Here is a 125,965-nt window from a genome sequence, read left to right on the forward strand (position 1 = left end):
TTAAAAGCACCTCAACTGTCAGTTTAAACTCCACCACAAGTCAGCCTTTAGTGGTTTAGTTGAGTCGCTGAATAGAGTGAGATTTAAGAAAGCAACACTTAAGATTTGGTGCAACAGAATAGATATAATCGTTGTTTAAAGGTAATTCTGGTTGGAGCAACATTGTTCTGTCCTGTTATATTTTTCCTCTGTTGTATCTCAGTAGTATCTGAGGTCGGTGCTGAACAGTTTCCTCCTCTCTCTGAGACACGGATCCAGGACCTGATCCAGGAGGAAGGCTGGTACCACGGCAGGTGGGTAATCAACAGACCTGCTTCTCCACTACCAGTTTGTCTCCCCTCTTGCTTTCTCAGTAACTTTGTGTCTTTCATCCCAGGTTAGGAAGAGAGCAGGCTGAGTCGCTTCTCACCTGTAGTGGGGATTTCCTGGTCAGAGAGAGCAGCTCTGCCTCTGGTCAGTATGTACTCAGCGGGATGGAGGGAGGCACCATGCGGCACCTGCTCCTGGTGGATCCACATGGACAGGTTAGAGTTGTTGTGTTCAAACACACAAAGCATGAGGAGAGGCGAATGGTATCTGGCCCTAATGTTTAACCTTGTTGTCTGTGTCTTTGTGTGACCAGGTGCGGACCCGTGATCAGGTGTTTCTGAGTGTTAGTCACCTGGTGCGTTTCCACATGGAGAACCAGATGCCCATCGTGTCTGGAAGCAGTGAGCTGTATCTGAAAGAGCCAATCCTGCAAAGACACTAACAAACACATTCATAGACTGTCACATGCATACATTAGTCATTAGACATCAGCAACAGTCACATTGTGCCAAAGCAAAAGAAAAAATGTAAACCTGGGTTTCAACACTTTTAGCTCCTTTAAAATCAACCTGTCAATGTGTCAGACATCACTTCCCATACTATTTTAATATTTGGTCATCAAAGTACATACTGTATTGTTAGATTTTCTGAACATTTGAGTAAATTCTCTACTTGTGCCTCGCTCTGTGTTGTGAACAGCTCGTCTGCAGAACATCTTGTCTCTCTCTCTCGGCCTGAATCTGCTTGTGTTTCCTCGCAGTCTAAGCACGATCACTGGTGTCGGAAGGAAATGACCAGAATGTTGGCAGATTTTCTGAATAATTTTTAACATGCTAAATTTGCCTTGTGTTCGTTTGTTTTGACTTGTGGTTGCATTGTGTCCCCATTTCCCATGCTCGACTTTTGAATTAACTTTTCATTCCACTTGTTTCTTACATTCTGAATTAATCATTCAAATTGTCTTTGTTAGCAGGATCTACAGAAACAGGTTTACAGTTTAGTCCCAGATATGATGACAAATATGCAAATAGTAATGTTCTTGTTCCTTATAAAGTGTCATCTTCATTTTTCTTTACAGAATGGATTACTGGACTTTGTAATTTAAGTCTTGTTTTGTTGTCTTATTTTGGTGGAGTCCAAGGTGGCATTAGTGTTTCCTGAAGAGTTCAATCAAAGTGCTCATTGTACTCAGTGCTGCACAAAGAAGAGGAAGAGTTGTTTGATTTAATAGATAGTTTTATTATTCTGGTGTCAATGTGACCAAAGAAACATGGAGTTGAGAGCGTCTGGTAAGGCTTTTGGAGACACGCACACCCAAATGCACGCATGATTAACTGCGCTGATTTGACTGTGACTCTTTTCTTTGGTGCCAACTTCACATGTTGCAACTTGAAAGCAACTGCAGTTCTGAACAAAGTGTGAAAGGGCCTCACATTATTTGTTCTGCACGTGTAAGGTCAGTATTGTACTAGCAACAGTAGAAACATCATGCAAATATTAGATGGCAACTTCAGAGCAGGAATCTTGTCTGCTGAGGCCCATGAGCATGTTTCATCTTCCAGGTTGTATCAAATGCTCTTTCTAATTGTGACTTTTAAAACTAAAATCTGATTGGCTAATAACTCCTAATTCACATGGTCATCATTAATAACTGAAAATACATGTTTCTTTTATATATATCTTATTATGACTTCAGTTTCTACACTTGAGCCAACATCTGGAAAAATAATCACTATGTAAATCAAGTAATACACATCTTTTCATTTAGCCACACGATGGTGCTATCAGTCTTTACACCAGCTAATTCCCCCTCAGCATACACCCAAATATGTTTTCTTGATTGGCCAAATACTCTCTGGCTAGATTTCTAAAAATTCTTTAAAAAATGTGTTTATGTGGTCATTGCATTTCTTCATAATCTTGTATATAATATGTTCATGATGAAATATGGCAAATACATATATGCTCAAACCACTGATTTAAACTACATAGGCATCCTGATTTGTTACTCCGGTGTTCTTGAAACAGATGTGTGTCAGAAAGAGTGGTGAAGATTACGTGTGGTAAACAGCCTATAATAATTGCTGCAACTCTTCTCCCTTAGTTTTCAGCAGCCTGTCACTTGCAGATTTTGGTGAAGTGAAAGATGACTGTGTGCTGAAAGTATGCAGCTGACTGTTTTCGGGCTGTGGCCCTCATCGTCCTCTGAGAGGCTCGGAGGGTCTCGCCCACATTAATCACCCTCAGCACAGCTTGTTAGGCTGGGATCGGGGAACCACTGTCAGTTTATGGGGAAAGAAGCAGCTCTGCTAAAGACTGACTGACACTGATAGATTATCTAAAGAAAAACAACACTTAAAAACTTTCTGTTCAGATAATTCTGTCAAATGTAATCACAGATCTCACATAGCTTCCCACAATCCTTAGCTTTTGGGGTGTCAAAAAAGAGGGCTTATCTGGCTTGTTACGAAGAGCAGGAAAAGAACATGTCTGAAATGTAATCTCTGCTTTTTCCTACACACTTTGTGCACAAGTTTCATGTGATAATGATATCTGCATCTTATCTGATTCAGTCAGTAAACAAACAGAAACTGAAAATGTCTCTCGCACAACTATAAATCAGATAACTATCATGAAAGCTATCATAAGTGTGAAATTAAGTGATTTTTCAACCAAGTGAAGTGATTTTCCTGCTTCTATTACGTCCCTCTGGATTTTCTCTGAGTCACACGGGCCTCGCCCAAAACAACTCACCAAGAACAGCAATGACCTAGTGTGTGATGCCATTCTTTCAGCCTTGTGAGGCCTGCTGATGGTCACATGTTGTCAAATCTGTGAGGTCACTGTTTGACCTCTGACCCCTCATTCATGTCAAAGCAGCAGCTGGTAACCTGTGTAGGCAGTTTAGGGAGGAACATAAGCTGGGTCCATTTCTGAGCGATTCTCCTTTTAAAGGGATGAAAACTAAAGAGATCACTGTAAATATTCCACTTAACACAGCACTTTAACATTTTAGCTATCAACACACTATGTATCCGGTACCAAAGGGTCTTTTAAAGTAATTTCTAACTTCCAAATTTACTTAGTATATTATAAGAGAATTGTCAAATTGTAGTTGCTTTACTTTGGGAAATGATGTGGGCTAAGTACCTGTGCTCTACAAATGAAACAGATCATAATGGTCACTGCGGATAACTATTTTACTTTACATCTATCATTTACTTAATATATACTAACTTCAACCGGAAAAAAACATTTAAAATACCACTACTCATAACTCTTACAATGAGAACAGTAACTTCAATCATTGATTAGTTGAGCAGCAAAAAAGTGTTTGGACAAATCAGTCAGAATCAGAATCAGGTTTATTGCCAAGTATTTACGGAAATGGAATTTGCCTTGTTGTTTTAGTGCATTTCAGTAAACATAGTACGAGAACATGCAATGTAAAAGCCAGCATTTTGAATAAGTCAAGTTAGGGCGACATTTATCTCTATTTCTATCTCTATATCTTTATTTCAGAGATTTTAGAATTCAAAAGATTTATCGATTAATTGTGAAAATAATCAGCACATGAATCGATGATAAAAATAATAATGAGTTGTAGCCATATTAACATATTAAATGGCCACTGTGTTCACCTGTAACCTATTTTATGCTAATCTAATTAAAAAACATGTACAAGTAGTCAGCAGCAGCAATAGATGCAGTATCACCACTTCCACTTTCAAGATAAAACACTGAGGAGTTAAGCTTTGAGGACAAACATCATTGGCCAGCAGGTTGATTATGAGTCTGCATTTAAAACTACAGTAGACACATTATCACATGTGTGTGTGCATTCCTTGAACCCAGCCAGTGACATGACATGACTCTGAAACAGGAAATGATAAACATTCAGAATAATCTTCAGGTTCTGTAGCTTTGGTTCAGAGCATTAAAAAGCCTGAACTCTTTGAATTCCTTTATAAAATAAACTTGAACGCTGATGAGCTTGAGGGCATTAACTTTACACACACACACACACACACACACACACACACACACACACACACACACACACACAAACACGCATTGCACATATGACGAAGCATTCCCAGCCCCCGAAGCGCCTTAATGGAACAATTAAAGTCATAAAAAGCGGCCAGAGTACGAGAGCATGAAATTGTTCCTCGTTTCAATGTTATCAGAGTCACACAGAGTTCAAATCTGGGAGGAAACAAAACAAGACTTGTCCACTGACTGGGCCGTTTTGCAGCAGTTTCTGTCATGCCAAAATCTACACGTATGTTCCTCCAGAGACGGCGCAGAGAAGGAGACGTGTGAGTCATGTAAGGTTTGCGAACAAATGCACACAAACAAATAGATGGACTAGTTTTTGTGCCTGGTTCTGTTTCCTGTTTCCACAAGTCAGGAACTAGTGAGGGCATGCTGTGCAGAGCAGCGAGCCAGAAGTCTCTGTTAAATGAGTATACAGTAAGTTTCTGTTGGCCAGAGTCAGTGCAGAATAGATGAATGTGTGTGTAACCCCCACAGTGATCGCCTCACTCCTCAGCAGTGCTCTACTTGAGCTTTTACCTCCCTCTACTTCTAGGCCTCAGCCCTCTACCCCGGCTTAGCATGACGGCTTGTCTCTGAAGCTCTGATGGGTGTGTGGACTGTTGGCTGTTGGCAGGCCTCTCTGGCGGAAACACACACACACACACACACACACACACACACACACACACACACACACACACACACACTCTGTGTCCTCAAGCACAACATGGCCTGGAGTTTCTTTACCTCTTTCAAATCTTCATCTTTCCACTCTCTATTTATCATTGCCTCTTTGGAAACTAGGTCAGTGTCAGTTCATGCCATTAGCTTCTGCTCCAAGTTTATGACTTTGTGTGCAGGCGTCTCTGTGTGAGTTTGTGTGTGCGTGTGTGTGTTGTTGTGTGTGTGTGTGTGTGTGTGTGTGTGTGTGTGTGTGTGTGTGTGTGTGTGTGTGTGTGTGTGTGTGCATGTTCATGTTCAGTTAGCAGCAATGCTTATCTGCCACTTGGCTTAAGACCTTCCTTCAAAATGTTATCATGCTCTGTGCCGGTGGATTGGAATTAAGTCTGCATTTGTGTGTGGGTGTGTGTGTGTGTGTGTGTGTGTGTGTGTGTGTGTGTGTGTGTGTGTGTGTGCGTGTGTGTGATATGTGTGTGTGTGTGACACGATGAGGGGGTGGGGGATTCCAGGATTCTTGCACGAGGCAGCAGGCAGATGTGGGAGACTTGAGTCAAAACTTTTCTGTTGGCCAACTTCAAAAGGCAACTTTCCCTCCAGTGTTGGTCTCTCTTCGCGCTCCATTCCTCTGCCGTTTCCTCATGCTTTGGCCAGAAGTGTACACTTCTCCCTTGGATTTCAAGCAGAGGCTGAGATCAAACTTGGATTCTAACAAACACCAGGAGGGATGATTCAGTGAATCTTTGTCATGCTGAGACTTTCTGTTTGTGGTTTTCCTAGAGCACCTGGGGCGTCTTTAGCAGCTCAGAAAACATACTTTAAATTGTTTTTTTATCACTTTGATACTTTTCCTAATTTTATGAGATTTTGCTTATTAATATGATTTTAAACTAATGACATGTTTTAGAAGCTATATAAAAGCATGCATTACTTCTGATCTCTGAGACTAGCTCATAGTTAAATGCAAAGGAATTTCATATTCTCTCAGTCTGTGATTGGTTTCCTCCCAGAACTCATATGTGTTTGAATTTCTTTATTGTTCATAAAAGGGAGTTTGACCCTAAACATTAACATCACTTCGTGTGGTACCGTACATTTGTCTCTGAATTACTTTTTGACAAACAAATGTAATATATACTTGTTCATACATAGCCCATATGATATATAAAGCTAGAAAACAGTTCCTTATTTGGTGTAATAACATTGCTGAATGGTCATTTCCATCATCCTTATTGAATGTGACGGCTCAGTTTGTGGCAAAGGGAAGGGTTACAACTTCAACACTTTTCTACATATTGGGTTTTAAAGTCAGAAGAAAAAAAATTGTTGAAGGAAAAATCAGTTGATTTAAAATGATTATTATTAGCCATGCCTTTCTATGGCAATCTAGTGCCATTTGTGCCATTTGCCTAGGTGTCATTTGGTCCACCACTTTGGCCCACATTTAATCATTTCAATTATTAGATGGATTTGACTTTTGTATAGACATTCACAAAATGTCAGTTTGTCCAATGATTAGACCAAACACCTGCAAAAGTAATGACATCAGCCTCAACTGTACTTTGTGTTGAGGACTAATTAGCAAATTATTGTGAACATGCTAAACATCGGCATGTTAGCATAGTCATTGTGACCACGTTATTTTACTGTTGTTAGCATTTAGCTTGAAGCTAAATGCTAACATTTGTAGAGTGTCAGTCAACGATGTCAAAGGTTAAATTCTTTTCATCTACAGTATCTTTGTTGAAAACCTTTTTTTCTGTCATCCTCCTAACCTCCCCTTCTGTTCTCCCTTTTGAAAAAAATATTTGTATTTGTATCGGAAATGATGCCCTAGCATTATTTAATTACATTAATACTGGTGTGTGCATATTAGTATATTTCTCTATGTGTCAATTTGCATGGAGTGTGTTTATGGGTCTCTCTACATCTGTGCTGAGTGTCTCTTACAGTTGGTGGCGGCCAACCCCTGGTGGGAAAACTTAACAGGGAATGTTTTCCATCCCTAAGATGGTCAGATTTGTGTGGGGGGACACTGACTCTGCATAAATCACATGTGGAGGGGAGATAAGTGGGCGGCTAGACCAGCCTGGATGGATGGTTCAAGACAAAAATACAATCCACTGTGCCCCACAGGGGACAAACCCTGACTAAATCTGTGTGAATTCAAACAGTGTGTTGTCAAAATTACACAAACACCTTATTACAATTCAATATTACAAATCACAGCCCCGAAAACTACCATGAAGTTGAATCAATGGCAATGTGTAGGAAAATATATTAAGCTAAACACTACAAAGGGTAATATTTATAGCAGGGCAAGTGTATTTCAACAAGGTATTACCTCAAGTGGGCTTCTATAAAAACATAGTTCAACATTTTGGGAAATATGCTTAAAGTCTTTTCTCATGCTAAGAGTTAGGTGAGAAGAGATTGACACCACTCTCCAGATATCTGTCCGTTAAATGTTAAGCTACTGACAAGAGATTGTTAGCTTAATTTATCTTAGCCTAGGCCAGTGTTCAGACTGGGAGCGCGGCGAAACCGCTTGCCAGCACCTCTACTGTCACATTACGGGGTTAGGCTATGGTGTAGTGAGGGCAACTTGGCTCCAAAGCTATGTCATAGTTGAGGTGTGCCTCCTCAAAAATATAAGTAGGCCTATGTTTGTGCTACAGAACTGTAATTGATCAGCTTGAGCTACCTATATTTTGTCCTAAAAGTAATGTTTTCTTTTGTCATTGTACTTAGCAATCAGTGCAGTGAAGACACAAGCATGAAACAAGGGCAGAGAGAGGGGTAGGCTATGACATCAGAATCACAAATCCTTTATTAGTCCCACGACGGGGAAATCTACATACAACTAAGGTCCCCTGGCAAAATTAAACAGGGGACATTATGCACCTTAACCATCATCATGACACCCTGATTGCTGTGAACACACGTTTAACAAAGCCATCTCTGCTGCAAACCTTCTGCTCACCAGGTTTACAGCTCTCTACGGTGAATGGAGAAACATAAACAAAGCGATTGTAACACTATCTCTAAGTGTCAGCCCACTGTGGCTCTATATTACAAAGTAAATGGAAGAATGTAAACACAATTACTGCGAGGAATATAATTAAAGCCCCATCTAGCGGATATATCAACGGTGGAAAATCTGACAGTGAACCATAAATCAAAACCTGTGGCACAGGTATCTCGCCCTGTGTGTTGACCAGCTAAATCCAGTTTAAAGCTAACTACAGTAATTCAGTTGCATTCCTTCGTTTAATCAACAGTCATCACTGTGAGGGCGACTCCTGGAAGTCACTGCTCTTTTGAACACTTTAATGTTTGTATGAAATGAAACAAACAAGATATAACTTGTTAATTATTGAGCTTTTAGAGGTGAGCAGATTGTGTTACTTTGGACAGAAGCTAGCTGTTTCTCCCTGTTTCCAGTCTTTAGGCTAAGCTAAGCTAAATGGCTGTCGGCTGTAGCTTTATATTTAACAGATAGACATGAGAGTGATATCGATCTTCTTATCTAATTCTCGGCCAGAACGCAGAAAAGCATTTTACCCAACCTATTCCTTTAAAGGCCCTTCCATTTGTCCATTGTGTGCGACATGCATACGAAAGTTACTACACACTTAAACTTTGTGTGTGTACACTCCTGGGTGTGTATATCAGCAGATTCAAGAGTGTTTATTTCCGACATTGAGGTATGGTATGCGAGGGCCTTTCTCAATACTCTTCTCCATCCATGGGGGGTGTTCTAATTCAACGTCCTGTTTTCTCAATCAGGAGTGACGCCAGAGGCAGAGTACGGCCAAAAAACATCCAGGGTGAGTACACCAGCTATTAAACTTGCTCCCAGGACACTTAGAGATGACTCATACTGTCAAACTCCGGTTCCCCCTCTCCTCCTCCTCATAGCTGTTGCTTAAAAGAAGCATCCTCACCATGAAAGAGACCAATTACAACTTTTTATGACCCGAAAATATCTGTTCTGTTCTTCTGGGGAAACAATTTCTAAGGGAAATAAGTCCATGCAATGCCTAGGTACACACAAGGAAAATGATCCATTTGGAGGCGAAAAGGGATTCTTCCGAGTTATTTTGTGGTTATGTTTGATTCTGTGCTGCAGCAGTGTATATGTGTAGTGTGTGTGTTAGTGAAGGAGACCATATGTGATAATAGACGGCTAAGTCCAAACAGTTGATAGAATTCTATCATTACATTATCCTCATGACAAAAAAGCAACAGAGGCCAAACTCCAGATTTACAAGTAACCCATTAAACACACAGAGAGAGAGAGAGAGAGAGAGAGAGAGAGAGAGAGAGAGAGAGAGAGAGAGAGAGAGAGAGAGAGAGAGACAGAGAGAGTGTGTGTGTGTGTGTGTGTGTGTGTGTGTGTATGTGTGTGTGTGTGAGAGAGAGAGAGAGAGAGAGAGAGACAGAGAGAGAGAGAGGAGAGAGAGAGAGAGAGAGACAGAGAGACAAAGAGACAGAGAGACACAGAGAGAGTGTGTGTGTGTGTGTGTGTGTGTGTGTGTGTGTGTGTGTGTGTGTGTGTGTGTGTGTGTGTGTGAGAGAGAGAGAGAGAGAGAGAGAGACAGAGAGAGACAGAGAGAGAGAGAGAGACAGAAAGAGAGACAGAGCGACAGAGAGAGAGAGAGAGAGAGAGAGAAAGAGTGAGAGAGAGAGAGAGTGTGTGTGTGTGTGTGTGTGTGTGTGTGAGAGAGAGAGAGAGAGAGAGAGAGAGAGAGAGAGAAAGAGTGAGGAGGGGGAGACTCATTTCTGCTGCAGCTCATTTTCTTGAAATATTTCACATGAATATTGGCAGCCGTTGTGCTGCAGAAGACAAAAGGAAATGAACCGTGGCTGCTGGAGCCAAAGACAACACACAGTGTGAGAAAGTCTCGCTACAGTTACTGCTCGGAGCACAGTGAGAGACAATCTCAATCTAAGCTATTAAAAACTGCCTTGGGATATATGAAACACATGAACACAGAAAATGAGATGGTGAAAGAAGTGACGTAACCGAAGAAAAATGAGCTTCTGTCGCAAGAAAGAGTAAGAAACAAGGAAATTAAAGAACTCAAAGTTGTGGTATTATTATATGATAATAAATTGGTTGCCTGGTGTTTGGTATTGAAATACTCTACAGGAAAAAATCAGACTACACTCTTGAAAATGATTATCCACCCTCTGTTTAAGTCTTGCTATTTCAGGATTTCTACTTCAGCCATTTCAGGCCGGAGGAGAAAACATTCCCAAAATCAAACCCACGCTCAGTTCCTCACAGTAAGGGGATTAACCGAGAAAAGGATGGCTTGAGACGCAGAGGTGGGTGGGGGCAGAAGGAGGGTGGGGTGGGGGACGTGGTGTCTTACTGTAAATGACACCTCCTCCGTGTTGATGAAGAGCAGAGGGTGACTCTGTTCTGCTGGGCATCAGTTTTCTCCCACACTACATCATGTTGATGAGAACCATGACTTGAAGCTTCACGAGAAACAAACCTGCAGTACACTCAGCTCTGACGTCTCTCTAACAATGTGGTCTGTGTGTGTTTTATGTGAGTGTTGCGTTTGAGTACACATATGCTTGTCTTTAGTGGTGGTGTCTCTGCTTTGTTATCCAAAATGTCCACAGCATGTCAGAGTGTTATGTCTCAAATTATTTTATTATTATTACTAATGCATTAAAGGGAATCCCCCCTCCCCCATTAGAGACCTCCTGAAAAAATGATTTGAGTGACACTACTGGAGTAATCTCAGTGTCGATTTGGAGGGAACACATGTGTTCCAATGTAGAGGCTGACATTTTGGGATTAATATAATGATCATGATTACAGGGCTGACTACAGCTGTCAGGTAAATGCAATAGAGTAAAAATAACTATAATTCCCTCTGAAATGTAATGAATTAGGAGAATAAGTAGCTTCAAAAGATACTCAAGAAATACCTAAAAACTGTACTGAATAAGGAATAGTTCAACATTTTAGGAAATAGTCTTGTTTGCTTTCGTGCCAAGAATGAGATAATACGATTTAGATTTTTAGATTTATACTACTCGCATGTGTTTACTGTAAATATGAAGTTACAGCTAGCAGATGGCCAGTTTAGCTCAAAGACTGGAAACAGATAGTCTGGATCAGTTCAAAGTTTAAAGGTTCAATGTGTAATTCTGAGCCACCTGCTCCAAAGAAATAGGGGGCAGTATTTCACATCTAAACTGGGCCCCTACAATCTCTAATGTTTACATTTTAGTTGTAGTAGTTTGGCATATTAATGTATTATTTTACTGTATTGCATTTATTCTTGTGTAATGCAGTCAGTCAGTCAGTGGGCAAGAACACCCACATTTGACAAAATTGCTGAAACTCTGAGAGCCGGTCAAAAACCCTGCTGTCTTATAATCACAGGCTGATCATCTGTGTTTACTGGGGCACTAATGTTAACCGGGTCTGTAGTCTGTTTATTGGACTAAATCAAAAGTGGCAGAAACTAGAAAACGACCCACATATTCATCTCGTCTTCCCGGTGGCGGCGCAGCCAGGAGAGAAGACGGAGCCCCAGTCAGCGGCCGAAAAGACTTGAGCTCAACCAGAACAAGCCCCAGCGCCGGCAGTCACAGCGGGCGGCTGGACCTGTGTAACAACAGCAACAGGGAGTTTGCAGTCCCCCGGTGCTGGCACTCGAGCTAACTGCTACCGAAAGCTATGGTTTTTTGGCCGGGGCTGCCACCTAGCAGCTGTGAGGACGAAGCGAGGGGGGTTTTCTCGTTTCTGCCACTTTGAATATATTTCAATAAACAAACTATAAAACAGACACGGAACATGGCTGTAATAATTACAAGTCAGACAGCTGTACTTCCTCTCCCTCTGGTCTGAGGGCAGACTGGAGCTATGTCTCACTATCGCTTCTAGAGGGACAAGTGGTATTACATTATAGAAGCGGGTCGATGCCCAACCTCAAGTGTGTAAAAGCCAGTGAGCTGTATCTGCCTCCGACCAACCCACCACAAAACACTTTGCGCTCTCATCCCAGCTTTTCACCCTCATCCCATCTCAGCCCCTCACATCCAGGACACCCTATGTTTCAGAGGTTGAAGAGAGAGAGAGAGAGAGAGAGAGAGAGAGAGAGAGAGAGAGAGAGAGAGAGAGAGAGAGAGAGAGAGAGAGAGAGAGAGAGAGAGAGAGAGAGAGAGAGAGAGAGAGTCTAGGCTCCAAGACGACCAGGGAGAGGCTGTTTTACTGTCAAATAATCCAATCAACCACTTCTGCCCTCTGCCTTTCCCCCAGACTTTCTCATTCCTCGACTCAAGACCTTTTATCTTTTCCTCGGGACCTTTGTCTCTTCTGCCAACTCATGCATACCATTTTACAGTAATTGATGTTCTTCTCTTACAACAAGTCCAATATTAAGATAAGTTTCTGTTCTCATTTACAATCTTATATCACCAAACTTACTTACCAGTACTTCTATTAATATATTACTTCCATTATTATGGAGAACAGGGACGTGGGTCAGAATAATATTTCAGTGACAAGATAATGAAAGCAAAAGAGAGGGAAAGGATGTTTTCAGAGAGTTCTCAGTCAGTGAACTAGCTGCAGTGAGTAGCAGAGAGAAGACAGAAGAGAAGGTGATCTGCATCTGTGATTATTAACTACTCCATGGTGGTTAACAGCTCTCTTAATGAGTTAATGAGAGCCTTGGTAATAACTTACAAAGAACACGGAAGAGCCTGTTCTCAATGGCGAGCTGCATTAGTTTGTATAATGATGGAAGGTCAAGGAAATTGCCTGTGACAGCAATACTTCCAGATAAATAAATCCAGAGTGGAGGTTTGACATGCATCTTGTTTAACATACAGTATACAGTACCAGTCAGAAGTTTGGACACAAGTTTTGACTGGTGCTGTAAAGTTTCTGATTGAACGTCTTGGTATTTTGAATTTATGAATAACAGATGATGGTGGAAAGTCAAGTCATTTTACATAATAAAAATGTATATTTATTTATTTAAACAGCAAAATATCACTAATCACAACTTTGCATCAAGGGACTTTACAATCTGTACAGCATACAACACCCTCTGCATTTTGACCCTTGATTCAGAAAAGGAAAAACTCTCTAACTAGTTCATTTGCTCAAATACTGTACTTAAGATAATGTTCCGTTACTTAATTATATATATTTTTCTAATAAGATGATTCAACTGATGGCAGAGGTCAGGAGAGAGTTCTATGTTAATGACGTGAGTCTTTGGATCTTTTTAGTAAAGTACTGCGTCATCAGCATATAAAGGGGCTGAGATATTTACATTCAGAAAGTGAGGTTAATAATATGGAAGAAAATAAAGTAATGCACCTATTGTAGACTGTTTATTTATTCTATTATGCAGCTGGCAGAAAGATGAGTTTGAACTTGTTGTAGTGATGACCATGAGAGCTGCAGAGCCATGTTCAAATTACACACAGAAGGTCGTGGGCAGGCAGGGAGAAAGGGAGTTTACAAAGGGAGTAAATTGAGAAATTTATGAAACTGTAGATGGGGCGGCCTCCAATATTTTGATAAAGTGTTTGGGGGTTTACAGGGCGTGTTTTGGGAGGCTGTCTAAGTGAGAGCTGCTGTACCCCAAACAGAACATAACTATTAAAAAATAATCGTTTTTCAAGGTCACTGATTAGAACAAGTTGAATTGGATGGAGGTTATTAAGAGCAAACTTGCAGGATTTCACTGTGGTTGCACTCTGGGTGCTGCCTGACAGTTGGTTGTCTTGAGGCAGACAAAGCCTCTTGGCAGTCGGTTCAGGAGTAAACGTGGTCTTGTCAGCAGTGATGGAGAGGCCTTGCAGAGGGCAGGACTTTCCAAAGGGAAAAAAAGCAGAGCAGTGTTGTTGAGACTAAGTTTGAGATGGTGGGCAGACGTCCAACTGGAGATGTCAGCGCAGCTAGTGGAGATGCGTGCCTCAACCTGAGTGTCAGAGGATGGAAAAGAGAAGTTGTGGAAGTTAATAATATATATACTATCCTGTGCACCACATGAAAAACTACATAAGCCTGTTGGAGGACGCCAGGCAGGTCATCGCCATTTTCTTTACAGAAGAGGTGCAGAAATGTGTTCAGGGTTGTGGTTCAGAGGCATAGTGGTTTGGGTCAAATAAATAAAATCCAATGTTTTTTTCTCAACCTTGCACTTCAGAAATACTGTGATCATATTTCATATAACTATTGTCTTGAACAAAACTATAAAATCTAATTTGCAAAATCAACACATAAGCTATGAATAAGTGCAGGTTGAGGCTGTGTTTGGACATGTGTGGGAGGAGAATGTGTATAATAATAACAAGAAGAAAGAAGGAAAAAAGCTAATAGTGGAAACTAATGCGGTTGAATATACAGTGTCAAGAGGTTTTAGAGTGATAGCATACTTGAGAGAGCAGCCAGGCTGACTCTATATTTGCTGGGTGTGGCTGCAGACATGAATGAATAAGTGTGTGTGTGAAAACTATCACTGCACTGGACAAAATTCCTCAAAACATACTGTATGTTTTGAGGAATTTTGTCCAGTGCAGTGATAGTTTGCACAGTTTAAATATGTATAGGACATAATTCAATGTTAAATGAAGAGGAATTAAACTGTTTTCATATTTCATTCATTCGGACAAGATTGGGATTTTGTGAAGTAAAGTGTGTCCTTGACTTCTGGGTTCTGACAAGCTTAATGCAAATTCACTATCATCATTTTGGATCATCTTTCTACAGTAAAAGAGCATTGTAAAAGTCTTATACTGTTGTAATAACAATGCTTCATGATCTATTTTTGATTCTGAGATTATGAAGACTTCCATTTGCAGTTTTCTCCTCCAGCAAGATTATAGCTTAGTACTCTTATAACATTGGGAAGAACAACCGTCTGCAGCTGCAGTTTCAATGACTTACTGTAAAAAAGAAGAAGAGAAAAAGTATTTTATTAACGGGTATAACAACATTTATAACTCATTATTACCAAATAAAACATAATAAATACCAGCCCAGGCATCAACACTTGGTATCAGTTGTTCTTATTAATAGTTTATAAGTGATATATAAAGAGTAAGTAAATTATTCATCAACATTTACAACGTATTCCTTTTGCTTATCAGGAGGATGCACATGCCACATTTTACAGTAAATAGTGAACAGGTGCATTGTTTAAAAACAATGCAACCAAAAACAAACTAAAAACCTAAAATTAGATTATTTATGATTATTTAGATTTATTTATTCACATATTTTGGAGTGTATTACAAGCTCTGTATACTTCTTCCACACCTTTCTGGGTTGACTATAATGTTATAGTAACCGTTAAAAGTCCAAGCTAAAGGTCCAGAGCTTTTCTTGTGCAATTTTGCACTCAAGCTTTTTGTATCGCGAGAGCAGGGGAAGAAAGGAGAAAAAAAGTTTTGGGGAAAGTTGAGCAGAGCAGGGATGAGGAAAGAGTTCTGCTGTGAGAGAGACGCAGTGAGTTTTGCCATTCTCATCCTCTGGAATGCATCAGCTCCTCTAACTTATCTGTGCAAAGTCAACAAACAACTGGATGCGCACGAGCAGACTCCAAAACTTACGATGCACATCTATTTATAGCAGTTCAGCGAAAGGTTTGAGTAACTTTTCTTCTTCTCCGCAGTTTTCTTCTAAACGTTTAATCAGCAATACCTGCAAGTAAGAGTGAAGTAGTCCTCTGTCGGGTCTGAGGCGAATCTCCTGTTCGGGAGACAAGGTAAAGTAATTACTCACTCCTGCGCAATTCTGCACATTATCATTTTTACACTGCATGCTTTTGCGACTGTGATCTGAATAATTTTTTTACTTAATAATGGTAGAAGTCATATCACACCAGCCACTTCTCAGAGAGCAACAGAGTTGTTTTTCTTTTATGCACAGCATCTCCTGCACTCTCCTCTGCGTCTTTAACACACTTTTTTTTGTATTGTTTTGCAGCTTTGACTCCAGACTGCAGAGGTCGACGGGACTGGGAAACGAGTTTAGGAGACTTTTATTCTCCCGAGCACTGGAGTTGTATACACTTGAGACTGGATATGCCGGACAGTAAGCGTAGGGGACGGCTGCTGCAGTTGGCCGTGGCTCTGGCGGCCTTGCTGTCGCTCTGCGCCGAGCTTGGAGACGCTGCAGAGGTGGTGGACATCGAGGACAGCGAACCGACGACCAAGCATACCGACTCCAGAGCCAGCAGGGCCAAGAGAAGGGGAGGGTCGGACGTCCTCAGAGGGTAATGTCACTATAATAATCCCTATTAGTCCAATTTGCGAACATTTTTCTTTCCTTCCACTATGTGCCAGTTTTCCCACAACTTTAAATTTAAATGAGCATCTTACCCTTTGAGTGGGAGCAGGTGTCTCTTCTCACCTAAAACTTGCTAGTCGTTCAGGATCATTGAAGGTCAGAATCTTTTTTTTTAAAACAAGGCACACTGTAGAAACCCATGGGTGATATTGTCTGTGATGGGAAGTTTGGAGCAAAGTTTAGTAATTAAATTCTGGCAAGAATATCACATTCCTGCTGACTGCAATAATAAATTACATCCAAACAAAGGAGGCCATTGGTCGTGGCAGAGAGAGAGAGAGAGAGAGAGAGAGAGAGAGAGAGAGAGAGAGAGAGAGAGAGAGAGAGAGAGAGAGCGAGCGAGAGAGAGACTAACAGCCTAATCCTCTTTCTGGCCAAAAACACCACACCCCAGTTGTGGATAAATCACATCTGCAGCTGTACACAGTGGGTCATTGCTGGAGAGGTTGCGTGAGTGTGCATGTGAAGAGAGAAAGAGAGAGAGAGAGAGAGAGAGAGAGAGAGAGAGAGAGAGAGAGAGAGAGAGAGAGAGAGAAAGAGAGAGAGAGAGAGAGAAAGACAGACAGACAGACAGAAAGAAAGAAGAAAAGAAAAAAAGAAGTCTGTGTCCAGTGATGACAGCAAACAGCTGATGAAGGTCACACAGTAGACAGCTCAATGAGCATTCTCCACAGGCATTTTTATTTGACATGCTTTAAGTTAATTTATCAGAACATCTGGGTTCAGAGGCAGGAAGTGCATACGGGCTGCATACTGTGTCACGCTGACTTACCAGTGTAAGAATGTTTCAGAGATTCATTATTCACCTCGTAGATCTGTATGGAGTTACACTACAGTATATACACTGACCCTTGGGTCAATACATGCCCAGTGGGTTATTACAGTTTCACATATGTAGGCCTGTCACAGACCTGTAGGTGGCAGGATGGCCCAGGCCTTCACTTCCATGTCAGATGGAAGTGAAGTATTTTTTTTACAGGTGCATCAAATTTTTTTAAATAACCTTGTGCAGCATAATATTTTCCTCAGCAACAATATTTTTTATTAGGAAGTGCCAAATGCTGCATGCCGGGCGGCGCCCGACAGTAGCAGGAGCACCGCAAGTAGCACACACCATAACATAGACCAGTGGTTCCCAATCTAAGGGTCGAGACCCCTACAGTGGGTCACACGATGAATCTACGTAAGGGATCACTACTAGATAATATGTCTTTAAACTCTTTTCTTCCTGTGAAATACATACTAGTTTGACTTGTTCAGGACTTAGAAGTAGGTACTGATTCAGTAATACTGATATCGTCTTTTCCCCTCTTTTGAAGAACTAAGATGTTAATAATACATTTGTATGGATGCACTTTGCATAAACTAGCCACCTAAAAATATCATGCTTAAATTTTTTTTAAATACATAGCCCACAATATGACTCAGTTATGCAATACTGCTGCTTCTTTATTAAACCTTTTCATACACATAACTTTTAGCAGCATTTTGATTGGTCAGCATCATTCAAATATTCAAAATGAAATTTAAAGTTGTTGAGTTATATCCAGTGTAAAACACTGGATATAACTGATCCTGTGATTTTTGCCAGAATCGCACTGATGCGATACCGAATATTGGATTGGCAAATCTCTATCAAAAAAAGAAGGAAAAATCACTTTCGATTGAGTTGCTCACTACTCATGACACTCATGCTTTGCTGTATATTATGTCGTCACAAGCAAACATGTGTTCTTACAGTATATGGATCAGTGATCAATGAGCTTCCAGCAATCGAGGGTCTAAGGACAGAGGGTGTTGCATGTCGTCTAGATTGTAAAAAATATCTGTGATTATGGTCTAAATTAATAAAGTGGACTTGAGAGTCATCTGAACTGTGTGACATGGATTATTGACCCTTTGCTGCTGCGTCTTCCACAGACCAAATGTGTGTGGTTCAAGGAACAACTGCCTACTGCTGCCCAGGCTGGAAGACTCTGACTGGAGGAAACCAGTGCATCGTCCGTGAGTATCACCTCCAATATTCCTATACTGCTGTACATTCAGGTCAGGTAGAATATGTAACTTTACTTTACCTTATTTATTGCAACTTTAAGGGCAAAAAAATAATGCAAACATTGTCTAATACAAAAATATGAATACTAGTAGCTGCTTTCTAGACAGCAACCTTTTCTTAAATTATTAATCAATTATCTGACTCATCTGTCTTTTCTATACAGGTTTGTTAAAATGCCTTTTTTAAATTTGATGCATAATATTTGTCCATTTGCCAAATTATTGGGACTCATTTATGAGACTTACTCAGGTACAAACCAAATATCGCTATTGAATTGTTTAAAGGTGTTTGATCACCCAATAATGTAACATAAGCAAAGGGCTATTGTAGCTAATAGAGCTCATAAAACAAATGGAAATTAGTTATTAATTTTCATCCATTTCCTCTGGTATCCTGGCAGTGGTTTCTTTTCCCTTTCTTTGTGTTTGCTCTCTCTCTCTCTCTCTCTCTCTCTCTCTCTCTCTCTCTCTCTCTCTCTCTCTCTCTCTCTCTCTCTCTCTGTCTCAGGAAAGTCTGAGAGGCTGTAGAGTTGTGTGATTGCAGTCTGGCTGGTTGGCTGGCCGGATGCCTGTCACGGCTCTAATGACATTGTTTAGCAGTGGGGTTCAGGGAGTAGGGGTCAGTGGCTGGACTCTACCTGATGGGAGCTGGGGGCAGGGGACCATGCCAACAACAGTCAGTGGGAAAGAGAACATCTCAGCGAAAACAGCCAGCGCCAACTCAAAACACACACTGGTACACATTAATGGCAACAAAATTCAAAGAAGAAAATACCGTTGCCAAGTCGGCTTCTATAACTTAACCATAATGAAGGTTAAAAGGAAGGTTTGGCCATATTTGGACTGTGGTCTGTTTGAATTTTGAAGTATTATAGATGAAAGTTCAGAATGAGGTTTAGATCATGGCCTAAGTTGCAACAAAAGAAATTCAAACCTGAAATGTAAAACCTGCAGCGGACAGTTTGACAAGCAACAGATACATAACATAAGTTTCTCTCACGCACAATCAAGACAAATCCTGGCACCATAATGAGAGCATTGGACTGTTGATTTATCTTGCACCTGACAAATGATGTTTTTTATGTTGTTTAACCAAGTGTCATGTTCCTCTTTGCAGCGATCTGCCGGAGTTCATGTGGAGATGGTTTCTGCTCCAGACCCAACATGTGCACCTGCCCCAATGGACAGATCGCCCCATCCTGTGGATCCAAGTCAGGTCGTTAAACAGCACGTCCTCTTTCCCAAGGAGAGAACTCCTTTGAAGCTTGCTATCACCAGCTAGATGGTTTTATATGCATAGATGAGGGAGTTAACTGGTATTTGGCCTATAGATAAACACAGTAATGGTATGATTTATGTAAATAGGAGTATTTGTCAAAACTAAGGTTTTTTTGGAACGTACGGCCTTGACCGTCCCCCTGGCTTTGCTTCTTTTGTTTTTATAAAGGAGTTGTAATCTGAAGAAAAACATTTAACTATGCAGTTACAATAATGACATGCAGTGACACATGATGAAAACCACGCAGTCTTGTCATATATTTTCCTCTCTGGGATAAAAATAAAAGAAATTGTAAATAAATTGGCTCAGATTGTTTTAGACCGCACTTAGCAGTTAGCATCTTTATTTTCAAGTTTTCTTCTCGTCATCATGAGTAATGATCACTAACTCACATGATACAAATGTCCCTTGAAACTGTGTCAAGCACTTGATACATGTTGCAATCATGTTCTTGCAAATAGCGGTTTGTGTGTGTGTTTGTCGTTTGGGTGTGTGTTTGCTTTGGAAGACATCCACAGTCAACATCTCCTCCATGTTGCTGTTCTTGCAGCTCACAGGGCTTCAACTCAACGTGCTCATCTGTTTGCAACACCATACATTTCTAGGAAATCTTATCTGAGCATGACTTTCGAAGTTCAGAGTGCAACATTTTTATTTTTCTAATCTAATATGCAGCGTTTGTTTGTGCATTCTGAATTTAACTTCCAACATTGCTCTCTGTGTGTGTCTGTGTGTTTGTGTTGTTGTTCCCACAGTCCAGCACTGTAATATTCGGTGTATGAACGGGGGAACATGTGCTGAGGACAACTGCCAGTGTCAGAAAGGCTACGTGGGAAACCACTGTGGGCAACGTAAGGATCCTTTTAAGCTTGTGATTATTGCAAATGTTAGCATACTATCACGCTAAACTAGGCGTGTTAACACTGTCATTTTTAGCATGGTCACATGCCAGCGTTAGCATTTAGCTCAAAGCTGCTGGGCCTAAGAGCAGCCCCTTCTAGCTGCTAAGTTTTGGCCATCTGTCATAGTAGTAATACGTACTTATCAAGTTACTTGCTGAGACTTGATCATGGAAACATTTCGAATTTGCCTCACGGTTGTATGCCTCCTCCAAATAGTCAAGACAGACATCCACGTCTGTCCAAAATGTCATCACTTCATCATTTTATCCTTTTAGACATTTGTGTTATGTATTAATTGTAGAGTTATGGCCAAAAATGTGTTTTGTGAAGTCAAAGTGACATTTGATCTTTCTAATCAGTTCATCCTTGAGTCCAAGTGGACGGTTGTGCCAAATTTGAAGAACTTCCCTTAAGGTGTTCCTGAGATATCATTTGTTCAGGAGAATGGTACGGATGTACGACCCGACCCGAAACTTTGACGCAGAGGCCTAAAAAGAAGTGCAACAACAAGAAACATGAGAAGTCAAACTTATTAAGAAGGAAAAACAGGCAAACTGTAAAATTGTAATTATTCAATCTCTTTTAAACATCTAATACAGTGTACAGATGAACTTCCTGATTCAACTTATGACTTATACTGACTATAGTTGAGTGTGCACTATTTTCCTGTGTAATGAAAGATCATTGTCAGCACTTCGGGTTTTATCTCCAAACAAAGGGGTTATGTGTGCCATGGCTGCTGTGTTGATATATCTGACTTATTTTTAGCAATGCCATCATGTTCCCAGATCTCTGCAATTAACTCAGTGACTGAAATGTTACAATAACCAATAGAAATGATGACCAAAACTAAAAAACATGAGACCCAAATTGTATAAACCAGATATATCCTTTAAATTCTTTGTAACTCACAGCCGTGTCCTCATGCTGATGTTGTGTCATCGTTTGTTTTTCTCTCTTCTCCTCTCCAGCCGTTTGTGAAAATGGCTGTCTAAATGGAGGAAGGTGTGTAGCTCCCAACAGATGTGTGTGTACCTACGGCTTCACGGGGGCTCAGTGTGAGAGAGGTAATAAGCGCCACACTTGCAGTACTCATTTCTCTCGCTCATCTTACATCACCCTGTCTCTGTGCTCTACATTCACTACTCACTACTGCTGAAGTGGTATTCAAAGCGTAACACATGCTGCTTTTGTGAAAACGTGACTCGGTGCTGAATGGCGGTTGTTTTTTGTGGCAAAAGACAATTCCTGCTTAGTCATGCTACCGGCTACCGGCTCCAGGAATGTGTTTTGTTGTGGAACATTTGAATGTGGAGCTAGAGCTCAGAAATGACCATTATTTTCCACATCTGCTTTCAAGCGACACTCTGGGGAATTTGATGTCTTTCTAAATGTGCGCTGTTTGTTAGCCTAAGACCTCCCAACCTCCTGTGGTTGCTCTCTGGCACATGCGAGCAAAGGCTCCAAAATATACAAGCACATGCAAACCATTTGAGTGAAACATGCGCGTGCATAGAGGCGTGTGTGTTTGCATTTTGTGTATGTGCTGGGGGTCTGTGGTGGTGATGACCTGTAGAGGTCAAAGGGATGACCTTGTAAAGCTAATATTTGGATTGGCAGCAGAGCTTCTAATTAGTAACATCCCTTTTAACAAGGCCATGCTTCAGAGGCCTGTCAGTCGGGCCTGGATGAGGATTGGTCCTTTCTTTTACTTTAGTGTTTTCTTCAACCCTGCAACTAAGACGACAGTATCTGGTGGCTGGGTGGGTTTGCACCAGCTCTTATCTGCTGAAGCACACTTCTACATGTTGTGACTTTGGTTTCCACTCTTTCCTGTGGAAGCTTGGCCAAAGGGTTTGTCAGACTGTTGAGGAATTCAAATTAAGCACACAGTATCATAATTTTCAGGGAACACAAGGAACCTCTTGAAACTCTCTGTGTTATGGTTTCTGATGAAGAAATGTTGAATGGGCAAAGTATTTGACCACATCTGGTTTTAAAACTTTGATTTGCCATGTTAGGTGACAAACATGCAAACTGCTAGTCACAGTCTGCGGCTTCATGAATGTGTGTTTGTGTGTGTCTGGAAGCAGTTGCTTGGAGACCAACTATCATTTCCTGTCACTACTCTTAACACAGTTCATTGTGCTGAATTAAGGTGTGTTATTGTTTGTTAACGTTTCCATGAATTCCAAGATTTAGATAGGCCTGAACTGGCCAGTGCAGGGTTTTATTATCATTTTGTAGTCACAATACTAGATTTTCACTACACGATTATCATGGACAAAATAATTCACGTTAACAATATTATTGCGATATCTATAGAACATTTTAAATTTGACAGATAATTAGTCAACAATAGTTTGGTAATTGATTAGTCGTTTACTGTAGGTCATTTATTTAGCAAAAATGTCAAATATTCTCTGGTTCCAGCTTCTGAAAAGTGAGAATGTGCTGCTTTTTCAGTTTTGTATTATTATTATTATTTTTTTAAGTTAGTTGGAGAAAACAAGGTAGTTGAAGATGTCATGTTTGGCACTGGATACTCTTAATGGGCATTATTCACAATGTTGTCATGATTATGTTACATTTTATTGATTTACTAATCATAATTGTAATAGTTCACAATATTGAAAATAATCAGTATTTCCAGCCCTGTAAAATTGATCAGTTGTGGACCTTCATCTTGCATTTGGTTGCACCAAGAGAGATAGCGAAAGTAGGCCAACAGTTATAGTCGTGTTTTGGGTTAAGTTACTTTCACTGGAATTTCCTTGGCTAGTATCCATCACCCCCCAAGGGACAGCCATTGAGCTCTCTCACAAACACAAGCACATGCACAACCACTCAATGTTTTTAATGCAATTTACAAAACCTTACCCTTGATCTTATCAGAACACAAGGTTTTCCACACCCACACGTGATCTGACCAGGGGAGAAGTAGCTTCACTCAGCACTCAGGAGGTTTCCTTGAATGTTGAAAGATCCTGGTGCAATCAGGACTAGCTTCACTCAGCACTCAGGAGGTTTCCTTGAATGTTGAAAGATCCTGGTGCAATCAGGACTCAACACGAACACATCACCGCTGCAGAGCTCTGTGACGTTGAGCTGCGTGCTGCCAAAGTGACTGCTGACCAGTGCTCCCACCACCAGGCACAGCTGACTGCAGTGAAAATGCAGCCTTGTACGTCAACGCGTTCATTGTTGGTTACAAATGTGATTTAGGTCGGAATGTGGGATTGGTGAGATCCAGCTACTCTGCTTCTGATCGCACGCAGGGCTCTTTGCATCTGCTGCAGAGTCGTTTAGCTACGGAGCAATAAAGTCGAGAATTCGGTGTGATGCCGTTCAGTTCACTTGGGATGGTGGTGAAAGACTGGCCTGGAACTTGACAACACGTGATTTACACAGTCAATAAGTCAGCAGCCAGAGCACAACAGGGAAAACAGTCAGTCAGCTGAGGGGCTCTCTTGTCTCTTAATGCCTCACTTACTTTCCCCTATCAGGCTCTGTTCTACCCCAATGCAAACCTCAGTAGATAGATAACCGTGTGTGTGTGTGTGTGTGTGTATGTGTGTGTGTGTGTGTGTGTGTGTGTGTGTGTGTGTGTGTGTGTGTGTGTGTGTGTGTGTGTGTGTGTGTGTGTGTGTGTGTGTTTGTGCTTGAGTGCGTGCTCAACTTGTGAGCAATAGGGAAGGCCCCACCCAGATATAAGACCCCATAACACATGCATGGAAACACACACAAACACACGGATGCATGTGCACAAGTTGTGCAAATGTTAAGGCATGTAAGGATGCTGTGAGCACCATCTGCAAGGAGGTAGATTGGGGAGCGGTGGATATGGAAAAGGTGGACAGATTTTGTGTTTGTGTACAAACATTTTGGAGTTAATCCAGGAAACTCTTTTGACCCACTTCCCGGCAGGCTTCCCTCCTGTTCACACCGAGGCTGTTATTGTGCATAAACTCACCGGTCATTGAGGAAGCCAGCATTTCTATTGTGTTCCAAAAGTAACTGGACCTTTGCACACACAAATCACAAATCACCTGCTAATGAGAGTCAAAACAAACTATCCGCTCCCATATTAAGATGCATTTTTACTGAAGCAGCTACCATAATAGGCAAACATGCTTCCAAAAGTAGAGCAGTAAAGCAAAAACAAAAGTTTTGGTCTGTTTTGAGATCATCTCTGGCTAGACTGCGGATGAGGGGCTGGGACATTGGCTGAGATTGTGTGTATGTGTGAGTGTGTGTGTGTGTGTGTGTGTGTGTGTTTGTGTGTTTGTGTGTGTGTGTGAGTGTGTGTGTGTGTGTGAGTGTGTGTGTGTGTGTGTGTTTGTGTGTGTGAGTGTGTGTGTGTGTGTGTGTGTGTGATTGCTCCCAGATGTACAGGACATGGGTGGATCCCCCAGCTGTATGCAGTTCACAGAGAGACAGTAAGATGACAGATGAAATGACACCACTTTCACCCTACAGCTGTCTGCCTCTCCCTGTTTACCTCAGCTGACTGTTTAAGTGCTGCGCTTGTCTTTGCTCTATTTCATGCTCAGATCTTTGCGTTTTTAGTGTTTGCTCTTCTCCATAACAGCTGTAATGAGCAGGTATTATGTCAGATGGATTATGTGTGGCAGCCCCACAGTAATAACACATAAACCTTAATCTGATGAAAAGAGAAACTTTAGTTATTTATACAGTCTGCTGTACTCAGCTTATATGGGCGCCATGTAAAAAACTTTCCATAGCTCCTGTAATTGCTTTTTCCTATATACGGTGTATTGCTTTGTTGTTGTAGGTAAGTCACATAATGTAGGCTTTAAGCAGATACCTGCCAACTGGTTGGGTTTGTTGTCTCAAAGCCGAATGTTGTTGAAAGACGTGGTGGAAGAAGTATTCAGATCCCTTATATACATACAAGTAAAAATACAACAATCTCAAAATATTCCATTACAGGTAAAAGTCCTGCATTCACAAATGTTAAGGTACAGGAGACTTAGAAGAAAAGTACTTTATTAATGAATTACTTATTTTGTAGAATGGAGCATTTGAGAGTGTAATAAATTACTAATGCATTGACTTTGCATTTTGGGAAATGCATTTATTGCCTGGAGATAAGAATGATACAACTCTCATATCTGTCTGGTAAATATGAAACTTAGTTTAGCAACAGCTAGCCTAGCTCTGTCCGAAAGCCACAAAATCTGCCTACCTGCACCACTAAAGGTTGCTATTAGCATGGCATGTCTTGTTTGTAGAATCCGTAGAAAAGCTGAAGTGTAAAAACAAAAGGTTGTTGTTGTGTGCAGGAATATTCAGGAAACACTGACCATTAGACAGAGCCAGGCTAGCTGTTTCCACTTCTGTATGCTAACCTAAACGGCTGCCGGAGGTGGCTTCATTTACCGTGAAGGAATGAAAGTGTGTCAGTCTTCACATCTAACTCTTGAAGAACATGAAGAACAGTATTTGACAAAATATTGAATTATTCCATAAATGTTGTCTTCACCAACCCGGACATTTTGCATACTGCATCCTTTTTTGATTTCCACCGTGTAGTTTTTATATACAAACTAAATTATTTTGTGATAATCTTTTCGAACTGATGCTCAGTAACGTAACGTTAGTTCTTCATGGTTCTCTCCTGCAACTTGATTGGATGCTGTTAGACTGGTTCCAACAAAGTGCATCTTGGGAATAACTTGCTGGGAATGATTAGCTTTAACGTTAGTTGATTTAGGAAGGAGTGAAATCACGAGTCACGTGTTAAAGTCCAAGTCGAGTTGCAAGTCTTTTTTGATTTTGTCAAGTCGAGTCTAAATTCATCAAATGTGTGGCTCGAGTCTGTTACTCAAGTCTAAGTCATGTGACTATTTTAGGTAGTTATGTTACAATGCATCATATCATCTGAGTTTATCCTGTATTTAGCATGCAACTTAATCTTTAAAGAGTATTAACTTCTGGTAGCTCTCAAATGAATGTAATGTATTAATAAGTCCAACATTTCCCTCTGAAATGTTGTGGTGTAGAGGCTGCCCATAATGGAAATACTCAAGTAAAGAACAAGTATCTCAAAACTGTACTTGAGTAAATGTAATTGGTAACTGTCCTACGCTGGGTGGATAAAGAAGTAGACTAAGAATCAAAGGTATTTGGTCTCCAGTAGAGCAGGAGGGAGTGAGAAAGAGAAGGAGAGATGACCCAGTTCTGTTTCACACAGCGCTGGTGCCAGAGGCAGAGAGACCGTGGAGGCTGTGGTGCACGTGACAGGTCTGGGCTGGGCCCCGGTCCACACGGGAAACGCACAATGTCTCGTTTGTTTTAAACGAATGTGCTGTTGGAACCGGTCTCCCTCTTTCCTCTCGCTGTCTGTTGTCTGCGTGAAATGTGGAAATGATTTTTGCTTTTGGATTTCTGCCAGATTGTTTTGGGAGGGATGAATTTTTCACCCTCTCTTTCTCTCCGTCCCTATCTGTTTCGTCATCTTCCAATCCTTCACCTGATAAGATTCTGTGATTTTGTTACATCGGTGGGGCGTTTGCAGCTAAGGAGGGGTGTTTGGAGAGAGGATGAAATGAGGGGATTGATGCATGCAAGCAGTGGGATCGAGGGAATGAGGATTAAACCAGATTGAAGGGGAGGAGAGGTGAAGAATCTTGATGGAGGGACTTTCTTCACACTCTTGAGCTCATATTTGTTGCAAGCTATTTAGTTTTAATTCCAGGTGGCTGAAACCAGTGTGGAAATCACCTACTGTGTTCCACAGACACGCCCAGCCTCTGCCGGCCTTACGGATGATGACCTATTCCCTAGATTGCAAATGACTAAAGAAATTATAAAAAGCAGCACTCTACCTGGTGAATGTGTCATTGCCTTAAACACACAATACATGTAACTAAAGAAATGATGATCATATAACATGTGCACCAGACTGATTTTTCATTGTCTGTGTCTTTGCTTATTCTAGCTCGTTTCTATTACTTTCCACAACCGCCCACACAACTTTAAAAGGTTTTCCAGACCTTTTCCCTATCTCTGTTTTTCTCTATCACACACACACACACACACACACACACACACACACACACACACACACACACACACACACACACACACACACACACACACACACACACACACACACATGCACGTACAATGCACCTGAGAGCCAGACCGATTAAAATGCCAGGAACAGACATTCTTTATGGAGTGTGTTACTGTCCGCTCTGCTATCACATATAATGTAAGTGTGTTGTGGACATGCAAAATTTCATTCAGTTTGAGTGTTTCTGTTTGTGTAAGCCCAAGAGTTATTCACTCACAGAATAAAGTTCAGGCTTGAGGTTTTTCAGCATTGGCTTTAGCTCTTTTTATCACAATTTTGGTTGAAATGTTTCTCAAATTAGCTGTTTAACAGACTTCAACCAATATAAGTTCTTTTTACGTGTTTAACTGGCTATCAAACTGTGCTGTTTTGATTTGCGTTTGTACAGGAAATAAAGAAACAAAGTAAAGTTTCCACAAAAACAAACTCCTGCTTTGCCTCTGCAGACTATCGCACTGGGCCGTGCTTCGCCTCGGTGCATAACCAGATGTGTCAAGGCCAGCTCTCAGGCATTGTGTGCACAAAGACTTTGTGCTGTGCCACAGTGGGACGGGCGTGGGGTCACCCCTGTGAGATGTGCCCGGCCCAGCCTCACCCCTGCCGAAGAGGGTTCATACCAAACCACCGCACCGGGGCGTGCCAAGGTAAAGTCTGTTCCTCAGCGTCTCTGTCTCTTTTTCTGTTTTTTCTGTTTTTTTTCTCTGTCACTCTCCCTCCCCTCTCCTTCAGTGAGTAAAGTGTTGCTTCTATCCTTTCTGCCCGTTTTAACTCCTTCTCCCTCCTTCTCTGCCTTCACCCCTCTCCCTCCGTCGTCCCCTCATCGCTACCCATCATCCCCTCTCCAGAGGATTAGTTCTAATTGGGTTAAATTGGGGTGGGTGGCAGTGCCTCCCACATGTGTATGGAATGCCCGCAGACACACGCTGTGGCGGGACTGTCAGAGTCAGTAACACGGGTCAGTGGCGGTGCCACGTGGGAGAGCTCATTTCTGGTAAGACGGCCCTCTGCCTGTCTGCTCCAGACCCAACAACATCAGAACCTCTGCAGGGGAGGCGGACCTGAGCCAGGACCCAGAGGAACATGCAGTGCTCTGAGACTGCATCAGGTCACAGCCTCCTGGAGGTTTTCAGCCTGAGACCTACATTTTACTCTGTCAAATTCATTAAAGTAATTTCACTTGATCATTAATGTAACTCACAAAGTCACATATTAAGTTTTCTTTGTCCAAAAGTTGTTAGATTGATTGGCAAACCCAATGCTCTCGATCAACTCTCTGATGACGGCAAATTGTCCCTTCTTTGGAAACCAATCTTCATACACATTAGTCGTGATCATAACTATAACCTTGTGTTTGACTGTAGACCTGTCTTTTCTGTATTTCTATCTTTTCCTTGGTCGACTTGGCTTCAATTTATGTTCCTCCTGCAGGAGACATTCCTCTCTCTCTTTCTCTTTTCCCTTGTCACTCTGTTGATCGCAGGAAAGTCAGAGCCAGACTGTTAAAACAGACCCAATTTAAATCCATGCTTATCCAGGCATGTGCAGAGTTCTGTGTTAATGTTGCTCTCTTGCCCCTGTACTGATTTTACCATTGCTCTGTCATTTTTCCTGTGTTGTACATTAAAAGGAATCTGTGTGAACATGTGTGTGTGTTAGAGTGTGTATTAATTGTATGCTTTGTATGTACAGATGTGGATGAGTGCCAGGCCATCCCTGGCATCTGTCAAGGAGGAAACTGTATCAACACAGTGGGATCCTTTGAATGTAAATGCCCCGCTGGGCACAAGTTCAACGAGGTCTCACAGAAATGTGATGGTAAGAATCAAGCTAGCAGCTATCACATTAAAACGGTGAAATTTCTGACTTTCAGTGTTAGCTTGAATTACAGAGTAGGCTAAAATAAATTATTTTAAAAGTTTCTAATTAACAATGTGAAGGTTAAAAGCCACATCCGTCTAGTTGTGGTTAACTTCACCTCAGTCGTGGTGTTTTGATTCTTACTTTGTGGAGAAAGACCACACATAAGCCACTTTGCCCTTCCCTTGAAATAGGTTTAATTGAACCAAAGCAGCACTCAGCTTTCTCTCAGTAATCCTGTTTAACACCTAATTGTGAGGCTTGAAAGAGCCTTTCCCCCCTGTATATGTGTTAAATAGAGACTATGTAACTTCTGAAAGACAAAATAGCACTTTTATCAAAGTTTTTATAAAGTTGAATTTCATGAGCAATTACACACACCATTGCACTTTTGCTACAACCTTACTTGGTCTGGTATGACTAGCCTATGGTGGCTAATGTTAGCTAACGTTCATTACATTTAAATATTGCTGTAAAATACATTGCGTGTGACTCTTATCCATGCCATTTGGCAGTTTACCTAAATGCTAACTAGCTAACTTCACTGAATCTGATGCACTATATGAATCAACAGACTGAATATATTTGAAGAGTTGTTGTTATCTCAGCTCTGGATCCTAATGATCAACTTCAGACTGGCTTACAGAGTTATTAGATCACAAGTCTTACGTTATAATTGTGGCCACTAAGAGACTCACAATATTTCTTTAATGTTTCTGGCTCTGAAAAATCTTTAAATCCTGCTCTCTGCATCACTTCTGTTACTCCACACATAAAGACCCACAGTTAGCCTGTGAAACACTTTGGCTCATTAGGACATGAATATGACAATTTCCAGACCAGGTTTTACTTTAGTGAAACAGACTGAGCAGGCTTTTGTGGCACTCCTTTGCAGAGTAAAATGTGCTATTTTATGCCCAGAAATAATTGCCGGAAAACTTCTGGACTGTGTAAAAGACATTTCAAACGCGTCTAAGTTACAGTGTATTTCTTAACAGAAGAGCAGCTAAAGAGGCCCCTGGATTTAATATCCTGTTACAATGCCTTATTTCCATTGTCATTGCCAACATGTGTTCTAGTCATTCTTAAAGACATTCACATTTCAAGTTATTTTTCAGTTTAATCACTTTCAGCGAAAGTTATGACTGTGCACTTTTTAGCAAACAGGAAGCAATCTGAAATGTTTGGAGAAAATACTATTTTTTGTCATTTCCTCTCCTCTCTGTAGATCTGGATGAGTGTTCAAATATCCCAGGCCTCTGCGGTGTAGGTGAATGCTCTAATACTGTTGGCAGCTACTTCTGCAAGTGTCCCCAGGGATATTACACATCTTTGGACGGATCCAAGTGTATAGGTGAGCGCTCTGTCACACTGGCTGTCACACCTCTCCAAATGACTACATTGTATTTGTTTTGGTTCATCGTTACTAGGGTAGATGAAATATGAGACAAAGCAGTTGAGCAAAAAACAGGGCCGCCTCTTTCTCTTTTCTTTTTCCACCACATTTTGGTTCTTCTCCCTTAATGCCTGGCACTGAGCGCAGAAAGAGCTGAAATCTGTCCAACGTTCCAGCTGGTAGAATTTAGGTCAGTAGTCACTTGTTTCTAGTTCCACAACAATGAGCTATATTCTCTTTAAACTGAAGAGGACACGTGATGAGAGAAGTAAACTCCTCTGATTTTGTTTTTTGACATCACAGTTGGAAGAAGTGAAGTGTGCGTGCGTGCGTCCATCTGTCATTCTGCGTAAAGAGTGGGCATGCTGTGAGGTTTATAACAGTCTAATGCACACACACACACACACACACACACACACACACACACACACACACACACACACACACACACATAGGCACACAGCACCAAAAAAGGCTACAAGTTCAGCTGAGTTTGACCAAAAACAGTCCTGGGAGGAATTTGGGTCAGAATAGTCCATTAGATGTACACGCACATACGCACACGTGAATGCAGTACACATACAAACACGCAAATGCACGCTCACATTACCCCCCCAGGAGAGAATGTTTGTGAGGAATGTCTGAGTCTTTTGCTCCAGAAAACTTGCGCCAAACACTTTAGTCTGTTTCCCATGCAACAAGGTCTACACCAACCCCTTAAGGGCCCAACTTTCTTTCCTCTATCCAACTACGCTTGCCTGTCATCTTGTCGAACTTAACCAAGCAATCAGTTGTGAAGCCAGTCAGTTTCTTCATGTGAATCTGCTGGATGGGCTGGGTGTGAAACAAGACATGATATATTTATGTTAATGGGGAACCTGAGTGTTAGTCATGCTGGTGCACAGTGCCAGAAACTGCAGGATGTAGGAAAGGTTCTCATAAATAGGAATTGATGACTATTGAAAGTGGCTTCCATCATCCAAATGATGGAAAATCTGAAGCAACAACCATTACTTTTTCGATTGTTCTCCTGCCAATTTGCTCAACATGCCGACAACACATGTCATATTCCATACAGCACGGTTAGTTTAACTTCATGCTGTGTTGTTTCCCACAGATGCTCGTGGTGGGTACTGCTATGCTAGTTTGCTGAACGGGCGCTGCGCCAACCAAAACTCGCAGTTGTTGACAAAAATGCAGTGCTGCTGTGATAGTGGACGCTGCTGGTCTGATGGGTCCACCCCTGAAATGTGCCCCATTCGTGGAACAGGTGGGGTCACTCACCATCTCATGGCTTTAAATTTCTTGCTCTCATCTATGTGTCTGCATGTATCAACACAGAGCTAACCTCCTGTTGTTTTTCACATGTGCTCATTTTAGAAGAGTACAAGAAACTATGCATCCAGCTACCTGATGGGAGCATTGGAGGGCTGATACCTGGTCGTGTCCCAGGGAGTCCCAACCTCCCCGGCATCTACCCTGTTCCATATCCTGGTCAAACTCCTGGCCAGGTACCTTTGTATCCTGCTCAAATTCCTATCCAGGGCCCTGGTCAAGGACCGGGTCCGTTTCCTGGACAAATTCCATCTCCAGGACAAATTCCATTTCCAGGACAACTACCTTTACAGCCTCCACCAGGTATGCTCCAGCTTTCTGCTTTTGTTTGCTTCACATTCAAGGCATGTCTTCAAAGTTGACTTGTGCCTTGATAGCTAAAAATTCCGGTCTGACTCAGTGGATGTGCAATGCTCGACCTCCCACTGGTCTTGTGTTGCCATGTTCAAAATCCCAGTTTTGAGCATTCACAACCCTCCAGCTAACGAGCTACATGTTAATGACGGAAAACTTTGACTCTTATTGTGCACTGACGCAGAGCTGCTTTTTCCTCTGGGTATTGCTGTAAAGATATAAAAAGCATATGTGCAGAAAATGTCCTATCTGAAAGAAAACACTCTGGCATGTTTGCAGACCAGACCATATCAAGAGTTTCATTTGGCAAAATCTTCCACAATAACATTTCCTCCGGAACTATTTTGCAAGGGAGCTTGGCACAGTTTAGGCTTTTCTTAAGAATGAAATTCAAAAAACTCAGAACTTTATCTATGCAAGCAGTTGAGATGTTACGTTTCCTTTACTACTTTTGTGATGACCATATTTTATAAAAATGAAGATGACAAAAAACATCAAAACAAATAAACACTGTGGATTTTTTAATATAACATTTTATTTGTGTGAATGTTTCTGTCAGGTCCCAGTATTGTCCTTTCACAGAACATCACCAACATGTGCCAGGCCTACCGCAACCTCTGCCTGAATGGCAGGTGTATCCCCATGCCCAGTATTGGATATCGCTGTGAGTGCAACATGGGCTTCAGGTTGAATGTAAGAGGAGAGTGCTTCGGTAAGTTCCTGCCGCAGTAAGAAACACATTTCTAAACTGGAGGTACATTTTATGAGCTTTATGTTTGCTCTCCAGATGAGGACGAATGTGAGAGAAGCCCGTGTGCACACGGAGAATGTGTGAACACCCCTGGGTCTTACATCTGTCAGTGTCCTGCTGGATTCCAGACTACTGCAACCAGGACAGAGTGCCGAGGTTACACACACACACACACAGGGACGCACACACATGTGCACAAACACACTTAAGAGGATGTATGTATATGTTTACTGTGCTATCTGCTTGTTTCTGCCAGATCTGGATGAGTGTGTAGCCAACGGTCGTATCTGCAACAACGGCCGCTGTGTGAACACTGTGGGCAGCTTCCATTGTGTCTGCAACGCTGGATTTGAGATTACATCTGATGGCAAAAACTGTCACGGTCTGTCATTGCATTCTGACATTGCATTTATGGAGTCAAGACATTTTTAAAGGGTAGTTTTCTGTAATGTTTACGTTTAATGGACCGTGGATTTGTTGGAGGTGGGGATTTAATACCAATGCCTGTAGGAGGCGCGTTCCGTAATAATTTGGCAGTGAACTATCAATTCTCCAATGTGTGAGGGTTTTGAATAAAGTCTCTGCTTGCCACTGCATTGTTTAACTGCAACACTATAACTTTGATTAAAGCATGCAAGGTTTTTTACAATCTGTCAACTAAAATGTTGTTTATGTATCAGTGATAATGAAAAGTGTATGAAATGTGTTGTTAGTGCCTTCAACCATTATATCTTTCCAACATGTGCATTTGTTTCTGTTCACCCACAGACCAGGACGAGTGTCTGATCAGGAACATGTGCCTCAATGGACTGTGCATCAATGAAGATGGTAGCTTCAAATGCATCTGTAAACCTGGATTCCTGCTTGACACCAGTGGACGCATGTGTGTAGGTGTGTTTGTCAGAAAGAACCACCGACTATTACAATCACATCTCTAAATTATATTGTAACAGGTTACATTACTAGAAGAGACTTTGAGTTAATTATTCAATTTTTGACCTGCATTTTCAGCTAGCTAGGAATGTGTCTACTTCTCTGACATGTTAGTGGTTCTTAGCAAACAAGCCAAAAACCCCCTAAAAAACCCTAGAAAACTCCCTCAGCGTCCTGGCCGGCCAGCTGCACATGCGGATTGTTGGGGCACGCCTGTTTTGAGATTATAGCAGACAGATCCCTAAACGTGCTCAATGCAAAGAGAAAAGAGAACAATAAGCACTGGTTTGATTAGGAGACGCAAACTTGTGAGTCACATAGCAGTTGATCCACCATTTTGGCAAATATCAGATGCTGTTTGGAACCTTAGATGCAACATTAAACAGAAGTCAAATGTAATGTTTAAAAAAGGTACCATACATCTCAAATTAGCCAACAAATACCCAGTAAAGAAAAGTCTTCTGCAGCCATTTTGCTCCACACGGCTTCAGATACAGACGTTTGATCTCAGAGACACTGACCTGGTTAAGTCAAAGCAGAATAAATAAATAGGAGAGTAGGGAGTGGGTGAAGTGTCCTTATGTATGCAGTCATTAATGAAATGTATAGTCTAAAGGGGCCCCGGGGCCTCATCATTTCTACCTACAGTGTATCTGTTCCCCAACACACCCAGACAGAACACGCCCACACACACACACACACACACACACACACACATACACACACACACACACACACACACACACACACACACACACACTTATGCGTGCATGCCATATCAATGTTTACGCTCATTATGATAATTATTATAATATGCAGATGGGATCAAGGGGAAAGAAAAGAATGTTTTCTTAGTTGAGGTCATAAAACTGAAACTGTGCAGACGTTTTGGCTCAATCTTTTTTTTTAATGAATCAAGCACCTGAGGACTTTAATAATGCTTAAGCAGGAAATTGGTTTATTTCCTTTAACTATTTATTTTGTAAAGAGAAGTGTGTGAAGGAATGATTTTGCTGCATCTGTTTCTAGACATTGATGAGTGTGAGACTCAAGGCATGTGTATGAACGGCCACTGCGTCAACACGGAGGGATCCTTCCGCTGCGAGTGTATGGCTGGGATGGCGGTGGGCTTGGACGGAAGGGTTTGTGTTGGTGAGTAAATGTGTTGTTTCTAGGAATGTGTTCATTTCGGAGACCATGGCAAACAGTAATCTCACAGGCACACAAACAAACACCCTTTTTTCTTATCCCCCTGTTTGAGTTTGTCTGAAAGTCTTGTAAAAGTGCTCTGTAGCTGCATAGAGGACATTAAAATGAGCTTTTTCAGTTTCAGATTTTACAATGTGTCTGTTTAAGAAGTTCATTGAGAAAAATAATTGGTACGTTCAGCAGTTTCTTAGTTTCTAGTGAATACTCGCATTGGTGATTGGAAAAAGCTTTTGTCTAAATGTTTCCTCTTTTTTAAGCAACTGAAATCTCACAGTGAGCATACTTTTAAGGATTCCTCTCACATTTTAACAATAATGATCACAACTAAAATATGTTCCAGTCCAGTGATAAAATAAGCAGACAAATCCCAGAATGATCACACTGTGATATACTTTACCAACAGCTCATCCTGTTAACGTGCTGCGAACACATGCTCGCTATCAATAATGAGCCTGTGTTGATAAATGTTTTCCTGCCTCTTGTGTTCCCATCCCCTGGACTGGCACTCGGAGAGCAGATCTGTTTATGCATTTAATTTCAACATTCCTATATTCCCCAAAAATTACATTGCGTGGGAAGTGTTGAAATTCTGTTGTTCGTCCTTGGTGAGTTTTTCATCAGGATGACATCAGCGCAGGAGAATGCCTCAAATCCCTGGACATTATGGAGAGAGAACAACCGTTTGTTTTGCCAGTGTTGTTGTTTATTGGAGCTTCGGACTCTCACCTCCCTTTCGCTCTGTTTCTAGCCTCGTTCCCGATCTCTTGCCTCATCTCTGTTTTTCTCACACATTGTTGTCCTGTTTTGTCCGAAACAGATACACATATGCGAAGTTCGTGTTATGGTGGCTACAAGCGAGGGCAGTGTGTTAGGCCTTTATTTGGAGCTGTGACCAAGTCGGAGTGCTGCTGTGCCAGCACCGAGTATGCCTACGGAGAGCCCTGCCAACCCTGCCCACCACAAACCTCTGGTACGGATATTCAAATCACCCCACCCTTTACACATATGGAGCCACCTCCTGCCGTCTGACACACACACACACACGCACACACACACACACGCACACACACACACACACACACACACACACACACACACACACACACACACACACACACACACACACACACACACACACACACACACACAACTCATCCAGTCACTTCTCATTAGTCCTGCCAATTAAAGTTTCTATATCAAAAGACACCAGAGCCGCACCACATTAAGGAGACAGTTTTATATACATCTAGGCTAAATGAGAAAGCGTGGAAATGGATAATGACATGGTATTAAATGTTCTGCTTTGAGATTTCTTAGATTTTGGCAAATGTGATATTTTCTCAAACGTTATTTCTTCTTTTTATCAACCAAACTGCTGTTTGTGTGCTTTGTTGCAGCTGACTTCCTGGCTCTTTGCCCCAGTGGCCCTGGCATAAGTGGAGATTCAAGAGGTAGTGAACTCAAGCAAATTGTGTGTTTCATTGATATTAAAACAGAGAATTTGCAGAAACCAAACAGAGCCATATAAATTAAATATGGTTATTACTTAAGCTTTTTTTCTACTGTGACGCTTAACAGGTTATTCTTTGCCTTCTCAGATATTAATGAGTGCGCCCTTGACCCCGACATCTGCCAAAATGGGGTGTGTGAGAATATGTTGAGGTCTTTCAAATGCAACTGCAATGAAGGCTTTGAGGTAGACCTGACGGGTAAAAACTGTGTCGGTAGGTTAACTGATCTATAATGTCCTCATATTCTTTGAAAATTTAAGTTCACAGCCTTCATATCAAAAGCCAGTGTGAGGAAAGTCATAATGTCTCTCTCTGTGTGTGTTTCTTTAGATATTGACGAGTGTCTGATGAACAGGCTGCTGTGTGATAACGGTCTGTGCAGGAACACACCGGGCAGTTTCACCTGCCAGTGTCCCAAAGGATTCGTCTTTGATTCTGAGACAGACGTCTGCGAGGGTCAGAGACTCCTTCATTCTGTTGTACAACACAATGTCACTTCATTACTGCACGTAACATGTCGCTATATCAGAATGTTAAGAGAAATCTCGTGTTTGTTTTTGTCTCCCATAGACGTGGACGAGTGTCTGTCTAAGCCCTGTCTTAATGGAGATTGTAGGAACAGTCAAGGGTCCTTTGTGTGTTTGTGTTCAATCGGCAGTTCGCTGGACAGCACCGGGATGGATTGTATAGGTGAGTGAGCATCGTGTTGTTTGAATCTGATGTCATTACAGAAGAAACTGTTAAGCTATCATTATTTAATAGTATCAAGTATCAAAAATAGTGCAATATGGTTTAAACACAAAAAAGCTGTCAAGCCTTAAGTTTGACATTGAATCAACCAACATTAAACAATGTGGGAAGAATTAAGTGCTGTACAAGCACAGTCCTCATTATATTTTGGCAAAATATAATCAACACTTGGGACACTTGAATGAAATGAGTCCCAAGTGAAGCCTGTAGAAACTGGTTTTCCTGTCTTGGGCAAGTTGACTACTACTGTAGTAAGCCGATCAGCACTCTCTTTTATTTAAGAACAGCTATGGAGATTAATTAAACTAATTAAACACAGACTTTTAGCATCAAATGTACTGATGTACAATAATTAACCAGCCTGTGTTTAACTGTGTTATTCAATTCCATATAACTGAATATCTAGTAACTATAAGATTTGTTTCATAAAAACAGAGACTACTAAGAGCACCTGCTGGCTGAAGATAGTCAATAATCGCTGTGAGGTCAACATCAACGGTGCGACTCTGAAGTCCCACTGCTGCGCCACGCTGGGAGAAGCCTGGAACAGCCCGTGTGCCAAATGTGAAAAAGGTCAGGGGATCAATATGCACCATTTTGCACATTTTAGTAAACCATATAACTGCATTGGCTGACATTGTATTGTGTGCCCTTATTTGTCAGATCCAATCTGTGGTAAAGGGTTTGCTCGAGTCAAAGGAAATATCTGTGAAGGTAAGGTCTGCTTTGATTGTTATGTAGACCCCGAAATTCAGATTTGCATTTCATTCGATTAATGTGAAACACTGGGCCTGTTGTTGATGTTGCTCCATTTTCTCTGCTCACTGTCAGATGTGGACGAGTGTCAAGTGTTTCCCGGAGTGTGTATTAATGGCAAGTGCATCAACACACCGGGCTCCTTCTTCTGCCAGTGCCCTCCGGGAATGACTGTTGATGTCAGCGGCAGGACGTGCATCGGTGGGTATTGTATATGTGTGTCCACCTTAGGGCTGCGCGATATACCCTTTCAGCATCGACATTGTGATGTGTGCATGAACAATAGTCACATCGTAGGACATGCAATGACAAGTAAGGCATGCAAAATAAAAGGAAAACTTGCACGGTTCTCATTTTCAATGATTAATCTACAAGAGAAGTCTGTCTGATATAATATAATTACTCCGATTTAAGGGTCCTTTTTAAATAAATAACAATACATATCGCAGGAACAAAATATAAACAATGCAATATTGTTCAGCCCTAGTCCACCTGTAGTGATGTTGAAGTCATCTTACTGTCTAAAGGTCATATTTTAAATGTATAATTAACACCACTTTATATTCTGATATCAAATGCATGTAATATATGTGTGACTTCCAGACCTGCGTTTGGAGCATTGTTATCCTCACCCATGAGGATGAGCGCTGTGGGGCTCCCATCTCAGGGAAGCAGCGTGTGGATGCCTGCTGCTGCTCTGTGGGTGTAGCCTGGGGCCCTGAGTGTGACGAATGTCCGGAGAAGGGAACTCCAGAATATACCCAGCTCTGTCCTCGTGGTCCAGGCTTCTCGCACAGAGGCGACTTCATCAATGGCAGACCCTTCCTCAAAGGTATTTCCCCCCCCCCCCACAGACTTCATAGACTGCCTGAGTTGCTGAGTTGTTTTAATGAATGGTCTCTCTCCTGTCGTTATCCCTCTGCTCTATACTTTAGATATAAATGAATGCAGGATGATAAACACGCTGTGCTCAAATGGAAGGTGTAGAAACACCATCGGCAGCTTCCGCTGTCGCTGTGATAACGGCTATGCTCTGGACTCCGATGAGAGGAATTGCACTGGTGAGTAGCACAGAAGACAGCAGCTGATAAGTGTGCAGTCAACAATAACAATATGATAACTGATTAATCTTTTTAGTAATTTATCAAGCACAAATGTCAAACATCTGCTGGTTCCAGCTTCTCAAATGTGAGGATCTCTGTTTTATACGATTGTACATTTGTACATACTATGGCTCTGGAAAATTATGACGGGTATAATATTTTCGGACTTTTTATAAACTAAAAAATTAATTGATTAATTGAAAAAGACATCAACTAATTTGGAGCTCTGCAGGAATCAGCTGTTCACATATTGCCAATAATGTAAGAGCTGACATACATGAGAAATTGCTTTATATCTCAGGTGTGTTATATCTTTAAGCGTAGTCATTCTTCATCAGTCCCCCTTTCTGAATGCCTCTGCCGACACTAATTACAGTAATGTGGTGTAAAGCTATTGCCTACATGCGGCACATTCAGTGTAAGGGGAGTCTGGCTGCTTTGGACTTGTTGGAGCTGGTCCCTGTAGTCTGGTTAGCGGCATTACTGCTCTGTTGAAATGTGCACACATCATTTCAGGTTTAAATGCCAGTCCCGTGGCTTTATTCTGAAATAATTTATAGGCTCTTAGTAAGTAAATTATATCTGGGACCTTTTAACCCCATATGAGTGAGATCCCAGTCTTTGTGTTAAGTGTTTCAAAATGTGGATTAAATTCAAAAGGGATCAGGCCTTTAGCTTTAGGCTTTGGAAGAATCTGCTTGAAGAGCAAATGCTGCCTAAATCATCCTTAAATTCTCTTCTTAATCTTGTTTTATAGCCTTTCTTTCATGTAGCAACTTTTTGTAAAGTATTTTATGCTTCGTCTGCCTTACATTTATTTTTCGTATCCTAGCTTCATTGCTTTTTTGCTACTGACCTTATCAGTCCCTCACTTCTGAGTTGAATCTCTTTGCTTCTGAGTTGAACATCTCTACAAAAACAAATGTTTTTTATCATGTTTCTTTCATTTGTATCTCCCTATATTTATAATAAATACAATGAGCTCTCTGCATGTGTGAATGTTAGTGCTGTTTTATAGAAAAGTTATACGAGGCTGAGTTTTGTTGCATTCCTGTCCTGTAGACATCGACGAGTGCTACATCTCTCCGGACCTGTGTGGAGAGGGCAGGTGTATCAACACAGCGGGAGATTTTGAATGCGAGTGTTTCAAAGGTTATGAGAGTGGCTTCATGATGATGAAAAACTGCATGGGTAAGTGACGAATCCTCACACACCAACACACACAAAACACATACAATGAATGTTCAGCTTGAGATAATTTGTTACAGGTACATGCAGTGACAGCACTCTTTCATATTAAATAATTTAGTCTGTGAGGACATGAGTGAGAAACTTGATCAACTCTCTCACACATCATGTTAAAGTGGCAACATCTGAGAGCAGAGATGTTTGCCAACCTGTAAAGATCTTCATAGGGAAGACCTTCTACACAAACCCCAGCCAAACCCCAGTCAAACCCCAGTCCTAATCGCAACCCAGCCATCTCCTCCACACTCCCTTCTGGGCCATAAACTCTGGATGAGGTGCTTAGGCTAACATGCCAGACACTGTTTAGACGGCTGATGTAATCTGAAATGTTCAGGCTGTGCATTTGTATATATATGTGTGTGTGTGTGTGTGTGTGTGTGTGTGTGTGTTTGAGAGAGAGAAGGAGAATTAAATTCACTTTGTTTTTTATAAGGGGTCTAGTCTGTGCAGCTGAAGTGACGTCACAATCGCTTTGCAAAACTGCTCCATAAAGTCTTAAAAGATCATTGTTCTTTACGATATACTTGACCTGCATGTGAGGGACACACAATCAGCTGCCCAGCAAAATTATTTTTGTATCCCGCTAAAAGTCCTAATGTTTTGCCATCTGTGAAAATACTTAACGCTCTATTTCTGCGCTGGTCTGCCTTCAACAGCGTTTGATTACATTCTTGGGAGGAATTGTACACACAAAATGGAGAGTCTCAATACTTTTGTTGGCCTAAAGCTGCCATTAGACCAAAATTGGCACGACAAAATTTACTTGCAGGCTGTGGCAAAAAAAAAACATTTGCCGGGACTGGAAATAATTTGGGCTGGGATGCAGTCATAGGCTGTTTCTACTGACTGGACTAGCAGGCTAACAAGTAAAGAAAATACCTTTTTACCAAACACTTTATTTTTGTTTGTCAGTCTCAGTTCTTAAAATCACTTCCACCTGTGAAGCTGCTGCTTGTATTCTTTAACAATGCAGTCTTATAAACAGGGATAAAGTACTTCCTGAATGTCAGTCCCACAATCTCTCTTAGATTGAAGTCTCACTACTTTGCAGGTCAAAGTTGAACAAAAATGTATTTATGAATCCGGTGGGCTCTCTTGTAAATTGATGACAGGCGAAACAAATATTTGCAGAAACTGAACTCTTCCACTTTTATATAATGTTCTTCCACAGACATCGACGAGTGTGAAAGAAACCCTCTGCTGTGCCGTGGAGGTGATTGTGTGAACACGGAGGGCAGCTTCCAGTGCCTGTGCCCCGAGGGACACGAGATCGCACCCGACGGGTCGGCCTGTCTAGGTGAGTGATGAGTTTATCAGAGAGGAGGGTCGAGCGAACTCTCCAAACTCTTTCCTCTTTTTCGCTTTCATCCTTTCTTTGAGAAATCTGTGTGGCAGAATGTAGTTTCTGCTCTATTTTCTTGAGAGATGAAAGAAAGACAAAAAGGATGAAAAGAAGATGAGTGAGTCCAGATGTTATCACAGAGCAGACTGTATGAATGACAAGTGAGCTTTTGGATCTTCCCTCCCTATCTGCCTCTGTTTCTGCCTCCATGTGTAGGTTCACTGGGGCTCTGTGTGGGGTGAGAGTGTGTCAGGTCTGTGTATGAACTCTAGGCTCGTGTGTGCGTCTGCATGTATGTTAACGCTAAGAAAGGTCTACTTGCACCTCAACATAGTAAAGACAAAAAAAATCCCAACGATATGAAAGTTTAGTATCAGTTTTCACAGTTAGATATCAATCTTTATTTATATCTTAAATGCTACTCTTATTTCTTTGACTGTATCATGGTACTGTATATTTTACTGTTTATGTAACATTTTGTTGTGTACTTTTATTCTGAGATGTTCTGTTTTTTGGTATGCAGCATCCTTTCGAGGCCGGCCTTTTTTTTACAGCCTTTATTTCTTTTTGCACTTTCTGTAAAATGCTACAATGTGCTGAATAATAAGTCAGTTTGTATTAATTATTTTTTTCATTTTGGTCACTTGAGCCCCTAATTGACTGGTGAAGTAGCGACAGCAAAGTCTTTCTACATGAACAAGACTTTCCCTGTCCTTTCTATAGTTTGCCAACTCCCATGTTTAGTTCATAGCTTTGAACGGATCATGCTTTATTCACTGTGTGTCATTGTGATGACTTAATGAAGCGTGTGAGGGTTTCAGTCCATGACCTAATGCTCAACAACTGCACCTTACGCTCATTTATTTTCTTTATTACCACCCAAAGTAATAAAAACAATGAAAGCATTACTGAAAACTGCCCACCTCATCCCTTCCTAGACAATGGCCTTCATTATCTCTGGTGAAGTAACAAGTTGAAGTGCTAAAATGATGATGATCATGATAATAAACTTTGGTTGTAGAGCAAATTTCATACAGATGGGTGGGATACAGTGTATTTAATGACATCAGATTCCTTGTTGGAAATTATTTATCACCATTAAGTACTGAATCCATTATGAAACAGTTTTCACTTGAACACTTGAACATTACAGTGCTCTAATGGTGAAATTAAGTGTGACCGTAGAGCTGAAACAATATATGAATATAATGTTCAAACGAATTAAAGGCAACTATTCTGATAATCAAGTAATGGTTTGTCGTTACCCAAAAATGCCAAAAAGTACAGGTTCCAATTTCTGAAATGTGAACAGTTTTCAGTTTTCTTCGAGCCTTCTGTAGTATTAAACCAAATATCATTGGGTTTTGGACTTTTGTCATTTTGTGAAATGGTGATGGGCATCTTTTTTCATATTATTGATCGAATGATCAATCAGCTTCATCCTGATTTTCATTTTCATGTCCAGTCACGCGAACATGCTGCTGGTACCTTCAGCTTTAAGCGTGGGTTATCCTTATTGATTTTTATTTATAAATTGTCTGTAAGAATTCTCTTTGTTCCTTCACAGACATCAATGAATGTGACTTGAGTGACAGGCTGTGCAGGAACGGACAATGTGTCAATATGATCGGTCGCTACCAGTGTACCTGCGACACAGGATACAAATCCACAGAGAACAGACTGGAGTGTGTTGGTGCGTATTGAACATATCACTGACTATTTCCTCTCAAAGATTTTCCTTTTGTTGTCATTGTTGCAATCTGAAGATTGAATGTCAGCGCTATGTGACAGTGTGTCTTGTTCTGCCTCTCAGACATCGACGAGTGTACCATTGAGAATGGTGGCTGTGAGACTTTCTGCACCAACTCCGAGGGGAGCTATGAGTGCAGCTGCCACAGTGGATACGCCCTGATGCCTGATCTGAGAAGCTGCACTGGTAATTAGCTTTGTATCTGTCTGTCATAATTAATCTGTTATTCTGTGCTTCACAGTTGGCAGTTCTAACATTTTAAATGTGGTTTTGCCGCATTTGTCAAGACGTAGTAACTAAAGAAAACTGGCAAGGATAGGTTTTACTTGTCAGAACATTTTCCAAAGATTGCACATGTGGTAGTACAGAAGTAATTGAAAGGTTGTGTTTAGAGAGACCTGATTTAAGAGCAGCAACAAAGAGAGAGAATCACTGCTGTGATTTGACTGGCACATGTTCAAAGAAAGCATACATTGGTCGTAAGAGAAAAAGGTTAAGGCCAAATCTGACAACTGATCATTTGTTATTAGATCCAAAATGTTACTAAATAATGGTATATAGTGCTTATTGGTTAATTACTGGCATTTCTTGCTTGTAGGTTATTAATTATTGATCATTACAGTAGGCTTCATGTGTCATTTATAGACTGACTCATTTGATTCGTATTCCTTTAATCACCAGAGACAGATTCAGACATGGCTCAAGGTAGTACACGGGTCATTTCAATGTAGTTTGTGCAAAAGAAGAGCTGAAAATGACTTAACCTTTGCTCTGCATAATGATCACTTTATTGCACAAGCTGTGTCCTGTATTGATTTTGCTGATTTATGAGTGACGACGTAAATGTACTTGTTTAAATATACTACTACTAAGTACCATTGTTCCTGTTTTCTACACTTTGTCTGCTTCCATTTTCTTTTTGATTTGTCTCTCTGCATTCAAACATCAGATATTGATGAGTGTGAGGAGAGCCCAGAGATCTGTGATGGAGGCCAGTGTACCAACACCCCAGGGACGTACCAGTGTCTGTGCTTTGACGGTTTCATGTCATCTGAGGATATGAAGACCTGTCTGGGTAAAGGATACATATTTTATGCCCAAAATAAAACACTGCACAGCAGCTACACCTGTCTGCAGCTCGCTGTTTAAGGGATCCAGGGAGTTCTCAGAGATTTACTGAAACAACGTCATCTTAAAGGTTATCCAAGACATGAGTCATGAAAATAAGACTTAATGACTCGGATATATGAGTATATGTGTGTGAGAGAGAACAGAGTGTAATGTTGTTGTTGCTGATTTACAAGACAGTGAACATTGTGTTGGGTTGAGCAGGGAGGAATGTGTGACATTTAGACGTCTGGTTCCACTAAGTGAGAAAACAAAAACCTGCCATCAATAATGTAAGGACTTCTAAATGGGTCTGCACAAACACATCCTCTCTTATTGCTGTTTTTATTAAAAGTAAATGCATTTTAAAGCCTTAATATGGTTCATGACGTAATTCATTTGTGACTCACGTACATACAGCTTACCAAAACCAAACCTTTTTGGCAGGCCGAACAAACAAAAAGCTAATTCAGTCTTATTCATTGCCATGAACCTTTCCTTTATTGCAGTTGTGTTCAGCAAATTAAAATTCTTGCTCTTTCTTTGTTCCACTTTTCTTTTCCCTCCCTGTCTAGATGTGGATGAGTGTGAGCTGAATCCAAACATCTGTCTGAGTGGCAACTGTGAGAACACGAAGGGATCCTTCATCTGCCACTGTGAGCTGGGATACTCTGTCCGCAAGGGAACCACAGGCTGCACAGGTGAGCGAAATAAATGCACACATTGAGTATTACTACCCACAACAAAACACTTGTCAGTGGAAGTACGTGGAAGGGAGTACAATGATGGTGGTGACTCAGTAGAGGGTTGCTGCTGATTAAGTGGTGGTGAAGGAGAGATGTGTGTGTGTGTGTGTGTGTGTGTGTGTGTGTGTTCTGTGTGTGTGTGTGTGTCTGTGTGTCTGTGTGTGTGTGTGTGTCTGTGTCTGTGTGTGTGTCTGTGTCTGTGTCTGTGTGTGTGTGTGTCTGTGTGTGTCTGTGTGTGTGTGTCTGTGTGTGTGTGTGTGTCTGTGTGTGTGTGTGTGTGTGTGTCTGTGTGTGTGTGTGTCTGTGTGTGTGTCTGTGTGTGTGTGTCTGTGTGTGTGTCTGTGTCTGTGTGTGTGTGTCTGTGTCTGTGTCTGTGTGTGTGTGTCTGTGTGTGTGTCTGTGTGTGTGTCTGTGTGTGTGTCTGTGTCTGTGTCTGTGTGTGTGTCTGTGTGTGTGTGTGTGTGTGTGTGTGTGTGTGTGTGTGTGTGTGTGTGTCTGTGTGTCTGTGTGTGTGTCTGTGTGTGTGTGTGTGTGTGTGTGTGTGTGGTTTTGTTGAACTACAGGAGTGAAATAGAGAGGTGATAAATGAGAGGATGAAAGGAGATTGTCTGGCTGACCACAAGCAGTTCCTACATTAATCATTCAAGAGCTCCTGTCTAACTGGACGACAAACACGGTCACAAACACGCATAAATTAACGCACACTCACATGCACCATCAGCAACAGTAGCAGGAGCCGTGAGGTCACTATCTTCTGTCGGATGCATGCATCACATTGCATCTTTGTTTATTCCCTTGTTGCTCTTTCATTAAGGTCAGTTAAACATTACGTGATTATTGGAAGAGTTCTGCACCACGTAATCACTCGAAAGGGCTCCAGAACACATAAATACAAAGTCCATCCTGCCGGTAGAGTCTTTGCTAGTTTGGACTCACTCCTCGTCTAGGCAGAGTTAAGTCTGATTTACAAGGCCACTTAAAAGTTTGGAGTTGAAGGCTAGTTGAGAGTTTGGCCGGTGACCTTATCTGGCCTCTTCTCGGTGATGGAAATGAGTCAGACACACAGCAGCAGCACGTCTTCCTTCAGACGCAAATAAACAGATCTGTCTGAAGTATGATTCCCTCACTCACACACACTCTAATTCTAATCCTATTAAAATGTCCATACAGTATTTTCCTTGTTTTTGAGAAAGCTGGGTTTGCAGTAAAGCAGCCGGTTCTGATTCACAGGTTTGGAATTTCAGCCCCAGAATACCAAGAAATCAAGACACTAATTCCTCTCAGGCAGGCAGGATGTCTTGTTATAGACGAGTGAACAAAACCTGCTCCTGCTTTTTGGCTCGGATCCCCTGCCAATATGTTTAGACGAAAAATGCATAAGAACTTGGTTGTCATTGTCGAAATTCCTTATGTGAGCACGTTGGTATGCATGGACTAAATCTTGCTGCGTGAGTGTTGATGAGTACCTCAAGCCCAGATCTGATCCAGCTGTTGCTGAAGCTCCCACAAGAATGATTTCTCTATTTATTTCACAACACTGACAACTCAGTGGGCAGGGTGTGAATATTAGTTTGTACATTTGAGCACTTTCTAGTCTTTGCGTGTGTTTTGTAAAGTTAGGACTGGGTGGAGATGTACTGGGGGAGTTTACAGGGCTGGAGAGAATCAGTGTGTTAAGCCAGTTGACTTTATCATCTTCTAGCTAAATGACAAAACTGCAGCAAAAAATAAGAAATAACACAATATTTCTCTTAAGAGTGAAAAGTTAAATTCAAAAGCAATAAAAATACACGATTCTTCCACTCAACACACTCAGGTGTTGCTACTGCACTCTTACTGGCTCTGGTATGACCAGTAATTGTTGGTGGCTAATGTTAGCAAACTGACTATTTCAAAACAAAAGCCCTGGCAAAATCCATCTGATAACTCCTGAAAATAGCGTGGCTCCAGTGGGTGGACAGTATGGCAGCACTGGAGCCCTACTCCAGGTTGATAGTCGACATGTTCAAGAGTGGGTTTGAACATATGAGCATTAACTTCCACTGCCTTACCAGACAAGTACAAGTGTCTTCTTCTTCTTCTTCTTCTTCTTCTTCTTCTTCTTCTTCTTCTTCTTCTGTTGTTTTTAGAGGTGGTTTGCATCCAAAACATTGCATTACTGTCTTCTACTGGATATAAAACAAGACTCCATTCTCCAAAATATCCCAATCTAACTAAAGAAAGAATGACATATATATACTGTAAATAGCAATATTGTGTGAGTTTGTTCTTTCTTACATGATAATTCCCATATTTCTTTTTACGTTTTCACTTTTTACCATGATGAGGATATTCACAATTATCCCCATAATGGAAATTCACTACATTTAACTTATTGTGAGGGATTTTTCATTGCGATCCTATATCGTCCCATCGCTCCCAGCGAGACAGGCAGGTAGACAGATAGACTTGTAATGCAAACAGACAGGCAATCAGGCAGGCATGCAAACTAGGAGACAGCAAGACAGCCAGGTAGGCAGATGTGTGATTCTGTGCTATTATCCTTTTTATTGTTGCCCTTCATCTGTCAAACATTCAGCACTAGTTAAATCAAGCCTCATCTTTGACACCAGCTGTGTCCGCTGACACGCTTCTCACATGCAACAACCCCTGTTTGCATTTTACATTTCCACTAGAGAATGTGTGTGATCTTGAATTCTGCCTGTAATCCAGGAAGATTCGTTTGCTCCCAGCCCTCATATTAAGGCCCGTCATCAAATGTAGTGTAAATATACCGTACCCTCTCCTCAGGAAGACTGTAAACCAGCAGCACTAATCTCTAATTGACAGTATTTTGAATTACTACCCTCAAAAAGACAGACACACAGAGAGGAGTGTGTCTCATTGGCTTATACATCCTAACTTCTTGATCAAGTTCATAGCATGGCTTCCCTTGATGTACAGGGACACACACACACACATGCACAATCCCTCTTCAGAGCTGTAACACTCAGTCGTCAGGCTCAGGGCCAGGTATTGTGTTGCTCAGTGTTTCACACGGTTGCTTTGGCTCAGCTGTCTTCCCTGTTGTAGCACCACATAGGCTTTCTGCATTGTGCCATGTAGTCGATCATGTCAGGACTGCCCGAGGAACAAGAGCTGCTGAGCCTCACTCACCGCCACTTGCTTCATGGAGATCCTTATTGGTTACACCCTACAGGATGTAAACAGCTTTATGGGTAGGACAGATTTTAATAGTAGCCAATTTAATTGTTCCCATTAATTGTTGTTGTTGTCTGTTTATTGGAATCCAGCGCCACACACAATATGTTATCAAATATAGAAAGGTATTTTATAACCACATTATCTACTAAGTACCTCACTATTTCATCCATTGGCAGAGTTCAGATATAATTATAATGGTTTTGCCGTGAAGGAATGTTTATTTGTAGAGTTGGCACATTACCACATCGCATTTTTATAGAAATTATATTTGGGGAAGATTATATGTCCAAACTTAACATCTGGGGTAGTGAGAAAACCAAACATGAGCATTAAAAGAAGGCTGTTACTAAAGCCTCATGTGAGAGATGCAGTGTCTGTGTGCAAAGAGGGAAATCTTTGCCTAAAATAACCTCAAATATTCTTGTTCAGACAGAATAAGGCCTTGGCATTAGGATATCGTTCTCCCTCTTGGCCTTTTTTGTTCTGGACACACTTGCACAATGAAAATCCAGGGACTGGCTCTGCTCATTAAACCTCTGCAGGAAGGCTATTAGTATCAGAGATCATGAGAATGTGCCGAATGCCTTCTGCTCTGAAATACATGGATGAAGACAGTGACCCAGAAAGACTTAGTCCTGTCGTCTCCTGCTGCTGTCTTTATGCGATTCAAACCAAGCATCAATTGCTCCACAATGCCAAGAACCCCGATGTAATGAGAACACAGACCCAAATCATCAGACCATCAGATCGGTGTCTATTTCTCTTTACATGGCTTCTCGTTTGTTTCCTCTCAGATGTCAATGAGTGTGAGATCGGAGCCCATAACTGTGACAGACATGCTACCTGCACCAACACAGCTGGCGGCTTCAAATGCAGCTGTGCTCCAGGATGGATTGGCAACGGCCTCAAATGCACAGGTAAGGTTTTTTTCATCTTTCATTTTTACTTGTTCTGCTCCTGATAGTGCACAATAAAGAGAAAAGAAAACTCAAATTCAAAACACAACTCTACTTACACATTCAAAGACAGAAAAGGAGCTGAGAGAAGAAACAATCTTATTTTGCCTGCCCCTTACTCAAAACATAAATAAACAATAGAAATAGATCTGTCAATTACAGTTACTTCTTAACAACACAAACATAAGAAAAAAAAGAATCAAGAGCCATAAACAACAACAATTCACAGTCCAGTAAGGAAACAATTGACCTGCCACTTCACACAAGTCTAATTATTAATTTTTAATAAAATAATTTAACTGAAGAAAATGTATACAGCCCTTTAAATCATTCTGTAGAGAATTCCACAGTTATATGGAATATCACCAACCTCATCCTTTCCTCAACATTTGAATGAAGTATTTTGCATGTGCATACATGTAATTGGACGTTGTTGTGTTTCAGACCTGGACGAGTGCTCCAACGGGACACACATGTGCAACAACAACGCTGACTGTCTCAACACCATGGGCTCATATCGCTGTGCGTGCAAGGATGGGTTCTCTGGAGATGGATTCTACTGCTCAGGTCACACATACAAAACCACATTGTTTTGCTTTTTTAAAAGATACACGAATGCATTGTGTGTTTACGGACTGTGTGCTCCATCACCACTACAGACAGCGATGAGTGTGCAGAGAACGGCAACCTGTGTGAGAGTGGCCACTGTCTGAACATGCCTGGAGGCTTCCGCTGTGAATGTGACATGGGCTTCATCCCCACTCCTGACGGCAAGGCTTGCGAGGGTAAGACAATACAACACTGCTGGACTATCTTGGTTCCAGACATCTGAATTTGTGCCCACATCCTAAATTTTGATTTAAATTTTTTTTTTTAATTTAAACTGGTCTGGTGTGACTCGTGTGACTCATGTGAATGGTTGTTTGTGTTCCTGCCTGGAGAAACAAACAGATGATGCCTTCAAATAGAACTCATGAGGCAGTATTTTAGACGCTGCGCACAGTACACACATCATCGCAGTTGCTTTAGTTGTGTAAACATTTCTAAGGGACTGACAACAACAACAACGGATCAACAACATTTTCCTTGTTCTCTTTTCAAATGTGGCTTCTTTGAGTGCCGATATTATCAAAAAAGTCAGTTGGTCAGCCATTTGTTTTTTTGTTTTCCTGAGAGAGTAAAATGAGCAGATGACAACCTTGCTATCCCAACATTTTCTTGTTAGATAACATTATGTTAGCTAATGTGTTAACAACCAATGCCCAGGTAAATATCTTTATTGATTAAGGTTTTGTCATTGTCTGTTTTCCCTTTTTTCCCACCTATTTTCACTCCTTGTTACCCTGTGTATGATTGAGCAACATAAGAAAATATAACCTTTTAAGGTGGCAACAGGACTTGCTAACTAAGCCAGCGTCTGTCTTCTTCACACTCAGACAGAAGGTTTAGTGGCTAACCTTTATTTGGCTAGTGTCCATGTTATACAGTTAAGAGTGGTCTTTGAGTTTTCTCGGATGCAGAAAACAATGGACTGGGTGTAAGGAACCCTTTTTTTGCATCATAGAAATCCACACCTAAAGTACAAATTGTCATTGCATTGCACATTTATTGTCAAAAAAGACTTACAAAGGCTACATAAGGGAGTGGCAACAAAAGACCATATAGTCTGAAAGGGTCATTCCTGACATCCTGCTGGCTGAAATGATATGTGTAGAGACAAAGCTGCATGCACCTTTCAGACATAACCTCGACAATATGCTTACATGCAATCTATTTCATTGTGATGTTATTTACATAAGTAGAATAAAACATCAAGGTGATGTAAGATTACATGTAAACCTAAATAACTGAGGAGGGATCTTCGAAATTCCGAGCTGAGCTACTGTGGACACATGAGCACATTTATGACTGGTAGCAGATGAGTGTGAGTCATGCTTCCAGTGATAAGACATTGCTGGATTCAATTGACTGAGCAGACCTCATTGTGCTGATGTGTCAAACATCCTGAAATAACCTGTCCAGTCCTCCCTGCCTCAACTTAGGCAGGACTGGACAGTAATTACTTGTGCAGAGTCTAATGATGTGGAAGAGCACAATTTCATAACCTTGGCTGCTGCTCTGATAGTGTATGTGTACGTCTGTCTGGATATGTCTGGGCATTTTTTTTGCCCCAGAACTGTCATTCTTTAGCAGAGGTGAGCGGCCTTCACTTCCTATTGCTGGCTGCCAATTTTCCACCATGATCCCATGATCCACTAATCCCTCACAGCTGGGCCTCTCTCTCTCTTTCTCTCTCCCCCTCTTTATCACTTTCTCTCTCCCTCTCTCTGTCTCTTTTACAGACATAGACGAATGTACCTTTGCTGATATCTGTGTCAATGGACGCTGCCAGAATATCCCAGGACTTTTTAGATGTGAATGTAGCCTTGGCTATGAACTGGACAGGAGTGGAGGCAACTGCACAGGTAAGACACCAGTCCAGCTGCCTTCCCCAATGATGCTCTGTTTGTGCCCCAATGAGCTGAGGAGATTTAAAAGAGTGTAAAAGAAATGGTGCGACAAAAGTGAACAGAGGGAAAGCAAATGAAAAACGCTCATACATTATTGAGGAGATGAATTTATAAACAGTTGCTTTGTCTTTCCTTCTCAGATATCAATGAATGTGCAGACCCGACCATCTGTATTAATGGCATGTGTGTCAACATCCCTGGAAGCTACCACTGTAACTGCCCTGCAGACTTTGAACTCAACCCCACTCGGGTGGGCTGTGTAGGTGAGACTCAACAAGTTTTTGCTACACATTGTTGCCGCTTGGATTTAAATATATCATAGAACTTATTCTGAAGCAAAGGTAAGACACAACCTGTATACTTGAACACCTGTGTGTGTGAATATAGACACTCGCTCTGGAAGCTGCTACCTGGATGTTCGTTCCCGAGGAGACGCTTCAGAGAGCTTGGACTGCTCCAATGAGATTGGAGTTGGTGTTTCCAAAGCATCCTGCTGCTGCTCCCTGGGCCAGGGCTGGGGAAATCCATGTGAATCATGCCCCTTTGTCAACTCAAGTGAGTCACCCCATCGCTATTTAGACTTTGCGTGCATTATGCATGGTTATTTTTATGTTTCAGTTTAATAGCAAGGTTTGTGAGCTCTAGCCAAGATATACTGAGGTGACATGTCACACCTCCCAGTAGCCACCTAGCTATATACAGTAGTTGACTGATATTTGAAATCAGGGGTTTTCAAAGTCTGAGATTGTGAACCTCCCCTCAGACAAAGCTTGGAAAAAAGGCGCCCCCACCCCACTTTAGTTTACTTACCAACAACATGAAACTTTTTTCTTTTAAGAGATGCAGCAACATTCATGAAGTTACTTCCACCAATCCAACTCCACCACAGAACTCATGAAGTACCTATAACTGTAAAGATCATTGTTGTTGTTATTTTCACAGTAGAGTCAGTTGCAGATAATACAATACAAGTGTGTAATGAATGGCAACATTGTTGCTACTTTGTGGTGTCATTGTTTTTGCCTTGAGACCAACGTTTTTCAGTTTATGTAGATCAGTTGTCTAAGTTTCAGTCTCACAACACTGTCCTCCATCACTTAATAAGTGAAGACATGACTAGCCTTTTGACTTCTCAGTGGGCAGGAAACTGGCTGAAATTTTGATTTTGAATGTAAGTTTCTGGCAAAGTAAATTCAGGGTCACTGGCTTTGATTAACAATCCTATCAAATCCTTCTATGAGTTGTTTTGTACCATGGTGAGAGTTGTTGAGTGTTTTTTTGCTGGTAAAGATGAGACAGCTTTGTGCAACTTACTTGAAATTGCCAACAGATGGTTCAAAACATTACAGGGAATGACTCATCCCTTTCAGCTCCAGGAAATGCTTCCTTCTATGACAAGAAGAAAACTTTTTCTTTTTGCTTTGTAATTCTGAGTAGCTGCAGTCATGTCCGGTCCGTGTAAAACTCTGAAATCTGAGATGGCACAGAAAAAGCACAACAGACAGTGACTTAACCTTACGTTTGACCATCAGCCAACTGTTACAGTCAAATCCTGCAATAAAACAACCTTGATTGTGTGCTGTGTCATTGTTGCTTGTTAATGTGTTATGGTGCTGTGTTACAGCTGAGTACAAGACGCTGTGTCCTGGAGGAGAAGGCTTCAGACCAAACCCCATCACTGTCATCTTGGAAGGTCAGGCAGCACACATGCTATTATAGCTGCGGTCAAATAGTCAAAAGAATGATGTCCTATGTCTTTTCCTAAGCACTTTATTTAACACATAAAGAAAATGAGTACAGTGACAAATTCAATGCTGTATAATTCAATTAAGGATTCCTGTCTGAAACAGAATCACACTTCCTTAGAAGGATGTTTTTAAATCAGCTTTAAATCTGGCTCCTGCAAGGAATTGTGGGTTGCCATTATCTCCTTTGTTTTCGTAAAGGATAGTCCAGTGAAACCTCTGCTAAAGGATATAAGAAAGGAAGCTTTTAAGCACCTTTCCTTAGCATTTAGAGAACTTGACCAGCTCTTATCACGGCTGTCATTTCACTCAGTTAGGAACCTTCCTGAGCCAAAAAGACTATTCGACCGCAGCCTCGTGTGTTTGTCAGGTTGCTCCTGTGCACACTTACATATATTCACACAGATAACACACACCCTCCCATCCCTCAATGCCCACTGAATGTTTCCTCTCTCTCTCTCTGGCAGACATCAATGAGTGCCAGGAGCTGCCAGGCTTGTGCCAGGGAGGACAGTGCATCAACACCTTTGGCAGCTTCCAGTGTGAATGTCCAAGAGGCTACGCCCTCAACGCAGAAACCAGAGTCTGTGAAGGTATTAGACACACACATGCCCCACAGACACGTGAACACACAGGTGACCTATTCCTCTATAGCTGTTGCCCTGGGACGTTTCAGTGGGAAGGAAATTGAGTCCAGCCGTCGAGAAAGCACTGAGAGCAAAAAGACAAAGAAATATTGGACCCTCTTGTCCCGCAGACGACACTGCAGCTCATTCTGGCTCAATATGTCTGTGCTCTTGTTCCCCGTCTGCTGCTAACCCGGCAAAGCTCCGTGAGGATGATGAGGCAGCTGAGCGCCTAACTATGTCCAGAGGAGCGAGGCTCTGATGTGGTCAGCCCTCTCCTCAGGGAAGTACACTGAGTCCCCTGTAGACAGGCCAGAGATGACGGAGAGAGGGAGAGAGGGAGGAATGAAAGATAGGGGGGGAAAAATAGATAAATGAGAAGGGTGTTTAGAAAAGAGAAACAAGAACAAAGAGAGGAGAGGAGGGGGCTAAGGGTTAGACAATGACATGTGGCTGGCGGCATTTTAATTAGCGTGTGTTTGTTGGCCAGGAGAACAAAAGCGGGCGTCTGCTTTATAAAGTCCAGGACTGCACATCCACTATGTCTTCAGCTGTTAGCTTGGCCGGAAGAAACAAGCACTGTGTCTGTTGCTGTCTGGCAGTAATGTTGGTGGAGAAAGAATTGTAGTATAGAAAATATGGAAATAAGGAAGACAATTATAATCGATATGAATAGAAGATATTAAACGCATATTCCAGCTGGTGTCCTGCTGCGGTTGTGGCCGTGGTCCTTTTGGACCGGGGACGAAAAGTAGTTTCGCACAAGATGATGAGGGAATTGGGGGTTATTTTATAACCTAGAAATACAATTTTCTAGGTTAGTCAGGTGTGAAGTTGACAGTCTAAAGTCAATAAGTTTAAAACAATAGTCAATATGTAAGGCAAATCAATTACATTACAAGTAAAACACTAGACAGACATAAGAAGAATAGACATGGGCAGCGGTTAAAGCAAAGTAAGTTACGGTTTAACAAAAGCAAAGAAAAACAGTTACAGTCATTTAGTTCTAAGTTTTAAATAAGTAAAAAATAAGTTGTGAGGAAGCTGAACTAAAGAAATGTAATTCAAACCCTGTGTTTATCAAAATAATGGACTCATTTCTGCTTTTCCCTTTCTCTGTGCACAGATGTCAATGAGTGTGAACAACCAGGCATCTGCGGCCCAGGCCAGTGCTACAACACCATCGGGAACTACACCTGTATCTGCCCCGTCGACTACATGCAGGTCAATGGAGGGAACAACTGCATGGGTAAGTCGCTGTATCAACCAGCGTAATGGTATTAACATTCAGTCATGCGTGGCATTTATTCTGTTTTCTTTCCTATTAACACACACAGACATGAGGAAAAGCTACTGCTACAGGAACTTTGACTCTGATAACGGGACGTGTGGCGGAGAGCTGACTTTCAACATGACCAAAAAGATGTGCTGCTGCTCCTACAACATCGGCCGTGCATGGAATAAACCCTGTGAACAGTGTCCTGTGCCGAGCACCGGTGAGGTCTCATACACACATATGGCGACACACCGATGTGTAGAAAGCGTGACATAAAAATAGTTTTTAAAAGTGCAAAATCTTTCTTGCCTTAATCTGTCGGAACCCTGATAAGAAACTAAAAGTGAGCTTTATAAACTTATATCCACCCAGACGAGTTTGCGATCCTGTGCGGCAGCGAGAGACCAGGATACTACATCGACATCACCACTGGACGGGTCATTGGTAAGATTTCCCCATTGAAAGGTTTATGTGATAAAACGTTTGTTTTGTTCTCATCTTTTCCCCTTGTTTCTTCCCCATGTGCTAGATATTGATGAGTGCAGGGAGATCCCAGGAGTGTGTGAGAATGGAGTGTGCATCAACATGGTGGGCAGCTTCAGGTGTGAGTGCCCCATCGGCTTCATCTACAATGACAAGCTGTTGATTTGCGAAGGTAAGGCCTGCTCTTGCTGTTGAAGTTCTACTGAAAGTGATACCAAAATGTAAAATGCTGTGAATTCTTACTGAGTTTTTAAATGAAGTCAGTGTTTTTTATATTTATACAGTGGTGGAAGAAGTATTCAGATCCTTTACTTAAGTAAAAGTACTCATACCACAGTGTGAAAATACTCCACTACAAGTAAAAGTCCAGCATTCAAAACCTTATTTTAGTAAAATATGAAACTATTATCAGCAGAATTGACATAGAGTATTAAAAGTAAAGGTAGTCATAATGCAGTGAAATGTTCATTGTCACTGTTTTACTATTATATATATGATTAATACATTAATACGTATTTTGCATTTTACTGCTGTAGATGTTTAAGGTTGTGCTAATTTGAACTCCTGTGTGTATATATACATATATATATATATATATATATATATATATATATATATATATATATACTGTTGGGTAGTGTAATCTACAGCAATGCATCATATTCTATAAGATCATCATACAAGAACCACGTATCTCTAAAAAGTCAGCTTTTCATGAGCTCAGAAAAACAGCCGTGTTTTCAGCTTTGTGACGATGCAATTTTCCAGCTGACTCAAGCAGGATTTTAAAGAACACTTGAAGGTGGATGAAAAATGTTGAATCTGAAAAGTAACTAAAGCTTTCAGACAAATGTAGTGGAGTAAAAAATAACAATATTTCCCTCTAGATATAGTGGAGAAGAAGTATAAAGTTACATAACATTTAAATACTCAAGTAAAGTACCAGTATTTTGAATTCATGCTTAAGTACAGTACTTCAGTAAAAGTACTTACATGTATTTATACCCTGTTTGTAAAAGTGTCTGAACTGTGTCTGCCATGTTGTTGTCAGATATTGATGAGTGTCAGAACGGGCCGGTGTGCCAGCAGAATGCAGCCTGCCTGAACATGCCAGGAAGCTACCGCTGCGAGTGTAAATCTGGATATCGCTTCACCCCCACAGGACAATGTCTAGGTAAGGCTGGTGTGGTGATCAGCTGTGGCCTTTAAAAAGGTGGAAGGTGTCATCAGCACTCAAATTAAATTACTGGTGTTACATGGTTATTACTGTTGACTCAACCAACAGCAACACTCCTAATGGCTTCAGTGGAGATTATACAGAACTGGTGGAAACATGGAGCAGGATTAGAGAACAGATTAGAGGAAACAGCCAAAACACTGCTGTCTTCCATGAGGATGATTCTGACTTCTCTGGATCCTCCTGTGACCCGATGACCTCTTACCTCCTCAAGCTATTGTATCAAACTCAGCCACATGAAAGTCTTTGAACTGCACATTCTTGCCAGTCAAAGATGAAGCACCAGAGGCAGTGACAGTCAGGCTGAGGAGGAACTCTACATGGTGGGCTTGTTATTAAGGAAGAGAGAATGTGAAGCATGTGTTGAGCTGTTGAACATGTGCTGCTGTATATCTGAAACATGTCGCTGTCAGACTGGAACGTATCCTCACCGATAAGCAAATGTTGAATCAACATCCTCTTTTGCTTCCTGATATTCCTGCAAGTCCTAACAACAAACGGTCAGTGAGAGAGAACTGGAGCTGTGGCTGGAAACAATGATGACCGCAATGAATTATATGCAGTGATAAATAAAACAGTGATTTATAGTGATTAAAAAAAAATGAAGCATTGCTGCAGGACAAAATGTGAAATGTATCTAAAAATGGACGTCTTTTTGAATTGAATTAAATAGTTATGATGTAGCTCTTGTACCATGCAACAGAGTTAACGGGCAGTTTCGTGTCCTATGAAAGAATAAATAAATAAATGCCCATATTAGAGATTGTTTGTAGCTAGCGACAAATATGTAATTAAAGTAAACATGTCATTAAAGTTATATTAAATTGAACATATTACAATTATTTTAGTTATGTAAGTTATTTATTATGAATGATAACACTATATTATTGAGTAATTTAGTGAGTGTAACCAAACATAATACATAACTCACATGATTAAAATAACTCACACAGTATGATGTTTGGATTTGTCGTCAATCCAATTTCAGGAGACTTTTTACAGTGTTTCCAGTCTACAAGTTGTTCATGCTTTAAAGTTGGCCCAAAGTTCGTCCAGTCAGCAGTTGGTTTCACAATGATGAGTAAAGTAGAGAGTAGTCAATGGTCTATTCATGTTTAAAGCCTTGCCAGAGAACACTGGAAGAAGCTAAATGATGGGCTATCAGAACATACACTCACATTAATAGTAAGACACATTTTTATTATACAGAACTGGAGAGAAAAAGTTGTTATTTTGTTATGAACATTTTTGACATATTTGATAAATACAAATGGAGCAGTACCCTTGGGAACACAAAGTAACACGACAGAAAGAGGATCATCATTTGAAGGGGTCTCAAAGATTACCCCATACTATACCAGTGGAAGAAATGTAAGAAATTAAGCCATCACAGATTTCTGAATATATTGCATATTTAAACATAACAGTTCATAAAACTTGTAATACAAAACAATCATTGTGGTAAGTAATCAACTGGGGAAGGCTCATGAGGATTAGGTTACCCTATTCACCTGTAGTGTCTCCCCTTTAGTCATTTGACTCCGGTTATAACTGTTGCTATTTCAGAAGGACTGTATATTTCACCGCTTTGCAGTAATAGTTTTTGTGGTTCAACTCTGAAATTCACACAGTGTGATAATCGTTTTTCCTCTTTTTCAGACCGAAATGAATGCATTGAGAGCCCTGGGATATGCAACCCTGGTCAGTGCATTGACATGCTGGGGAGCTACCGCTGCATCTGCCCCAATGGCTTCAAAACGACCCGGGACCAGTCAATGTGTGTCGGTAAGCTGTGTTCTCGCTTGTGTTTGACATGTGATGTGAGTGCTGTCTGAGAGGTAAAGCTGTGATGACGCTCTCTGGTTTCAGACGTGGACGAGTGTGAGAGGCAACCCTGTGGCAACGGGACCTGTAAGAACACAGTGGGCTCCTACAACTGCCTCTGCTACCCCGGCTTTCAGAACTCACACAACGGTGACTGCATAGGTAAGTGCGTCATCTGTGGATGTGAGTTAGTCAAAGAGAAAAAGCAAGAGAGTTATAGTCTTCATGTGATATATTGTGTTTTTGTGTTGATCAGATTTCGATGAGTGTTCGACACAGAGGGGGTTGTGTCGAAACGGGCAGTGTGTGAACACCGTGGGCAACTTCCTCTGCGTGTGCCACGATGGCTATGAGCTCACTTTGGACGGAAGACAGTGTGCAGGTAAGGAGCTGACTTTTTACCTTTTTTATGTTTATCTGAATGTTATAAATATGTTTTACAGTATATCCCTTATGTTTTCCTTTTTTTTCCCTCCCTCAGATATTAATGAATGCGCAGTGAATCCAGGCACATGTGGTGCAGGAACTTGTCTGAATCTGGATGGCTCTTACAGGTGTATCTGCCCATCTGGCTACTATCTCCATGAGGAAACCTGTGAAGGTACAGCAGCCTGAAGTATGGCCAATACATATAAGCCAAAACAGGAATTTCTACAGTAATAAAATATCTGCAGACGTGAGTGAATCTTACCTCAGGCAATTCAGAGAACACCGGCTTACATGTACAAATCACAGCTCTGCTGAGGTGTACAAGAAGAGAATAAACTGCTTCTTCTTACATCCTCCTTCTCTTCGATTGCCTTGCTGCTAGAAAACACCCCTCTTCTCCCTTTCACACGTGGGAGTGGGCCCAAGCCCAACACTTGGATTGTTTATACAGTGGGGCTGATGAAGAGATATTCGGCAGACTTCAACACATTCCTGCTTTGTGCTCTGTTCCTGGAAGCAGGGAGGAACAGCACTGAATTCTGAGCTTCAGTAACAGCAGCGGCTAGTCATCGAAATGTTCAAACACGTGACATGGAGGCTATAATACACCTTTATCCAACGATCCATTAGTGAGATTACATTCAGTTTTATCACATTTGAATAGGCCATGACATACTGGTATGACTTCATCCTTGCAGCTAAGACAGTAATTCAAGGAAGAAATAGATGTCAATGAAGCACTGCAGGCTGAGACTCTGTAGAAATTAGAAATGGATTTTGATGGATTTGTAAATGTGATGAGGTGTTTGATGGCGTTCCTCTTTGTGTGTCAGATATTGATGAGTGCTCCCAGTCGCCCGAGATGTGTATCTTTGGAACCTGCTCCAACACTGAAGGAAGCTTCATCTGCTTGTGTCCCGAAGGCTTCCAGGTCTCTGCCTCCGGACGCAGATGTTTAGGTAATTTTGAGTGTGTGTGTGTGCGTGGGTGTGAGAAAGAGGTGGAAAAGAGGCTATGAACCTATCTTATGCATGAAGTTCAAAGTGTAAATACTAGTGTATCTGTATAGTCTGACTCTGAGTGCTATTGGAGACAAAGCAGCAGCCAGTGGTTTTAGACTTTTCCTTCATGATAGCACACTGTGTTCCAGCTGGGTCTGCTGCTGCTGCCTCAACCAGGCCAAGGGCGGCTCTGAACAGATCACTTTTCCATTTCCTCACTGTGTGTGTGTGTGTGTGTGTGTGTGTGTGTGTGTGTGTGTGTGTGTGTGTGTGTGTGTGTGTGTGTGTGTGTGTGTGTGTGTGTGTGTGTGTGTGAGTACATATGTGTGTTTTTGGGTTGGGTGGGGCGCGCGCTGCGTCCTCTGTTAGGGAGTTCCCCCTCCAAACACTGAAGTGATGACATCATCAGTTACAGTTTGTATTTCACTTTTCTCTCCAGTGTCAGAAGTGCTGGACTGAGGGTTGGGGCATAAACAGGAGAGCTGGTGGAGAGTGAGCAACAAGGGCAGTAATGGAGACAAACCCTGTCCCACTGAGAAAACCCTTGTTTTTTCAATTAAAATTGATGATAGACATGAAGACAATGAACACGCAGATGACAACAGTGATCAAAAAAACATAGATGGGAGACGGTTACAGATGATTCATTGTTGGATTTAAATTATATCACAAATATTGCTTTGAATCATAAAGTTATACTGAAGGGTGAAAATCTCAATAATTATTATGAATAATGGTCCTCCACTGAACCTGTGCTCGTTTTAGATTCTCATTTTCACTTCCATGTTTTTATTTTTATACATTTTGTAGTAAAGCCTGAGAACAAGAATTTCACTGCCACAGAGTTGAAAAACATGGAAACCTTCAGGTCCAGTTTAGCATAGCAAGATAGGATATATAAACATATAGTAGATAGAAACATAGGCAGAGACAGAGTAACATTGGTCCCTGGCTGGAATCATACTTGGGATATTGCGATAACAGTATTTGGTATTTGTCTTAACCACAAGGCCACCGGTCCCCAATTGATGATATGTTTTAAATTATAATGTTGCAGTGGTTTTGCAAATTTCCATAATCATTACCATTGAATATCCGTCACCACCCCCACCACCATTAGATGTGTGTCACCACTTGTCAGACCTTGTAAAGTGTTGATTTATTTCAATGCTTAATATTCTAATTCATTATTTGTTATTTTTTTTCTGTATTCAATTATATCTCTGATTTTCTAAATGACATAGCACTGATAATTTAGGGTAAGTAAGAATGACATATCCACGCGCATATGCACATGTGCATGCGCTCACACACACTTGCACAACAGCTGTGCACAGAGCACCATAAATCTCTTTTGCAGAAAGGCTGACAAATCAGTTTCATGGAGGAAAGTAACATGACACTCTTTGACATTCTCCTCACAGCACCAGGTGCTCATGTGTGTGATCCTTGCCTCTGAGCCAGGTGTGTGTGCATGAGTGTGTGATCTATGGTGGTCAGAAAGCTTATTTGTGTTGAGTTCAGTGAAGGCCAGTGCTAGCAGGAGAGCACGACCATATGCTTCTCATTACGAGTAAGTGCCTGCCTCGTCCAGGACGAACAAGAGCCCTCAGAAGCAGCGAGAAAGACTGGCACAAATCATTCAGGATAATTAGCCGACCTCTGTCCTCACTGCAGAGACTTCACCAAAAAATGTAAAAATGTGGTTTTAAAGTAAAATTCTTAAGAAAGACAATGTTGTAGATTTAGTCAATTAACATTACCTACAGGTGAGCAGCTACAACTTTAGAATAACCATCATTAATAAATGGTATATTGATAGTTAATTTGTAATATAAATATACGTTATATACGTTTACTGTTAACAAACAATGACATAACAATTAATAATGTTTATTAATTATTAGTAATTTTATCATTAGTTTGTGTATTATAAAATGATTAATTTATAAATGATATACAGTATGTATATATATATATTGTATCATAGCTAATAAGAGACAATATTAATTAATAACTATTTATTATTGCACATATTATAACAAAGTATTAATTATCTTTTTAAATAATGGTTATAGATGCTTTACAAAGTATTTAGAAACCATTTAACAAGGTATTATAATCATCGCTGCTGTTTGAAAACAGTTTACAAACCAATTATTGACCATTAACAAATATCTGGTCCATCTATGTTGATAAATGTTTTACAAACGATCCACAAAAGACAAATCCGTTGGTAATAATTAACAAATACTTAATATGGTATATAAAATGTTATAATGTGTGCAACAATAGACTGTTAAAATAACATAAATTATAGCTTAAACCATATTAACTTTAAAAATAAATATTAACTCAAGTTTAATGAACTATAAATGTATTAATGTTGTTTATTATAAAGTGTTACTAGTTGCATTAACACTGTACGACTCAATCCTCCTTCAGTCTCTCTAATTTCTTCCTTTGTGTGTGTGTGTGTGTGTGTGTGTGTGTGTGTGTGTGTGTGTGTGTGTGTGTTAACCTTTAGATATCCGTGTGAACTACTGCTATACCAAGTTTGAAAATGGCCGCTGCCAGGCTCCAAAGCCTCAGAACACTTCCAAGGCAGCGTGCTGCTGCACTACGATGCCAGGTCAAGGCTGGGGAGATCCCTGTGAAATCTGCCCTACCAAGGGAGAGGGTGCGTACACTTACTATCCTGCACACAATACACATATATGCAGAGAAACACAATCTCTTGCACAACATTATGTGTATTATTTAATGGTATTCATCATGACTTTTCACATCTCTCCAGAGGGCTTTCCACTTCTCTGTCCCAATGAGGGATATCAAACGGGGATAGATGACGGCCCAAAAGGTATGTATATCGTTAACGTTGTCCTACATCTATGTTATAGTTGTGGCATGAAATTCATTTGGTGTTGATGTTTTCTTTATTTGTAGATATTGATGAATGCCTCAATGACCCTTGCATCAATGGCCAGTGTGTCAACATAGACGGCTCTTTCCGCTGTGAATGTCCCATGGGATACAGTCTGGACATTAGTAAAGTCAAGTGTGAAGGCAAGTTTACTCACTCTTGCTATCTGCTATCATACTTTCACTGATGTATGTACTTGGTAGATGTTCTATCAATCAAACACTAACATTTTAATGGAGTTTTTGTAACTTTCTTGAATACAGACACTAATGAGTGTGCCATTGGCAATCCATGCGGCAACGGCACATGCACTAATGTCATTGGTGGCTTTGAGTGTGCGTGTGACGACGGCTTTGAGCCTGGGTCAATGATGACCTGTGAAGGTATGTGAAATGATGTCTGCGCTCTCACTTCCATCATGCAGTCTCTGTAGTCCTGCTCTACTATACTGTAACTTGTTGCCTTCTGTTCCTTGTCCAGATATCAATGAGTGCTCCCAGAATCCTCTACTGTGTGCCTTCCGCTGTGTTAACGTGGTGGGCTCGTACGAGTGTAAATGTCCCACAGGCTACGTGCTGCGTGAGGACAAGAGGATGTGTAAAGGTAATACAGCTAAATGACTCACTCATACACCCCTTTTACTGGAAAGTGTTAGTAGAAAATAATCCAAGTACCTCATAGAAACATGCTGGCCCCGTCCATAAAGTCACATAACACACTATCTCTGTGAGATCCTCAAGAGTTCTCTGTTTCGGACAAACTTAAAACATTCTCTGGAAACTGTAGCCGGCCGAGTCACTGTTTACACCTCCGCTCTCTCAGATAGCTCGGGCACCATAGCAACGGTTGTATTTGGAGGGAAGCGCTGAGACAGGAGGAACTTGTCAATGTCTGTAGCGTCACTGTTTACATTAGAGCTCCAAACAGACCACCAACCCTCCCACTGCACGCCTGTTAGCACTACAGAGAGCAATGTCGGATTGGGCGGATACATTAAACTCTGGAGTGCCGCAGTTTGTTTGAGTGTCTGTGTTACTTACATCACTGTCTAGCATCCTCTTAGTCTTAGTTTACTGTTCTTTGTTCCAGATCAGAATGAGTGTGAGGATGGTATAGATGACTGTGCCAGCAGAGGTATGACCTGCAAGAACCTGATTGGTACATACATGTGCATCTGTTCCCCTGGATACACACGGCAACCCGGTGGAGATGGTTGTATGGGTAAGATTATCATAGTGTCAAACTGTATGAAATAGTGAACCATCGTTTCTTCTTTATGGTCTCCAATCTTTGCTTCACTTTGCATGAAACAAATCTCTGTTGATACACTGTAAGAATGTAAAAATGTAATTCTATCTTAAGAGTTGTTTGCCCCCCCCACCCATTTCCTGTCCTGGTAATTAGTGGACTTGTTATCGTCATACAATGGACTTGAGCCATCAGAGACTTTCCAGGGCATAAACTTTACTCTCCCCATGTATGCCTTGAAGATGAAATGTTAAGATCTCAATATTTGTCAAAATTCTAGCAATCAACAGCTTCAGTCAAAAATATTAAAAACCCATATTAGTGAATATTTACTTGGAAAATATATACAGTTTTTAAAATCCTACCTTTGCAAATAATATGTTTTTAGTTAAGCCAGAAGAAACCAACACCAATAAAAACATTATCACTTTATATTGTAACACATGGCACCATAACACATGGCACTGGGAATAAACCCTGACTTAGGCTTAAAGAATATACAATAATTTAAAGACATAAACAAGTGTTTGTAGGTGATGGAGATGATGACCTTTTATATAGGCTGTGTCCCGGATTTTGAAATGAATGTGAAATGTGATAAGGAGTCATTAGAAGTACTGTGTGTTTGTGATGTGTGACTTCCTGGTTGAACTCCCACTTTAGCTTCAATTAACTAAGTTTGACATATAACAGAAAGTCCTATGAAAAAAATGTTTCCATTTTATCTTCACACTGTGCGTGTGTGTCTCTCTGTATGTATGTGTGTGTGTGTGTGTGTGTGTGTGTGTGTGTGTGTGTGTGTGTGTGTGTCTGTGTCTGTGTCTGTGTCTGTGTGTGTGTTAGATCTGAATGAGTGTACAGCCAAACCAGGTACCTGTAAAAATGGCCGTTGTGAGAACACAGTGGGAAGCTACCGCTGCAGATGTGACCAAGGATTCATCGCTAACCCCACACAGACTGAATGTATCGGTACGTACATTGATATCAATCTATATATCTTACTCGTACTGTATGTTTGTCTTCACTGTTCTCTGACTCACTTAACTTACTGTATTTTCACTTATTTTGAGTTCCGTTTTCATCAGGATCTGTTGTGTCCTCACTGTTTGTTCAGAAAGGGCTTCTTGTATTAAGTCCGCCTGTAGGAAATAAGGTGGTAAAGTAAAACTCAAAGAAACACTTTAAATTAGTGACATCTTGTTTCTGTATTTCTAACATCTCTGAGTGAAATGGGATGTTGGAATAGGATATAATAGGAGGATGGTCAGTTGAGGAGTCTTAACATGGACATGGGTTTGATGAACATCGTAAAGATATACTGTACCTCTCAGATTAAAAATACTCTCAAATATTAATATTTTAACATAGTGAAACGTTTATGGCCCTGTATATTTGAATAGAAAGGTTTGATGCTATTGAATCTTGGCTTTTTTTTTCATCTCAATGGGAATTGAACTATTTCATGACACTGTCTGGTTTAAAACCATGTGTCTGTTACTGTCAAGATAGGGGAGAGGAAATCCTTTCAAAGCCTTCCTCCCTAATCTAAATTTATACTTCTGGATAGATGTGATGTGCTGAACTTGGTGAGAAACCACCAGGGAGATTTAGTGAGCTCTGTGGTTCTACTGCTATCTTACTCCTTACAGACAGTAGTGATAGAGCAATGTGGGTTATCTATTAACGTCTGGTTCTCCGAGGCCAGGTCCTGTCTGGGTGGTTTGGTCTGCATTCTTCGGGCCCACCTCTTTATTTGTGCGTTAATCTTTTTGTCTCATTCTCACGTTCCCTTTTCTGTCCCTCCAACCTTTCAGATAACCGCGAAGGCTTCTGTTTCACTGAAGTTCTGACCACTTTGTGTCAGATGACTTCCAGTAACAGGAACTTGGTGACCAAGTCAGAGTGTTGCTGTGATGGAGGCAGAGGCTGGGGCACCAACTGTGAGCTCTGCCCCCTGCCCGGGACTACTCAGTACAGGAAGATGTGTCCTCTGGGACCTGGTTATACCACTGATGGCCGAGGTATCTTACAGCTGAAGAGACTGGAGTTTAAATGAAATATCACTGTGAAGAACTAAGAATCGATCAACAATCAACTGCACATTTTCTACAGTTAATGAGCTTTCTCTGACAATGTTTTAGGTGAAATAGTGTTATTTCATTAATATAACTAACATGAAGTGGGTTTTCAAAACTACATATTGAATCTAAAAATGTTAAAACTACCATATTGGTAGTTTTGCATGATGTAGCCCTAAACCACGAGCCACTAAACAGTAAACTAAACTAGTAGTTCACATGTTAGTTGTTAGTCAGATTTCCCCCAACCTGCCAGGCAACCGCTGGTTTCTATTCAGTTCAGTCAGCTGGATTCACTTTGATAATCTTTCTTGGTTTTCATTAGAGGCTACACCATGCATGTATTAGCTATGATATCAGCAGATCAAACCCTGAAGACAACAAGCAAACAGTCTTAAAATCCGATCTGTTTTTGCATAACATCCTCCTATTGGTGGCAGTCTGTGTCGATAGGCAGTGTTTTCAGTGTCCCTGCTCACAACTCTATAACCATCATAAGATACCCTGACATAAAATAAAGCAGTGACTTGTTCAAGGTGATGGATTATCTAAACAAGGTTCATGTCTCTGCGAGTTAATCTTCTGTGTACTGTGTAGATTATTTGAAACCATCCAGATGAATCACTGCCTGAAAGGTACGGCATCAATTGCTATGCTTTGTAAATTTGTCAGCAGTTTTATTTTCACATGAAACAACTGATATGGTGGATGTTAAATTAACAGATGGCTGTTGTTGTGTTCACAAGCATAGATTTTTACTTTAGCAGTAAAAGTCAATACTTTTATACTTGACACAACACGGATGCATAACTAAATGCCTGGAATAATATGGCAAAAATATTCTCTGAGAAGAACTGAGACTCATATCATACACTGTTATTCTCACTCAAGCAATTACCTGGTAATTCAGTTGTGTTTATCTGGACTTTTCATCCGATTTTTGTTTTCGTCCAGATATTGATGAGTGTCGTGTGATGGGCAACTTGTGCAAGAACGGTCAGTGTATCAACACTTTGGGCTCCTATAGCTGCTCCTGCAAATCTGGCTACAACACTGACATCAGCAGCACACAGTGTGTGGGTAAGGCTTCATTTCACCTCCAGCACTTACACTTTATGGACTCTTTTCCTACCATGCCTTCCTCCCGTTCTCATTCCTGCTGTCTTGTAAAGAGTCAAAACTACGTGGGTGGACTGCCCACACACTCCTCTAAAAAATGCAGCCGAGTCCGTCTGTCTCATCAGCTCCCCTTATGGAATTTCTGGCTACAGGATCAAACTCCCACTGTCTCACCCTCTCCCTCTCCCTCTCCCTTTCCCTCTAGATGTGGATGAGTGCATACAGGCACCAAAGCCTTGTAATTTCATCTGTAAGAACACAGAGGGAGGATACCTCTGTTCCTGCCCCCGTGGATACATCCTACAGGAAGATGGAAAGAGCTGCAAAGGTGACACACACACAGCAAAACTGAACCTCTAAATATTTAAGAGTAGCCAACAGTATTCAGATCAGTTGAGTTCAGTGGCGTGCTTTTGGAAAGAGGGCATTACACTTGTAGCGACCAGCAGCAGGTACTTGGCTGTGAAGAATTTCCCCTTGGGGACAATAAAGTTTATATTGAAGTTCTTGGTTGACTTAGTTTCCAGGTTAAGGGCCACTGCAGCGCTGAGTGGGTCCGGCTCACTGTCCCAAGATGCTCCTGGACCGACTTTGGACTGGTGTGTCTACGTGTTTGTTCATGAACATGTACTCTATATCCAGAGCCTGTGACACAGTGCATCTGGCAGGGTTCCTGTTTATCAGGCTTGTTTGTGAGTCGAAACAAGTGTGCTTGTGCTGTTCAGCTTTGTAGGTCCTCTTTCAACTTTATTTACCGTAGCTTTAGTTTCCCCCTCTTCAGTGCCCCTCCGTGTTTCCGGTGTCTGGTTCATTTGCAGTTCATTTGTAGGTCAGTGACTGTAGAAGGACTGGAATTTCACTCACAGAAAAGAGCAGCGCCCATACAGTAGTGATCTGACAGAGCTCCAACCACAGTATCCTAAATGCAGTAGAGGAAGAAGTACTCCGATCTTTTACTTAAGTAAGAGTAGTTGTATCACAGTGTAGAAATACTTGGTTAGTAAAAGTCCTGCATTCAAAATCTTACTTAAGTAAAAGTGCAAAGGTATTGGCATCACAATTATACCTAAAGAAAATATACACATTATGCAGAATTATCTATTTTAGAATGATATGAATTATATTATTGGATTATAATTATTATATTATTATTTATTGATTTATTATTATATATATGTGTTCATCGCTTTAATGTTGCAGCTGGTAAAGGAGGATCTACTACCAACTACTTTATATTCACCTGGGTAGTTTAATCCATAATATTACATCATCATTTATTAATGGATTTATATTTTGTATCAACAATCCAAATCTGCAAAGTAACTAAAGTTATTGAAGAAATGTAGTGAAATAAAAAGTGTAATATTGGCTTCCAACATGTAATGGAGCTACAGTATAAAGTAGCATAAAAAGTACAATACTTGAGTAAATGTACTTACTAAATGTGTTACATTCCACCACTGCTTAAATGCACTACATAAACTACTAAGCAGTTCTGTTAAATGTATAGCTGGTTTTATATTGTACAACTGTTTCTCTTTTTTAGATCTGGATGAGTGTTCGACCAAGCAGCATAACTGTCAGTTCTTGTGTGTTAACACCATCGGTGGGTTCACCTGCAAATGTCCTCCCGGCTTCACCCAGCATCATTCGGCCTGCATAGGTAAATAAACAAATGCAGAATATAGATGTACTGCACATCCAAATATGTTTGAATTAGAAATTTATGCAACGTTCTGTGTATTCCCAAAAGCATGGTGTCACAACACTTCTACTAATCCAGCCCCCACTCCCATATCATATCAAATGCACACAAAATATGTTCTTTCACAGTCACTTTTAAAAGTATCTTCCAGCCCAGCTCATAAAAGAGCCCTGAACCAGCCTCTTGTCTATCCTTTGCTAACTCTCGTTCAGAGTTAATGGACTCCGGCTGATATCACACTGATCTTATTAGGCTGGGCCGGTTTGGAGTCATGGCAGTTTGGCAATGCTTTGTTATGGAACGTTGCAGCGGATTGCCATGACTACCACAAGCTTTTTTTTCCAGACCATAAAGCAGCTCCCATGACCTCACATGAAATCAGGGACAGGGAACCCTCAGTTTTGACTGTAGGAATAACCCCAGGCAAATGACAAACAGTAGGTGTGGACGTGTTATTAATTAAGAAGTAAGTAGTTTGGAGAAACATGGAACCCTCAGTAACTACTGCTAATGCACTTTAGTTGAGGAAACCAAACCCAAACTCCTTCTGGGCAGGTGCTCATTGGCCGAAAACATTGTTATTGAGCTTAAAACGTTTCCAGACACACTGTATATACTGCTTTTGAGCAATATGTGACTGTTCTGCAAACACAGACCTAAAGATGGGAACACTTGACAAGACTGTGAAGAGACCCGGGGTCACACATTAAACAAATGGAGTTCACTGCAGTCAATTCGAGCTGCACTGTTACATACACACGTGGCATACCTCACTTTCCATATGATCTATCAAACACACCCTCCTATAATCTGCACATATTTCCCATGTGTCCCTCCAAGATCCAGGCATCATTTGTTCTTTGTTCGAAAATAATAAATGAACTAAGATATTCTACCAAACGTTGTAGGCCAATTAACAATGTCAGACTTAAACGCAGGCTATGTGTGTCTGTGAAAGAGAGAAAATTATAGTAGATGTATAGAAGATGATACTGATAGATTCTGAAACAATGAGATGAGATTTGTTTTGTCTCAACTAAAGCCAGGACTCTCTGCCTGCTTTGGATGTTTCCAACTTCCCTTTGTTAATTAACACACCCTAGATTAGTATGGATGTGGCCGATTTGCCAATCAGTGGCCAATCTGTCAATCAAAATAAGGGAATCAGAACTCTTGCCCAAAAATATTGGAGGTCTTGAAATAATAATAATAATTCTTTAAACACAAACAAAAACTGCTATTTTGTCTCCTACACTAACTACGTTCTGCTGTCGTAATAAACATTTTAAATGTGAGTTGTCTGACTGAACTGACAACGAGAGATTACGGCCCTCTCTGTTTTGATTTTAGATGCTAAGTAGTTTAAAATACCTGATAGTGTTCAGATTTTCGATCATAACCGCCAAATGTGTTTATGATGTTTGACAAAATAATCTTAAATCAAGGCTGACGTAGTACCTTTTTTCCAGGAAAGACTTGTAAGTGGATATGGTGTTTAGAATATTTCGTCAAACTATTATTCTCAAGGTCAAGAACAAACCTTTGCACTCATATGTTGTGATTATCTCTTCCAGTCTGAGATCAAATCAGTAGGTGATAGATTGTATTCCTAAACCCCTGCAGACTGTGAGATCACTTGAACCAACAGTCCATAGTTGGGACCTGCCCTATTTTTTTGGGAACCAATGTGGACTCTTGATGAATTTTAAAATGACTGCACATCCAAATCAGGGTTATAATAAGCCTTAATATCAAGTTTCCTGTTTTACCGCTGTGTGAACCTTCCTTCCTCTCTGTGTAGACAACAATGAATGTGCCTCCGACCCCAATATGTGCGGCTCCAACGGAGCCTGCCAGAACACTCCAGGGAGCTTCAATTGCGACTGCCAGCGGGGATTCTCATTAGATCCCAATGGACAAGCATGTGAAGGTCTGACAAAAGTTGATACCAAACTCATTATCAGCTGATTTCTGATTGCAGAAAAAAGTCTCTTACTGTAGTTTTGTTGTGTGTTTGTCCTCACAGATATGGACGAGTGTGATGGTAACCACAGGTGTCAGCATGGCTGTCAGAACCTGGTGGGTGGATACAGGTGCAGCTGTCCTCAAGGCTACCTACAGCATTACCAGTGGAACCAGTGTGTGGGTGAGTAATACTGATGTTTTTCTTTTTTTTATAAGCAAACATAAAAATGATTTCCTTTTCATTCTGATGACTTGGTTGCCAAAGTTTGTACCATGCAGCCTTGATGTTCTGGACTAGAGCCCAGCCTGGAGCATTATTAAAACAAGTTATCCATCCTTCACCTCTTTCCTGTCACTCTTAAAATATAAATATGATGAAAATGTTTTTCCTTTCCTCTGGAAGTTCAACCCTTCCGTTATCGTGGTAAGGTCATGAGAAAGGGAAATGTTTAAAACTAAATGCTATAAATCCCACTTATAGTAGGGACAACAAATAAATGGTGCAACTCCAAAATCTGTAAGTACATAAAATAATTAGAAATAGTTCAGGCAAAGACAAAGTGTGTGTATGCCCCGAAATAAAGAGCTTTTGTGAGTTAAACCTCTATTTTTAGTTTGAATCCCTCCACATATTAACAACGTTCTTGGCCGGCTTTCCCAGCATTGTTTGTGTCCTTTTACTGGAATGACCTCTTGTTCGTTTACTTCCCGCCAACTTCCTGTGACCCAGATGAGAACGAGTGTCAGAACAGCCAGATCTGCGGAGGAGCGTCATGCCATAACACCCTGGGGAGCTTCCGCTGCCTCTGTCCCACCGGCTTCAACTACGAGCAGACGGGCGGAGGCTGCGCAGATGTCAACGAGTGCTCTATTAGCCAAAACCCCTGCAAGTTTGGCTGCTCAAACACAGACGGGGGCTACCTCTGTGGATGTCCATCTGGATACTTCCGTGCAGGACAAGGGTACGTCAGTGAAAAACTGTGTGTGAAAGCTGTCTGTAAATGTTTCTAGTTTACTGATGGCTTTGTCTTCTTTTCAGGCACTGTGTCACAGGTCTGGGCTTTACTAATGGCGACTCCAGTGTTGGAGAGGGAGGCGAGGAGGATGATAACTCTCTGTCTCCTGAGGCCTGCTATGAATGTAAGATCAATGGATATCCAAAGAAGGGACGCAAGCGTCGCAGCAGCACCTCAACACAGGAGGATCCTCAGGAAGACATGCAGGTAATCTGTCTGCCTGTATGCAATATGCAGGGCTGTCGCTAACACTGAGGACGCAGAGGTAATGGGGATCTTTAGGGTTTTAAATAGGTTGTGGGGTAAGCACATCCTAAAAAAATGTACAGGTGCTGGATCAAAAAATCAAACTAAGGCAAGAATCTGACAAGATTTGCACACTGTATTAAAAGCTCTCAGCTATTTTAATTGTGCAACATTTTGACCTAACAGAGATCTTCAAACTTCGAACTTTTCGGTTTTACCCACCTGAAGGAACATAACATTGAGCAATTACAAACTGAAGCAGTCATTTCTGAATCAATATGTAGAGATTTTCCACCTTTCAGGTCAACAAAATAATAAATATAGTAATGGCTTCAGCATTTACTCCCAGAATGTTGTCCCTGGCAGTGTGGGAAAGGCCTCGTGTCAGCATTTAGACGTTTATGTTGGGAAATGAAATGTACCAATAGGGTTAACTGAACAAATCTAATGTGAAATATCTAAGTAATTAAAAAATGTTTGAAACCTTCTCTATGGTTTCCTGAGATTTCCTTAACTTTCCTGAGGGTGGTAGGGGAAGCATCAGGACTCAGGACCTCACTATTACTAACATCCTTGCAACAGCCCTGTTTGCATGTACTTGTAATACAACAGGTCCTTTCCCCTCTCTTGATTAATGACAGAAAAATACTGTACTGTAGGACACATGTTTTATATCCACTAAATTCAGTTGGACCACGTTTTCTTTCTGCAGCTGACTGAGGAGATGGTCAGCATGGCCAGTGTGGACATCGAGGACACCCTGCAGATCCACCTGAACATCAGCGACCTGAGCAACCGCGACCACATCCTTGAGTTCACCCCAGCCTTATCCACCCTCAGTGACCACGTGCGCTACAGCATCGACTTCGGAAACGAAGAAGGCTACTTCAAGATCAACCAGAGAGAGGGCGTCAGCTACCTGCATCTGAGCAAGAAGAAGGCCCTCCCCCCAGGGGCGTACCCCCTTCAGATCAGCAGCATGCCCCTCTACAGGAAGAAGGAGCTGGCTGAGCTGGAAGACCAACACGATAAAGACTACCTCACAGGACAGCTGGGAGACATACTGAAGATGAGGGTGCAGATCATCCTCCATTAACCATCACAAGACTGAGACGGGCAGATGTTGCGAGCAGCTGCTAATCCAGTGTCAGGCTTACACTTCCCAAAAAAGGCCAAACATCTCTGACTCTGGATCAGCGGTTAGGGGCAACTTCTACTTGCTCCAACAGGGAGAAGGGCTCGCCACCAAAGAGACAAGAAGGGGGTGGGGGGAGGGACTGCGTCATTTGAATGCCAAAGATGATTCTACATATCATAGATACAATTTCTGTGGAAAATGCCAGCTGAATGAGGCGGTATGAAAGATTTTAGTCTAATGAAGAACATATTGCCCTGACACACAATTTCAGCTGTGTGAAGCACTATTAAGAGTGTGAATGGTTTTTAATTGTAGGGTTTAATGTTGTATGATGATATGTGGAATCAGGTGCCACTTTGAAGGGCATGAGGACTGCAGAAAGAACTCAACTTTTTAGAACTCAGCTTAGGTGGAAGAAAAGAGTGAGTCCCAATAGTCTGCAATAAATTCATTTCCTCCCCTCAGGTAAATGACTGAACAAACCTGGATACATGAAAGTAAACACATTTCTCCTCCCCAGATATTAATTTAATGGAGTGAAGATGAAAACAAGATTATGAGAATGTTCAGGAGAGGAAAGGAACCCACTATGGACTATTGAGATGTAGCCATGTCTAAGCTTGAACGACTCCTACTGCATATTTAAACTATGCTTTTCCAACTTTCCTACTGACTAGAAAAATGCATATTTACTGGTGCTAGCAACACAACCACATAGACATCTGAATGCACTGTACTACTATACAGAACTTAGTAGTCAACAATTATGCAATCCAGTTGGTCATTCTGAAGATTTCTTTGCAACAGTAACAGCTAGCTTCATAGCCTGTCCGCTCTCTATACTACATGTAAATTGTGTTTATACTGTAATAATCGATGCCACTTTTAATCTATGAAGCATTTGTAAACTAGAGGAAGCCCCTGGAATAGAGGGGTTTGTAATGGTGCTTATAATGACCAACTACTTCCTTTGTAAACTGTGTATACATACACACACACCTACACACACACACACACACATTGATGATGCCAACCCTGGGCCTTCATGATTATGCACTGAGGTCTTCGTGGCCACACATTCTCTCACAAATACAATCAGTGCTGCATTGCCACGGACCAGCCTGACACCAGTCTGTGTTCTCTGTTCACATCAGTGAGGGTTTAGATGTAAATTCACAATAAAAACATATTTTTGGTGTACATGTATTCACTGCTGTGCTTTCCCCTATTATCCAGATTCACTTATTAATATAACAAAGTTCAACAGACAGCTAATAGCTTCATGTTTGAAATCTTTATTCTTCTGTTGTGTGTGCGTGTGACATGAACTCTGATGATATCCAAATGTTTATGGTGGTGAAACTCACATTAACCTAATGGAAACCAGTAACGAGTTAAGGTACACACTAGGCTGAGATGCAATTTATGTCCTGCACTGCCCCCGTGTGGATATTTGAAAGATTTATTTTACTTTGCACTTTGCAGAGGGTCAGACAGGAAGTTCATCTGACAGAACTCAAAACTGTGACAATCCCAGTAAAGACACCAGACACTCCCAAGTACAAAAACAAAACTTTATTAGCACCTACTTAATTTATCTTCAAATTTTATTTGAAGCTTTCAATTGCTTCCAGTTGATCCGAAACCTCCAGCGCCACGCGCCGTCTCGTCAAGCATCTGAAAGAATAGAGCCATGTAGTTGTTTATTCAATGATTGCCACACATCCAATTAGTTGCCCGTTTTAGGTACACTAGCTAAAACTAATGCAGTCCAATACAACAGTGAAGTTTGTGTTGAAAGTGATCAATGTGTAGTTAGTGGTGTTGTTGAATTGTGTTATACAGAGGTGTTTTGGTTATTTAGCCCATCCTTGTTGATATAGATGGGGTGGGCAAAATAATAGAAACACTTGTCAGTATAATCAAATTCAACAGCACTACCAAGTATCTCAAATGATCGTTGAATCAACACCTCTATAAAACAGTTTAAACAAAAACTGAGCTTTATAACTTTCATGAAGCTCAGATTTATTGCAGGGCTTGTATTAAACTATAAACAGTTTTAGCTAGTGTACATAATAAACTGGCAACTGAGTGCATGTATGCATTTGTATTGTGTTTTTAATCAACTTGCAGTTTACCTCTTGCTCCACCAGATCTGGGTAGCAGATCCTCTCACAGACCAACTGAGCAACTCGGTCACCCTTTTTTACTGCAGAGGACCAGAAGGAAATGAGACAATGATTTGTAAATTGTATATCTGTATCATATATCTTCATTTCCTTATCATCTTTAGTCTTTCTATGCAGTCTGATCCATAAAAAAAAAACATTTCATGACATATATACAGGAGGCAATAAGATCTAAATGAATGTGAATAGCAAAGTATTTGACTGGTCATTAATTTAAAACATTACATTTCATTCAAACAAAATTTGTATTTTCAGATTACTTTTAGCCTGTTTTACATTCTCTTAAACTGAGAGAATAGAATAATACAGTCGGCAGTTCCAGTAAGTAAGTAAGTTTTATCATAAGAGATACAATGACCTCATTCATTTTGTACATATAACAGATGTTTGTGCAGTTGAATCTAAAAACAACCCACAGGGGCAGATTTGAACTCAACACGTTACATTTACTGTTGGTAAAGTGAAAACCACTAAACTAGGATAATAGTATATAGTATGGCTCTGACCCTACTAATACAATCACTGAGTGAGGTATTGCTAAAAAAAGAAAGAAAGAAAAAGGTAATGATATAGTTCACTGATGCCACAACTCACTATCAAATTTGTCCTTGCCGAAGTTGAAGAGCACAACTCCCACATTTCCTCTATAGTCTTCATCCACAACTCCAGCTGAGGATAAAAAACAGACATTAGAGACATTTAAATGACTGACATGACATGGGATAAAACAATACCTAATCATAAGTAGCCAAAAAAGCAAAGACTCACCACCAACATCAATGAAGTGTTTTGCTGCAAGTCCAGACCTCGGTGCTGAGACAGACAAAATGGCAAGAGACAGTTAAGACCTGTTGTTCTGCAACTGGTGTGACATAATCCTAGCTTGAATTCACACGCACAAACGTTAACAGTCTGTAGACACACAGCAGTAATTCCAGTTGCACCAGTATGTCAAACACTCACCCACTCTCCCATAGCAGCCATGTGGCACTGCGATCTGGATGTCTGTCTTCACGATGGCTTTATCCATAGGACCAATGGTGTAATCATAAGCACTGTTTAAATTAAGACAATTAGGTTAACTGGTATACATTGCAATATATTCGTATAACAGACGCTTGTATACAGGGCAACGTTAAGCAAATAGATGCAACCTCTGTAGGGGCACAAGCTAAATGTTCAAAAACATTTCAAGTGACATGTCAAGTTGGATTTTACAAACACACACATATCGAGTTGGTAAAGCTTGTTAAATGTATGTGTGGACAGTATTACAACCTTAGTCACGCTACTCTCATTCAATTATTCGTCAAACATAGTAGTGTATAACCAACCTGTAGAGATCATATCCTGCAGCTTTAGATGAGCCTCTGGTAGGTCGGGTGGCATGCTCAGAAAGTTTTGCAAACTTGAGGACAGGTCTTTCTTCTGCAGTCTCGGTTCTTGCCCTCTTTGATGGAGAAATTGCTGATGCATCTTTGGCTTCTAGGACGGGCATGGTGGCAAAGTGTTCACAGTTTAAAACCGATAGTAGGCCTACACTCATTTATACGGACTAAACTATTTACTAACCAAGAGACAGAACTACAGCAGACTGCTGCAAGGTTAAGAATCCCTCAAGCTTCTGCTGCCTCCAGTTTCTTGGCGGTCTTACTATTTGAATGAAATTCCCGCGTTGTAAGTTGCGCCAATTTAGCCCCTCCCCAAAAACACGTAACTTTAAACAGATACTTTAATATACACCGCAAAATGTAACGAGAGTAACTCCAATGTCTTATAAAACCTCATGCATAGCTACCATTAGATGCATTAGGGAAAAACCTTTAAATAAATAAATCAGCAAGAAAGTAAGTATTCTCTGTAACTATGGCAACCTTCTCGTCACCACGTTGCTCCAGTACGAAAACAAACATGCTCTCGCGAGAGTTAGTAACTATCCACCATCACAATAATATGTAATAGAAGCATAAGTACACATTTGTATAATATTGAGCCTCACTTCACTTACGCATTGCACCATAATAAAGCAGACGTAGTGTAGATGGTGTTTACGCGGTCAGTAAACGACGGATATATAATGCAATAGTAAAACCAAAGCGGTTTCAGTTACAAAATGCTAGGCAGGCTAGCAAAGCTAACTTGAATTAGCACTTGACATGTTGCTAATGGTAACGTTATTCATCCTAATGTCCAGCTTGCCTTTGTATAGAGTGGACGTCTGAATATGAAATGCCCTTCCTACGAAACGTGGAGCAGCACCAACAATTGCAGAGGATATACAAAGATCCCTTAGCCTTAGCAACGTTCGTGTCATAATGTTTGCTAACGTCCTCTCAGCTGACTGCGCTGCACTTCCTACTCCTCCCCCTGTCATGCAGCTCCTCTTGTTCAACAGCTGAATGTTCAACAAAAGCATTTATTTGGATATAAATACAGATATGTAGTTAGAACTATTTTTTCTAGAAAAAAATAGTTTATTTATAGCCTACTACGATTCTACAACTTGCAACACATTCTATTGTGTAGTCTTTTGTGTTAATGGTTGTGTAAAGGACGTGTGTAGGTTTAGCTAAAACACACCATACCTTTTGGCTGAGATCATGCTTTTATTTCCTCATAAATTATATGTGATTTACTTTATATCCATCATCTTATTATAGAACAGAATCAATAACCTGAAGTCACTCAAAAACAATTCACATGGCTCTTTATTGTAGGCCTATATTCTAATGTCTGTAGTCTACTAATGGCTCACAAAATCCATCTGATTGTGCAGCGAGTTTTTTTAATTACTTTCTCCTCAAACTGTTATCATCACTTGAGATTATACAGTCAGGTTTAGCTCTCAAGACCATTGCTGCCCCCCATTGGGAATACATCAGCATTGCCATACAGGATGTTGACTATTAGTATTCACATTCAGCCCTGGTATTCAAGATGTGCACATATGGCCTGCAACGCTTTTATGTATCCCTTTGCATGGAGTAATTAGTATGAAGTGCCCAAATGTCTCTATTTGGTCTTACCAGATGTCCCCAGATCTTGTGTCTTTGAAACAGAGGGAAATCATGAAATATGTTGTTGCCTAGTTTTAACTGGTTATGAATAGACTTGACGGGTTTCCAATGCATATACTTTATAACCCCAGTGTGTTAAGTTGTAACAAAAACCATAATATATAAAATATATATTTCACAGTAGAATTTAAAATGAAGTAATGTTCAGGTACTTAAAAAAAGCACTCTTATATAGATATTCTTCGCTATATCATCTAATCACCTAATACTTGACAGAGACAAAAAATAAGATCAGCTTACATTTGCACTAAATCTTTATTTCAGGTTATCACAATTACATATTTAAATACAGACAAAAGTTAAAAATATACAGAAGAGATCCCTTTAAAATCTTTTTTTTTTTACTAAATTTACCTACAAAAGGTGTGCTGTGATAGTAACATAATGTGGAACAGGTAAACAGTTGTATTTTACACTTAGTGAATATCAAGGAATGTTTAAAAAGAATCAAACCATTACTACCATACTTTAAAAGAACAGATGCTAATAATCATTTATGAAAGAAAGGGTTTTTTGCTCAGAAATATCCACTAGTGAATTGAGATATCTACTATGTACAAAACTATGTTATACAATCAATGCAGCAGGTAACAAAGTCACTCAGTTTAACAATTGATCCCAACCATATATCTCAGCCTCTGTCTCCGCCTTTGTTCATGGGACTGATTTGATGGAACTAGAAGGACGTGTTCCCAAAACCCCAAAATATGAACTTTTTGTTTCTGTTCTATGCATATAATAATATCTGAGTAATATACCGTTATGTCCTTACTTGTCCATTGTTGCAAAGAGCTTAAAACCTCACCTCTGCTCCTATATTCACATTCAGACTGTCTGACATTTACAAATTCAATCTCAGAAATGCATTTTTCTCTATGGAGACTATTCTTGTTTCTCACTGACAGCATTCATACAGAACTCTGAGTGCATCACAGCATTAAACGTTTACACTGGTAGCCATACAGTGTAGCACAATGTAAGGCTCCTTTGCTGGCAAGCTGGCTGAAACTTCACAGAGTGCAAGTTATTGTTTAACTAACTACCTGTAGCCTGCACGGTGCTCAGGAGTAGAACGTAAGCACGCTCTTGTGGTTGCCTCTAATGAGCAGGGTGGGTGGAAGGTCCTTTGTCAGAGTGTCCAGCCAGGCCATGTAGAGATAATCAGAGACAGATTCCTTACGAGCAATGGGCATGCTCCTGCATGGTGTGAGGGCACAGAGAAGAAGTTAGACACTGTTTCTTCCAAGCTTGGCACTTCAATGTTATTAAGGGTGTGTTTGTTATACTTACACAATAATCAGATTGGCTGATTTGGAGTTTTCCTGAAGCAACTCATTCAGTCGTACCTGGAGGTTGGTCTGTAAAACAGCAGCCATTACTTTTCAACAATGATTTTCTACCTAATTTTGCTGGTTAAGGCTCCCACCTCCAAACTGAACTAATACATCATTATGTCTATGCTGTATATACAAAGTGTTAAGTTGTTGTTAATGGTTTACCTTCTCCTCAAAGGTGCTCAGCTCTTCGTCAGTGATTTTCCAAGGCTGCTCTTTTCGCATGGCTTCAGCCTGGGCAGTGTCTTTAGACCCCTCATGCAGACAGAAAGGTTCAATCATGTCCTCTAACTTCTTAAAGCTGGAGGAAAGCAGATAAGAACATGAGCTGACTGTGGAAAATATTCATGTTTTTTAATTGTGTAATATGCAGATACTATGAGGTGATTACATTTGACTATTACTGTAGCACCATCTGGTCTGCTGTCACTATTATAACTCACAAAATACAATTACCTGTTGGAACTGGGTTGGACATGGATGTCATCAATGACATTGATGTCGGTGCATTTAATTCGGAAATTATGCAACAGAGACTTCATCCTGCAAGATTACAACACACAGATTTACTTTCATAATAATGTTGGTAATTATTTTTAGCTAATGCTAAATAACATGTCCATTATTATTATTATTATTACTTTTATTTTACTCACTCTTGTTTATCCTGCTCAGTGCGTCCAGGTTGCCCTGCGATGAAGATCCTTAATCTACTATCTTTCCACTTCTTCCTGGTAGTGAGGATGTAGGGGAGCAGCAGGGCGAGACCTGTGAGAGGGGAAATGCATTTAATTCTGGCATTTTTTACTTGTAGTTTACATTTCTATTCCATCTTTTTTCAATTTTTGGTTCTATTTTAGAGCTTAAGTGTTATTTATTGTACTTGTTGTCTGCATTAGTATCAAGGAAACGTGATGTGTCTCTGTGCACGTCTCTGTTACAATATTTATATATGTAAATATGTAAATTTCCCCGTCGTGGAACAATTAAAGGATTTCTGATTCTGATTTTGATTATGGTGAGATACATAGGAGAAGACTGCCAGAAGAAGGGGAACCAAACCTACCTCCATCGTCAAACAGCCACCACACATCAATGGTCCCTTTAGGCTGTTTCTTCTTGAACTGAGAGCTGGCCTCTAACAGCCTCTCATTCATCTTGGCAACTTGCGGGGGCGGAGGGCTGCACACTGACACTGAGAGCGAGAGAAAAAGATACGAGAAATGAGAAGTGGATGAGGGAGAGGAACACTGGGAGGGGAATCTAATTTATTGGCAAAGCGTGGAGAGTTAAGTTGAATAGGAAAACTAGCACAAATCAACATTAAGAGCTAACTCTACATCAGCGGGAACAGCCGTCTCTCAGGTTTAATGTTCCAACAAGTGGGATCCAGATTGCATACTAACGACCATCGCAGCCTTGCCAGGACGCAGCTCAGTGGTTTATAAGTGTTTGTGTGTGTGTGTGTGTGTGTGTGTGTGTGTGTGTGTGTGTGCGTGTGCGTGTGCGTGTGTGTGTGTGTGTGTGTGTGTGTGTGTGTGTGTGTGTGTCAGAGACGTAGAGACAGAGACAGAGACAGATCAGTGGAGAGGCTCTGCTGTCTGGGTTAAAGGGCCGCTCTTAAGGGATGCTCTTCAAACTGGAACGAAAGGGACCATATTATTGGATTACACCCTCAGAGACATCTTTAGGGGGAGCGCTTGATTCAATTATATCTCAATGGGAGTGTGGGAAAGTTTCCAAAAAAAAGATGTGTACCATTGGTTTCATTTGTTAAATGTACATTATCTCAGTGGAAATACGATGAGGAGAGTGAGGTAGATACCTCCTTTTCCAAGAGCATACACATCAAACTTTGCTTCACATAGCTTGGATTGAAGCCTTTCCGAAATGTCAGGTAAGATTTGAACGCAGAACAACGACGTCTAGAGACAGATACCTCTGGTCGCGAGCACTTGCTGAGATGATTTCTTGGGCTTCCTGAACAGTCCTCTTGCTTTCCCTCCGTTAGACATCATCTCCCTGTCCAGGGCCTGTTGCTCCTTTGCTGCCTTTAGCATGTCCTCTGAAAGGCAGAATCAGATTCCCGGTTTATCATTGTGAATATATGTTACATTATTTAGGAGTATCTTTGCTATTGTAAAGATTTCAACAGAGGCACAGTTGTAAATCCGTAGTTATTTTAGCATCTTATCTGTTAACTACCTGACCTTTATAAATACTTTGTAATCTACAGAACAAAGTTTCCTGGCTTATCAGTATTACTTTAAAATAGTCAGTTACTGCGGGTTGTTGTGCCAATAAAAGTTCAGCAGCAGGGCCACTTATCTATTTCCTGTTATTGTTTGTCATCCTAACCTACATTTGTGCATTTTGCTTGAAAAATACTTAACTTAGCTTAAAGAAGTTTTCATACTGACCTTCAGCTTCGACAATGTGCGACACATCAAGTCCCTCGTTGATCCTCAGTATCACTGTCCCGTACTCAAAGTCAAATGCATCACTATCAAAAAGAAAAGAGAATGAGGAAACCAGTACAATACAAATATCACCTATATATGTTTAATTTTTGGGGACATTTTTCTCATGTGTGCTTGTGTTTGATTATTTGTGACTTACTGAAGTATTCCCACATAACTCTGCACTGACTCTGTGCCTGCAGTCCTCCAGTTTCTCTGGAAGCCCATCATTAATGTGTTTGGCTTCAAACGGCCCAGACCAGAAGCCTGAAAGGAAAAGCAGGACACTCATAGCATAAAGATAAAACCCCAACTCAGTTAACTGAAGCAACATGGAGTCTTCATTAACTGGTGAAGAAAAGAGGAAAACTCAAAAAACAACATGTCCTACACAAGAAGACTGTGAAGCTGTTTTACTGCCAGAAATGATGACCAGATCACTCAGCAGATCTCACTTTGTCGCAGGTTGCAGTGTTAATAAATTATATCTTTTAATCTGCCGTGCTGTTTGAAGTAAGCAATCCTGACAATGAACCAAGGCCTTATCTCCAAAGTAAGATAGCCAGAGCCATAAGACTGTTTTCCTGCTCCTCATTAACTCTTCTACCTCCTGCACTAACGTCCTGGCAGGAAGAAATTGGTCAATAAAACCTGTTTTTTCAAAGTTTAAATCTGGGTCCGTCACTCTCTGTTACGCATTAATCCAATGGATTTTTATGGGTTAGCATTTTGTTTGTTTTTCCTTTTCAGAAATTTGTTTTAAACCAATGACCACACTGACCTGCAGCAGGCTCTCAGTCCCTTGCCTGAAGCTGTCACAGGCCACAGCAGAGTAAAAGGCCTTGCGTTTGGTCTTCCTCAGCCACAGCTGGTTCTTCTCCATGCCAGCGTTCATCTCTTCGAGGGCCTCTGATCTCGGGCCCTGAAAGGGTCACAACATACAGTTTATGTGAGTGGAAGTGTTTGTCTGAGTGTGTTTGAGAGAGAGAGAGAGAGAGAGAGAGAGAGAGAGAGAGAGAGAGGGAGGGAGAGAGAGAAAAATACACCTTTTTCATATTCAGAAGACACAACTGACCCTAAACTTTAGTCTCAGGAATCCAGACAGTTGGCATTTCCCTCATCCCTGCTTGATATTCGCTTGAATAGCCAATGCATGTAAAGTCTGTACTCAGCAAAAAATTCTTGATTTGAATAAAAGATTGATATTTAAATGAACATTTGGGACAGATGAGCTGTGTTTCCTTTGTAATATCCATCGTTTCGCATTTGCAAATAATGAGAAAACTATATAACCTCACCACAAACACTTCACAGGTGAGACAGAGTCCATAATTCTTAGAGAAGGAGTGAGCCAGGTCCAGGAGAGCTGGTCTGGCCCGCGCTGAACCTGTCAGTGCTAAGATCTGAGGCCTGAGAAAGAAACAAGATTGTCACTCGGAAACAATGTCCTTTGATTTGAATGCTTCAGCTATTTATATGTTATACTGATAAGGACAATTGAAGTTATATTGTATTGTTTTGAAATATACACTCTGTTTACACTTTATTAGATACAATCTATAATGCAATAGAACTGTTCTGCCATAAAGTTTACCTTTATGATGCCTATAATGTTCTGTTTTTTTGACACTGTCATAGAGGTGTTCATTCAAACTGTATGTTGTGTATAAATAAGGACAAGAAATTTGAAACACCTCTCAATATAATATGTTATTCATTTTACACATTCTCGACAATGTCAACAAAAGCTGAATATTATAAACTTTGTCAAGGTAGAATTTATGAGCTGTTGCATTGAATTGCATTAGATTGTGCAGATGTACCTGAAAAAGTAGCCACTGTGTGTGTATTTGCACCCACAGTTGTGCAATTTTACCTGAAGTTCTTGACATGATCCTCTACACCAGACAGAGACAGAGTGTTGCTGACTGCACTCACAAATGTCACAGCCTGCGTGGACGAACCCCAGTTCACATCTGCAGAGAAAATAAGAGTCCTAACATATTAGATCTACCATGCAGGCATCAACAATGTACTTCTAAACATGCAAACACGTACATGAAGCTCACCTGGCTTCTTGACTGTGACATAAATGTAGAGTAGGATTTCAATGGCGTATGTAAGAAGAGCAGCCCACCAGTTGATAACAAACATGACAACACAGCAGAGCACAGCGCCCAACAGAGATAGCCACATGTTGTAGTATTTATATGCTGGTCTCCAACCTGGGAAAAGCATGACGGAAGAAAGACCGCATTTAGTAAATGCAGAACGTTGGACAAAGGAAAAGGCTGTACAGACAAAAATTCCATTAATAGTGACATGTAGTATTAAAATCTTACTTTGAATTTAAAATAAGTCAATATGTTTTTATCTAATTAAACTCAGTTTGTACCAGGAAATAACTTCCACGGTCACTTTTACATAATTCCTGGAAAAGAACCCTGAAGTATCAATGGATGGAAACAAGTACAATTACTTTGGCCTACTGACAAAATAAATGTATAAGCTACTTTGTCTGCAGAGACCCACCTGGAGACTTGGCGTAGGAAGCATGGAAGCAGGAGAAATTGATGAGAGCATAAGATGCCAGGAAAAAGTTTGAGATGATAGGAGCGATGGTGTTGAGATTACCTTCAGAGACAAAAAACAAAGAAAAGTTAGTAAAATCAGAATTTAGTTTGGATTCTTTCACAATGCATACAAGTAATTTTCATATTTGTTTATTTGAAGCCTTGAATCAATTTTAAAGTGGCAATAGATAACATTCTTATTCAACTTTTCCTTATGAAGTAAATGTTGATTGCACAATGAAATGGCTGTAGAATAATGAGACCATCTGCGTTTAGATTGGTTTCCTATAAGCCTGGCTTTAAGGAAGCAAGTCTGTTTCCCACTGGGTTGCATACTCCCTTTCACAAATATCAGGTATCGGAACAACAAGAATAATGTTAACTGTCGATGGAGGAGGCAAAGAAGGGAAATAGGAAGAGTGTTACATTTTTTCCTTTTTACTGAGCTAGATCAGTACAAAACCTGGCTACTCATTAATGCTACCAGCTGTTTTACTCTGCCTTTATCATAGCACTGAGATCAGGGTTTATAGTTCTTTAGGATTCTTATGGTTTTTCCCTAACTTTGGACAGTAACGTCAGCTAGGCTGCTAGCGGTAGCCATGTTGCTAACTATACATGAACAAGCAGATTGATCTTCACTCAATGGACATAAAAAATGTTTTTCAATGTTGTTGGTAGAAAGCGGTCTTTGCCGCAGTGACACCAACGTTATCTGTTTCTACTTTAGGATAGAGTAGAAGATTTTAGTTGACAGACATGACAGACAATGGAACTGACCAACGAGAATGAAGGCCACAGAAATGAAGAATGTGAGGATATAGCCACGGATTGGCTCGTTGTTCTTGCCATATCCTTTGGCGAAGACGTGCAGGATCTTGTAGATGTTGTCTTTACACAGTGCCTGATGAGAGAGAGAGAGCTCAAGAGTTAATAGCATTGTATCTCATTGGAGAGTTGTTCTAAAACTTTGCATTGCAGTTGCACTGAATGTAGAAAAATGTGGTGAGTTACTGACCTGGAAGACTTTGGGAGCACTGACAAGGGAAGCCAGAGCTGATGAAAGGGTGGCTGAGAATGTTCCAGCAATGATGAGGGGACCCCACCCAGATACCATGGTCATCACCTGAACCAGAGGTGAGGAGAGGAAAGCATTAGAGATGAAAAAACAGTTCCTTCTTATGTGCAGATTAGAGTTGAAAAGACTGTGTACCTGATTGGTGTTCGCCAAGCCAAATTCACATTTTTCTTTCGCGCAGGAAGAGAAATCAAAGCCGAGCTCACAAGCAGCAATTGATGAACCATTGCATGTTATTGAACTGTTGATATAGTCAGTGATGTTTCCTGTCGCATCGCGGACAACAGTGGCAGCTGATCAATTAGAGAGAAGAAAAGATGCATTGTTTAGGATTTTTTTAAAGTCTAAAAACAACCTCACAGTAATACTAAATATGTTAGTCTAATGTTTGTATATGTATAACAACAAGAACACAAATTAGAAAAGTTTCTCACTGGAGTTGCATTTCATGGATTACTGTACTTACAGACAGAGAGGGCCACGCCTACATAGGTGATACCAGTTATCAGGATGGCCAGCAAGGTACCTTTAGGTATGGCTGCCTGGGGATCCTGTAAAACAACATCTGTGTTTGAACGTGTCATGATCCAGGCATAACGGTGACTATGAAGGAAACTGTTTCTGAAATAAAGATGTATTCAAAAATGTAAAGTATTAAATAAATACAAATAAGACAGCTTCCAATACTAGCCTACGATTCAGAGAATAGAAAGTACAAAATGCAGTGGTTTATTTATTTATGTTTTGTTTAGAAACATAATCCATAGCAGCTACTCCTATGCATGGCTCTCATGCAATGACCTCTGTATGAAAAAGTTACCCGCAAGTCGCCAGAGATGTTGGCTCCAGCCAGGATCCCGGTTGCAGCAGGGAAAAAGATGGCAAACACTGAAAAAAAGCTCTCACCCTCTCTAAAATCTGGAGGAAAATTCTCTAAAAAGATGTTCGCTGTGAGAGAGGGAAGAGCGATGGAGAGAGAGAATTAACATTTGGTGAACAGTGCTCTGTGAATGAGTCAAATATTTTGTAATGAATAAATGCATTGTTTTGGAGAAGGTGTCCTACATTGATAATTGAAGATGCCTTTGGATTTCTGCTCAATGGTTGCAGGAATGACTGTTCCTACAAATACGTTCACTATGGCCGCCAGCAAGATAACGAGTAGAAGAATCTGTGCCTATGTGGGTAAAATAATAATACTGATTAAAGTCATGGTTTGATGTTTTACCACAACAAGCACAGAGATCAATGTCGAAGAACCAGCATGATGTTCATCTCTCACCTTGGCCTCCCATTCCATTCCAGCAACTGATATGGCCAACAGCAACACCACCGTAATGCATCCAACAATTCTGATGTCATTTATTGTATCCACCATGATGGCATCATTCTCCTGAGTGGGCACGGAAAAGGCACGGATAAGTGTACAGTCAAATATCTTGGAGTGAGACATTTCCAAAAGTCCTTCATTATAACATCACACACCTTGAGCAAATCGACCACGGTCTCAGCAAATCCCACTACATACATGGATACAGCCACCGCATTAGCAAAGGCGAAGATTATACCAATCGACCCGCCGAACTCTGGTCCCAAACTGCGAGATATCAAGTAGTAGGCTCCTCCTGAAATGAAAAAATAAAGCACACACATTATACATAACACCTGGTGGATGATTAATCACCACATCACTGATTCATTGATTTAATGTCTGGGCAAGTTTAGAAGGCTGTAAAACAGAGAAAGGGCTTCAAGAGGTGACATTCAGGTAAAGTTTGGAGCCTTGTTTCTTTATCTACAAACTGTCCTCCTGGTCACTCCATTCTCTCAGTAAAAGATTTTATGTCAGGATGAGTGTGGGTGTGTTATCTCAGGCTATATACATTCATAAATAACATTTAAAAAGCCCGCTGCAGTGGCTCTGCTGTATAAGTATCTGTTTAGAGTTTGCATTGTCTTACCTCCTCTGACCACACCATTGGTACAAATGGCAGACATGGAAAGGCAAGTGATGGTGGTGACAACACAGCTGAGAATAATAACCACAATTCCCAGACCTGAAATGCAAACATATAACAGTTCAAAATAAAGAAAATTCAACAACAACTTAATCAGGTACTATATTTAAGTTGTCACTTGTCAGTCTTCTGATTGTACAATGAAACCCTCCACCTCACAGTTCCCTTTAAACAGAGAAAGTCAAAGTCCCAGAGGAGCCTGGAGGCTATAAGTTGCAGCCGTCTGCTGTACCTGCTCTGCCTACTGCCTGCAGCTTTTTCTGCTTCTCACAACCTTTTGGTTACGCTGCCTGAACAAAAGCTGCTGTCGATCGATAAGTTCTTAAGCAATAAACACACTCATGGAGCCATTCACACAATTTCCCCATTCTCCCACCCTGCCTCTCGCATACACACACACTGGTCATAGAGGTTTGGCTTTTAGAGTATACCTTCAGCAAGTTTAGATCATTAGGAAAGGTTTGTTCAGTTGAATTTGTCTTAATTCAATCACGTCCTGCTAATAAGCGGAGGACTATATAATCCTTAGTAATTGTCTATACTTCCTAGAATAACAGGTAACATCTGAGTATCTGTGAAATGCCTGCATGAAGGGCAAGTCAAGTGTTGAATTCAAAACATTGAATTCTTGTGTTTTTGAGCAAAACTTGAGCACATGTAAATAACTGGAAGGAAGCCATATGTAGAAATGAGCAATTACAAAAAAAATAACGGGTGTCCCATCTGACCAACATGTATTCTTGTCTCACTCACCCCAGCCTGAGTTACCAAAAATCCAGGACAGACGGATGAACAACATGACACCCCAGATGTTCAGCATGCATCTTATCTATGAAACAGAAGGACAAATAGAAACACAGTGATGTTATTGAGATGCATACTTAGACGTATACATGTCATAAACATAGAAGTATCTATTAAGTACAAGCGTTAAACAGCACAAAAACATATTTTGGGTTCTTTTTGTTGGGATCAACGAGCAGCTTGAGGAAACACAAATCACTCCCAGACTCTGTCTTGAAAGCCCCGCTTGGCCCTGCTGTGTTATCGAGACACATCGAGCCTCCTCCTGACAGGTCACAGTTATGTAAAGCGACCCAGCGTCTATAAAGCCCGTCATGACCCAACATAACTCACCAGGACGCCCCTTATCCAGCCAAACTTTATTCCTCCTTTTTCAGTGGGAACGGCAGACTCCAGATCATCAGAGGGGGTCCCATCACTCCCCTCTTCATCGTCCTCCACAGTGTCTGGCACAGAGATCGTTCCATTCTGTTGGGAAAATACAAGGGAAAGGAAACATGAAAATGTGTCTTAATATACAAACTGGGATATATTCATGATGATTGTGCTGTTAGCATGTTTGGTGTTCAATTGTAAGAAAGATAATTATTATTAAGAATTTGCGGGTGTGTTTTCTGTCCTCTCATTTCATGGAGCATTGTATTTGTCCTGCCTTCTCTGTAATACACAGGAGAGAACTTAGAGAGGGAGAGAAACACATGGTGGTTTGATGTGGATGAAGATTGATAAAGCATTTTCAGAGACATTACACTGCGTGTGTGCCCGGTGCTGTAAACTGAAGAGAAACATGAAGAAAACAAGACAAACCTAATTTTAACTTTCAATGAAGATGAATACTGACATCCGATTAAGTGAGACCTCTCAGATATATTTCACTTACTGAAAGAAAGAGATTGTAGCAACAACAACTTGAGCATCTAAGTTGCAGCTAATTACTCTATTGAGTGAGTCAAATCTCAGAGTAGTCTACTTGAAACCTGTAACTGCACGAACGTCATTTAAAGTGTAAATACTAAGTAAATATTTTTAGATTAATGAATGAATTCATTTTATTCTTCGGTAACACAACTATGCTGTGTTCAGTCTTCTCAGATGAATAAAACATTTTCAGATATTTTTGTCAAGATAAATGACATTTTTAGACTCACACTTTATCGGTCTTCAGATAGAATGACGCATCATTTCATTTTCTTCAGAGGAAGTTTGCTAAAAGAAAGTGTCTGTTTTTTGTCCATTTAGAAATGCTAATTTATTTCGATCCATAAAACCCAAATGACCTATAACCCCAACTCTTTTGAAACACAAGACAGTATAATGGCATAATAAAAAACCCACTAAAAACTCTTAAATGTGTCAGTTGCTGTTAAGCTCCAGAAATAACTTTTGGTGTCCTTTTTAGTTTCACAAGTCTTTGGGCAAATATTCAATGGCTGAACTGTAAAATATCTACTCAGTTTTGAGTCTTTGATCTGAGTGAATGGACAGATGAAGGTCAGGAGCAGAACAAAAGGCTGCAGTAAAAGAGTCAGTGAAATGAATTTAGGACTCAGGGAAGAAAATAGGTGTAAAATAATTTCTGCAGAAGGTGAGGTTAAGGACAAACATGCAAACCATGTATTTCAGGGAAAACAGAAAGAAAAGAGAACATACATGAAGAGGATCTGAATCATTCATATTTACCAACTTCACAGACACACATGCACTCACCTTCTGAAACACATCGTGGAGCTCCTGCAGGGACGGTCGCACAGCCCGGTGGCCGCTCACACTGCCTGCATTGCGATAGAAGTCAATGCTCGGCAATCGGTCCAAAGTATCGTGACCAAAGGCACTGATTACCGAGGGCCGGACCGTTCGGTGCTCCCCGTTGGAGAAGTTGGCCTCATCATACACGGGAGGTTCATCCAGTGTGCAATCATAAGCAGAGTTAACATGCTCCCCTTCGTTGAGCCTCTCCATCAGGAATACTGAAGGAGATTCTCAGTTTTAAACAGTCAAGGGTAGAACAGCAGTGTGGGTCTTAAGTCTTCAGTCATCCAACAGTGTTTTAAAGAGCAGAGCACTGCATCAACTGGTGTGGTTGTCCTTGTTTATTGATGTATAGACGTGGCTATGATTATAGAGATCTCTTCTGCTGCCCTGAGGTTGTGGTGCGTAAGCTTGGTTTGTCTCAGATGGCCTACCTTTATACCCTGCATCCCAGGGTCATACACTGGCAGCCAGCTATTGGCTAACTCTCTCGATCAACCCTCAGAAAACTGAGCCAGGGGTGTCAAATATGTCCTTGCTCCATCCCAGGGGACACAAAGGCATTGCTTAACGATTAACCAAGTCATAAACGCCAAACGAGATAAAGGTGCTCATAGCCGGAGTTCTGAAGAATTTATTATTAATATTATTGTCTGAAGTGCATGGCAACAGCACATGTTGTCCTGTGGATGCTGTTTATGGGGCAATGGATAGTATTTCCTCAGACCTGTGAGCCCTTTGGATGACTCATCCGGACATCCATATGGAAGTTCCCACTAGAAGAATATAACTATGTAGGAAAAGTTTCAAGGTTACAGACCCTTCATGTTGGGTATTACTGTGGCAGGAAGTGAGAAAGCTATTATGGGAATAAGAAAGATAATATGGGATGAAAGGAAAATGTTACTTTAATAACAGATACACACTCAGTTGCCAGTTTATTAGATACATAGCTAAAACTACTGCAGTCTGTTACAGCAGTCCTGCAATAAATCTTACCTTCACAAGAGTTAAACGAAATACAGTTCGACAGCACCAAAAAATGCAGACTGCAAAATTAACATAAAGTTGGATCAACACCTCTCGAAAACTTATTCAACAACAAAAAAACATTACAACTTTTATGGAGGGAGGCTTTATTACAGGACTCTTGTGTAAGCCTGCACCAGGTCTGCCAAGTTGTACATAATAAAATGGCAACTGACTTTATAAGCGATAGGATATAATCAATAGAACTTGTGTGATAACAAGAAGGAAATCTACCTTATAAGATATTTGGCCCATAAGAGTTAAATAATTTGATTATAAATAAATGTTAATCTCTAATGAGTCTCTTTGCCACAAAGTGTTAACAGGGAATGTTGGTGGGTCGGCTAACACAAAAGAAATGGCCGTATTCATGAGCAAAATTGGAGTTAATATTACACCATGAATTACAGGAACATGCCGCAGGCACTTCTTTATTGCCACATGACTTATGAAGTGCCTTTAAAATGACTTTTGACAGGTAAACTTCCTTATTATTGACACACCACAGAGATTTATGTACGCTAATGACTTGAAAACTGACCTTGATTGTATTTCAGGCTGTGAAAAATAATCCAGCACGTGTTTTTATGTGCAAATTGAAAGGAGGCAATATATTTCACAATGCTTATCAGATTTGGAACTCAGTAATTCAACATTGTTATGATTTTCTACAGATATTGTACTGACTGAGTCATGCTGAAGAAAGAACATTTTCCATATGGAATGGATTGTACAGCTCTCCTAGTCCCCTCTGCCTTCGTCTCACCACTCTGTCCGGTAACTTTTACTGTTAATGATGATAATAATCATCAGTGTTGTGTTGCATGCAGAGGTGGAAGAAGTACTTAGATAAGTAAAAGTAGCAATACCACAGTGTAAATACAGTTAGTATTCAAAGGCATGCATTAAAATGTGAAAGAAATAAAGTATTGGCATCAAAATATACTTTTAGTACCAAAAGTAAAAGCACTCATGCAGAATGACACATTTCGGAATAATGTAGGCCCATATTATATTATCAGATTATAATTATTGATGCATTCATGTGTACATAACTTTAATGTTGCTGTTGGTAAAAATTGTGGATTATTTGAATACCTTTATTTACTTTATCTGCAGTGCAGTTTGTGTGAAATATTTAATTTAATCTTAATCTGTAATAGGCTATTACGTAATCATTTATTTTTTGATTAGTAACTAAAGTCCCAGAAAATGGAAATGCTTAAGTGATTGAGTAAATGCATGATTTGGAGCATCGACTGAGTTTATTTGAAGTTTTAGACCAAGCAACGTCTTGTCTCATGCTACACTGCAGTTGTTTTAGTGCAATTGGAGATCCTCAGGCCCTGCTGACTCTCCTCAGTCTGGATTTGAGATTAAGGTGATTCCTTTTTTATTATCAGGGCTGCTAGACTTTTGTCGTGCTTGAGTAAATTCAGAGTGCAGTGCTCCCCTGAGATCTGTTGAGCCTATATGATGAATGTGTAGCAGCAGGTACATACGCTCCAATTTGGCAAATGCTCTAATCCAAAATCCAAAGGGCTCAAAAAAGACAGAAAAAAACCCTTTAAAGGATTTATCAAACCTCGCTCTGCTCACTGCAATATGAAAAAAGTGATTAAGTGCAAAAGTGCAGATATCAGCACACAGAATTCCTGATACTTCATATTTAAAGGCTGGATGGGTATTGCTCATCTCAGCTATATATACTCCAGTTGGCATACACCTGCTAATTATATTTATCAGTCACAAATAAGATTAAATATCTCCAATCAAACATGATTTATTATGTATGCTTTGTGATAGAGAAACTTATTAAACACATGAGATATGATTGTTAAAATGAAATCTTCATGGTGATAGATAGATCTCATTAGGTTTCCAATGAGAGAGGTAAAGTGTAGGACTAACTAACTAACTAACTGACTGACTAACCAACCCATACAGTAAAACGTACAGATCTATTACACAGATCCTCAGGCTCTGCTAAATGCACAGCCTGGACTAAAGTGATACTTCTTGACTACGGCCTGCTTTGTCAGAGGCTCTCTTTGGAAAATTCTGCTATTCAGGTTCTAAAAAAGCTTCTTTTTTTATATATGTGTATATTTGTGTTCCTATAATGTTTAACAGAGATCATTTTTATTGAATTCTTTCCATAATCATTAATATCAAAATAAAAAAATTATTATGGGTATCCAAAAATACATTTTGCTGTTTAAGGGTTTTGCGATCACTTAAAAAGTGAATTATTAAACAAAATAGCTTATTATTCACTATAATAACTGATATGAAACAGTAATGGTAGTTAGGCTAATCATTGCCCTATCCACCCATATAGGTTTTTAAATGTGCTCAACATGGTCTAAAATCCAACACAGCCTTTACTCGGGCCTCCGATCTGACATAAGGGCTCCGACTTAAGATTTCAAGTTTGCATCACCAGGAAACCAAGACATGTATTTGAGGAGGGGCAACAAGTTCCTGTTACCTTGGCCACCACTTTATCTGGTGATAAAGTACATTTGTTTAGAAATATTAAGTTACATACAGCATGCATAAGCATAAAATATAGCCTTTTTATTAATAATAACAATAATGATAAAAAAAAAAAAAAAAACATATTGGCTACAATATTCACCACCTCACTGAGCTGATTTCCTCAAGCTATTTGTGCAAATGACGGTACTAAAAGAGGCATTAGTTGTAGATTACAGAGCTGTTTGGATAACTTTGGTAATAGAAAGGCTATTATATCTCCTGGTCTTATCACAACAAATCAAGGACATGGCTTGTGAGGTCCGAAGACCACAAGTAATAAAACTGATGATTGATAACCAGCAAAAGCTAAGGTTCACTATTCAGTTGACTCAATAGTCATGTAACATGGAGTCTGTGTTACATTAACGTCCTAATACTTCTGTGTCTCTAAAAAAAAAAGGAAATTAACAACAGATAAATATTTCTAATAATTGTGATTGTTCCCGGTATCTACTTGCTGTTGCACACAGAAGAATGTAAGAAGATCACTTGAACGATGCGTAGTGTAACTGAAGGCCCGTTTTGAAAATGTTTCTCATAACTCTTTGCCTTGTATGCAAAGATGAGGTTAGTTGTCTCTATCTTTTTTCCAATCAAAAGACGGGAAAGGGATTCATGGCATTTTAAATTAACTTCCGACAACATACTGCACTCTGAGATATGAAAATACAAAGCAAAGCAGACACATCTGTTAATATTTGATAGATTTATAACCTTTATAACTTTTATAACGTTTTATTAGATGCTGAGTACTTTTTATAAGGTTAGTGAGCTTGTTGGCAAAGGAGGAAAAGGACAGAGTTTTTTTCCACTAAAAATAGATTTCAGATAAGTGTGTCATATAGGAGAAAGAGACAATGGTGCAATAATGATTGCATTCTTGTTGTATGAGGTGTGTTGAGGGAGGTGTGCGTGATGGCCCGGCCTCTGAGGGTGAACTGTCCGCAGGAGAAAAGTCTGGTAGACTCGGCAGATCGAGTCCTGCTGCCTTATCACACCGAGACTGTCGATGGATGCCCTTGTGAGTCGCTTTCTGCTGTTATTTTAGCAGCTTTCTATTTCTACACCATGCACGTACAAACATCTTCTGCTACCAGGGTTATTAACATTTTGGATTGCCTTTTTCTTCTGGTATTGCTCTAATGCACCCTCTCGCTCCCTCCCTCTCTTTTGCCGCAGCGAAGTTGAACAACCAGAGCCAGAGTTTAGAAGCAGAGAAGAGAAAAAGGCTCGACATTTTCATCAAAAGGAATTGTGAGCCTCTGCTATGCCCTGTAACCTAAGGTATCATGCTAACATTATGTTTTTATTCAACATGCTCCACAGATTTCAATAAGAGACCCAAAAAGCAAAGATTTCACCAACAATATTTTAAAGTGAAGAAATTCTATTTATTTTACATCATTGAATCAAATGTATATCAAGGAGAAATCTCTACCACCAGCTGTGCAAGCAACAGGTCAGGAGATGCACTATCTGTCATCATGATATGCCATACACGCGCTCGCAAACACACACACACAAATGTTTCTAGATGAAGGCACATAAACCCATTGAAGGTCACAGTAAGGCAGATTCACAGCACTAAGGAGAAACCGTAGACCGTAGGAATTAGCTAAGGAACATTCAAGACTTTGAGCAGTCTACTGTATTTCAGGATCTCTGTTTAAGAATGTGCTGTCTTCCACTATCTGGCAGGAAGAGAGCAGGTGAGAAAGGGTGAGGATGGCTGAGAAAAAGAGGGAAAAGATGTTCACGTCCAGTGCTGACAGACATCCCACCCTTGTTTTCCATGGGACCTTTTCCTCTGCAGACAGGTAGCGACAGTTTATCCTTGTCATTAGAAAACCAGCAGCGCTGAGCGAGAGAGTCCTTTTAGTTTCCAATCCTCATTTCCCTTAAAAGTTATTTGGCTTGATCGCATCAGCCAACATTTCGACAGAACGCTTGACAGACGGGACAATCAACAGTCCATGAATCAACATTATCACATGTCACAGACATACTGTCAAAAGTAAACAGTTTCTTTCACTCAGACATGTAATTGTGGCAACATACCGCATACCATCACTCAAATACAACAGCAGTCCAAACTCTGAGAGTTGGTTTTGCATCATTTAGAAACAGTAACACCACATTGTAAATCACAGTTTGTTTAGTTGCCTTTCATTGCATGATGCCACGGAAAGGACTGATCTGTACACAGCAGCAGCAGCAGCAGCAGCAGTGGCAACAACAGCAGCAGCAGCAGCAGCAGCATTCCTTTGGATCACCAACAGATTGGATTTGATTAGTCCACAAAGCACTAGCATGACATAATACCCTGTATCCAACCATATACAATCATGTGCAGAAGTGCAACCACTCTGTTTCCCATTCTGAGTTCACGTAAGCATTCTTGTCCCTGAGTCTTCAAAATACATCTGAATAATCCCACTGCACCCTGAATCCCCACCCTGTCCCACGAGCACCCGTCTCTTATCATCTACAGACATTCAACTTGTAGGTATGGGTTAAAGGGAGCTTCAGCCATTTCTGTGTAAATCGATGAGCTGAAATGCACACCCCCTGGCAGAAGGGCAAAGAATATGACACAGCATCTGCATCACACTCGCTCAGACACGCACAGCAACAGACATGTAGTGACATACAGTAGAGAGGCTCCACACTGGCTCTGAACTAAAAGTGCATACACATTGAACAACATACACAGCTTCAGTCTCTTGGTTTCGGTACATCACAGGGAGATGTGTGTCAGGTGCAATGGTTGTGCAGCGCTGTGGCTTGTGTGTGTTAGCGTGTTTGCAAGTGTATTCATGTCTGTGTGTATGTTTAGGTGTGTTTATAGGCATTTCTGTTTATGAATACATCTATGAATGCGTGTCCCTGTGTTAGGTAAGGGCATACTCAAACGTCCCTTTCTCCAGCCCCTCGATGCCATCAGCCCAGTTGGAGGAAGGCATACTGCTGTAGGGGTCCAGCAGGATTCTGAAACACCTTACTATCAGCAGCCCCAGGAACACCAGTAGCATCCCCACGAAGGCAAACGCTGTCTTCTGCTCCAGAGTCAGAGAATGCACCATCATGTCGTTTCCGCTCATGGCAGCAAGGGAGTGGTTGTAGTGGACGCTACACATGGTAAACCAACATCTAGGTGCCTCATCTTGCCTCTGATAGGGTCAGGCGTCAGAAGCCTGCATGTTACCTGGACAGAGATTAAACGATGGCTTCAGATTAGTCTTCTGTCTTGTGCAGAGAGGATACATTAAATCATGCATTATTCCACTTAATGCATACACTGTGTAGACTGGGAGAAATTACAGATATGGGAAAGAGAAAATACAGAAATTCCACAATGAAGTGTTGCGAAATGAGCTGACCATGAAAAGGGTTACCGGTATCTATAAATAGCTTATTTTGAATGTGATATCATCTGCTGCCTGCACGGAGACTACGATCCCTCTCTCACTCTGTTCCTCTTGGAATTTTGCAGGAAATTACAAAAAGCAAACATGAACAGAAGTGTGAGGCAGACTGCAGGAAAATGGGTTCAGCAATATGAGCCAATACCATGGCTACATTCCTTTAAGTCAGGTTAAAATTATAGTTTGTCGCAGTGCATAGCCAGCTGTTAAACATAGGCAAAGCGGCGAGGTATCAATGAAAACGTCACATCTCATGAAGATGTGATGTATGTTTGGTTTAGAAGAGAGGGCGCTCTACCTGTTGCGTGCGAGGAGATGCCTGGCAGTAATTCCATTAGACAAGAAAGCGATGGCGATTGATCAAACATAATCACAAAATTGATGTGGTCACACAAGTGAAAGTCTGCTTCTGTGATTCTTTTCCTGGTTAATCTTGTATATGAACACAAGCAGCAGGTGGCTCGTGTGAGAGGAAGGGAGGGGGGGTTAGATGAGAGAGGGAGAGGGTACATACAGAGAGAATTGGGAAAGACAGGAGAGGGAGAAGGCAGTAGAATGATGAGGGGGACACTGCACAAGTAAGCATAGTGAGAGGGGGCGGTAGGAGAGAGGGGGGGAATGAGGTAGGGGGAAAGACAGAGACTGCATTGACAGATTCTCTAGTGAGGATGTCTGGGGAAGAAAAAGCAGCAATCTCACCGTCATTATCGTTCCATCCTCACAGACCTGTTGCTGCTGTCTCTTGCGAACACCTCCTCTTTCTTGGAGCCCTTAGACACATATCCATTAATCCATCCATCATTGACACACTGGATGTTTTAGGCTAACCTTATATCCAAACAAAAATCTAGAGATAAAGAGAGAAACGGAGAAGCAATGGAGAGGCTGGATCAAGCTATGATATGTGTCTCTTGTCAGAGATACAGCTCCTCTCCTCATGCTCCTTTACTTGCTGCCTCCTACTCATTATCATTCTGTTTCTTTATGTCTCCCTCCAGAAGCACGCACGCTTGCTCCTGCTGCATGGCAACCACTTGTTAGTCTCACTCCGCTGCTCTGCTGCCTCAGTCATTCACAACATTCCCGTCCTAAGCAACACCAGACAGATGCAGCAGCATAAACAAGTAATCCGCCTCTTCATTTTCTTCTCTCTTCATTCTCCCCTCCCCTTGCTTATTTGGCTTTTCTAAAAATGACTCCACCAAAATGTGACAAGAATTTCAGGGCTCAACCAACAGGAGAAATGCTGCCTCTCACTGCTCCTGGCCAGTAAATGCTGCTGCAAAGGTGGTGTAGGTACAACACAGCATTATCCTCAAAGCCTTGTATGATGATGTGTTTTTAATAGCTGCACATTGCTGTGTTCAAATTGAATTAGCTCCTCTGCTTAAAGGCTTACAAATGCAAGCTCCCTGGACATGGTGAGGGAGAAGAGACTAAATATAGTGAATGAGATCAGTATTGTGTAGGAAAACAGACGGCAGGTCATAGGATTTTCCACTGTAACAGAATGCAGCAGTGAAGCGTCTAGCCATCTTTTTTGTTGTTATGCAAATTAATATCAGCAATGTAGTTTTTTTCACAGTGGTGCAGTGACTCGGATCTAAGGACAAGGCATGCCATGAGGGAGACAGTCATCACTGCTGTGTGATGTGGAATAATTCACCATGGCTTAAAAGTGGTACAAATACCTTAATTTTGCATTTTATTTGGTTGTAAACAGCAGACAAATTGCCTGAGGTAGTATAAACACAGAGGTGAATATTCTCCCTCGCATTGACTTTAAAAGTTACATTTTTTTGGGTCAGTAGTAACTTATAGTCCTGCTGTGCTGTTAAGATTTGGCTGTATTTGTGCAGAAATAGGAAGTTTGGCAGCACTGTGATTTATCGATTGACTCAATTTTACCTCCCATTTATTTCAAGGACAGTTCTTGAAAGTTACACGAGGAGACGTCACACTGTACGGACAAAGAAATCGTTAGACATTTTACTTCTTTGACCTCATCAAATTAAAAGACAAGGTCAAAATGGAAAACTCAAAGTGCAATAATGTGTGGTCATCAGTGATGAGATGGTCAAGTTACAGACAGTGGGAATGTGCATGTCATTGTTAGTAATCCAATACAATTCATTTGCTGTCAGAGAGAATTGCAAAAGTCCATTCAAGTGAAGATAAACAGAAGTTCAATGACTTCTGAATTGAATGCAATGTGTTTATATGTATATCAAGGTGTGCTGATTTGCTTTCTTGGCACTGGAAGAGGAATGGAGGCAAACTTAACCTGTTGCATAAAGCATATTAAAATACTTCAATGTCCATAGGACAAACGGATAAAGAGTGTTACTCTTTTATCTAAACCAGACAACAGGGCAGGAGTAAACTGATATTGAGAACTGTAAAATGATGATTATGTGAACTGCTCTATCCCCTTTAATGTTAATGCACTTTACACCCCACTCTTGTGTGATAATACAATCTGTACAGGCAAGTACAAAGACAGGTGCAGTGAAGTTACAAAGATTTTAAATACTTTGGGCCTCCCCATTAGCCTGACAGCTGCAATTACTAATTCTCCTGGGTCACACAACTTAAATAAATGTCTTCCTTTTTAGAATATAATAATCTGCAATATCTTTATTAAAGACATATTGCCGAAATGATTGTGCACATCTTCGTGTAGTTACCAATATAGTAAAAAAATGAACACAAAAATGTTCTGACATTTTTCTTCTAAAGGACCAGTGTGTAGGACCCAGCGGTAAGGTTGCAGATAGATTGTATATAACTGAATACACCTCTGCTCAGAATCAGAAATCTTTTATTAGTCCCACAATGGGGAAATTTACATTGTTACAGTAAAAGATAATATGAAGTAAAGGGACGATAACACGATCATTAAATACAATAAAAAATAATATAAGTGCAAAGTGGATGAGTAATTTATAACACATTATAAAAAGTGAATATTGCACAAGGCATTGATAATTGCACACAGTGGTGGAATAGACTGTATGGTGGTCTACCAGGGGCCGTGGGGATTGTAGCAGCCTGTCGCTGAAGGAGCTGCACAGTGCGGACAAAGTGTCCTGGAGGAGGTGGGACATGTTGTCCAATAGAGAGGACAGCTTGGCCGTCATTCTCCTGTCTCCCACCACCTCCACAGTGTACAGAGGGCTCCCCAGGACAGAGCTGGCCTTCGTAACCAGTCTGTTCAGTCACTCACTCCTCCCTTTCCAAGCGTGGCGCAGAAATACCATGGACTTCAGGTAACATACAATTGCAAAAGGCCCTCTCTAGAGCTAGAGTTTGCTTTATTACCTCCCATGTAGATATGAATGCTCATCTAAGCTAACGAAAACACAATAATTCTTAGTTTCAGGTGAAAACATAGTAAAGAATATTATATTGCATTTCTGCCAAAAAATCTCCCGAAATCACTGGTCCTTTAAGTCAGGTGCAAAAAGAAAAGGATTGCAAACTGTCAATTACAACCATGGATCAGGTTGAACTATTACACAGCAGGAAAGTTAATCTTTAACATACAGTTCAGTACATGTATTACTCTGTAAATGTAAATGGTCAATGAACTGATAATCCATTTCCTTCAATGCTAGTTGCTTTCACGGTTGGATCTTGAAGCTTTCCTTTAACATTTAAAAGCTGTAGTTGCTAACTTTACAAAAAAATTAATGTTTGTCATATTTGCTAAAACTGTATATATCGTGACAGTAGTGCATGAGAAAGATAATCATGTTCCTCTCTCTCCCCCCAGTGCTCCGAATGGCATTTGCAAAATTCAACCGCAAAGGAAAACAATCATTTAGATCCGAGGAGTCTCCAGCCAGTCAATCAGAAAGTTTACTCTGGCCGTTGCACGGTGCTTGGTTTTGGCTCGACTGTTTTCAACATGGCGGCCGGGTCACACACTTTCTCATTCTACAGCTAAACAGTACACTGATATATGTTTCTGAAAACATTTGAGGAAAGACATAAGCAATACAGTGACATAATAATAATTCATATTTCATCAGCTAGTTTGATGTGAATTCACTAGCAGTGATTGTCACCGTGTCAGACACTCCTCGGCTCAGATTGGTTGTTTTCATTCGATCGTGGTGGAATCTTACAAATGCCATTTGAAGCACCACTTTTAAAAAAAGTTACTAACTTCAGCTTTAATCTGGAATGTGACTTTCTGAGTAGCAGTGGCTAAACATGTAAGTATCTCACCACATTTGTACAATTGTATTTATTTGTAGACACCAGAGTAAACCTTTGGGTGTCATTTCTCAGCCAGTAGTTACTGAAAAGTCCTCTTTGTAGTGGCTTTCTTGGAAACACTCAAGACTAAATACATGTTCCAAAATTGTCTTTACAACAAACAAACAAAGACACAATTAGAAAAGTTATTTTATCATTTTTCAAGCAACAGTATAGTCAAACTGGAAACTACATGGTACTTAAATGGAACTACAACTACTTGCAACATTAAATTAATTGTTTATGTGTGAACACCACAACATAGCACAATATAAACTTGGCTCTAACTTGCATATGTCTAATATAGTTGTTGCAAGCTTACTGAAGACCTCAAGCTTATCTCTGACCACATTTTCATTTCATGAAGCAAACATTTATTTATTTTACAGAATAATGTTGTGCTAATTGTTGAGTTTGGTTTGTGGCTTTACATGCAGTAACCTTAGCAGACAAATCTAGATATCAGTATAGGAGTCAGGCACTTCCACATAACATCGCAAACGTATGGGTCGGAGAAGCTCACCAGCAGATGTACTGAATATTCTGACGCACATAAAATCCATATTTGAACTATGCAGATGAAGTATGATTGGTTGTAAATGGCACAGTATTCCCAAAAGGGACTTTTGAAATGGCTTGTCTTCTGATGAATTCCTCTGAATAGATGAAAAGATTCAAATGAAAAAAAACAAAACACAAGTTTGAAACAGACCGAAGGGGAAGTCAAAGGGTCAGTCAGTCTTTCCCCCTATTATCATCAAGGTACCCTCAAACCTGACACTTAAACAACTGCTCATTAAGGAGTTGCTTGTTTTCTAACAAGACTTGCTTTAAATCATTTCAGATCATTGTGATAACATTATACTACTTGTACAACATAAAACTATAGTTTGGTTATTAAGTTCAACAAGTTGTTGTACTAATATCTCAAAAATAATTTAACAATTAGGAGCTGGACAAAGTTTTCTATAATACTACAATCAACTGTGTGTACCATGTACTTATGTGATATTGAAAAGTCAGATTATGAATTGAAACGATTTGTTTGGTGGAATCTGCACAGACTCACTGAGCGTTAAAGCATATAGTATAAAGCAAATTATACTATTCCCCTGGTAGAGTACAAGTGCATCAATAAATAAATTCAGGGAGGATAAATTGGCTTGTATTCAGGGAGTTATTGGATTTTAGTACACATCAAATGTCCAGCCATTGTCTTGTGGATGGATCAAACTGCTTTGGTGGATGACACAGGTCTTGATATGGCATTCTGGGTAATGTTCATAATAACATACAATGCATCCATTAGGAGGGGCCACTTTCAGCTCACGCTAATTGAGTTACTCACTCACTCATTCACTTCTGACCTCCGAAACTGTCATCCCTATATTTCCAGGGTCCTCGTGATATTGTTACATCCTAACCGTTCAAATTGCAAAAGATCAAAGGGTGACATACATTTCAAGAGAAGTTCAAATGGTAAAAGTCCATTCAGCCACTGTGGAGATATCTGTCTAAAATCACATTTGATGTATGTTTCAAGGAGTAACAAGTAGGCTACAAACTGTAAGTGGGTGATTTCAGCATATTGACCCGGGGAAAGATATATTGAACATTTGACCTCGGGGAAAAAACATTGCTTAGAACATAAGATCGAAAAGTCTCCCTAATGTGTCACATTAAGAGGATATTTTGCTGGAGAAGATAGGATCCTGCATTAGTCCTGAGACTATACAACTCAGAACAATTATGTGCACAATCTTTTCAAATATTCGCATTGTATTTGTGCCAAATCCCATTGACTCCAATTACCTGTTTTATGCCATTCAACACAGGCTGCCTAGCAACAGCTCCCAATTCTCGCGTTGGAGGCGCACATCTCACGCCACATTTTGAACTGCGTACCGACAGCAGGGCATCTTGCATTGTGTGGGGAAAACAAACCTCAACATGGCAGATGTTCTAATTCTTGATGAGGAGCCAAAGCAAGAGGAGTCTACTGCATCCGTCAAGTCCGAATCCGAGGAGACATCTGAAGAAACGCCTAATGGCGTTAAAACGTGAGTGAAAATTATGTAATGTTCTGTCTGTCCCGTCTTTGCAAGCCCGTTAGCCAGATTAGCTAAAATGGAGTCCTGTGATGCTAACTAGCTATTGTTAGCCAAGAAGCCTCTTTGAACCTCTGTTGTCAATTATATCCGTTATGTGCCCGTGTGATAAATGTGTAGGTTTGTAGCTAGCATAACGCCAAAAGCATGCAATTAATTTCTAACTGGGTAGTGAAAATGGTACGCTTTTGCCATAACGTTAACCATGGTGCATTGGGCCAACCTTACCGTTACTGCCTGCAAACGCTAGGATAATTATGAAATGTAACTCTTTGTTAATGTTCAATTTAGTATAAACCTTTAACTAATTGGATTAATTAAGTAGCCTACAGTTTTTTTCAAATGACAATAACCAGTGGCGTTAGCATCCCTGTTAATCTGCACTCCGTTGTACACGTTTCATTGTGCCAAGCTAACAAAAGCGTGAAGCTAGCCGCTCCGTGTTCAATGCTGCAGTGTAAGCTCGTGCAAGTCTATGGTGCAAATGAACTACTCTAGCTTAGCTAACGTAACCGTAGTATTTCATCCGGCACCTAAACCTCAGCCTATGGCCTTTTTTAATACAGTAGATGCATTATTTAAATAAAATTAATAGTACGAGGTCATTAAAAAAAAGGCGTATTTTCACCATAAATAATATGTCGGATTTATGTTTACTTTTGTTACAATACATGTAGCTAGACGTTTTACCACCAAAATCACAAGTTATGTCTGAATTTATTGTAACGTTACTCAGCAACTACTTACTTTTTGAGAAAAAGGGACTTCTCTGCAAAATAGTTTCCCCTTTGCACTCCCATGAATCCCATGGCATTTTGGTACTTTTCCACACATGGTTCTGCATAAAAAAATATAATTGTTCACATTTTATTATGCTACTTAAAAACCATTTGTCCTCAAGGTAAGTAGTGTCACATTTATAGAGCAGATCCATTCAGCCTGAATGGGGAAACAAAGTATTATTTCAATGTGAAGAAAAACACTTTGCCACCAAAATGCAAAACACACAATAGGATCCTGGTATTACTAATAATTGTGTTGACAGGTCTTTTAAATATACAGACTACAGTGTGTAATCTCCGAATGTGGTTTGTTTTCTGACTTTTGTAGGGATGCTGAAGAAACTAACCCCCCCAAAGAAAAGCATGATGGTAAAGAGAAGTCCTCCGGGAGCAGAAGAGGAAACCGCATCCATCCCTACAAAGACAAACACGTTGGCGAAAAGAAGGACGCTCATAGGAACCGGGTGTTCATCAGCAATATCCCTTATGATATGAAGTGGCAGGCAATTAAAGATCTAATGCGTGAGAAAGGTAATGTCCCAAGTGAGAGGGATGATGTCTCCTCTTCTCTCTATCTCTTCAGCTGACCAGAAGCTTTTGACCCCTTTTTTTCCTTTTTATTACCAGATGTTGCATCCTGCTTCTAGCAGTAGTCAATTAGTTTGTAGCTTTCTCTGGATGTACTTAGCGCAGACAGTAGGGAACCAACACAGTGCGATATTAGGCTATTGGAGTTTTAATACATTTTTTTGGATGGACACCAATTTAGTTTGGGCTGATATGTCTTTGAGAAAAGGAAGATGAACTTAGTTACATTGTCACTTGTTTTATGGCATTGTCAGCTCCTAAATGTAACCTCAAACCAGTAGTAGAATTGATTGTTGAATGATTTTGTTGCATCTGTTGCAAGGTGAATCTTGACTATATCAATGAAAATATTGTAATGTTTTACTTTCTGAATTACGAGGCCCCAAGAAGCCTTTTGAAAGGTCAACGGTTAGCTTAAAACTCTCACCTGCCATGAATGGAATCTGTTGACAAACTGATCATGTTGAAGTCTTTTGAATTTCCCAGGTTTAATGTAGCTGTGTTTCTCTCTGGCCTTGGCCTTTGGGTGTCTCAGTCACTGCCCAGAAAGGCATGGTGTTGTCTGGTGGGATGTTAGTCTGGGCTGACTGTTGATCATTAATGGGACATCTCCATCTGTAGCGGCATTGCCAAGGCCAACGGCGACTTGAAGACTTGGTGACTTAAATTCCTTTGTTCTTTTGGTATTTTTCCTTTGTATGTCTCATGTAGTTGGTGAGGTTACATACGTGGAGCTCTTTAAGGATGCAGAAGGAAAGTCAAGGGTAAGTGATGTGGCCAACTTGCTGCACGAGGTTTTAAATGCCCTCAGCAGGCTTTCATTAATCAAGTGCTCTTTTAGGTTCTGATCCTTTGGGTCTTAATACGTTACTGAACTGGAGATACTGTGGGTTGTGTTTATAGCCTGATAGATGGCTAACGATTGATATTCATTTGAAAGGGAGATGTCCTGTTGATTTTGGAAATGTAGCCTAATGAACTCATCTAAGAGTGCACTTTTGCTTTTGTTGTTGTTATTTCAATTGGTGTAAAAGTTTGTTTGTTTGGCAATTTTCCAAAGGGAAATGTGGGTTGTGTGATTTGTCTTATTTATTGACCCTCATGTCTCAAAATCTTATTTTACAATTCTGTTATATGGTACAGATCTCTCTTGAAAGGAACAAAACAGTCTTGAAAGATCCTGTAGTGTTTTATTGTTATGTTTTTATATCAAATGGCAAAAATGCATACTATAGATGTACCTTATAGATGTACCTTGGTATTTGTGTCCAGTTCAAAATATTAAAATGTTCCAGGTAAATTACAATGCATTAGTTCTAAATGTTTTTACCAAAACTTGAGAAAACATAATTGTTTTATTACCTAAAAAGTATAAATTGTCAACAGTGCTTCAGATAATGATAAATAATATGCTCTTATTAGCCTTTTAATATTTGCAATAGACTTAAACACAACCAAAACCCTGCTGGCTCAAGCTTGTGGGCAAAATATGTCCGATGTGGACTTTAGAAAATACTAGAAGCATGTTGTTACATTAGATTTATAATGTTTCACTGCTTTGTCTTGATTTTAACTGTATTTTGTTCACTCCCTCGACTTTGGATATGTGTGCTCCCTGGACTCCTATGATGCCCCCTGGTTAGGGTTGTGGGTAAGACACTAACTTACTTTTTCAAACATATAACCTTTTTTTAGTCGCTCACTTTCATGGAGTCATCTGACCTCTCTGTTTCCTGATTCAACAGTGTGGTGGAGTTCAAAGATGAGGAGTTTGTGAAGAAGGCGATAGAAACTATGAATAAGCAAGACCTGAGTGGAAGACCACTCAACATCAAGGAGGTGAGTGCAAATTATTGTTAAATGATTACAGCAAAACTGAAAACTTTGATTATATTGTTGTCTTTAACAAATGCTTGTTGTGGCTTCAAGAAGTAAAGAACCTTGTTTTTTCACTATATTAAAAGCATTTTCCAGAGTAGTGGCAGATATAAAGTGTTATTTTTCAATGTTACTGTCTTGCTTTTATTGTAGTTCAGATTTCAAAACGTAAATAATCCTAACGCAAACATTTGCCATCATGTTACCGTAAACTGAAATACTTCCCGGTGACAGATGATTGTACATTTAGGCTTTGTCTTTCACATAGTTTAATTATTTCTTTCACTTTGCTCTTGGTGTTTTTGTAGATTGGATCCATACAGTTTGAAAGATGGGCAAAAAATATATTTTTAACAAGATTACAATTTTAGGGGAACTATTAATATGATAGACGCTGTGTGGATCTGAGTGTGGAATTGCACCATACAATTGTCTTTTGTTTTTGCTGTACAACCCTTATTGACTTATTCTTCTTATCTTGATTTGTGATTTGCCATATTATCTGAAATCAAAAGTAAATTGTAATGTCTTTTCTTATAAGGACCCTGATGGGGAACATGCTCGCCGTGTGCTGCAGCGCATAGGAGGTCAACAGGGAGGTCGTGGGCAGGACATGGGGCCTGGTGGGATGAACGTCCCACACTCTATTGCCAACAACCCTAACATCCCACCTGAGGTCATCCATGCACTGCAGGCTGGACGACTGGGCACCACAGTGTTTGTGGCCAATGTAAGAAACATAGTATAAACAATTGACAAATCTGGCTATTGATAATTATCCATGTTGATTTTAAAAATCGTTGTCTCTTGTTTTCCAGCTGGATTTCAAGGTGGGCTGGAAGAAGTTAAAGGAGGTGTTTGGCATGGCAGGTGTGGTGAAACGTTCAGATGTAAAGGAGGATAAAGATGGCAAGAGCCGCGGGATGGGAACAGTGACGTTTGAGCAGTCACTGGAGGCTGTGCAGGCCATATGTATCCTTCAGAATTGCACAGTAAAATAGAATAAGCACACAAAGTAATGTTTACAATTTTTTACCGTGACTTTCTCCTTGACTCTGGACTCAGCCATGTTCAATGGACAGATGTTGTTTGACAGACAGATGCATGTTAAAATGGTATGATATTTGAGTTATTATGTAACTTAAGTTGTGCGGAGGATGAGAAAATATATTTTAACATGTGTTGTGGGGTTTTTTACAGGATGAGAAATCTGTTCCCCCTGAGGATTTCCACCAAGTAGAAAAAACACCTCAGTTACCACGTGAGTACACCGTTATCTCCCCGGCGGTTGTTGATCTAAAACTCCTATCGATAGCAATGTGCTCAGTGAATAGTATATACAGCACCTACAATGTATCGTAAGAGGTATGATACCCACTGACACATTAGCAAAATTGCATAGATAGTGTGCAGTGATGTTCGAAACATTAATTACTTGGAGGTAGTAGTGGTTGCCAAGTTAACGTCCTTGTATTAAAAGACCTGTCAGTCAATTTGAGTTGTAGCAGGTTCCCATGTTATGACGAGCGGGATCGTCCGGGCAGACATTGCTGTCTTGTAGAGGCTGATGGGGACTCATGTGAATCTAGAAAACCTCACGAATCCTCTCACCTCAAGATATCTGAATGAAAATGCGTTCTATGGGTACCCACAAGTCTCACCTTTTACAGACATGCCCACTATATGCTAATCCCATGCAGAAAAAAACATGTAGTCTTGTGCATGCAGTATAAATGTGTTGTTTTGTATTCTGTACACGAGGCATCTATTACGCATCTGTCCTCGGTTGCTCTTCCTGAGGTTTCTTTCATTTTTGTCGCCTGTTAAAAGAGACGGTCGAATAGGACAGACGGTGTTTGATGCTGTACAGATTGTAAAGCACCCTGAGGCTAATTCGTGATATTGGGCTGTATCAATAAAATTGACTTGACATGGGTGAATAAATTACATAGTTCAATCTTTCCTCTTTTTTTCTTGTGTGTAGGTGGTCTAGGCGGTGTTGGCATGGGACTGGGCCCAGGAGGGCAGCCTATAAATGCCAATCGTCCAAGCGGAGGAGGAGGAGGAGGAGGAGGAGGAGGCGGCGGCGGCGGCGGAGGAGGCGGCGGCGGCATGGGCTCCATGGGGCCTGGAGGTCAGTCACCAAATCATATTTGTAGTTATGTTTCGGTACAAATGCTCAAACATTTTACAAACGGTACATACTGTGTCGCAAAGCAGTGACTTTTAGATGATTCTTCTCAGAGAATCTGATGCATCTCCACTAGCTAGTCAACACATAAGCCCTACAAGGCAGCCTTAATCAAAAGCATTGAACATCTGTCATAAATAATATGCTGGCAAACCAACATTCACAAATGGGTAAACCATTTATCTTTCAAGTCTTGGCTGACATTTTCATGGCTCATCTTTTGACCCTGCAGCAACCTCCAATGTGGGTTAAAGGGATAAGACAAGCAGAGCTCCTACGAGGACTTTAACACTACTAGGTGTTCGTATGTGACTGTACAAAGGCACTTTTTGGCACAATATCAGAGTTCAGTGTGCTGGTATATATTCCCGATGGATATTAATAGATAACAGTATATGCTTTGACATGGCCTGACTGATATCATCTTCTGCCATAGGTATGGATGTTCAAGGTTATGGTGGAATGAACAGACTTGGAGGAGGTAAGGTTTATACTACTTGTGAGTTTTTCCTGTGAAAGACCATTATCATCTTTTTGTGGAGGGAAGGAGAGAGCGATGTTTAAACTTGGTGCTGCTTTTGACAGGAATGAGTGGTGGCGGGGGCTTTGGGGGCATGGATAGCATGGGCAACACGGGTGGCTTTGGAGGGAGAGACATGGCGCCAGGTGGCAGGATGGGAGGTAAGAGAGCATATTAACTTCTTCTGAGCAGAGATGAAGTTCAGCTAGGATTTTATACTGCAAACATTGAGATGCACCTGTTGTGTTATTGTAACTTAAGTCTAAGGTTACTTTCTTTCCCTGTGTTGAGATATGTACCGGTCAGGAATGGGTGGAATGGATCGTGACTTTGGCCACAGTGACATGCCAATGAATAGAGGATTTGGTGATTCTTTTGGCGGAATGGGTGAGCATTACATACTTTTACGGACACACGAGAGGATATGCAAGTTCCTCTGTGTAGTATGGTTTTGCGTTATGATGGGGTTTAGGAATTGTTTTTTGTGTGTTGTTTTTAAATAGGTTTCACTGTTTCTGTTGTGTTATTGTCTAATTTAATTTGCATTCTCTTTCTTAGGTGGAGGTTTTGGAGGAGGCATGGGCAGTTGTGGCATGGGTCACATGGGGACTGGATTAGGTACATGAGATATTCCATCCACAGCTTTTCTAAATCTGTAATATGTATGATGCATACTGAAGTATGATCAACTTTACATAATGTATACGTAAGCACCAAGAGCCATAACATTTATTTTTGTGTCATTCATGCTGGTGTGCAGCCATGTGAGCAGAGCATGATAAATAATGTGCATGTTGTGTGGGTCTAAAATGAGGAAACAAACATCACACTGATCCATTTTAAACTGTTATACAGATTATAGCGATTTATCAATCAAACTGTCTCTTTAGCAAAAGTGGAATTTCATGTTTTGTTCTCAAAATGCCAACGCCGTTGTGTCACATTATGATATGATGTGACCATTTATGATGTGAAGTTAAAACTGAAATAGTCTTGGATTGATGATCTTTTTATAAACATCTTAATCTAAAAAAAATAAAAGTTATTTATATCATTGTACAAATTCAAAAAAGAACCACAGCATCTGCATTTGGCTGCAGATTTGTGAAAATATGATTTCCTGAAATTCCTTTCAATTGGTTGCGCTATTGTTGTACCTCACTGCGATTGGTTTCAGAGCAATGAGAACAGTAATGTGATTGGCTGAGAGAGTATTAATTAATCGCCACACCCTCACATCTCAATTCAACTTCAGGCAACCCTTTTGCACTTTGCACAGCTGCACATACATGAACCAAAATAACAGGAGTTTGTGTGCTCAAAACTCGACCTTTACATTTGCCGTTGCATGATTTTAAAATCGGGCCCATGGAGATGTATACAAAATGGAGAGTTGTAGAGAAACTTTGTCTTTCTCTAGATAATTTACATAATTTCTATTGACATTCCTTGTGCAGGTGTTTGGTGACTATGAATAAGTACAGGTCCAAAGTCTGATTTCCCTGAACAAACAGAGTCCAATGTCACTTTGACATTGGACTCTCTGACAGCTAATGTTTAAAAGTGATTTTAAATACCAATACAACTTTACTCCAGTGACATGTCATTGGACTAATTTAATGAAAGGCATCATTTGGATGATTAGTGTATGGCAGTTTAGATAAATGGATATTAAAGTACACAGTAAATTATCTTTAAGTTGCTCTCTATTTTTCTGAGTATATGTCTGTCTGTGTTAATTGCAGGCGGTGGAATGGGAAATATGTCGATGGACCGGATGGGCTCCAGCATTGACCGTATGGGCATGTCAGGAATGGACATGAACCGTGGCTTTGGTGGCTATGGAGGTGGGGGACCGGGCCACATGGGTGGAGGCATGTCTGATAGGGGCTCTGGGTCTAAAGGAGGCTGTCAGATCTTTGCGCGAAATGTAAGTGTGGGTTAGATATGCGGGAACTTTGCTATCATATATATATAATTAGAAGTCTGTTAAAAGGGATTGGAGTTACAGCGCCTTATCAAAGAGCTCCCAACTTATTTAATGACTATTTCATTGATAAATGCATTTTCTATATGCCTTGATGCCCCAGTAATGATTAAGGTTTTAATGGGAAACAGCCCATGCTTGCCGTGCATTAATATAAATGGTAATGATGCTGTAAATGAGGTCATGATTGGTGTGTGCAGATTAATCAACTGGTGCTGTACTTTTTAGGAAGGTTCTGAATGATGGCATATTTTCCCCCTGACTCTTTTCATGATGTATTTGTACTATATACTTTATTGATTCTATAGTTTCACATAGCCTGAAATATGTTAATGTTGACAAATCTATTGACTAAAGTTTACGTTTGTGTGTTGCAGCTGTCCTATGATCTAACATGGCAAAAGCTGAAAGAGAAGTTCAGTCACTTGCGGTATGTGTTTTGTCGCTTAATTTGAAAGACAGTCAAAAGACTCCTCTTGATATTTCATCATGAAAGGCAAAATGAAAGGTTTAACGTTTATCAACACTTTGTGAAACACTGGTTTCAGAATGCATTAATTACTCATTGTTGTCTACTGCAGGCCAGGTGATGTTCGCAGAGATCAAGATGGAGAACGGAAAGTCAAAGGGCTGTGGAACGGTGAGATTCGACTCTCCAGAGAGTGCTGAGAAGGCCTGCAGGATGATGAATGGAACCAAGATCAACGGCCGAGAGGTGGATGTCCGTATCGATCGGAACGCCTAAAGCTTTTGTAGAAGTCACGCTAACACACTTCCACATTCAGCCCTCTCGCCAATGATCTTTTGTTTTGTTTTAAAAACACTATTACTTCATATCTCCATGTGTCCACTGTTTTTGTTTATTTTGGTTTGTTTATATATACTACATAGCTCGTATATTTGTTTTGTAAACCCTTTTTAATTTGTCAGGCAGTTATTTGAACAAATAAACTTTTTAATTTTTAAACCTGGTGGTTGTAAAATCTCACAAAATCCAAGTCTCACAGTATCTTCAGTTCTTCACAGCATGTAAACTGAACCTGAGGTGTTTATTTGCTCTTCTGAGCATTATTACTCAACACTGCCCTGCAGTGGCCTCTTAAAAGTAATCACAAAGGCAGCAGTTGGAATAAAGTGAGAACAGAATGGACATGGACTTTATCAGGTGTGAACTCCCAACACTAATCACAGGAAGCCATTTAAATTCCTAGATCTCCACGGTTGGTGGTAGTTTTTCTTGCAGTAAAATAGGATTGTCACTTTTATTATATTGCCATTGTTACAAAGTGTAGATCAGTGTCTGAAGTCCATGTGGGCTATGTAGGTTAGCTGTAAACAGATGATAACTTAAGTAACTAATTCTTTTTAGGTAACAGAAGACAAGTGGAAAGTTTGTTAATTAATAAAGAAAGACTTGCTTGTGACATCTGATCTGTTGCGTAGATGTTGCCTCTTTTTTGTCTTAACTCATAACTTAAAAAGAAACAGCCAAATGAGTTTAGTTTTATTTATTTGTTGACTCGGACTCGTCAGTCCTGTATTCATTTGAACTCTGCAGTCACTTCTGTGTCGGCCCATTTTCTCTTTATGGGCCTTGAGTAAGACAGAAGACATCTCAGAACTTGATAACGGGTCCTTGTATGAGGCGGGTCTGGATCTGACAAACACAAGTGAATGATCTTTGGCACACAAACTCACAAGTGAAATATACATTATATTATAACTGCAGATCATCCTCTTCATGACAGCACACTCTTCCATGGCACTATATCTTTGTATGTGGCCATGCGTCCTTTGCTTAAATTTTTTTTGTGTTTTTGGACTGCTGTTTGAGTCTGTTTGATAATATGGCTTCAGTCCTGGGGAGATCAGATCTCAGTCACTGCACAGTTTTATGGGATTATTCCCAATAATCCCCAGCTCGTACAAGATGGCCAGAGTGGCAAACATGATGTAGCAGAAGAGCGAAACGAGTCCCAACTTCCAGTCCAGCTTCCATCCGTTAATGTGAACAGCTACAAAAAGGAAGACTATCGAAAGGAGGAGCGTTGCGGAAATGAAGACCAGTCCGGTGCTGTTGACCTCTACAGGGTTGTCGGTGTCCACAAAGGCAGTCTTGATGAACCAAGGCAGGCCCAGGCACAACATGTCGAAAACATTAGAGCCCACAATGTTGGACATGGCCATGTCCGCTTTCCCTGATAGAAGAAACGTTCACATACTGGATCTTAGTCTCTATTCACACACAATTCCAGTATTTAAGTAAATCATCTTGTCATTTCTGAAATGGCTGATTCAGCAAAGTGAATGTTCAAACCATAGTTTCCACTTCCACATGTATATACATTTGGGTATTCAAGAAATTCATCAGAAGCAAATTACTCTTACACTTAATTTGAATTGTTTTGTTATGCCTTGGCCTCAAACTAGATCTAGGACTGCTGTGAGTTGCAGGGGATGAATCGTGACACTGGTGTTTACCTTCTCTGGCCACCATGACACTGGCTATGGTGTCAGGTATACTGGTTCCAGCAGCAAGCAGAGTGAGTCCCATAACTGTATCAGGGATGCCAAGGGTCTCTCCTGTAAACATGATACAAACCCACAATGAGAGAGAGCCGCCCTCCAACAACATCAAGCTAGGGAGAGAACATCAGCTGATCTTAACTGCTGCTAGAGGGTTAATCAATAATCACTGGAGCCACAGTCGTAGCAGGATTGTAGAAATACTGATGTCATGAGACCAGATTCCCGAAGCATAACCCTGGCTACCTGAGAAAATTTCAATAAGCCACTAACTTAACTTGTGTTAAAAAAACAATTATTTTTTATCTCCAATGGCAGCTATGACTGATAGGAGTCCATCATGGGATCACATATTTTCTGTTAGTCATAAACTCCAGTGGTACCTAAATATTAACCACATATTTTGAGCCACAGACACGGGATTGTTTCCAACATTATCAATACCAAACTGCGTTCGAGTTATACTGGCTCGTCCCCATGTCTTTTTCATAAGACTGAACTCCTTTCATGCGAGTCTATCTGACAACTACGGGATAATAATCTCATTATACTTCAGTAGACCTACCACCGTCACATGATGAAGCTGTCCTTTCAGCATGATCCTAGGTCAGTTATGTGCTGTTGGACCCGTGCCTGTGGGTACTTCTGTATATACACCCAGTGCTCACATGACTGTTTCCTTAAGGGTGAAGCAGGCAGTAATCCTGGTTTACGCACATGGCTCACTGGAGCTACAATAACCCCCCTCTTACGTTTCCAGGACAATGGCATCTCAGGAATTAGCCAGCAGACCAACATGTGATTCTACTCTGCAAATCAGACGTTTTTTCTCACAAGTTTCAAACACACATAAAGGCTCTATAGCCCGGTGCGTGACACACCTGCAGCTAAACTGAAGACACTGAGGGAATGTACAGATTTTACACAAGCTCATCTCAGAATGCCAAAGTTAAAACAAAGATCTTACCGACAATAGTGACCATCCACACCAGAATGTATGTGAAACCTGAGATCCAGACGGCCGACATGAGGAAGGTTATCATGAACCATCGCTTCCAGAACCTTCTCCTGCAGTCAGGGATAGTCAGGAAGAGCAGAGCGATGATGGGCAGAGACAGAACCCAGAGGATGCGTTTCAGGTCGCTCTCCGGCACGGCAAACACACTTTTATGCTCTGCTGGAACACAAGCAGACAAACATGTTATGAGTGGGGTCGTGCAACAAGCCAGTGGATGACTTCAGGTGGACACACTGTGTTGAAAATAATGGAAACATTTTATTTTACCTTCAGGAATCTCATTGAGTCCATGCAGGCTGAGGGACAGGTGAGAGTATCCCGAGTCGTCCTGAAAGATCCCACTGTCTGTTCTGGAGCGACTGTGGACTCGCAGACTGGTTTCTTTGCCCCAGCCCATCAGAGTCTGTGTCTCAGTCTTCTCAACAGATCCGTTGCCCAGGCAGGTGCAGCAAGGGCTCAGCTTCCTGAGGACAAACTCACTGATGCGAAGGTCAAAGCACAGAACCACGATGTAGACGCCATAGACCAGAAGCAGACAGGCAGCGTCATACCTGTAAACAAAACATACACCGAGCATTGACATTCATTCTTGGTCATGTGACTTTAACATCTGAGCCAGTTCCATCAGCTGAAGAGGGCGGTTTAAAGCTCCAGTAATATCTAATAAATCAGGTGATTTTTTAAAATACATTTTAAATAACAAAAATCAATAGATTAAGGAATTATTTTGGGAGTTGTTAATGAATTTTATTATTTTAATTTAATGTATTTATTTTAAAAGTTGTTGGCTTTTTTGTACTTTTAAGGTCCCTTTTTCACACAAACTTGTTGTAAGCCATGCTTTTGGTTACTTCTTATAACTGTTTTATTTTAAGTAATAAATGTCACAGTACTGTACTTGTTTTATGATCTGTTTTCATTTGTTGTTCTCAGTTTCACAAGACGCAATAAACAGCTGTATTTGTAGGTGTGGTAAGGTATGAACACCAGATCCCGAGGCACACTCACCAGTACACCTTGTTATCAGAAATGATGGCAATAACAGCAGAAACGCTGATGGCATATGCCAGGCAGTCCCTGAACAGTGGCCAACAAGTGAGGCGCCCGGCCTGATAAAGGAAACACAAATAAATGGTACAACACAAATGTAGGCGCCGCTCTTATGTACAAGTAATAATAGGTGGGGTAATCATTGTCTGAATATTACGAGTGTGTGATTGTGTCAGAATGTACCATAGAGGCCAAGAGTCCACATGCCCCGCAGATTCCTAGCAGGTTGTAGACTGCTGATCCCACGATGGTGCTGACCCCGATGTCTCCCTTTGTCACAAACACACCTAACGCACATAAGGATGTTTTAGCTTTCAGGACGGAGACAATGTGGAGGCATTGATTCAAAACTACAGGAAATGTCTGGAAAGCAAATACAGAATTGAGAGTAAAACAAATGTCCTAATCAAAAAGCCACGGCCCCTTCCTGTTCCCATATGGTGGCGGAGTTACAGTTCATCGGGTTGAGAAGGGACACGGTGACAGTGATGATGATGCTGGTGTCATCATCAGCATTGTTATATTAATGCATGATTACCCAGGAAAGCTGTGACCAGTTCAGGAGCAGAACTCCCAGCTGCCATAAATGTGGCTCCTGCTACATCCTGAGACAGTCCCAGACCTGAGAGACACAAGAAACACCAAGAACACATGACAATTTACATGGTATGTACAAATTAATAGAAACACCTGATTAGACGCAATCCAATTCAACAATAGCACAAAGTACAACCTCAGAAATTAGCAGGCGACGATAACTGAAGCTTCGTATCTGTAATATTTATTGTAGGGCTGTGTCGCAAGTATGTTATTGCATAATAGGCATGGTATTTGTTGACACCCTGTACTTTTATTTGTTTATAAGTTTACATCTTATTAATATTTTTTTAATTAATCGATTACTCACACGGAAATATTTTAAAGGCAACAAATTTGATTGTTTTATCATTTAAGGAAGCAAAAAAAGCTAAATATTTGCTGGTCCTCAATTCTAAAAAGTAAGCAATTACTGATTTTCTCAATTTTATATCATTTTGAAATGAATATATTTGGGCTTTGGTCTGTTGGTCAGACAAAACAACACATTTGAAGACATCACCTTGGGCTCTCAGAACTTGTGTTGGGCATTTGTCACTATTTTGTGAGACTTTTCATTGGCTAAACTGATTCATTGAACAAATAATAAACAGATTAATCAATGAAGAAAAAAAACATTTATTGTGTTTAATGTTAGTATAACTGATGATGGAGGTACAGACATCTTCAACTAAAGTACAAGTAGAAACACAGTGGAAATACCACAACCACACAGTTATTACCATTCATTAAAAATCCAACTGAAACGCTGTCCAATCCGGTAAACATACAAAGTATATTACATGAATGGACTTTTACACAATCTGTCCACATATTTAAGTATCCTTAAGAGTCCTACAATATCTGTACACCCTAATCCTTTAAAGTTTGCCTAGTAGTAATCTTATAAACCCTCAGTGTTCCCATAACTACAGTGTATTACAGTTCATGTAATGATGTAATGATATTTCATGTCACTTACGTTCACTGATCACTTCTAAGGAGGGCAGAAAGTAATCGTCGCAGATTATTGCGACAGCCAGAAACATGTAGAAAATGATCATGAAATAAATGACGAGCCCTCCATCCTTCCTCTCCTGCACCGTGAAGAAGCCGGCAGGAAACTCGGAGGACTGTGGTGAGATGCATTCTGTCTCATTCTCTGAAACAGCAGGAGACACGCATATCAGTAACTAAATCTGCCACCCCAAACAACCAGCCTGTTGCTGGAGTACAGCGGCGAGATTGTTTCAACTCTTAATGGCAGTTACACAGTAATTCATGCCAACAAGACATGAGGATTAGTAGGAACAAACACTGTCACAGTTGATGGCCGCACACAATTCATTACCCATACTCTATAAAAGATGAAAATGAGCCGTGATTTTTATGATGACACACAGATTAGAATACTAAAACAAATATATCTAGGAGTAGTGTGGGAGATTAAAAAACACTACAAAGTAGGCTGAGTAATAACATATATACAAATATGATTTTCTTACCAAGAGCCCGGCGCACCCTGGTAGAGTGGGTTTCCTGAGTGGTTTGTGCTGTAAATGATACAAGATGGACCGTGCAATATAAAAATATTACAAATCCTAGAAAGTAAGGTATAAAATCTTTTCTCTTCTTTTTCTGCAGAGCTGTAATCTTATTCATTGTCATTTGAGTCAATAAAGTGAAATTAGAAATTATTCCAAGGAGTCATATGTTTCTTTTCTCAAACAAGTTTGCAAAAGATTAAATGTGGGCTGAAGCTGGAGCTAACACTACACTACAAGCTGCGTGGAGAGAGAGAGAGAGAGAGAGAGAGAGAGAGAGAGAGAGAGAGAGAGAGAGAGATTATTGGGGGGGAAGCATCTTTTAAGGTCTGGCGCAGCTAAGAATGGGGGATCACGAGTTGCAAGTCATTCCAGTCGACTTGAACACACTCCAGCCTGAGGCGCATCAGGGGTGTAGCCTAATTCTTGATTAAACCACCTTAACACACACATTATTAAATGTTGACATTTCCTTTTCTTTTGTGGTAACAGCCTAACCCTAACCCTAACCCTGAGTCAGGTGGTGTACTACTATAGAACTACAAACATATCAGACTTCTGTCATGTTGAGCCTGTTTGAGTCAGTGAGAGAAATTATACTGCCTTGATTTAGCTGTTTCCGCAGAGTTTGGCTCATAAGTGGTAAAGGCAATCCTGAGACACTTATACAACTGTTGTTTATATTGCGATTATATAGTTATCGTATATAGTTATAATCATTTTTGCCACGATAATTATGCAATGAAAATCTGATATATTGACAGCCCCGGTATAAATGTTATATATATATAAAATAACATACTCATTTAAAAATATATATTATGTTTTAATTTTTTTTTAAATCACGGCAGCACCTGCTGCTCGTTGGGGACAGTAACTGCAGAACGATAAGTCATAGTCTCCAAAACACCAGAAAAGTCTCCAAAAGTCTCCAATAACAGATTTGTTGCTAGTAGCTTTAGACAAAAAATGTCGCCAAGAGGGTTTGGAAAGTCGCTAGATTTAGCGAGAAAGTTGCCAAGTTGGCAACACTGAATGCGTGTGGTGCGTGTGGTGCATGGGATGCGTGGCACGGATTCTATTTAGTTCCCTCCTCTCCTTTCCTCCGCTCTGTCTCTGACTGTAAGTGTATGCGCAGTGTGTGTGTGTGTGTGTGTGTGTCGGGAGCGAAGCCCCGCCGTTCGCAAAACTGAGTAAAGAAAGTAAACACTGAAATGTGCACATTAATTAGATAAATAACATAAGCGCTTAGTTTATTTAATAAAAGAGCACCTGTTCAATGTGAAAAGTGAGTTGTGAATATATTATTATTATTTTTAACTGATCTGATGGTCATAAAAAGAGTATGTGAGTGTATCACTACTGACGAGTTGATGTGCACCTTGTATCGTATCTGTGTGACTCTGTGTGGCTCTGTGTGACTCTGTGTGGCAAAGTATGGCAGAGTGTGACAGAGTTATTTAAAAATGTTTACCCATCTGGGAAGAGGAGTAGCTGCAGCAGAGGAATGTCAGCGGTGTCTGGAGAGCACCTCCACCTACAGCCTCTCCCGGCAACTTGCACGGCCAGCTTCTGTCCTATTGCCATGTGGAGACCTCAGCGAGGATCGGAGATACACACACACTATGATCTTTCAGTTAACATGCAAACACATTTATAGCTGCCTGGGCAGATCTTCTTCTTCTTCTTCTTCTTCTTCTTCTTCTTCTTCTTCTTCTTCTTCTTCTCCTCCTCCAGACCCCATTGGACTTCACAGACTTAAGATCTACCAGAAGATGATCTAGGGCCAGGTCCATGTCCACTAATGTAAAAAGAAAGATGAATATAATAAAACAGTATTCATCACTTTACCAGTAAGTAGCCCCGTTTATAATATTCTCAACACTTCCAAACATACATAAGGTGCTTTGAGTCCATATCCACAAAATGAAATACTAAATGCAAATAGAACATAGTAAAATAGTAGCATCAGACTCACAATACATTGGGGGGGAAGCAATGTTATAGTAAGTAGGCTTGATTGAATCATAAAACTGATCTGTCTTTGCATTTACACTAAGAATGCATCACATGCCTGAGTACTCAGGTGATGTACTCCTATAGAACTACAAACATATCAGACTTCTGTCATGTTGAGCCTGTTTGAGTCAGTGAGAGAAATTACACTGTCTTGATTTAGCTATTTCAGCATAGTGTGGCTCATAAGTGGTGAGGGCTCATGCTGTGCCTCCCCCGAAATTCAAGGTGTATGTAAAATGTATTTTATATATTCACAACTCACTTTTCACAACATGCTCTGTTTCGCGACACACACACACACACGCGCGATACGTGCGCACACACCTGCAGACAGAGACAGAGCGGAGATAAGGAGGGGAGAGAACAAAAAAAAGCAGCTATCGTGGCTCTCTTGTTCCGTGCAAAAGCAACTAAAAGCCACTTGACTCCGTTCAGATGATGCTAACGGTCCCTGTACTTTCCTTCTCCGTTCCTCTGAGCCCACGGGAAAACAGGCAGAAAACTAGCCGTGACTTGACTCGCAGTGCCTCTTCACTTTGTATTCTTTCATCACGGAAATACATTCATTGTCCGATAAACACACCAGTTTATTACTTGTTGCGGCTGGCAAAGTAAATAAATATGTGTCCGTTCATTCGCTCTGGAAGTGGCGATTTTCAGAATCAACTTTACATTTTTTTGGCTTGGAGAGAGACATCTTGAAGCGTGTTTTGTTAGCTTGCCTAGCTAGTAAGTAAGGGAGTGACTTTCTCTGTGGCCCGCCAACCTAGTGTGCTGCGTGAGCTTGCCTGAGCCGATGGCACGTGCGGACAGAGTGCGTTTTCTTCCGGACGCTGCTGCAGCTCGGAATAGAATGGAAAAACCTGCGGTTTTCGCCGCATCGCCAGGTTTGGTGTGAATGAGGCCTTGGTTTTATATATGCTATGTCAGACAGATTTGCATGCAACCTCTTGTGGGCCAGAAAAAAAAGTTCAGAAGGGCCGTATTCGCCCACGAGCCGCTAGTTGAATAGGCCTGGCCTACAGTGACAACACAATTAAAACAATTGTCACGTGGACAGCGGCAGGCCTCCGTCAAGGCCAATGCTGCATTCAGGTGGTTCTCAGATATGGTCTCATTTCCAGAGTTGAGAACTCGTTATTCCGAATACGGTGTGTTCATCATCAAAGAAGAGGTGTTGTATGTTATTGCTTAGAGAGCGTTTAAAAAAGATGTTGACAGCTGTTTCCGTTCATTTAAAAAAAATCTATGTTAAGACCAGTAGTATACGTAGGCATATTGCCTTCACACTACTGTAACCATGATGATGATGATGATGATTTCCCCAGTCGGTGTCAGATTATTCCCGACACCCCATGAATGCAGCACAAAGTATCCACTTTGTGATTCGGATCGGCTCCAAAATGTAATTGGTTATTTCCTATTATATACAGTCTATGGTTTTTCCCATGCTAAACTGTTGTGACTTGCTAAACCAAATTTCATGAAACTCGGGCCAGTAGTTTTTTCGTAATCCTGTTGACAGACAAACAAAACCGAGCCGAAAACCTAACCTTGGCGGAGGTAATAAAGATCGCAAACCGGACCAGTTTGTAAAGGATGTGCTTACCTTAATTAAACAGTTATTTAATGCAACAATAACACCCTGTCAACACACTAAGTGACTCAAATCAACACACCTCGGGCGTCAACTGGAACATGCTGAGTCTGGCTAACATGCTACATGCATACATTTCCCTCGGGATGAATAAAGTATCTATCTATCTCTCTCTCTCTCTCTCTCTCTCTCTCTCTCTCTCTCTCTCTCTCTCTCTCTCTCTCTCTCTCTCTCTCTCTCTCTCTCTCTCTGGATCATAAAATAAAAATAAATGTTTTAATTAAAAACAACGAAATTATGAACAATTGTTCTTGTACCTGTTTATCTGTTTGACCAGACATATTGCTCACCTTTTAAAGTGTATATTATTTATTGTTATTATATTTTAACATTCACACATATGTTACAATATATATCGGGTTCCCTTCCCCATTGGCCATATTTTGCAGACATCAATTGCTGGTACAAAACGTTGACATTTGTATGCACTATATTGTAGCCTAACTGTGTTTTTAGTCTACTTTTAATAGGTCTATCATATAACATCATACTTAAAGTACATTTTAACTGACATACTCTTTACTTTTCTAAATAGGCTACATTATTACCATAGTCATTTTAGGCTTCTTCTTTTTGAGTACAAATTATTAACAATACTTTTACTTGAGGATAATATTCTAGTAAGCTACTCTTTCAACCCTTCTGTATTTTGTATTGATATGACAATCTATAACAAAATACAGTGTAGATGTGACGGTAACTTTACAGTTACAATGTGTGAATAGTCTATTCAAACTATAGGCTATAAACTACTTATAGTACAACTATTATTATATACTTTTACTATAATTTTCCTGGATTCATCCAAACTTTCTCTTTTTCAACACAACATCATTTTCTGTCAAATGTTGTATTTATAGTATGTTGTTTATCCTGTACACACGACATCTATTACAGTCTGTCCGTCCTGGGAGAGGGATCCCTCCTCAGTTGCTCTCCCTGAGGTTTCTTCCATGTTTCCCCTTTAATTATGGGGTTTTTTTTAGGAAGTTTTTCCTTGTGTGATGCGAGGGTCTAAGGACAGAGGGTGTCGTAACCTGTACAGTCTGTAAAGCACACTGACACAAATGTATAATTTGTGATATTGGGCTATATAAATAAATTTGATTTGATTTTGATTTGATTTATTATACACCTTACAAGATGCCTTTTGTGACTGAAAAGGGGAAAGGGGTGTGTGTGTGCTTGTGTGTGTGTGGAGGGGCTTGTTTGGACATGCCCCAAGTTTCCTCCAAATCCACAGACCAGCGAACATGTGTGCTCAGGGGACATTCAAACAGATGGTCTTCCCTGCAGAAACAGACCTGCAGAACAAGTGGTATGTTGTTTTTTGTAATTCTTTTGCCCTGAATTAAATTGAGAAGATTGCATTTACTGCATTTCTTGAAGATTTAAAATGATTAATTCCATAAAAGCATTTTGGTTACATTACACCAGCACATCAGCCACATTAGGTTTCACACGCTCTCTTGTTGTGATTGGGGACTTTAGCAATTGTAATTATTGAGTAAAAACAGTGTTAATTACTTTTAAATAATAGACAATAGTGAGTAAATGGCGCCCCTATGTGGTTTAGTTAGATTAGTTTTGTGGTTTCCTTAAACACAGTCCTCTTGACTACTTTTTGACATTAAGGAAATGTTTAGCCGAGTGTGACCACCATGGATGTCATGGAGGTCTTACGTGTTTATATTAATTAAAAATATGAACTAACATGAAATAAATAATACAAATTCAGACACAAATATGTAAGATAACTATAAACAATTTTCACAATAACAGTTTATTGTGGCTAATTTGTATTTAATTCCTTTTTCCAAAGTCTATATTTTATTTAACAATACAATTTCCCCCCCAATTACAATTGTATTTCACGCTGTCACTTTTCATTAGCTACAAAGTGGAGGTCATCATTTTTTAGTTTAAAAATGTGTCAGATTATTTTACAATTGTGTGGCTCTAATATACATTTGTCTGTACTTATTCATAATATTACTTCATGGTATTTTCTTTAATGTGGTCGTCATTTCATCACTAGACTGGCCTACATAATGGAATACTACTAATATTACAAACATTTTTTAGGAAAAAAATCATCTGTGTTCATGACATACACTGATATCACATATTATTTGTGCTGTCATTATTCCCTGTGTTTAGTTCTGAGTGAATGTTTCCGTTTGTTATTGTCTTTGATCTTTATCCAAACAGTAGATGCCAGTATTGAAGCAGACTTTCTTAGAGGATATTTTAATAGAGGATATCTTCAAAATGTGATTCCTAAATTCACACCAATATGGTAGAATGTTTTTATGCAGAACAACACATTTCTTTTTAATTAAATAGTAATTTGAATATGTTAATATGTTATTAACGGGGTTCACATTGTGCTTTT

The 125,965-nt window shown here is 40.5% G+C and overlaps 7 protein-coding genes across 18 annotated transcripts in view; 3 read left to right on the forward strand and 4 right to left on the reverse strand.

The window, feature by feature from the left end:
* The window catches only part of LOC115023683 (SHC-transforming protein 4-like), a 10,367-nt gene extending 9,376 nt beyond the window's left edge, over window positions 1-991 (forward strand). For 4 of the 5 annotated variants that reach the window (XM_029454880.1, XM_029454905.1, XM_029454913.1 and 1 more), the window contains 3 exons: window positions 203-293; window positions 377-524; window positions 623-991. In XM_029454880.1, coding sequence (XP_029310740.1) covers window positions 203-293; window positions 377-524; window positions 623-751 — 368 coding nt within the window. In that variant the 3' untranslated portion in view covers window positions 752-991. The remainder of the gene's footprint in view (window positions 1-202; window positions 294-376; window positions 525-622) is intronic. The other variant, XM_029454897.1, reaches the window with a different exon arrangement.
* Window positions 992-16,104: 15,113 nt separating this feature from the next.
* Window positions 16,105-74,542, forward strand: fbn1 (fibrillin 1). Its single transcript, XM_029428782.1, is given in 67 exon segments — window positions 16,105-16,295; window positions 18,290-18,317; window positions 18,319-18,373; window positions 19,542-19,640; window positions 20,459-20,554; window positions 21,577-21,672; window positions 28,154-28,351; window positions 29,397-29,522; window positions 30,793-30,918; window positions 32,078-32,230; window positions 32,341-32,598; window positions 33,209-33,361; window positions 33,437-33,556; window positions 33,657-33,782; window positions 34,169-34,291; window positions 35,363-35,485; window positions 36,360-36,512; window positions 36,940-36,993; window positions 37,141-37,266; window positions 37,384-37,509; window positions 37,624-37,743; window positions 38,239-38,376; window positions 38,467-38,517; window positions 38,635-38,760; window positions 39,163-39,185; window positions 39,187-39,391; window positions 39,495-39,620; window positions 40,725-40,853; window positions 42,082-42,207; window positions 43,820-43,945; window positions 44,066-44,188; window positions 44,952-45,077; window positions 45,685-45,810; window positions 49,854-49,976; window positions 50,460-50,582; window positions 50,675-50,800; window positions 52,358-52,480; window positions 52,666-52,788; window positions 52,913-53,080; window positions 54,150-54,218; window positions 54,738-54,863; window positions 56,023-56,145; window positions 56,234-56,392; window positions 56,545-56,616; window positions 56,702-56,827; window positions 57,707-57,829; window positions 59,552-59,677; window positions 59,762-59,878; window positions 59,973-60,098; window positions 60,198-60,317; window positions 60,979-61,104; window positions 63,674-63,826; window positions 63,944-64,006; window positions 64,093-64,212; window positions 64,333-64,452; window positions 64,550-64,672; window positions 65,159-65,290; window positions 66,161-66,286; window positions 67,132-67,338; window positions 68,350-68,475; window positions 68,720-68,842; window positions 70,061-70,177; window positions 72,021-72,149; window positions 72,246-72,365; window positions 72,915-73,146; window positions 73,224-73,407; window positions 74,159-74,542. Coding segments are annotated over 67 exon segments (8,733 nt in total).
* Window positions 74,543-76,144: 1,602 nt separating this feature from the next.
* On the reverse strand, window positions 76,145-79,140 carry dut (deoxyuridine triphosphatase). Of its 3 annotated transcripts, none has more exons than XM_029428783.1 (7): window positions 78,976-79,140; window positions 78,111-78,261; window positions 77,740-77,831; window positions 77,545-77,589; window positions 77,371-77,445; window positions 76,726-76,796; window positions 76,145-76,261 (listed from the first exon to the last, which is right to left on the reverse strand). In XM_029428783.1, exons 1-7 carry the CDS (start codon window positions 79,088-79,090, stop codon window positions 76,205-76,207), a joined length of 606 nt encoding a protein of 201 aa, XP_029284643.1. In that variant the 5' UTR covers window positions 79,091-79,140; the 3' UTR covers window positions 76,145-76,204. The 3 variants fall into 3 exon arrangements, with proteins under 3 accessions (XP_029284643.1, XP_029284645.1, XP_029284644.1); XM_029428785.1 differs by lacking the exon at window positions 78,976-79,140 and adding an exon at window positions 78,785-78,969; XM_029428784.1 differs by lacking the exon at window positions 78,976-79,140 and having other exon boundaries at window positions 78,111-78,716.
* A 949-nt stretch (window positions 79,141-80,089) lies between these two features.
* Window positions 80,090-92,078, reverse strand: slc12a1 (solute carrier family 12 member 1). 2 transcript variants are annotated; one of them, XM_029456760.1, is made up of 26 exons: window positions 91,827-92,078; window positions 90,453-90,587; window positions 90,069-90,144; window positions 89,259-89,354; window positions 88,783-88,922; window positions 88,580-88,690; window positions 88,363-88,474; window positions 88,118-88,245; window positions 87,764-87,848; window positions 87,433-87,590; window positions 87,238-87,345; window positions 87,000-87,123; window positions 86,179-86,280; window positions 85,716-85,871; window positions 85,523-85,622; window positions 84,945-85,056; window positions 84,428-84,568; window positions 83,807-83,913; window positions 83,608-83,690; window positions 83,127-83,252; window positions 82,254-82,382; window positions 81,844-81,955; window positions 81,644-81,730; window positions 81,353-81,488; window positions 81,144-81,211; window positions 80,090-81,050 (listed from the first exon to the last, which is right to left on the reverse strand). In XM_029456760.1, exons 1-26 carry the CDS (start codon window positions 92,076-92,078, stop codon window positions 80,915-80,917), a joined length of 3,120 nt encoding a protein of 1,039 aa, XP_029312620.1. In that variant the 3' UTR covers window positions 80,090-80,914. The 2 variants fall into 2 exon arrangements, with proteins under 2 accessions (XP_029312620.1, XP_029312613.1); XM_029456753.1 differs by having other exon boundaries at window positions 91,821-92,078.
* A 4,735-nt stretch (window positions 92,079-96,813) lies between these two features.
* On the reverse strand, window positions 96,814-100,088 carry ctxn2 (cortexin 2). Of its 3 annotated transcripts, none has more exons than XM_029462609.1 (2): window positions 99,590-100,088; window positions 96,814-98,643 (listed from the first exon to the last, which is right to left on the reverse strand). In XM_029462609.1, exon 2 carries the CDS (start codon window positions 98,573-98,575, stop codon window positions 98,330-98,332), a length of 246 nt encoding a protein of 81 aa, XP_029318469.1. In that variant the 5' UTR covers window positions 98,576-98,643; window positions 99,590-100,088; the 3' UTR covers window positions 96,814-98,329. The 3 variants fall into 3 exon arrangements, with proteins under 3 accessions (XP_029318469.1, XP_029318463.1, XP_029318477.1); XM_029462603.1 differs by having other exon boundaries at window positions 99,563-100,088; XM_029462617.1 differs by lacking the exon at window positions 99,590-100,088 and adding an exon at window positions 99,162-99,262.
* A 4,894-nt stretch (window positions 100,089-104,982) lies between these two features.
* On the forward strand, window positions 104,983-114,147 carry myef2 (myelin expression factor 2). 2 transcript variants are annotated; one of them, XM_029461376.1, is made up of 17 exons: window positions 104,983-105,186; window positions 106,345-106,547; window positions 107,316-107,368; window positions 108,248-108,255; window positions 108,350-108,443; window positions 109,024-109,212; window positions 109,301-109,454; window positions 109,548-109,597; window positions 109,683-109,743; window positions 110,467-110,616; window positions 111,110-111,154; window positions 111,259-111,354; window positions 111,485-111,580; window positions 111,752-111,811; window positions 112,939-113,123; window positions 113,558-113,600; window positions 113,729-114,147. In XM_029461376.1, exons 1-17 carry the CDS (start codon window positions 105,077-105,079, stop codon window positions 113,923-113,925), a joined length of 1,794 nt encoding a protein of 597 aa, XP_029317236.1. In that variant the 5' UTR covers window positions 104,983-105,076; the 3' UTR covers window positions 113,926-114,147. The 2 variants fall into 2 exon arrangements, with proteins under 2 accessions (XP_029317236.1, XP_029317228.1); XM_029461368.1 differs by having other exon boundaries at window positions 104,988-105,186; window positions 113,558-113,610; window positions 113,762-114,147.
* Window positions 114,148-114,673: 526 nt separating this feature from the next.
* Window positions 114,674-121,689, reverse strand: slc24a5 (solute carrier family 24 member 5). Of its 2 annotated transcripts, XM_029461396.1 has the most exons (10): window positions 121,369-121,689; window positions 119,856-119,903; window positions 119,333-119,512; window positions 118,313-118,396; window positions 117,958-118,061; window positions 117,733-117,833; window positions 116,992-117,275; window positions 116,674-116,883; window positions 115,662-115,763; window positions 114,674-115,378 (listed from the first exon to the last, which is right to left on the reverse strand). In XM_029461396.1, exons 1-10 carry the CDS (start codon window positions 121,370-121,372, stop codon window positions 115,056-115,058), a joined length of 1,440 nt encoding a protein of 479 aa, XP_029317256.1. In that variant the 5' UTR covers window positions 121,373-121,689; the 3' UTR covers window positions 114,674-115,055. The 2 variants fall into 2 exon arrangements, with proteins under 2 accessions (XP_029317256.1, XP_029317248.1); XM_029461388.1 differs by lacking the exon at window positions 121,369-121,689 and having other exon boundaries at window positions 116,674-116,880; window positions 119,856-120,043.
* Between the last annotated feature and the right edge of the window lie 4,276 nt (window positions 121,690-125,965).

The sequence above is a fragment of the Cottoperca gobio genome, chromosome 3, assembly GCF_900634415.1.
Source record: "Cottoperca gobio chromosome 3, fCotGob3.1, whole genome shotgun sequence".
NCBI classification, from domain to species: Eukaryota; Metazoa; Chordata; class Actinopteri; order Perciformes; family Bovichtidae; genus Cottoperca; species Cottoperca gobio.

What these genes read in the sequence shown, in the direction of transcription:
- dut (XM_029428783.1), bottom strand. Translation starts at nt 79,090, where the DNA reads ATGACACGAACGTTGCTAAGGCTAAGGGATCTTTGTATATCCTCTGCA. An exon ending in GCAGGATATGATCTCTACAG is followed by an intron (nt 77,832 to 78,110) that starts GTTGGTTATACA and finishes TAATTTAAACAG; the next exon opens with TGCTTATGATTACACCATTG. An exon ending in CGGCAAGGACAAATTTGATA is followed by an intron (nt 76,797 to 77,370) that starts GTGAGTTGTGGC and finishes GGTCCTCTGCAG; the next exon opens with TAAAAAAGGGTGACCGAGTT.
- slc12a1 (XM_029456753.1), bottom strand. Translation starts at nt 92,078, where the DNA reads ATGGAGAGGCTCAACGAAGGGGAGCATGTTAACTCTGCTTATGATTGC. An exon ending in TTTTGGTAACTCAGGCTGGG is followed by an intron (nt 89,355 to 90,068) that starts GTGAGTGAGACA and finishes TTTGCATTTCAG; the next exon opens with GTCTGGGAATTGTGGTTATT. An exon ending in GGACTGAGAGCCTGCTGCAG is followed by an intron (nt 83,914 to 84,427) that starts GTCAGTGTGGTC and finishes TTTTCCTTTCAG; the next exon opens with GCTTCTGGTCTGGGCCGTTT.
- ctxn2 (XM_029462609.1), bottom strand. Translation starts at nt 98,575, where the DNA reads ATGTGTAGCGTCCACTACAACCACTCCCTTGCTGCCATGAGCGGAAAC.
- myef2 (XM_029461376.1), top strand. Translation starts at nt 105,077, where the DNA reads ATGGCAGATGTTCTAATTCTTGATGAGGAGCCAAAGCAAGAGGAGTCT. An exon ending in GACCACTCAACATCAAGGAG is followed by an intron (nt 108,444 to 109,023) that starts GTGAGTGCAAAT and finishes TTTTCTTATAAG; the next exon opens with GACCCTGATGGGGAACATGC. An exon ending in TCACATGGGGACTGGATTAG is followed by an intron (nt 111,812 to 112,938) that starts GTACATGAGATA and finishes TGTTAATTGCAG; the next exon opens with GCGGTGGAATGGGAAATATG.
- slc24a5 (XM_029461388.1), bottom strand. Translation starts at nt 120,018, where the DNA reads ATGACAATGAATAAGATTACAGCTCTGCAGAAAAAGAAGAGAAAAGAT. An exon ending in TCTGATAACAAGGTGTACTG is followed by an intron (nt 117,276 to 117,732) that starts GTGAGTGTGCCT and finishes TTTTGTTTACAG; the next exon opens with GTATGACGCTGCCTGTCTGC. An exon ending in GTGGATGGTCACTATTGTCG is followed by an intron (nt 115,764 to 116,673) that starts GTAAGATCTTTG and finishes TCATGTTTACAG; the next exon opens with GAGAGACCCTTGGCATCCCT.